This window comes from Aotus nancymaae, unplaced genomic scaffold, assembly GCF_030222135.1.
Source record: "Aotus nancymaae isolate 86718 unplaced genomic scaffold, 86718_ANA_hifiasm-v0.15.2.pri h1tg000057l, whole genome shotgun sequence".
Taxonomy (NCBI): Eukaryota; Metazoa; Chordata; class Mammalia; order Primates; family Aotidae; genus Aotus; species Aotus nancymaae.
This window is the reverse complement of record NW_026988471.1, coordinates 19,009,949-19,154,127: the sequence shown is the minus strand read 5'-3', so window position 1 is coordinate 19,154,127 and position 144,179 is coordinate 19,009,949. Positions and strand designations below refer to the sequence as shown.

The 144,179-nt window shown below is 39.1% G+C and overlaps 1 protein-coding gene and 1 pseudogene across 19 annotated transcripts; both read left to right on the top strand.

The window, feature by feature from the left end:
• Positions 1-24,939: 24,939 nt before the first annotated feature.
• PUM2 (pumilio RNA binding family member 2) lies at positions 24,940-133,573 on the top strand. 19 transcript variants are annotated; one of them, XM_012453361.3, is made up of 22 exons: positions 48,648-48,716; positions 49,630-49,754; positions 50,622-50,695; positions 56,067-56,175; positions 62,533-62,720; positions 63,298-63,467; positions 66,369-66,639; positions 66,866-66,959; positions 82,617-82,742; positions 85,350-85,492; positions 88,866-89,004; positions 95,509-95,652; positions 95,766-96,053; positions 100,256-100,492; positions 117,446-117,713; positions 120,874-121,003; positions 122,586-122,720; positions 126,470-126,607; positions 127,286-127,411; positions 127,663-127,784; positions 129,284-129,476; positions 131,640-131,874. In XM_012453361.3, exons 5-22 carry the CDS (start codon positions 62,541-62,543, stop codon positions 131,769-131,771), a joined length of 3,036 nt encoding a protein of 1,011 aa, XP_012308784.2. In that variant the 5' UTR covers positions 48,648-48,716; positions 49,630-49,754; positions 50,622-50,695; positions 56,067-56,175; positions 62,533-62,540; the 3' UTR covers positions 131,772-131,874. The 19 variants fall into 19 exon arrangements, with proteins under 19 accessions (XP_064219951.1, XP_064219948.1, XP_064219944.1 ...); XM_064363874.1 differs by lacking the exons at positions 49,630-49,754; positions 50,622-50,695 and adding an exon at positions 26,188-26,266 and having other exon boundaries at positions 122,586-122,714; positions 131,640-133,573; XM_064363875.1 differs by lacking the exons at positions 49,630-49,754; positions 50,622-50,695 and adding an exon at positions 26,327-26,361 and having other exon boundaries at positions 122,586-122,714; positions 131,640-133,573.
• A 3,395-nt stretch (positions 133,574-136,968) lies between these two features.
• LOC135269809 (U7 small nuclear RNA) lies at positions 136,969-137,011 on the top strand (annotated as a pseudogene).
• The last annotated feature ends 7,168 nt before the right edge of the window (positions 137,012-144,179 follow it).

Genomic DNA, 144,179 nt, shown 5'->3' with positions numbered 1-144,179 from the left:
ACATATATTAGTAAAGATATTAGATATTCAAAATAAAGATTGACGCTCAAGAAACTCATGGAAAAATGTTTTAATAAATAAGTAAAAGAAACAATCTCTCCTCCTCTTTCTATTCCTTTTTCCTTTCCTTTCAAATCAATTTAGTCCAAAAGCCATTTGGTACAAAGCAAAATAAGCACATATGCAGGGTCTGAGTGTGGGGCTGCTGCAGCCACAAAGTCAGTAGTGTCGGAGCTTGAGCAGAGGAAGAAGGACATCTGGGTAGAAGAGCGACCTGTCCTGGGACGTCAGAGCACAGGGAGAGTAAGAAGAGTGTCCATGCCGGAAAGCAGCCTGACGTGGGAGGTTGGAGCCTCTGTGGGAGAGGAGGCTTTCTGTGTGGTGGAACAGCTCAGCACAGGGTGTTAGCATGCCATGAGCATGAGAACCGTCTCAGCATGGGGGAGGCAATCCAACATGAAATGTGAGCGCGTGACCACAGTCTGGGGCAGTAAGAAGTAGCCAGTTGAGCGGGCGCAGTGGCTGACACCTGTAATCCCGGCACTTTGGGAGGCTAAGGCAGGCAGATCACTTGAGGCCAGGAGTTCAAGACCAGTCTGGGCAACACAGTGAAACCCCGTATTTACTAAAAACACAAAAAAAGTAGCTAGGCATGTGCCACCAGCTACTCAGGAGGCTGAGGCATGAGAACCTCTCAAACTCAGGAGGTGGAAGTTGCAGTGAGACAAGATCATGCCACTGCATTCCAGCCTGGGCGACACAGTGAGACTCTGTCTTAAAAAAAAAAAAAAAAAAAAATGAAGCAGCCGAGGTAAAAGGGAGCCGGTGCATATTCCACGGAGTTCAGAGAGACAGCACCAGTGGTGGCTGGCTCGTTGGCAGGACCAATGTGTAGGTGATGAGACAGTAAGCAAAGAGCCATGAGGCTGTAAGATGTAAACACAGGACACCTCCCCACTCCTGGACAGGGAACCAGGGTGCCCAGCACAGCGAGGAGGTTTCAGGCCAGAGGACAAGAAGGCCACTCTAAAGACACTGGGTCTGGCACCTTACTGACTCAGACCTGTGTCATTGCACGGACTCATGTGCCCAGGATAACTCAGCCAAGTTCCAAAAATGAGAGGCTTTGGTGCAAACTCCTAGTACTCAACTAACTTTCTTTTTTTTTGAGACAGAGTCTCACTCCGTCACCAGGCACCAGGCTGGAGTGCAGTGGTGCTACCTTAGCTCACTGCAACCTCTGCCTCCCGGGTTCCAGCAATTCTCCTGCCTCAGCCTCCCAAGTAGTTGGAACTACAGGCGCATGCCACCACGCCCAGCTAATTTTTTTGTATTTTTAGTAGAGACGGGGTTTCACCATATTGGCCAGGATGATCTCGATCTCTTGACCTCGTGATCCGCCCGCCTCAGCCTCCCAAAGTGCTGGGATTATAGGCGTGAGCCACCGTGCCAGGTCCACTTTCTAAGCCTGTTGCTGCAGCACTAGTTTAAGAGGACTCTGTACTTAAAATGTAAGCTCCAAGCAATTACAGGTGGAAAGCCAGAATTCTTCATAATGGGGCATATCAGCAAAGAGATCAAGAAGTGCCCGTTCCAGGTCAGACAGCATGGAATGAGGGAGGCAGGTGAGAAAGGATCAGAATTAAGATTGAAGAAGATACAGACAGGATTATGATATAGCCAGGCGCGACAGCACAGGCCTGGTCATCCCAGCTACTCCAAAGGCTTAGGCAGGAGGACCACCCCAGTTCAGGAGTTCTGGGCTATAGTGCGCCATGCAGATCTAGCATCTGCATTAGGTTCAATATGAATATGGTGACTTCCTGGAAGTGGGGAACCACCAGGTTGCCTAAGGAAAGGTGAACTACCCAGGTAGGAAATGGAACAGGTGCTGATGACTAGCGGGATCACACCTGTGAATAGCCACTGCACTCCAGCCTGGGCAACATAGTGAGACCCCATTTCTAAATAATAATAATAATTATTATGACAGAAATATCTTTATCAGGCACAGCTAGATAAAGTTTTCACCAATTCCAGAATGTGAAGAGATTGGATTTAATGCCAGAATGATACTCCAGAATAGAAGTACAATAAAACTTTCTGAAACGTTTCCTACCTGTGCTGTCTCATACAGCTGCGCTAGCTACATGTGGCTTTTCAGCACTGAAATGTGACTAGTACAATTGAGGAACCACATTTTAAATTTTACTCAGGTTCAGGCTGTCTGCACTGGCTCATGCCTGTAATCCAAGCACTTTGGGAGGCCAAGGCAGACGGATCACCTGAGCTCAGGAGTTCAAGAACAGCCTGGATAACGTGGCAAAACCCCATCTGTAATAAAAATACAAAAATTAGCCCCACATGATGGCATACACCGGTAGTCCCAGTTACTGGGCAGGCTGAGGCAGGAGAATCACTTGAACCTGGGAGGCAGAGGTTGCAGTGAGCCAAGATCACACCACTGCACTCCAGTCTGAGTAACAGAGTGAGACTCCAACTCAAAAAGTAAATAAATAAAAATAAATTTTACTTAGTTTTAGTTAATTGAAATATTTAAAGGCACATTTGGCTAGTGGCTATCATATTAGTGCAGCTGTATAGGATTGGTGGTCATTGTTTAATTGACTAATGGTATACTGTGTGAGTTGCTGTGGTAGTTTTCAATTGTCTCAGGTAATTGAAAAACTATTTTTTTGTGTAAACAAAATTATTAAAGAATTCTTCTTAATTTGTGTAAGTCAAATTTACAGGGTTCTAGCCAAGTTAAGTGAACCAACTATTAACTATGGTCCAGATGGTGGTGCTCAAAGTGGATGCAGCAAATGAGAGCTGTGCCCAGATAGGCACGACTAGAGCCCAGTCATGACCAGTGTGTCTGCTTATTTGTTCCTAGAGTGAGGAAGGGACTTTGTGAATGAGTAAGATGCCATAAGACTTTCCCAGTGGAGTAGAATCCCATCCCTTCCTAAACTTTTATTATTATTTTATTTTAGAGACAGGGTCTCGCTCTGTCACCCAGGCTTGAGTGCAGCAGTGCAATTATAGCTCACTGCAGCCTCGAACTCTTGTTCTTAAGTGATTCTCCTGCCTCAGGCTCCCGAGCAGCTGAGATTACAGGCGTGTATCACCACACCTGGCTAATTTTTTTTTTTTCTTTTTTCCAGTAGCCCTATGGTCTAGCATGTGAATTTTTTTTTTTTTTTAAAGACTGAGTCTAGCTATGTTGCCCAGACTGGTCTCAAATTCCTGATCTCAAGCAATCCTCCCACTTCGGCCTCCCAAACTGCTGGGATTACAGGCATGAACCACCACACTAAGCCTTGTACCTAAACCTTCTTCACAAAAGCCTATTAGAGGCTTGACTGGGCACCGTGGCTCATGCCTGTAATCCTAGCACTTTGGGAGGGTGAGGCAGGTGGATCACTTGGTCAGGAGTTTGAGACCAGCCTAGCCAACATGATGAAACCTCATCTCTACTAAAAATACTGGGTTTGATGGCACATGCCTGTAATCCCAGCTACTCAGGAGGCCAAGGCACAAGAATCGCTTGAACCCAGTGTAAGGCCAGTTGCCTCGCCGGGAGCTCAGACGCAAACCCGCACCCCCCTCCTTTTTTTCGAAAGCTCGGGCAAGCTCAGGCATGCTTGGGCATGTTCCCTTCTCCCATGCTCGCACAGCCTGGCCTTCCCTTAAAGAGCCCAGTATGCAAGCAAGGTCTTGTAACCCTAGCCTCTTACTAACCAATAGCAGTCAAGTCTTATTGACCAATAGCAGTTGAGTCTTACTAGCCAATACCAGCCGAGTCCTGTATGCAAACAAAGCCCTGTAACCATACCCAATGGTAGTTCTGCTTTGCCCACACCCTGCTCTCCCAAACCAGTCGAGCTATTTCACTCCCTATAAAAACCCCATGTCTGTGCGACTTCTCTGGCCCCTCCTGTCGGACCGCAGAACCTCACCCGGGAGCCTGAATAAACCCTTCACATTGGGTCTTCTTGTGCTGGCCTCAGTTTCTTCATTTTAAACTCGGCGAGAACAAACCTTACACCCAGGAAGTGGAGGTTGCATCAAGCCAAGATCACACCACTGCACTCCAGCCTGGGTGACAAGCAAGACTCTGTCTCAAAAAGCAAGCCTATTAGAGGCTAGAAGTGGCATTGGTCTCTTCAGACCAGCACCCATGGGATTTCTTAGCATATAGGGTATAGAGAGAGGGGAGCAAAGACAGAGAAAGAAAAAAGTGGATGAAAAATGAGGGATAGAATGAAGTAAACAGAAAAAGAAAATTATCTGGTGCTTGAGGTAAGAAACTATCAATTTCTAAGAACTCTCTGGTAAGGATTTATTAATGTACCCATGGTGAGACGGAAGACTCAGAAGTCTTAAATGACTCATAAATCCATGGGAAGATGGGGATATGAGTTGGGCTGACTCCAAAGGTGAACAGAGCCTGTGCCCTGACGAGCAGGTAGAGAGTAAGTTTGGAGATCTTAGAACTGTGAAGAGAACACTGAGAAAGGGGAGAAAATCAGCTGCATTGAGGCTGAGCCCAGCTTCAGGGTTTTCTTGGTCTGGGAGGACTGGGAAGGCTGCGGCTTGCTGGCTATGGCTACCCTAAGCTGGTCCTCCCCACAGGCCTTCTCCCACGCCAGACCCAAGTGGAAGAAGTTTCTTTTGCATCCATAAGTCAGATTCACTGTTCTTGTTCCCTCTTACCCACTCTGGACTTCAGGGCCCTGCAAATTTTGCTCAAGAATTCTGGGACATTCTCAGGAGGTGTCTCACAGGTACTCAAAAACCAGTTTGTCAGCAACAGTCAACGCTAACCATCTTCCTCTCCTGTTCCTCCTGCCCAGGCTCCCCTTTATCCGTGTCTCAGCTCACAATCCTACAGTGAGGGCATCTCCTGTAAGATGACTCAGGCAGTGAGCCATTGTAATACAAACACTTTGAAAGGCTGAGACAGCGGGATCAGTTGAGTCCAGGAATTTGAGACCAGCCTGAGCAATATGGTGAGACCCTGTCTCTATAAAAGAAATTTTTTAAAGAAATTAGCCAGGTGTGGTGACACATACCTGTAGTCCCAGCTACTCAGAAGACTGAGATAGGAGGATCATTGAGCCCGAAAAGTCAAGGCTGCAGTGAGCTGTGATCCTGCCACAGCACTCCAGGCTGGGTGACAGAGGAGACACTGTCACCAAAAAAAAAAATTAAAAATCTTTTTGTCTTTGAATATTTGCAGAAAAATCAACTGACAAAGGGCAGATTAACAGGCGAAAAGGCATATAATTAACATGCATCGCAGGTTAAATTTTTTAAATTTGTTCCATATTTTACCCAACTTTTTATATCTATTTAGTTTTATCATTCTTTTCTTTACTGTTTTAATTTAAAACAACCTTTAAATCACCTCTAAATTAGTCACAATTGTTTTTGAAACCAAAAACACATGTTTATGTCTCTCCATAACCTTTTTTTCCAAAATACATCTTACTTTTTAAAAATAAACTTTCTATATAAATTATTTAATATCTAGTAGTTTTAATTATATACATTAATTTTAACTCTTAGTAACTTTACCTTTTATTTTTACTAATTTTTTTTTTTTTTTTTTGAGACAGAGTTTCGCTCTTGTTACCCAGGCTGGAGTGCAATGGCGCGATCTCGGCTCACCGCAACCTCCGCCTCCTGGGTTCAGGCAATTCTCCTGCCTCAGCCTCCTGAGTAGCTGGGATTACAGGCACGCGCCACCATGCCCAGCTAATGTTTTGTATTTTTAGTAGAGACGGGGTTTCACCATATTGACCAGGATGGTCTCGATCTCTTGACCTCGTGATCCACCCGCCTCGGCCTCCCAAAATGCTGGGATTACAGGCATGAGCCACCTTGCCCAGCCCTTTACTAATTTTTTTTTAGAGACTGATTGGATTTCATTCTGTGTTCCCATCCAAACTTCCTTTCGAATTGTAATCCCCATGTATCGGGGGAGGGACCTGGTGGGAGGTGTTTGAATCATGGGGGCAGTTTACCTCATGCTGTTCTCATGAGAGTGAGTGAGTCCTCATGAGATCTAAAGATTTAAAAGTGTGTGGCAGTTCCTCCCATTGTGCTCTCTCTCTCTCCTGGATTCCCCTTCACCTTCTGCCATGATTATAAGTTTCCTGAGACCTCCCAAGCCATGTGGAACTGTGAGTCAATTAAATCTCTTTTCTTTATACATTACCCAGTCTCAGGTAGTTCTTTATAGCAAGATGAAAATGGACTAATACAGAAAATTGGTACCAGGAGAGTGGGACATTGTTATAAAAATACCTGAAATTGTGGAAGAAACTTTGAAACTGGGTAATGGGCAGAGGTTGGAACAGTTTGGAGGGCTCAGAAGAAGACAGAAAGATGTGGAAAAGTTTGGAAATTCCTAGATACTTGTTGAATGGTTTTGACCAAAATGCTGATACTGATAGGAACAATGAAGTCCAGGCTGAGGTGTTCTTAGATGGAGATGAGGAACTGATTAAGAACTGGAGTAAAGGTCATTCTTGCTGTGCTTTAGCAAAGAGAATGGTGGCATTTTGCCCCTGCCCTAGAGATCTGTGGAATTTTGAACTTGAGAGAGATTATTTAGGGTATGTATTAGTCCATTTTCATACTGCTATGAAGAAATACTTGAGACTGAGTAACTTATAAAGAAAAAGAGGTTTAATGGACTCACAGTTCCACATGTCTAGGGAGGCCCCACAATCATGGCAGAAGGTGAAGGAGGAGCAAAATCATGTATTACATGGCAGCAGGAAAGAGAGCATGTGCAGGGGAACTGCCCTTTATAAAACCTTCAGATCTCATGAGTCTTGTTCACTATCATGAGAAAAGCATGGAAAAACCCCACCCCCATCATTCAATCATCTCCCACTTGGTCCCTCTCATGGCATGTGGAGAGTATAGGAGCTACAATTCAGGATGAACTATGGGTGGGGACACAGAAATACCATATCAGGGTATCTGGTAGGAGAAACTTCTAAGCAGGAAAATGTTCAAGAACTGACCTGGCTACTCCTAACAGCATACAGTCATATGTGTTCACAAATAGATGGTCTGAAATTGGAATTTATCTTTAAGAAGGAAGCAGGACATAAAAATTTGGAAAGTTTGTAACCTGACCATGTGGTAGAGAAGAAAAATGCATTTCTGGGGAGAAATTCAAGCTGCCAACTGCAGAAACTTGTATAAGTAAGGAAGAGCAGAATGTTAATCACCAAGACAATGGGGAAACTGTCTCCAGGACATTTCAGAGATCTTCTCAGCAGACCCTCCCATCACAGGCCTGGAGGCCTAGGAGGGAAAATGGTTTTGTGGGCCAGGCATAGGGCCCTGCTGTTCTGTGCAGCCTCAGGACTTGGTGCCCTATGTCTCAGCCACTCCAGCTCCAACCACAGCTAAAACGGGCCAAGGTACAACTTAGGCCATGGATTCAGAGGGTACAAGCTCCAAGCCTTGGTAACATCCATTTGGTGTTGGCCTGAAGGTGCACAGAAGACAAGAGTTTGGGAGCTTCCTCCTAGAATTCAGAGGATGTATGGAAACACCTGGATGCCCAGGCAGAAGTCTGCCACTGGGGTGGAGCCCTCAGGGAGACTGTCTACTAGGGCAGTGCAGAGGGAAAATGTGGGGTTGGAGCCCCCACAGAGAGTCCCCATTGGTGTACTGCCTAGTGGAGCTGTGAGAAGCCACCATTATCCAGACCCCAGAATGGTAGATCCACTGACAGCTTGCACCGTGTGCCTGGAAAAGCCACAGCACTCGATGCCAGCCCATGAAAGCAGCTGCTGGGACTTTGCCCTACAGAGCCACAGGGCAGAGCTGCCAAGGCCTTGAGAGTCCACCCCTTGCATCAGTGTGTCCTGGATGTGAGACATGGAGTCAAAGGAGATTATTTTGGGGATTTAAGATTTAATGACTGCCCTACTGGATTTCAGTCTTGCACCCAGCCTGTAGCCCCTTTATTTTGGCCAATTTCTCCCTTTTGGAATGGGAGCATTTACCCAATGCCTGTACCCCATTTTATCTTGGAAGTAACTAATTTGTATTTGATTTTACAGGCTCACAAGCAGAAGGGAATTCCCTTGCCTCAGATGAGACTTTGGACTTGTACTTTTGAGTTAATGCTGGAAGGAGTTAAGACTTTGAGGGACTATTGGGAAGGCATGATTACGTTTTGAAGTGTGAGAACATGAGATGTAGGAGGGGCCAGGGTGGAATGGTATGGTTTGACTCTGTATTTCACCCAAATGTCCTCTTGAACTGTAATCCTCACATGTCAGGGAAGAGACCCAGTGGAAGGTGATTGGATCATGGGGACAGTTTCCCTCATGCACTTTGTTGCCCAGGCTGGGGTACAGTGGTGCAATTATAGCTTACTGGAGCCTCAAACTTTTTGGCTAAAGCAATCCTCCAACTAAAACAATAGGTGCATGTCACCACACCTGGCTAATTGTTTAACATTTTTATAGAATGGGGTCTTGCTATGTTACTGTTGACGAAAAAACAAAAGCCAAACTCTGTAAAATATTTAAAGATATTTATTCTGAGTCAAATATGAGTGACAATGCACTGAGGGACAGTCTCAAGAGGTCCTGAGACCAAATGCTCAAGATTGTTTAGTTACAGCTTAGTGTTATATGTTTTAGGGAGACATAAGACATCAATCGATACATATGATGTATACATTGGTTCAGCCTGGAAAGGTAGAACAACTTAAAGTCAGGGTAAGGTGAGGATTATGAGGGGGAGTGTTAGGACTTACAGGTCATAAGTGAATTCAAAGATTTTCTTTTTTGAGGCAGAGTTTTGCTCTTGTTGCCCAGGCTGGAGTGCAGTGGTGCAATGTCAGCTCACTGCAACCTCTGCCTCCTGGGTTCAAGTGATTCTCCTGCCTCAGCCTCCCAAGAAGCTGGGATTACAGGTATGTGCCACCACACCTGGCTAATTTTGTATTTTTAGAAGAGGTAGGGTGTCTCCATGTTGGTCAGGCTGGTCTTGAACTCCTGACCGCAAGTAATCCACCTGCCTTGGCCTCCCAAAATGCTGGGATTACAGGTGTGAGCCACTGTGCCCAGCCCTCAAAGATTGTCTTATTGGAGGATTGGAAATTGGTTGGAAGAGTTATTTTCTAAAGACCTGAAATTAATAGAAATGATTGTCTGGGTTAAGACAAGGAGTTGTAGAGATCGAGGTTCTTGTTATATAGTTGAAGTCTCTGAGGTGGCCATCCTTAGAGACAATAAAAGGCAAGTATTTCCTACTTAGACCTTTAAAATGTGGTAGGCTCTCAGTTAATCTCTTCAGAACTAGGAGGATCTGGATGGGGAAAGATCTAGTTATGTTAATAGAGATTATTTATAATGTAAATTCTCCCTCACAAAAGATGGCTTTGCAGGGGCATTTCATAACATGGCAAAGAAACGTATTTTGGGATAAAATGGCTTGATTTCCTTCTTTATTTGTCATGTGATATTATACCAGAATCAGGTTGGAATTTGGTATCTTATTGCTATGAAGAGTCTGTTTTGTCAGTCTTAATATTAATACCTCTGTTTTGGCCAGGTGCAGTGGCTCGCACCTGTAAATTCAGATCTTTGGGAGTCTGAGGCAGGTGGATTGTTTGAGCCGTGAAGGTTGAGACCAGCCTAGGCAACATAGTGAGACCCCATCTCAAAGAAAACCAAGTAAATAAAAATAAATAAATAAATATTTTTATTTAAAGATCTCTGTTTTAATGTTAAGGTTGGTCAGTTGTGCCAGAACTCCAAAAGGCAGAGGGTATAAAGAGGCATGTCCAAACTTTCCCGTCCTGTCATATCCTGGACTAGTTTTTCAGGTTTCTTTTAAATCCCGTGAATGAGAGGGAGTCCCTTCAGTCAGTTGCGGGGCTTAGAATTTTGTTTTGGTTTACATTGTCCAGGCTGATCTTGAACTCTTGGCCTCAAGCAACCCTCCCATCTCAGCCTCCTAAAGTGCTGGGTTTATATGTGTGATCCACCACACCCAGTCTTATAATTTTTTTTTAATATATTTACTTTTGTGACAGTGTCTAGTTATATGGCCCAGGATGGTCTTGAACCCCTGGGCTCAAGTGATTCTCTCACCTTAATTTTTAGTGAAAAAACTAGGAAGTAAGTGATTTTAATTTTTATACAACAGGTACAGAGCCCAGGACAAAGGACAAAGCTATGAAGAAAACTATCTGCAGAATACAACCACTCCCAGCCTGGCCACAAGACACAGCTGGGACAGGGAGGACATATTAAGCTTGGCTTTTCCCTATAGCTAGTGGCCCAGGTGCTATGAACACACACACGTCACCAGGCCTTACCACAGCCACTTGCCTAGACCCCAGAATTTAATGTCTGAAAACCAAAAACATAAACTCTCAGACAAGCTAAGCAAGTTTAAAAATATCACAGACATAACAGTTTTATGACCTTAAAGCATCTAGCATAGACAGTAAAAGTTTGTCTTAACAGGCCAGGTATGGTGGCTCATGCCTGCAATCCCAGGACACTGGGAGGCCAAGGTGGAAGGATCACTTAAGGCCAGGTGTTTGACCAGCTTGGCCAATATAGGGAAACCTAGTCTGTATAAAAAATTACAAAATTCGCCAAGTTTGGTGGCACATGTCTACAGTCCCAGCTACTCAAGAGGCTGAGGGAGGAGATCGCTTGAGTTGAGGAGGTTGAGGCTGCAGTGAGCCATGATCATGCCACTGCACTCCAGCCTGTGCAACAGAATGAGACCCTGTCTCAACTACAATCAAAAATTGACCAGTAGACCCAGGCAAAAATGTCTAAAATTCTGAAGATGTTTTATCTTCAATCTAAACATCAACAATTTAAAAACTGGTTTTATTTAAATTTAAAAACTGGTTTTATTTACCAAGGATTACTAAAATCATATGAACTTCAAAAAGTATTCAGGCTCATTTACTTAATTTATGAGCGCTTATTTACTTATAAGTCTATTCGGTACCATGTAGACAATACACAAACAGAGACATGTACACATATCTACATAAAATATAGATAAACAAAGATTTTATAGCTTTGATTTTAAAATTTTAGCCATGAGATAGGATGGTTGGGATAAAACAATGACTTTATAAATGGAACAAGTTTAAGTTCATTTGTACCACATGCCAAAGCACTAAGTTTTGGAGGAAGCAGGGTAGCACATTTACATCTCATTTAAAGTACAGAGAGTTTAAACTTTTTAAAAGGAGTTTGGATGTGTTAGAGGAAGATTACAAATGGATGCCAAAGTAACATAAAATTACAGAAATTTACCACCAGATTATAAAAGGAGATCAATTTTATTTAGGCAAAGCAGTCCTTGTGAGATCCAGAACCATTCCAAAGACAGTTCAAAGAAAGAAAAGTTTCTCTAGCCACAAATGGGATACAACCCACATTTCTGTTTAGCCATATTCTCTAGTATCTTAACTTCTCAGATGATCCTCTACACCAAAACGCCCAAAAACCCTGTGAGCCCCAAAGTTGGAAGAATATAGGAAATCAAAAGTTATCCATAGAAGGGAAAAGGACTAATGACAGATGGGAACTCCAGAAAGTCAAGAATCACACAATAATTTCCAATGGTATGCTTCTTCCAATAGTGACTCAATCTAATAAACCTCTTCATGTTAAGCCCAGGAAGTTATTTCTCAGGTTTAGGATAAGTTTTCACCATATAAACAAGAGGTGTTTTCTGGAGAGGTCAGAGCAAAGGAAGTTCCAACGGTCTCAAAAGAAATCCATCCCCAGGAATAGGCTATGATAGCAAGAGACTTTAATTGCCACCGATAGTTAAGGATACTGTTTGTGCATATAGCACCCCCAATATCCCACAAATTTGTGGGGGGCTGCCATCACAGACCAGTTCATCTGTGACACTGGGTAGGCCCTCCTGGAATTGGACCTTCCCAGGACTTCCAGGCAATAAGCACTGAGGTGACAAAGGCCCCTTATTATTTTTTAATTTCAATAGTTTTGGGGGAACAGGTGGTTTTTGGTTACGTGGTTAAGTTCTTCAGTGGTAATTACTGAGATTTTGGTGCACCCATTGCCCAAGCAGTGTACACCGTACCCAACCTGTAGTCTATTATTCCTCTCCCCGCACCGCCCTTCCCCCTGCATCCCCAAAGTTCATTATATCAGCTGTTCTGCCTATGGAGGAGCCATTCTTCATTTCTTTACTTTCTTAATAAACTTGCTTTCACTTAAAAACAAAACAAAGTTCATTCTTTCTTTCTTTTCTTTTTCTTTTTTTTTTTTCTGGTAGCCGGTATGTAGCTACATTATATCATTCTTACGCCCTTGCATCCTCATAGCTTATCTCCCACTTACACATGAGAACATACGATATTTAGTTTTCCATTGTTGAGTTACTACACTTAGAATAATGGTCTCCGACTGCATTCCAGGTTGCTGCGAATGGTGTTATTTCATTCCTTCTTATGGCTGAGTAGCATTCCATGGTGTATATATACCACATTTTCTTTATCCACTGTTGGTTGATGGGCATTTAGGCTGGTTCCAAAGTTTTGCAATTGTGAATTGTGCTGCTATAAACATGTGTGTACAAGTGTCTTTAACTCTGAAAGCCAGGCCTGCTTGCTTGTAGCTGCTGGTTTCATGCCTAAACACTTTTACTAATCCAGCCAGAATCTTGCTGTCACTCCTGTCAGACTGGTTTGGATGACTTCATTTCACAGAGCCCACATTCCTCAAAACAGCATCTTTACAGCGTCATCCCTCAAAACAACACCACAGGGTCATCCACTCAAAACACCTCAGCATCATCTCTCAAAACAACACCTCACAGCGTCCTCTCTCCCACAGCTCAATTCCCCCTTCCTGGGACAGCCACCAGCTGTGGTGGGAACCCAAGCCCAGGGAGATGGCACTGCATGGGGGCAGGGCCTTCCTCTACTGCGTCTCCTCAGAGGGTCTGGAGGAAGCGCCTATCAAAGCTCCCTTCCCAGAGGTGCTTAGGCAAGAGTGAGCAGACCCCTTCCTGTGACGAGTCCGCTCATTCATTCTGCACCTATTTCTTTTTGTTTTTTTTTAATTAAAAAATAGAGGTGGGGTCTGCTGTATTGCCCCAGCTGGTCTTAAACTCCTGGGCTCAAGAGATCCCCCTGCCTCAGCCTCCCAAAGTGCTGGGATTGCAGGCACAAGCCACTGTGACCAGCCTCACATTTATTTCTTAAGATCTTACCCCATATCAGGCACTGCTCTAGAAGCTGAGGTAAGCCATGAACCAAACAAAGTCCCTGCTCTCAGGGAGCTTGCACTGTAGTGCAGGAAGATAGACAATAAACAAAAGATATTTCAGGCAGTGATAAGTGCTCTGAAGAAAAACCAGTCAGAGTAAGGAGGCGCAGAACGGCTAAGAAGGACAGGACTGTGTGTCATCCAAGGAAGAGTTTTTACAGGAGGGATTCCTGATACAGTGAATTTAAGCAGAAACCTGAAGGAAGTGAGGAAGGGTTGTCTGTGTGTATCTGGGAGAAAATGGTCCAGGCAGAGGAATTAAAAAAAACAACTACCCTGAAGTAAGAGTGTCTGGTATGTTTGAGGAACTGCAAAGCATCCAGTGTGGCTCAAGTGATAAGAGGGGTAGGCAATGTGAGAGGCAGCATGGACCCAGGTCATGAAGACGTGGTAAAGTTTTGGATTTTTCCCAAGTAGCATGAGGAGCAATTAAAGGGTTCTTAGCAGAGAAGTGACATGATTCAATTTGATTTATAAAAGGAACACACTGGCTGGTTATAAACTAAACTAGGTTTGGTGAAGTGTGGGAGCAGGAAGACAGGAGGCTTTGCAGTAACCCAGCTGAGAGATGATGGTAGCATGGAGTACAGCTGAGTACAGCTACGGTGGAAGTACCTGGAAATTCACAGAACCTGGAGATGTGTCTCAAAGGCAGAGCCAGAAGGATTTTCTGACGACTTGCACATAAGGCTTTAGAGAAAGACAAAAGTCAAACATGACTCCTGAAATGACTCAGAGCTGAGCAAATAAGAAGAATGCAGCTACCGTGAGGAAATGCTTTCAACTCGGCATCCTGTATTTCTCTGAAAAGAAAACAAAAATCAGGAACCAAGAAAAGGACATGCTAAAGACCAGGGCACAGGGACCACAGTCCACTGAAGTTACTGACCCTGCAAATGTGTGTGCTAATGGGCATGTCGATACAAGAGGGGCACAGCAGTGAGGACCATGATGCTGATGGCAGGCATGTTTGTGCAAATGCAGATGACTGCATTGTACAGGTAGGGTGCCACTACAGGTGTGTGTTAGAACATGCATGTACTGTACAGTACACTCATATGAAGTCCTGTTATTCGTCTTGTTTTTTTGTCTGTGTTGTTTGTTTGTTTGTTTTTATCAAACAAGGTCTCACTCCATCACCCAGGTTGAATTGCAGTAGGTGCCATCTCAGCTCATTGCAGCCTCAACCTCTTGAGCTCAAGTAATCCTCTCACCTCAGCCTCCCGAGTAGATGGGACTACAGGCAAGTGCCAACCACACCTGGCTAATTTTTGTATCTATTGTAGAGACAGGGTTTTGCTATGTTTCCCAGGCTGTTCTCAAACTCCTAAACCCAGGCAACCTGCCTGCCTTGGCCTCCCAAAGTACTGGGATTACAGGTGTGTGCCACCGCGCCTAGTCACTCACCTGTTTTAACTAATGTATGTACTAGACTTTTGACTGAATTGTTCAGTGAGATTTATCATCTCTAATACCTCCAACGGCAAAATTTTGAGGTTTTATTTGGGACTTTGTGCATGAGAAGCCCACACCCTGGAATAAGAACTATTAGTACAAGCAGTTTACTCTAAAGTCTCATAGAAAATAAATTAAAGATTCTGTGCAGAAGAGTTTGCTCTTGAGATCCAGTTTCTCCTTACGAGTAAGTTGGTGAAAATCTGTAACTACTGCCACCAAGAGCATCGTCTTTTCCTCTCAGGTTTCCTTCATCCAAGGATGCCTGCAGATACCCCTTGGTGAGACCACACTGAGATTGTCTCACATGGTGAAATTTGCCCTGCAGTGTTTATGTTTTTTTGGGACAGGTTCTCACTGTGTCACCCAGGCTGGAGTACAGTGGCACAATCACAGCTCAATGCAGCCTTGACCTTCTGAGCTCATGTGATCCTCCCGCCTCAGCCTCCCAAGTAGCTGGGACTACAGGGGTGTGCCACCACACCCAGCTAATTTTTTTTTTTTGTAGAGATGGGGCTTTACCTGGTTACCCAGGCTAGTCTTGAAGTCCTAGGCTCAAGTGACTGGCCCACCTCGGCCTCCCAAAGTGCTGGGATTACACGCATAAGCCAATGGGCCTGGCCCATGCTCTGCAATGTTTACTTCTTTTTTTTTTTTTTTCTTGAGACGGAGTCTTGCTCTGTCTCCCAGACTGCAGTGCAGTAGCATGATCTCGGCTCACTGTAACCTCCACCTCCCAGGTTCAAGCGATTCTCCTGCCTCAGCCTCCCAAATAGCTGGGACTACAGGCACCTGCCACCATGCCCAGCTAATTTTTGTATTTTTAGTAGAGATGGGGTTTCATCATGTTGGCCAGGCTGGTTTTGAACTCCTGACCTCAGGTGATCCACCCCGGAGGCCTCTCAAAGTGCTAGGATTGCAGGTGTGAGCCACCGCCCCGGGCCTGCATTGTTTACTTCTTGCCTCAAACTCTTTTGTTCCTACTCATGGTCAATAATTCTTGATTTTTGCTTACATCCGTATTTCAAAGAGTGTTTGTTTCTGTCTAATGTCTATAAAACGCTGAACGTCAGCTCAAGTTTCAGCCAGCCACATGATGGGATAGTTCTGCTTTCCCCGCCATGCTGTATTTGTCTCTAGGGTCAGCCTTTCCTGTGAGCTTCAGCAACAGGATGGATATCGTACACCCCTCTGAGAAGTCATTCTCACACACCGCACACGGCAGACTGTGAACACTGAGACAGCGCCTGTGGCACAACCAGGAAGTTTGTGATAAGATTTTGAATATATGTTTTCTGTAACAATACATCCCTGGATTAGTGATAAAATAAGAAAGCACAAAATGCTTTCAAAATCTCCATTCTTGGCAGTCTATATTAATTTTTTTCTTTTATTATTTATTTATTTATTTTCTCCTTTTCTCATCCCATGGCACAATGTTGACATTCTTGGCAGTCTATAAAGTAGAAGATACCAGCAGATTTTCCTTGCCATCATAAACAAATGGTGAGTTACTTGCGTTTATTTTATTATTTTATTTTTATTTTTTGTAGAGATAAGGTCTTGCCATGTTGCCCAGGTTGGTCTCGAACTCTTGGGCTTAAGCCATCCTCCTGCCTCGGCCTCCTAAAGTGCTGGAATTACAGGCATGAGTCACCATGTGTGGCCTATTTTTTTATTTTAATGTTTTAGAGATGGGTTCTTGCTATGTTGCCCAGGCTGGCCTCAAACTTCTGGGCTCAAGAGATCCTCCCACCTCAGCCTCCTGAGTAGCTGACTACAGGTGTGTGCCACCACACCCAGCCACTTCTTAATTTATAAGTATAATTTGACTCCCTGACTCACCACCTCACAGGCTCAGAATCACCCCAGTAGTATGCAGGGCAGGCGTGGGCATTATGGAAGTGTGGCACGCCTGAAATAGTATAGGGTTTCTTGGTCCAGTTTTGCCCTTGCTGAAGTCAGAGACATTGGACAAAGTCATAGATCTTCCTGTCTCTAAGATCTACTTTTCTTTTCTTTTTTTTTCCAAAACAGAGTCTAGCTCTGTTGCCCAGGCTGGAATTCAATGGCATAATCTCGTCTTACTGCAACCTCTGCCTTCTGAGTTAAAGCAATTCTCCTGCCTCAGCCTCCTGAGTAGCTGGGATTACAGGTTCACGCCACCACACCTGGCTAATTTTTGTATTTTTAGTAGAGATGGGGTTTCGCCATGTTGGCCAGGTTGGTCTCGAACTCCTGACCTCAAGTCATCCACCTGCCTCAGACTCCCAAAGTGCTGGGATTACAGGCATGAGCCACTGGGCCTGGCCAGCTTTAAAAAAAGTCTTACACTTGAGACTAGATGTTCCACTTGAAGAGCAAGGTATTATTTAGTGTTATGTAATTCATCAGAGTATGAACACTAAGGAATTTCCTCATAATTTTGAAAATGAGAAGTTGATATAAATCAAGCTTCCACAATTGCTTAAGAAATTGGATTATGTCCTGGAAGAGAAGGAGGCTTATGGTAGCTCTGCATAGGCTGCTTCAGAGATCTTGCTTGATTCCAGTACTGAGCTAGGACTCTAACAGACTCAGCTGCTATGACAACATAAGCCAAGAAGCAAAGCAGTCCTCACAGCTTGCCATATTCCAGGGCACTGTTAGTCAACACAATAAACTGAAGCTCAGGGGAGTAGAGCAGACCCATGATTGGAAGACAGCATCTCACTTTGTCACCCAGGCTGGAGTACAGTGGCTCGATCTCGGCTCATTGCAGCCTCCACCTCCCGGGCTCAAGCGATCCTCCTGCCTCAGTCCCCCAAGTAGCTGGGACTACAGGGGCACACCACCACAGCCCCACTAACTTTTTGTATTTTTTGTAGAGATGGGCTTTTGCCATGTTGCCCAGGCTGGTCTCGATCTCCTGAGCTCAAGTGATCCATCTGTCTCAGCCTCCCAAAGTGCTGGGATTACAGGTGTGAGCCACGGCGCCCAGCCAAAAGGATCTTTACTGAGCAATCAGAATCTAGGTCCTCGAGCAAGAATTCAACTTAGTGCTACTAAGTTCTTTCCCTTCCCCACTATGGTTTCCTTGGGCTACAGAGAAGTGTCTCTACCCAGTACTGTACCCAGTACTCAAACTATATCTCTGAAGGGAAGACACGTTGGTCTCAAATGAATGAGAAAGCTATCAGAAAGATTTTAGTTGTGCTAAAACCAAAGAAAATGTGCTGGGTCTGTTCATGGTAACCTCGAGTAGGAAGAAAAAAAAACAGTGACCTTTCCATTAGGCAAACATACCATAGGCAGCGAGGAAGAAACACATCACATAAAAGGTAGAGAACCGTGTCTGAAAGAAACTACAACTGAGAACAAAGACCTTCCATACAAAAACTCACACACAAATGTTTATGTCGGCATTATTCATATTAGCCAAAAGGTAGAAACAACCTAAATGTGCATCAATTGACGAATGGATTAACAAAATGTGGTATATCCAGACAATGAAATATAATTTAGCCATAAAAAAGAAGTACTGACACATGATCTAACATAGATGAACCTTTAAAGCATGATGTTAAGTGTGGGCTGGATGAGGTGGCTCGTGCCTCTAATCCCAGCACTTTGGGGGGCCTAGGAAGTAGGATCACTTGAACCCAGGAGTTTGGGACCAGCCTGGGCAGCATAGGGAGACCCTGCCTCTACAAACAAAAAATTAAAAACAAAACAAACCATTATGCTAACTGAAAGAAGCCAGTTACATAAAACCATATATTATGTGATTCCATTTATATAAAATGTCCAGAATAGGCAAATCATCTATACAGACAAACAGTAGATTAGTGGTTGCTGATAACTAGGAGGTAGAAGGTTAAGGGAGCGATAGCCTAAGTGTATGTGGTTTCTTTTTGAGATGATAAAAACAGGCCAGTGTGGTAGTGCATGCCTGTAATCCCAGTACTTAGGGAGCTTGAGCCCGGGATTTTGAGTACAGCCTAGGTAACATAGTAGAAGCCCATCTCTACAAAAAGTGCAAAAATTAGCCAGGCACAGTGGTACACATGTGTAGTCCTAGCTACTCTGTAGGCTGAGGTAGGAGGATGGCTTGACCCTGGGAGGTTGAGGCTACAGTGAGCCATGATTGTGCCGCTGCACTTCAGCCTTAGCAATAGAGAAGACCCTGTCCCAAAAAAAAAGAAAAAAAAGAAATGATAAAAATATTCTATGCTGACTCTAGGTGCACAGCCTATGAGTTAGCCCTGCTTCACAAGGAGCAGCACCATTCAATACAAGATTGCAAACAAATACAGATTAATAAAAATATCTGTAATCGAATGTGGTGGTGGTTGCATATACCTATGAATGTACTAAAAACCATTGAATTGTACATGTTAAATGGATAAATTGTATGGCATGTGAATTATATCTCAATAAATCTGTTTAAAATGTGAGAACTAACAATGTTATCTAAAACAGACTCATTTAAATACAAAAACAGTAAGACACAGAAAATCTGACAATTAAGGCATGGGCAAAGATATCTTACAGAAAGACACAAAGCCGCATTTTCTGAAACTGCTGATGCTAGAAAAGAATATAATAACATGACTTCAATAAAATAAGTTCCAGAATATGATGCATCAGTTAAGGTCCGGTCAGAAAGCAGAAACCACACTGATTATTTCAACAGGGAGAATTTAACATAGGGAATTGGTTAAACAGGCATTCAAAAAATGGCAAAACAGAAAGGGTCAGTGAGGTAACACAGAGTCAGCAACTGCAGTAAGCAGTCACCTCCTCTGTAGAAATGAAGGAATAAAGGGGAAATAAAGGAGAGAGATGGATGTTATCTGAACCTTCTATGTAGAGGAGAAGCCCCAAGGAGTTGGGACATGGACAGCTGGAAGGGGTACCCTGGATGCTCCTGAGTTTGAAGAAGAGTCCCGTGGAGCTGGGTCTTAGGCTTCTAGGGAGGGGTACGGTCCAGCTGCTGCTTATTCCTCTGAAGGTGTAAAACAAGGCTAGTTCTATTCTAATAGGAGAATGCAAGGGAAGTTGGAAAGTGGAACCAGCTGTGCAGTTGGGCTGACATGCTGTTCTGGGGTCATTCTGACAAAAATTACATGTGAACAGGAAGGAGCGAAAGACTTCTCCTTTCTTCTGTCTTCTAATCTTTTCCCAGTTGCCCACTATTTGCAGAGCCTAACAGAGAGCTAGCTGATAAGAGGTGTAGTTTGCAGATTTCTTCTTATAATTTTTTTTTTTTTTTTGAACAGGGTCTTATTATGTTTCCCAGGCTGGTCTTGGTCTTGAATTGCTGGACTCAAGTGATTATCCTGCCACAACCCCCAGAGACAGTCTTGAACTCCTGGGCTCAAGTGATCCTTCTGCCTCGGCTTCCCAAAGTGCTGGGATCACAGGCGTGAGCCACTGTGCCTGGACAGTCCACATTTTTTATAAAATTAAAAGAAATACATAAAAGAAGAAAAAAGCAAAACCCAAGGGTAAGTGTTAAGTTTAAACAAAACAGGAAAGGATTTTTTAGGTTTTTTTTTTGAGACAAGGTCTGGCTCTATCACTTAGGCTGGAGCACAGTGGCATGATCTCAGCTCACTGCAACCTCTGCCTCCCAGGATAAACCATCCTCCTACCTCAACCTCCTAAGTAGCTGGGACTACAGGCGCGTACCACCACACCCAGCTAATTTTTTGGTATTTTTTGTAGAGATGGGGTTTCACCATGTTGCCTAGACTGGTCTCAAATGTGTGAACTCAAGCCTCACAAAGTCCTGGGATTATAGGCGGAAGCCACCATGCCTGACAGGAAAGCATTTTTAAACATGAGATAATTTGGAATGTGAGGATATCATGGAATGCACAAAAATTTTTTGTAGTTCCTCCCATCAAAAGATAAAGTCTTTTGAGTCTGGGCTGGCCTCGTGATTTGTTTTCACCAATAAATTGTGGTGGAAGGGATACCATTTGAGTTCTAAGCCGATGCCTCCCAAGAAGCCTTGCAGCTTCCATTCTTAGTTGGCTACCATGTGAACAAGCCTGAGCTAGCCTGCTGGAGAGACTGCAAGGTGCCTTGACCGATCACCAAACCTCAGCCATCCAGTCAAGCCACCAGCTGACTGTAGTTGCATAAGTGAGCCAGGAAAGATCCTCGGAATCTCCCAGTTGAACCCAGCCAAATTCACCAAACCACAGATTGTGATCTAATAAACAAATGATCGTTGGGGATAGTTTGTAACACAAGTGAATGCTAACTGATACATAATGAAATCCACATAATCAAAATGAACAGGTCAGAAATAAAGCAATGAACAATGAATATATTTAAATACTGAAATTAAGACAAATCAATAGGGAAATTATGATAAAATAGAATCTAAATATAATAAAACCTAACAAAGTATTTTTTGACAAAGTATTAATATAATAAAAAAATTATAAGCAAAAAATTAGGAAGGACAGGGAAGAGATGGTAGAAAGTCAGACTGTTAATCTGTCTTTAATGGAAAAGAATTCAGCACTGATCAATACTGAAACACAGTTTGAAAAATTACAATGTCCTCGCTGAGCACAGTGGTGCACGCCTGTAATTCCAGCACTTTGGGAGGCCAAGGCAGGCAGATCACACAGTCAAGAGATCGAGACAATCTCGGCCAACATGGTGAAACCCCGTCTCTTCTAAAAATAGAAAAATTAGCTGGACATAGTGGCGCATGCCTGTAGTCCCAGCTACTCAGGAGGTTGAGGCAGGAGAATCACTTGAACCCAGGGAGGTGGAGGCTGCAGTGAGCCGAGATCACAACACTGTACTTCAGCCTGGCAACAGAGCGAGACTTTGTCTCCAAAAAAAAAAAGAAAAGAAAGAAAAAAAAATTACAATGTCCTCTTAACGATTTTTATAATTTTAACCTTTGAGACTGACCACAGTGGTTTATGCCTGTAGTCTCAGCTACTGTGGAGGCCAAAGTGGAAGGATCACTTGAATCATTCCAGTTCAAGGCTGCACCTATGCTCTCCAGCCACTGCATTCCAGCCTCAGCAAGACCCCCACTTTCAAAATAAATAATTTTTAGCCTTTGAGAAATGTTTCACGAATCATTTTCTCTTGAGATGAAGTAACAGTTTTCTGATCAGTTCCTTATGTTTTTCTTTTTTGTCCAATTCAAATGAAAATAAATTCAATGCTATGTTTTTTAAAAAAATCTTTGTTTTAAAAATAATTTGTGGAGAATCTATGATTATTAATGTTACTCTACCTGTATATTTCTCCCTTCCTCCTTAAATCTGCATTTATGCCTGTAATAATGGTGTTCACCAAATGTGATTAGTTTTCTGTGATATTAAAATTAGGATGATTTGAACTGTTTTGTCTTTCTGAGAATTTTTATAAAGGGCTTGTATTTTGAATTTTTTTGTAGAGACAGGGTCTCGCTATGTATGTTTCCCAGGCTGGTTTTGAACTCCTGCCCTCAAGTGACCCTCCCATCTTGGCTTCCCAAAGTGCTGGGATTACAGGTGTGGACCTCTGTGCCCAACCAAGCTTATATTATTTTTATCAAATCGATAAAGTTACAAAAAGAGTTTACAAGGAGTTTCACAGTCTCAGTGGAACAGAGTATTTGCATAGGGAATATTAAAATGGCTTTATGCTGTAAGATGTGATCTGTCTAAATTGGTGGTTCTCAACCATGACTATACATTACAACTACTGAGGAGTTTTTTTTTGAGATGGAGTTTTGCATTTGTCACCCAGGCTGGAGTGCAATGACTCAATTTCGGCTCACTGCAACCTCTGGCTCCTGCGTTCAAGTGATTCTCCTGCCTGAGCCTCCCTAGTAGCTAGGATCACAGGTGCCCATCACCACACCCAGCTAATTTTTGTATTTTTATTTGAGACAGGGTTTCACCATGTTGGCCAGGCTGGTTTCAAACTCCTGATGTTAGGTGATCTGCCCATGTCGGCCTTCCAAAGTGCTGGGATTACAGGGATGAGCCACCATGCCCAGCTGTGAGGAGCTTTTAAAAAGTACCCATATTCACCATGTTCATCCCAGACCCATTAAATCCAAATCTCTGGTGGTAGGGCCTAGAAATTAATGTATTTTAAATGTTCCCCAGGTGATTCTGATGTGCAACTCTGGTCGGGAACCACTGGACTCAACAGGCCATAGAGACACATTCCCAAACGCAATGCTTGTTGCTGGAAATTCAAGGCACTCCATTCTGTGCCTCCTCCAGTCCACAGGGGCATCTACACCAGGACCAGTTGTTATGGTAGAAGGGGAGAATGAACACTGGACAGGCTACTGGCAATCTGACTTCCTTGTGGTCATAAGATGCCTGTCAGGGTGAACTGTGGCATGTTTTCTTGTTTACATTCAGGAGAGAGAGACTGGACTGGCTCAGAAGCTCTGAGTTAGCATCTCTTTGTGTCTCACTGGCTCAAAATGGGTAAGATATGCCCATTACAGAACCAATTTCTAGCAAGTGGGATGAAATCACTGTCATTGGCTTACTAATGTTTCTCAAACTTTATTATGTATAGGAATTGCCCAAGAATTTTGTTAAAATGCAGATTCTGATTCAGTTGGTCTGGCATGGGGCCAAGATTCTGCATTTCTAACAAGCTCCCAGGTAATTAGAATGACTGTTGAGGTGTCAATTATAATGTCCACCTCAACTACCAATCACACCAGATATTTACATTAGTTTGAGGAGTATATTCTTTCCTTGTAGGTAAATCTAAAGAGCAGCCAATTATAATCAGAAGTGCTTAATGAGCATGGCAGATTGCAAAGCATATGTGAAGGCACAGAAGCAAGAAACTGCTCACTGTGCATAGGGAATCACGAGCTGGAGAGGTAGAGACATAGGCAGAGTCAGATCACTAAAGGGTGGGGCTTTAATCTGTATCTTGCAGAGCATCAAACCTGTAAGAGATTCTCCATGAAGAAACGCCTTCTAGGGTCAAATTTAGTTGGGACATATTGCATATTATGTCCCTCACTTGGATATTTACAATGCATATTTTGATTTTTTTATTTTTTAAAGACGGGGTTTCACCATGTTGGCCAGGATGGTCTCCATCTCCTGACCTCATGATCCACCCTCCTAGGCCTCCCAAAGTGCTGGGATTACAGGCATGAGCCACCGTGCCCGGCCTCGAATATTTTGATTTTAAAGACACTAAGAAGTCTGGCAGTAAATAAACCTTTTGTCAAATAGTGGTTTTTGACAAAGGGGCCTCTCATTTTCATTTTGAACTGAGCTCTACATATAGAGTTTAAATTGCCTATGAGGTATTATCTCTATTTGACTTTCTGGATGGTGACAACAGAGCATTAAACCAATTGTAGAACATTTCTAGGCACCCACTAGACTTTGTGCAACTGCACAGGTCATGAAGCTGACCTTGCTCATGGGGATATCGGGAACATTAAATGAGACAACGTATGGAAAGTGCTGTGGTGCTTGCATACTGTAAGCACCAAACAAATAACTATAGTATACACACAGCTTCTAGTAGGACTCTTGGTTGTAACAGAAACTCACTTTATCTAGCTTAAGCAAGGAAGCAGAATTTATTGTAAGGATCCGGGAATGAGGCTCAGACTCCAAGGGTAGAGGCAGGCAGCCAGGCACAGGAACGTGTGAGAGACGTTGTCAGCACTCTCCTTTTCTCTCTCAACTCCACTCTTCTCTACATGTTTCCCATCTTACAGGATGTAACAAGTCTCCCCAAGGGATCCCAGGTCCAAGAGACTTTGGAGGTTGGGGTCTGTTAGTGCTAATTCCATATTCTAAGGGAGGGCCTCTGATGGATTTATCTAGTTTTGCTCACACCAAGCAACTGGATATAAAGACCCTTCTGCTATTGTCAACTCAATGGAGGGGTAAGGAGAAGGAAGACAAAATGTGTACACCCCAGTATCTCCCATTCTTACTCGATCGTGAGACATTTCTTAAAGGAACATCTATTAACACTGAATACAGCACACTAGGGAAATGCTGTCGTGGGTGATGCGGAGCAATGAGATGGTTGAAGCAGAGGCCTGAGCGCCAGGAATTGGATTTGCATTTTAGATAGCAGTGAGCAGAACTGATTGGAGGGAGTGAGACTGGAGACAAGAAAGCTGATTAAGAGCCAGCTACAGAAATCCAGACCTGGGAAGCAAGGCTAGTATTAGTGAGGAGGCAGAGGAAGAGACTGTCTCCAGAATTACTTGAGAAGTAAAAATCTGCGAGGCTTGGTAAGTTATTTATATTTGGAATGGGGGATAGGAGGAAGAGACAAGGATGGTTCTCAGAGGGGTAATTTGGGGAATGAATAGGTGGTGGCACTGCCAACTATAGACACAATACAAGAGTCGGGGTTAGGGGATGGGTGTGACTTCATTTTTTAACGTGCTTGGTGACAAGAGGAATATTCAAGTGAAAATATCTAGAAGCCTGAGATATGAGCCTAAGGTAGGAGCTTGGGATGCATTTCAATGTCAGACAGTTTTCGGTAATAACTAAAAGCCGAAGAGCTCATTTATTCAACAGGCACTTGGGGGCACAGTGTGGAACAAAACACAAGGTCCCTGCCCTCGCGGAGCTCACAGTCGCCCAGGGAAGACATACATTAAGCAAATTAGAAGGCCCTCAATGTTTACGAAGTGCAGCGTTATCAGGAGAGCCAGGAGCTGTGCAAACCATCAAGAACAAATCGGACACAGTGCCTGTTACAGCTGTGTGACCTGGAGCAAGTTAGGTTACAATCTGGAATCACCGCGGCTTTGCACGGGGGGCCAGGACAGCAAGGCAGATTTGGTTTCCAACTAGCCTGTAAACCCGGGAGGAGACAACTAGGTCTGCGAGAAGAAAAAACAGCCAACGAGTGAGAATCACTGGCCCAGCATGAGTTTCCTTTGTGTGCACCGGGGCTAAGCACTGGGAGCCGACAATTTACTGAGAGCTGGCTCCACCTGCCTGGGGTGCAACCACGAGAGTGACAACCCTCTTGCGGGGTACAATTTTCCACCCCCAGATGCATCTCCATCGTCTTGTTGTGGGGAGGTACAGGGTGAAAGCTAAAGACCTGAATTAACGTCCGGCTCTGGTTGGCGCCAGCACTCCGGAAGCGAAATGCCAGGAGTACCCCAAGGTGGGCGGCGCGGGCGCCGACACCCGCACACGCAGTTGGGCTAAAACAATGAGCAACTGGGGAGGAAGCCGAGGGTGAAAGGATTCAGAAGTCGAGGCCCCACGCGGGAAGACAGTCGAACACAGCGTTCGACAACAGCACGCCTGCGCTGTCCGAGTCCGGCCGCGACGGCGCCCCTGAGAGAAGCGCGAGCCCGCAAGGTGAGGGCGGGGGAGGAAACGCCGGAGAGGCGGCCGAACACGTGAGAGCGCAGAGCACGTGCGCAAGCGCAGAGCGCCCCGGACCCGCGCGGCGGGAGCGCGGGAGCAGGGAAGCTAGGCATTGAAAGGAGCCGCGCCTCGGTGAGCGCTCCCCCTCCCCTTTCTCCCGGGGTGCATTGCGCGCGCCCGGTGGGCGGGGGGAGGGGAGGGGAGGCGGCGGTGGCAGCCATGTTGTTGTGAGTCTCTGTGTCTCACCCTCGGTACTTCGGTGGTTCGGAGGAGGAGGGGGAGGAGAAGGAGGAGGTGGGGTGGGGGGGGAGGGTGGTAGGTGGAGAAAGAAGACATTGCCGCCACCGAAGGCGGAGGAGAGGGAGGACCGCCAAGAGCGACGCCGCCGTGTGCCCAACGGTCGGTGTCCCCGGCTGAGGCAGCGCGGCCGCAGCAGCCCCGTAAGTCATTCCGCGTTTGCTCTTTCTCCGGTCCTTTGGCGCCGCCGGGGCTGGCTCCCTGGGCTTTGTGCGGCGGCCTTAGCGGTAGCCGATCGCGGGTGGGAGGGCGGACGGGGCCTGCCGGGTGCTCCGACTGGTGCGGCCTGGGGCCGGCTCGCACAATGCAGGGGGAGGGGTGCCGGAAGGGGGTGTGCGCGCGCGGGGGAGGGGGCGCCGCGCCGGCCACTTTCCCGCTTCCTTCCCTCCCCAGCGCCGCCACCGCCGCCTTGGGGGCCTAGGGCGCCGACCTGGTTCTCCTTCCGATTCGGCGCGCTGGAGGTTAGAGACCGAGCTGTCGCCCTTGGGTTCGGAAAGTGGGGGAGAGGCCGGGTGGCCCCAGAGAAGCATGCGGATTGCAAGTGGGTGAAGAGGAAGGAGTGGGTTTATGAAAACAAGTGTGGGCATTTTCAAAGGCCCGAGTGTGTCCGGGAAAAGCTTGCCGTGGACAGATGTGGGTATGAAGCTGTGACTGGGGTTCGCCTTGTTTAGGTTATGTTTTGCTCTAGGAACAGATTTCGATACTCAGAAAAATATGTAAATTAAAACGAAAGACAAGACAGCGGCTTCTGCTGTTTGAGCAGTAGTTTTGTATCTGAATTGGGTCACATTTTTGGGGAGAACATTTAAAGTTTTATGCCCAAACACGTGTAAAAGTTAGTGTTATTTATCTGAGAACACAGCTAAAGAACACCTACTTAGCTTTTCATTCTAACATATGTAAATTTTTGGAGAGGGGAATGTATTGCCAACATACTAGGTACAATAAGACATCATGTCAGGACTTGGTACTTGATTTTTACTTGAGAAAACTGGGGGCAGATGTTTGGTGAAACTGTTGAAGGAAAACATGAGAAAAATGCTTGTAAACACTGAGAAGAAATGTAATACCTGTAAAGATACTGTATGTCAAGAAAACAATTTTAATAAAGGGAGTTATGGAAGGATTTTAAAAGCTTGTTTAATGATTAGGTTTCGTGTTTAGTAGGTGACTTCATGTGACGTGGAGTATTGGAAGATGACTTAAGGAATCCTGTAAACAAATACCAAATTCAGTATTTTCAATGTTTCTATTCTTAGCCTTTTAAAAAATGATTTACTTCATTTGCTCAGTTAAGAATAAATGATGGCATTTTCCGTGCTTCAAGAATTTCTTAAAAATTCTGATTTTTGGTGAAATTGAATTGTGTAAAATTTTCTTGGTGTCCATGTGGGCAGTTTTTCTATGCAGAAAAGGTTTACGATAATCTTAAAAATAAAATTATATTTCAGAAACCTGGTTCTTGAGGATTTAACTCCAGCTTTTTTATTCTGTTTACAAGTCGAGCTGTTATGAGTTACAGTTGCCATTAACAAATTTATGCATCTTCCAACAGTTTAAGCCGTGTTTAACACATGCTTTCCTTAACTTCATTTGTCTGAGTCCAAAGTTTTCTTAGGTGTTTCAGTATTTAGCAAGATTTCAACTTCTAAAAAGAACCTAAATTAAGCTGTCACTTTAGACTAAATTCTCAGGCGTTACAAATACTGTATACAAGTTAGCAAATAATAGTTGGATTTTGTTTCTCTTCAGCATTCCATACTTGTTTATAAATTTTTTTTTTTTGAGACAGGGTCTGGCATGCCCAAGCTGGAGTGCAGGTGGTGAGATGTCTGCTCACTTTAGCCTCTGTGTCCCGGGCTCCAACTGTTCTTCCATCTAAGCCTCCCGAGTAACTGTAGCTGGGACTACAGGCGCACGCCACCACGCCCAGCTAATTTTTGCGTTTTTTGTGGAGACGGAGCCTCACTGTGTTGCCTAGGCCGAACTCCTGAGCTCAAGCTATCCTCCCACCCTAACCCTAGGCCCAGATTACAGAACCAGTAACCTGGCTTGTTTGTAAACATTTCTGGTGTTGAAAGATAATTTGCTTATCTTAGGTAAAAATGTAATTATGACCAGAGATTTGGGCCAGGGTGTGAAATTCACAGCCAATTTTCTCAGTGACCAAGCTGTCTCTTTTATAGATCCTAACACGATTTGCATAATTTTAAGTGGAGGTTGGTTCCTGTCTCCTGAACTCAAGTTCCACATACGTCCTAACTTAAATACTGTGTTGGGTTTCTAAGATATGGAAATGCTGTATATTTATTCATATGCTTAAAATTTACAGATATTTAAAATATCTGAATATTTGATTTTCACATGGTTTTGTCTACATGGCTGCACTCACAGCTTGAGACCATTTTACTAACAGGTGTGATTAAGATAAAAATTGCACTTATAACCAGGTAAATTGGTTTGTGGCATATTAAGTAGATTTCTTGCTTTGCTTCTCTTTCCTTCCTTCCCTCCCTCCTATCTCTCTCTCTCTCTCTCTCTCTCTTTCTGTCTTTCTCTTTCTTTTTCTTTCTCTCGCTGGCTGGAGTGCAGTGGCAAGATCTCAGCTTACTGCAACCTCCACCTCCCTGGTTCAAGCAATTCCTCTGCCTCAGCCTCCCGAGTAGCTGGGATTACAGGCCCGTGCCAGCACACCCAGTTAATTTTATTTTTATTTTTAGTAGAGATGGGTTTCACCATGTTGGTCAGACTGGTCTTGAATTCCTGACCTCAGGCAGTCTGCCTGTCTCAGCCTCCCAAAGTAATGGCATTACAGGCGTGAGCCACAATGCCCGGGCTTTCTTGCTTTTTTTCTTAATTTTTTTTTTTTTTTTTTTTAATATAGGTGAGGTTGCTGGTCGTGGTGGCTCATGCCTGTAACCCTAGCAGTTTGGGAGGCCGAGGCGGGCAGATCACGAGATCAGGAGTTTGAGACCAGCCTAACTAACGTGGTAAAACCCTGTCTGTACCAAAATACAAAAAGTTAACTGGACGTCACGCGTGCCTGTAATCCCAGCTACTTCAGAGGCTGAGGCAGGGAAATCTCTTGAACCTGGTAGGCGGAGGTTACAGTGAGCTGAGATTGTGCCAGTGCACTTCATACTGATGACAGAGCAAGACTCCGTCTCAAAAAAATATATATATGTATGTGAGGTCTTGCTATATTGCGCAGGCTGGTCTCAAACTCCTGGGCCCAAGCAGTTCTCCCACCTTGGCCTCCCAAAATGTTGGCGTTACAAGCATGAGCCACAGTGCCAGACCCTTGCTGTTTTTAGGAAATGTATTAAAATAGTCTGACTTGTTCTCATTTCGCTTTGATGAGTTTTTAAGAGGGAACACTCATGAAATATGGCTGAGGCCCTTCCTCTCTTTCTCTCTGGGAGTCTTCTTCCTGCAGAAAGCACTGAATTTGCCCTGCTTTTTCATGGGACTACCAAAATTAGACTCCCTATTTCCAGAGGACAGTAGTTGTCCAGTGCTACTTGTGACTGGGTTAGAATAACTCCGGAGTGTGTTGTTAGGAAGCCCACTTGGCGTAGGTATTAATTATGTCTCCACTGTGGCTTTATCAGTAATAAAGGAAATCTTTGGATTAGCACCACTCTAACTACTGTGTCTTTCAGTCAGTTCTGAATTCTAGCATGGAAAAAGGTTTCCTCAAACCCTATCATTTAGGAGCTAATATTTTAATAGTGATTTTTATATTTGGCAATATAGACAGGAGACAGTTTTTTAAGAAAACTTAATTGCTTTTGTAGTTGAAAAAGTGGAAATTTTGTATCTTCAAGCTTTTCCAGTGAGTGAAACACTGTATAGAATTATTAGGTAGGTGTATGATAAATGCTTTTTCTTTGCGTTTTCATGTAGCAGTATGTTTAGAGACATGTTAGTGTTTTATTCTTAGTGACTTTTTCTTCACATAACTCGAGATTTATCTTTTTAAATGAAAAGTCAAGACATGCCTAATTAAACACAAGTATTTAATTAAAAGTTTTGTTTGACCTTTGACTGGTTGTTTTTTATATTCTTAAGTGCTTTAAATAATTTTTAAAAAGATTGTTTATTTAAGCATGTTGACAAAAGCATAGTTTCAGTAGTAAGCTCCATTCTGCAGGTTTAGCTACTGAATCTCATCCATTTTCAGGTTGCATTTTGTTGATTTTCACTTCACCTCTTACTCACTCACTATTCTCTTGTGGAGGAATAAAAGATTTTAGAGTACTGGGAAATATCCAAATGTACACACCTTATGTGCATATCACTGTTGCTGGAAAGTACAAAAAAAAAGGAAGCATGAAGTGTAAAAGGAGAAGAGAGGTAATTGAAGTATTAGATGGTTCGATTGACTGCAAAAGGGACAGGAAAAATAAAGTCATCACCTATTTGGAGCAAAATATGTTTGAACCACAGTAGCTCCCTAAAATGTTTCCTGGAAGGGGCTTGATGCAATTGGCTATGAAATTGTACTCAAAACCACCTAGTCAGTACTGCCCAGGGAAATGGAACCTGCAGCTGGCTGCCAACACACATAGGTGTGGTCATGGGGTGAGGGGTGGGGCAGTAGGGAAAGATTATTTACATTTTTTTAGTTCTGGGGAAAAATACGCTAATGGAGGGAACCTGGTTTGAGGATAGCTCTTTGATCTATTGTAGTAGGTATCTTATGACAAGAGTAACAAGTTCTGGATCTCGAAGTGGTGATCCCTGACTCTAGGCGGTTTCTGAAAAACTTAAGATCAGTGAGATAAAGATGCAGTTGGTCTTACTCACTCAGACATGAAAGAAGGCAAATGAGTGTTAGAGGCAGAGTGCCCCTAACTATAGGTCTTTATTAGGCAGTCAAATGAAGCAAATTGTAGGAAGAAAAAAATGTGGATTGTACTGTATGATTTTTATATATATGAAAAATATATACAGATGGGAACTACTTACATCTTTCTTCATTTTGATGACCAGGTCATTTTTAAGTTAGTTTATTAAGAACATCTCCATAGTATTTTATCAGTACTTTTAGCATGATTACATGCTAATATTATGTTTTGAAGTTGAGACGATAATGGCTCCAGGTTTTGCCTATAGGTGTTTTCTTGGACTACCTTTCCATAGAAGTACTATTTTTTACTCTTTATCTAAAGGAGAGTCTTAGGTGCCCTTGTTTTATCTCTAAATTATGTGCATCCTACACTAGCAAAAATAGGAATACTCTAGGCTCTTGATAAAGGTGAATTGTTTGTCAGTTCTTTCAGAATTGTGGTTGAGAAAATATTCATGGAGTATAGGCATTCAGTCCATTTGTAGTGTGACTATTAAAATTGTATCTTTTCATCAAGCTAGACTACCAGAAATCTGCACACATTTTTTTGAGGGTTGCAGATGTATCATGTGCCACATTGTCCTTAGATGTTGGTGGTATGGTAATGCATGATCCTTGTTTTTAAGGCCTTTATAGGAAAGTGAAGAAAAAGAGGATTTAACTTGTGATTACAGTAATGTACGCTAACTGCCACTGAGGTGGTATTATAAAAGTGCTGTGGTCTGGGCATAGTGGCTCATGCCTGTAATCTCAACACTTTGGGAGACTGAGGCAGGACGATCACTTCGCTTGAGTCTAGGAATTCAAGACCAGCCTGGCCAGCATAGGGAGACCTTGTCTCTACAAAAAATTTAAAAATTAGTTTGGCATAGTGACATGCACCTATAGTCCAAGCTATTTGGGAGGCTGAGATGGGAGGATCACTTGAATCCAGGAGATTGAGTCTGCAGTCAATGAGTTGTGATGATGTCAGTGCACCCCAGGCTGGGTGACAGAGGGCGGCCCTTTCTCAAAAAAAAAAAGAGTGCCATGGACACATGTAGGTGGAGACTGCAGAAACAGGAAAATATTTCCACAAGAGGTAAAGCAGAATCTTAAAAGATTTAGAGAAGTTAATTTAATCTAGAGATGAGTGAAGTGGCATTTGGCCAGAGGGATTAATAGCTGTAGTAATCCTGATGGCGGAGAATGGCAAGGCTTAAGGTGCAGTTTATAGGGAGGAGAATGGCAAAAGAGATGGGAGAGGTAGGTAGAAGCCCACCAGATTGAAGTCCTTTATCTAATATGGACAATCCAGGATTATAATTTAGGAAGATTTAGACAATCATACCTTAGATAATTACTATGTAGTTACTTTCCATGGATTATATTCGGAGTTAGGCATTTTGCCTTTTCCTTGAGGAGCTCACTATAAGAAAGACTATGAGGCTGGGCGCAGTGGCTCACACCTGTAATCCTAGCACTTCAGGAGGCTATCGCAGGTGGATTGCTTGAGCTCAGGTGTTTGAGACCAGCCTGGGCAACGTGGTGAAACCCCATCTCAACAAGAAATGCAAAAATTAGTCGGGCATGGTGGCTCTGTAGTCCCAGCTACTTGGAGGGACTGAGGGAGGAGGATCGCTTGATTCCAAGAGGCAGAGGTTGCAGTGAGCCAAGGTTGCTCCAGTGCACTCCAGCATGGGCAGCAGAGTGAGGCTCTGTCTCAAAAACAAAAAAGAGAAAGACTGAAACCTTGCATCTGTTATAGGAATGTTGAAGATATTTTCTGTTACAACTCTGTTGCCTCAATAATGCTCCACTTAAGAAATTGCTTTCGTTTTTCTTAGAGACTGGGATGAGGGTAGGTGTCTTGCTCTGTTGCCCAGGCTGGAATGCAGCCTCAACTGCCCAGTCTCAAGAAATTCTCTGACTTCAGCCTCCAGCTGGGACTACAGGCACATAACATCATATCCCACCAGATATTTTTTATTATTATTTGTAGAGACAGGATCTCACTGTGTTGTCTTGGCTAGTCTCGAATTTGTTGCCCCAGGTGGTCTCAAATTCCTGAACCCGAGCAATCCTCCTGTCTTGGCCTCCTAAAGTGCTGGGATTGAGCCACCATGCACAACAGAAATTTCTTTTAAAGCTTAGTGTTAGGAATAAGCTTGCCTCCAAGGAATTGGTGTGATTTCTTTATGTGGATAATGAGAATTGTATATACCCACTGTTTGTACAATTACTAGTATAACTAGTTAACATTAAACTTACTAGTTTATTTGCTATTTTATTTAATTATTTAGTCATTTTTATTTAGAAACTTTTTTGAGGCACGGTGTCTGTCACCCAGGTTGTAGTGCAGTGGTGCAAACATGGCCCGCTGCACCCTTGACCTCTCTGGCTCTAGTGATCCTCCCACCTCAGCCTCTTGAGTAGCTGGGACCACAGTCGTGTACCAATACACCCAGCTATTTTTTTTGTTTTTATTTTTTGTATTTCCTATAAGATAGTTTACTGTCTTCCAAAAATTTGCTTAAGTGGATAAATTAAATTTTATTTAAATTATACACAAGATTTTTTTTTTTTTTTGAGAACACAGACCCCTTTAAAAATATATGATATAGTTGGGCATAGTGTGGCACTACTGTAATCCTAGAGGCTGAGGCAGGAGGATTGCTTGAGCCCAGGTTTGGAGGCTATGATGGCACCACTGCATTCTACCCCGGGTGATAGAGTAAGACCCTGTCTGTAAATATATATATGATTAATACTTGAAAGTAACACAGATTTGGTTTCTCTTCATGCATTTCTACCTAGATGTTTGGTGGTGTATCTTTAGGAAATTGGCTTTGTTGTTTCATCTCACTTTAAAGTTAACCAATTCAAGGCTTATTCTTGATTACTTGAGGAACTTTAAAAATCATAATTCATACTAATCACCTAAGTGATTCCTTTTACTTCAAAGATTTATACAATTGATATATATTTCTTAGCCTATACATAAGTCACAATAAACTAAATATGTTTTATAGCTTTTAATCATCATAAATTAGAGTTTTCCTAGATAAAAATTAAATTTCTGTTTTACCCAGTCTTACGAGAAAATTGAATATGTTTCATACCTCACATTCCTTTGTCTTTAAGTTGTCTTGGAAATGACTAGAAACACTACATAAAATGTATTTGTGTTAACATATATAGAAAAGTTATGGTAATACTAGGTTAAGGTTAAACAGTTTTAATTGTAGGATTTCTTGTAACCAATAACAGAAGGAAGGAAAGATTGAACATGTGCGCAGAGCTTGCAAAAGAGCAAGTGGGTGCCACTGAGCAGCATACCTGAAATATATTGGACAAGGGACCATTTACTTCTGAGAACACTGAGTTGGTGAATAAGGAAACTTCATTAAAGACTGCTTCTTGAAATTGTTATTTTTCTCCAGTTGTCTCAGACCATGCATTTAGATTTCTTCCTTTAGTTCTCTGTTACAATTTAGTTAACATTCTTTTTCTTTGTTTCTTTCTTTTTTTTTTTTTTTTTTTTTTTTTGACAGAGTCTCACTCTGTTGCTCCGGCTGAAGTGTAGTGGTGCAATCTCCACTCACTGCAACCACCACCTCCTGGGTTTAAGTGATTCTCCTGCCTCAGCCTCCCTAGCAGCTGGGATGGAAGGTGCCTGCCACCACGCCTGGCTAATTTTTGTATTTTAGTAGAGGTGGAGTTTCACCATGTTGGCCAGGCTGGTCTCCAACTCCTGACCTCAAGTTATCTACCCACCTTGGCCTCCCAAAGTGCTGGGATTACAGATGTGAGCCATCATGCCTGGCCTCTAGTTAACATTTCTTAAGTTGTTTTTCCTTGATGAAGTATTAATTCTAATTGATAGTGTGTAACAATTGAAAATTACTAAGATAGCTGTGTGAGACAAGTTTTCATTTGTTGGACGTTCAGCCTAGCACTAATAGGAACAAAAAGTAACACAATAACTTTTGTACTTTGATAGTTTCCAAACTGTAATGCAATTAAGCTATATTTATATAAAACATTAAAAAATTTATTTTGCTAACTTCAGTGAGTCTTACAACATGGAGAAATACAAACATAAAGCCAGCAGTACTTCCTCCTTCACCAGAGTTGAGTGAGGTGTTTATTTTTCCATACTTTACACAAACATATGTAGTCATATATTGCCCCCCCTCCTTTTTTTGAACAAAAATGGGATTGTAGGATACACTTTAGACAACTTGGTATTTTTACTTAATAATCATGGACATTTTACATATAACTTTAATTATCTGTAATTTTTGTAATGGCTGACGTTGATTTTATCCTATTCATTTTTTAATTTTGTAGCACCATATAAGCGGTCCTGCAGTAAATAAGTATCTTTATATAGTTAATTCTTTTGTGTTGGTTCTGTTCGTTCAAGGTAAATTTCCAAAAGAGAAACTTCTGGGTCAACTTTTTTTTTTTAAGTGAAGGTAGGGGAGGTGCAGGTAAGAGCTGTGGCTCCCACTATGTTGCCCAGACTGGTCTTGAACTCCTGGACTCAAGTAAGCCCCCTGCCTTGGCCTCCCAAAGTGTTGGGATTACAGGCGTGAGGCGCTGGGCTCAGTCCAAAGAATTTCATACTGATTTTTAAACAAACAAAAAGTTCAATTTGATGTGTCATTAATATTCTAGAAAGCACTTACATTTCAATTTCACATGTTACCTCACTTAATCTTTGCAATAGCCCTATGAGGGAGGCATTATTGTTTCCATTTGCAAATGGACAAATAAGATCGAGTTTGTTTAGCTAGTTGCCATCCTGGAACTATATTTTAGGTCTTTTGATTCTGATTCTGTTACACCTTGAAGACTGATACTACAAAATTTTTTAGTTGGGAAACCTCTAGAGTGTTTGTGAATATATTCCTTAGCCATATGGTGATGTATCAATGTTTCAACCATATCTAAACAGGGGAAGCATCACCTGGAGAGCTTAAAAAATGCTAATAAAAATCTGCCTGTCTTGTTGCCCATACTAATTCATGCCAGCCTTTGGTATGTGGGACCCAAGCAACTGTAGTTTATGAAATCCTCCTACCTGGACTGTGATGTGTGTTAAATGTTTGAGAACCAGTGATCTCAAAATTGGGGTGCTCCTATCCCTGAGGGGTACATGAAGAGTTCCAAACTATATCTGTTAGTGCATTTAGTCTTCTGGGAACAGTTATCAGGTCCTCACCATATATATACTGAGAAAGATAGAACTCTGATCCATCCCCGATCTTACTGTTGTGTATTTTACCCCAGGTAGTTAAACTTTGGCACCAAAGAGTTAGCTCTCTTTTGTGACTAATCCTTACATTGCTGTTGGAGTGAAACTGGCATATTTTCACCTCTACTGGTATTTTCTGATTTCAAACCAATGATAGTATTGGGTGATAGGAGTAATGACAGATTTTTTTTTTTTTAACCAGTTCATGTCTTCCATCCCTAACCTGTTAAAGAATGCATTACAAAGCAAAGGACAATACTGAAATACTTTGCAAGCTAGCAACATATAAATCACATTTATCACAGCATACTGTCAAATATATTGATTTTAAATTAAATGTATGATTTAATTGACTCTTTTTTTTACACTGAGGAATTTATCAAAAGAGTAGGATAGAACTAACCTAGATGAAATGGCATTTGTAAATATTTATCCTGTGTTTTTCTCTTAGTTATTATTTTTGAGATGGAGTTTTGCTCTTATTGCCCAGGCTAGAGTACAATGACGCAGTCTCGGCTCACTGTAACCTCCACCTTCCAGGTTCAAGCGATTCTCCTGCTTCAGCCTCCCTAGAGGCATTACAGGTGTGTGCCCCCACACCTGGCTAATTTTTATATTTTTAGTAGAGACAGGGTTTCAGTGTGTCAGCTGGGCTGGTCTTGAACTCCTGACCTCAGGTCATCTGCCAGTCTTGGCCTCCCAAAGTGCTGGGATTACAGGCATGAGCTATCGTGCCCTGCCTGCTTTTCTTTTAAATCAGGTGGTCAGAGAATATTTAGATCTACAAACTGGGCTTTGGTTTTTTAAAACCTGGTGATGTAAAAGTAAGGCTAGAGATATTTACTGTAGTAGGTATTGAGTGCGTGTACATGTAGATTCTTTTATATTGCCTCTAAGACAATTGGAAGCTTACAAATAAGACTGAAAATATTTTTCTTTTAAGTGATGTTTAGTTTAGATTTTTTTTGTACTTTTTTTTTTTTTGAGATGGGTTAACCCTGATCATTTTCCAACTCCTGGCCTCAAGTGATTCTTCTCACCTCAGTCTCCTAAGTAGCTGGAATTACACAGACATGTACCACCTTGCCCAACTGTAATTTCTTTGCAAGTCATGATACATATCCTGCATGTAAGTATATTTTAGGAAAAATCTAGTCTTGCTCATACATTGTAGTAAACTATTTTTTTGAAATAAGCTATAGAGATCACTTATTTTTAGTGCTTAGATGTGGCATGTTATTAACTAATTTATTAAATATTTTAGTTCTACCATATATAAAGCCATTGATTTCCAAGTTAACATGACTATAAGAACTATATAAATGTGCTGTGATTTTATCATGTATATATTTTCAATGTTTTAAAAGATATTAGTGTGTGGAAAACATTCTAGGAGTTAAGAACTATAAAATGTAATGTAAAAATCATGCATATCCTTTTTCTAGGTGTGATCACTATTAGTGGTTAAGTGTGACCTGGCCTATTTATGCTTGCATCCTGATTTTACATAACTAGGGTGATAGGAGCACAGATTGGTTTTCACTTTGCCTTTTCATGTAATAATCTGGGATATTCTTATTGTTTCATTTCCCTTCCCTATTACTATATCCTTAGTATTCCTACTGTTAACATTCATGGAACACTAGCATAACCAGAACAGTTGATGAGATTGTGTGGGATTTTTTTCTTTCCTAGTTAGGATTTAGAGAAGTTTTAAAATTTAATGGGCAAGATGTATTAGTAATACTGAAACTTACCAATTAAATTCTGTGGGAATTAAGAGAAAGATTGTTTCGGGTCAGTTTTAGGGAAAGCGGCATTTGAGCCAAACTTTGAGAGATTTGTGGGATTTGCACATGAAGGGACAAATGGTAAAGAGTTGTCCAGGCGTCTGGGATAGTGAAAGCAATAGAAAGATTGAGGGAAAGAGTTCTTTTTTTTAATGTTTCTATTTTTTATTTTACTAGACGGTATGTAGAGTTCTTTTTGTCTTGGGTTTGTTTTTTTGTTTTTTTGGAGACAGTCTTGCTCTGTTGCCCAGGCTGGAGTGCAGGGGCGCAATCTCGGCTTACTGCAAACTCCACCTCCCAGATTCAAGCAATGATTCTCTTGCCTCAGCCTCCCAAGTAGCTGGGGTTACAGGCACACACCACCACACCTGGCTCATTTTTGTATTTTTAGTAGAGGTGGGGTTTCATCATGTTGGCCAGGCTGGTCTCGAACTCCTGACCTCAAGTGATTCACCTGCTTCAGCCTCCTAAAGTGCTGGGATTACAGGCATGAGCCACCACCTCTGTCCAAGGGAAAGAGTTCTTTCAGAGAGTGGTGTAATTAACATTACTTCCTTGAGTGTTGGCTTATGCTTGGCTGGTATGGGAAAGAGCATGGGACTTTTGGAGTTTTAACACTATTAATGTTCTCTACCATTTTAGTAGCTTATTTCCCTATTTGCAAAGTAAGGATACAGTATCTACTTTGCTAGATTGTAGGGAGAATTATATATAATGTGCCTGGTACGATCTATGGCATAAAATGGGTACTCAATAAAATTTGTTATTCTCTTTAAGGTAAGGTTGTCTGATTAAAAATTAGTCTCCAAAATTTGAACTTACTTGGAAATCAGTTTTTAGGAAAAATTTTCATACGCTAGTCAAAAGTATGGTTGAGGAAGTAATTAGCCAAATTAAGCTTATGTGAAGACTTGGACCCTAAGTGAATTAACCTCAAGGAGAGTAACCCCCTTTATTCTTTTCTTTTCTTTTTTTTTTTGAGATGGAGTTTCGCTGTTGTTACCCAGGCTGGAGTGCAATGGCGCGATCTCGGCTCACCGCAACCTCTGCCTCCTGGGTTCAAGCAATTCTCCTGCCTCAGCCTCCCAAGTAGCTGGGATTATAGGCATGCGCCACCATGCCCAGCTAATTTTTTGTACTTTTAGTAGAGATGGGGTTTCACCATGTTTACCAGGATGGTCTCGATCTCTTGACCTCGTGATCTACCCGCCTTGGCCTCCCAAAGTGCTGGGATTATAGGCGTGAGCCACCGCGCCTGGCTAGTAACCCCCTTTATAAAACTGCAGTTTATAAATGTTAAAAAAATCTTTGTCCAAATTGTGTAACTAACCTTCAAGGCCCAGTTTAAGTACCACTTGCTTCATCTGACAAACTGCTGTATGTATTTTATTAAACTTTATTTTTTTCTAACCACCTAGCCCTTTCATTTATTAAACTTTATTATGAAGTTTTCAGACACATAGAATAGTAAGTATTGTGAACTTTATCCGTATTCTACATTGTGTGAAATCTTATCTACACCTATATTTTACTTTTTGGAGGAGTATTTTGAAGTAAATCCCAAACAATATGCCATTTCAAGCATAAATTCTCTTACAGATGAGGACTTATAAAAAACAAACCCAATCCTCTTGCTAGTATCATAACTAACATAATTCCTTACTATTACCTAATACTCATTCTATATTTGGGTTTCCCTGGTTTTTCTCAAAGAAGTCTTTATAGTTGCTTTGTGAGAAGCAGGATTCAAACAAGGCTTACGCTTTTTTTTTTTTTTTTTGACATTTAGGCCTGCCTATACCGCAGTCTATGTAATCTGCTTCCCCCCCTCCGACTTTCAAAATTTTATGTTATAAATATGTTAGTGAAATCAAGTGATTTTTTTTTTTAATATTTTTTTCGTATTCTGGATTTGGCAGTTACTTTTTTATGTAACTGTCGAATTTGTTCTTTATTTCACATTTCTGTTCAATCAGTATTTAGATCAGTAGTTGTATTATAATATTAGATTGAAACTTAGTCTTTTTTTAAGGTAGTTCTTCATATGTGGTGGTAGTGTTTCATACTACATTACATCATGAGTCATATAATGTCTTACTCCACTATTAGGATGATGTCACATTTTAAATCACAGAAAATAATGTTAATTTAGAAATACTAGGCCAGGTGTGGTGACTCATGCCTGTAATCCCAGCACTTTGGTTAGGCCACAGTGGGAGGATTACTTGAGCCCAGGAGTTCAAGGTCAGCCTGGGCAACATAGCGAAACCCCATCTGTACCAAAAGAAAATTAAAAAGAAGAAAATTAGCCAGGCCTGGTGACACCTGGGGTCCCAGTTACTCAGAAGACTGAGATGGGAAGATTGCTTGAGCCTGGGAAGTCAAGGCTGCAGTTTGGGCAACAGAGCAAGACCCTGTCTCCAAAAAAAAAAAAAAGGAAAGAAATACTGCTCATTTCGTAATATATTGTTGACTTTAGAACCACTTTTTAGACCAGGTGCATTTGCTAATACCTGTAATTCTAGCATTTTGGGCCAAGGCAAGGCATAGATCACTTGAGTTCAGGAGTTTGAGACCAGCTTGGGCAACATGGCAAACCCCGTCTCTACAAAAAAAATACAAAAATTAGTTGGGCATACTGGTGTGCACTTGTAATCCCAGCTTCTTAGGATACTGAGGTAGAAGGATCACTTGAGCCCAGGAGGTCAGGACTGTAGTGAGCCATGATTAATGCCACTGCACTCTAGCATGAGCAATAGTGAGACTCTGTCTCAAAAAAAAAAAAAAAAAACACTTTTTATGTTCTCTAAACAGTTTTCTAAAGCTTGTCATCTTCATTTCCATCTAAATTATTTGACCTGCTTCTCTCTGGCAATACCTAACACATCAAAACCCAGCATAGATTGAGGCTGTTTCATGTGTAGATCTTCTATAAGTAGTATATTTTTCAAGATAGGGCAATTTTTCTTAAGCAGTGTTTTAATTCTCCAAATAAGTCAGTTGAGAGGATGCGTTGTAATATGAGAGACTTTTGTAAGGACTCAAATATATGGTGATTCCCCTTTTAGAGAATTTTAATGGAGCAGAAATCTTATATTTGCACATACGTAGATTTGTCTAAATGATGGAGCTGGAATAAAACATTTAATTAAAAGATTTGAACTTTGAGCTAATAAGGTCTTTGAAGGAGCTTTCTGGTTTGTGTAAGTCTGTATATTCATAACACTAACTTTTATGCCGAATTTCATTCAAAACATAAAACTTGACTTTTCCTTATTATAATTGAGTCAATAATACTATTCTTTGTTGCAGTTTTCTGCCTTGCTAGTAAAACAAGCATAGATAACTCCCCCATGAAAGTATATGGACTAAAAAACAAACTGTTCATGTAGATCTTGATTGACCCACTAGCTAAGTGACTTGTTCATTGTCACTAAAAACTGTAATTCAATTTATGCCCTCAGAAAAATAAGAAATGACTGAGAGTTGGTTTGAATAGTAGAAACTTTGTTAAATCTTTGAAGGCTGATGGTTTCCTATAAATAGCTAAACCTGGATGTAGATTTACTTTTGTCATGTGAATGAGAAAAGGCATTGGTAAACAAAAATATTTTGTTGGCAGATTTGCAATAAAGGATTAAATTTGCTGAGCAGAAGAAAGTATTCCTTAGGAATTCAGCACTTGTTTGTTTGCCATAGATACCACTAATGTTCAACGATTATGTTCATTAAAATCAATCGAGCTGTGTGCTGTGGCTCACGATTGTAATCCTAACACTTTGAGGGGCTGAGGCAGGAGGATTGCATGAGCCCAGGAGTTTGAGACCAGCCTAGGCAACATAGGGAGACCCCTGTCTATACAAATACAAAAATTAGCCGAGCGTGGTGACATGCATCTGTCATGCAACCAGATCTTAGAAAAACTATCACAAGAATAGCACTGAAGGGATGGCAATAATCCATTCATCAGAACTCCACCCCAATGATCCAGTCACCTTCCGCCAGGCCCCACTCCCAACACGGGGGTTTACATTTTGACATGAGATTTGGGTGGGGACACAGATCCAAACCGTATCTCAGGGTCTCACTATGTTGCCAGGGCTGGTCTTGAACGCCTGGGCTCAAGCCATCTTCCTATATCAGGTTCCCAAAGAGCTGAAATTACAGGCATGAACCATCATGGCCAGCCAAAACAAATATGTTTAATGATATAAATGTTCTATATCAACGTATTTTCTTGGTTCTTTATGCAAGATATTTGTCAGTTTTTTGTTTTTGTTTTTGTTTTTTCTTTTTCTTTTTTGAGACAGGGTCTTACTCTGACCATGGCTCACTGCAGCCTCAACCTCCCTGGCTCAAGCGATCCTCTCAACTCACCTGAATAGCTGAGACCACAGGCGTGCACCATAATGCCCGGATAATTTTTTAAATTTTTTGTAGAGATAAGTCTCCCTATGTTGCCAAGGATGGTCTTGAATTCCTGGCCTCTAGTGATCCTCCCACCACAGACTCACAATATGTTGGGATTATAGTCGTGAGCCACTGTGCTCAGTTGTTGACTTTTTGAATTATGCACTAGTAAATAGGAAAACTATCACGGAGCTAAATCAAGTTGTTATTTGAGTGCTTCACCTATTTTTCCTCACATCATTAGTAATAATCTGCCCATAGAAAAATTAGCTAATATTGTTAAAGTTTAGAATGAGCAAAATAAGAACATTGTCATTTCTTTTCTTCTGCTAGAAAGCAGTCATAACTTCAAAAATGACTTTTTATTTCAAATATAAGATTACACTGCGTCTTGGCCAAAGAAAAGTTTCTATCGTGTATTTTCTATGTTGGTAAGTTCTAATTATTTAGTAGAGGAAATAATACTGGAGGTTTGAGCCTTAATAATGCAGACCAAAAAAAACATTGAAGACAGAATTTATACCCCAAGCAGTACATTGTGCCATAGCTCTGAATACATTTTTTTTCAAATAAACAGTGAAATAGTATATAACCAGTTGCTAGTAGGTTCTGTTGCTTGTTAGAAAAGATCTTTTCTCCCTAAGATTTAATCATTCAGATAAAGTCACTAAATTTATGTCCAAATTCCAACTTTTCTGCCATCAGATAACACCAGCATTTGTAGCTATTTAAGAGATAGCAGATTGACATACTGTAGAAATTTATGAGTCCCACTTAGTGGCATATGAGCAACCGTCTCCTGATCCCTTCAACTTTATTATAGTCTATGTGGTGATTATTGTATAAGAGTTGGAAAAGTTATTTCTCTCCCATTGTCTTGCCCAATTTCTCCTTCATTCTCTTCCTCATAATTGAAATAAAAGTAACACCCTAAACTGAAAAGCTGAGCATAAGTCATGCTGGTCGGGGTGGGTTTTTTTTTTTAAGTCTTTTTACTATAACTACCCTGATCATTGAAAGATAATAAAATTACTTCCATTTAGATATGATCTGAAACCCAAATTAGTAAAAGTGAAAAAGTTGAAAGCAAAGCCCTGATGCTTAACTTTCGGGATACTCATATTTGGAAGTGGATTTTGTGTATTTGCGTTTTGGGGAGCAGTCAAGAGAGAAAGTGAAATAGAGCAGAGGTTATTAAACTGTGGCCTGCAGGCCAAATCTGACCCATCACCTGTTTTTGTATGGCCCCTCTGTGGGAATGGTTTTTGTATTTTTTAATTGTTGGGAAAAAATTTTTAAAGAATAATTTTCGACTCATGAAAACCACATGAAACTCACATTTTATAGTTTGTCAAGTTTTATTGGGAGATATCTGTGCTCATTCATTTTGGTATTGTCTGTAGGTGCTTTCCTGCTACAGAGGCATAGTTGAGTAGCTGCCACAGAGATCATATGGCCTGCAAAGCCTAAAATGTTGACACCTACACTAGGGGTATGATTTATCCCAATAGTGAGAATGGATCCAAAGAGCTAAGAGACCTCTCTAAATTATCCAGAGGTTCTTTAACGTATGTGACCTCATCTATATGGACTACTGATAAAAACCTGAAAGTAAGCAAAAAGGTAAAAGCTCTAGTGCTTACTTTGACTCTTGAGAAAAATTCATGTCTACTACTGATACTGGTTTTTTCTTTCTTTTTTTTTTTTCCCTGCTCTAGATACTGGTTTTTAACAGTTTCTTGGCTTTACCGTTTTCCCACATTGACTACCTTCTTGGTAACCAGGGCTGTGTTAGCAAATCCCACTTGTGACACCAAATGTAAGGCTATAGGGTTAAAAACACAGTTTCTCCTACTGTACTGTTAAAGCACAGGACACTTCTATAACCCCACATGTATTGCTTAATATGCTTATCAAGCAGTCAGTTCTACAGCAAATTCTCCAGTGGACACCAGCTGGGTGTCCTCTAACTCATTTCTGTCCTCTATCTCCCTAGAGAATCAGCTCCCACAGATTGAGGGCTTAGGTTTATAAGACTGTCCCTCCTACTTCAGACACTAGTCGCACAAGTCATAGGTTGTCACCTAGACTTCTGACTGACTGGCTGTAAATCAGGTGTTCCTCTGACCTTCTTTGGTCAATTAATTTGCTAGAATAGTTCACAGAACTCAGGGAAACACATTACTACATTTACCCATTTATTATAAAGGATATTACAAAGGATACCGTTGAAAATAGCCAGATGGAAGAGATACATTAGAGTGAGGTATGCTCTCCAGGAACCTCCAAGAGTTCAGCTATCTGTAAGCTCCCAGAACTCAGACTTTTTGGAATTTTGCAGAAGCCTCACCTCATTACATTACATAGTCGTTAAAATCCTTGATGATCAACTAACTCTTCACTTCCTCTCTGGAAGTGGAAGGGGGAACTGAAAGTTCAGACTCTCTAATCAAAAGGATGGTTCCCCTGGCAACCAGTCCCCCAACCCCCCCAGTAGTCAGTCAGCTCATTTGAACTCCCGACCTCAGGTGATCCACCCGCCTTGGCCTCCAAAGTGCTTGGATTACTGGAGTGAGCCACCACACCTGGCCCTAGTCAGCTCATTATCATACATAATACAGAAAACACCCATCACTCCAGACATTCCGGGGGTTTTAGGAGCTTTTTGCCAGGAAATGGACAAAGGCCAAAATTACATTTTACCAATATTACAGTCTTTCAGCCATTATTCTAAGATGATATTTTTAGCAGGTATAGAAGTGTGGATTGACACTCCTTTCAGCACTTTAAAATCTTGTCCTTTATGTTCTGGGCCCCATTGTTTCTGGTTCCAGTTAGCAGTCATTCATATACCATTGTTCCTCTTTATGTAGTATGTTGCTTTCTTCTGGTCATCTTGAGGACTTTTTTTATCTTTGATTTTCAGTTTTTATAATGAACGTAGGTATGGGATTTTTTTTTTCTTTTTTTTTTTTTAAAGACAGGGTTTCACCATGTTGGTCAGGCTGGTCTTGAACACCCGACCTCAGGTGATCCGCCTGTCTTGGCCTCTGAAGTGCTTGGATTACAGACGTGAGCCACCACGCCCGGCGTTTTTTTTTTTTTTGTTTTTTTTTTTTGTTTTTTTTTTTTTTTAATTTGTCTCTCTTCTGGGGTTCATGGAGCTTCTTAAATCTGTAAATTTGACTCTCACCAAATTTGAGGAGATTTCTGACCATTGTTTCTTCAATATTTTTACCACCCTGTTCATTCCTCGAACTCCAGTGACATGTAAGTTACACCTTTTGGTATTGTTCCTGTGAAAATTATACATGTTAGGTCATTCTTGTAACACCCAACTAAATCAAAATCTAGGGTCCAGAGGAAAAAGGCACTTGAGCACTTAACATCTGATCCAAAAATTAAATTTTTAGCAAGCTCAGCTGTAGAAATGGCCCTCTGTAACCCTAAGACCAGGTTTACCTAGTAGCACATGAAACAACCTGCCATGACTCTGAGACTGGCTTCATCTACCACAATCACTCACCATTCAGAGCTTGCCAGTTCTCAAAAACTTTTCTAGTACCAGTCTATCAAAACAGTCTGTAACATTTCTCTAATAACTTTCAGCCTTCTGTTTGTTCTTCAGACATACCCAAGACCATCCAGTTAGTATATATATGCTCTAAATTACATTATTTTCTTTCCTTCCCCTCTTCTTTCTCTTTCTCTCTTTCTTCCTTTCCCTTCCCTCCCTCTCACTTTCTCTTTCTTTTCTTTTCGTTTTTTTTCTCTTCTCTCTTCTCTTCTTTTCTTTTTCCTCTCTCCCTCCCTTCCTATTCTGTTACCCAGGCTGGGGTACAGTGACACGCTCATGGCTCATTGCAGCCTTGACTTCATGGGCTCAAGCGATCCTCCCACCTCATCCTTGCGAGTAGCTGTGGCTATCGGCATGCACCACCATGACAGCTAACTTTTGTATTTTTTGTAGAGACATTGTTTTACCATGTTGGTCATTCTATGACCAAATAGGACCACATGGAGAACATTAGGTCTTACTTTTTTTTTTTTTTTGAGACAGAGTCTTGCTCTGCTGCCCAGGCTGGAGTATAGTGGCACAATCATGGCTTACTACTGTAGCCTTGACTGCTTGGGCTCAAGCAGTATTCCCACCTCAACCTCCTAAGTAGCTGAGACCACACACATGCACCACCATGCCCAGCTAATTTTTAAATTTCTTCTAAAAGCAGAATCTCACCATGTTGCTCAGGCTGGTCTCTTAACTCCTGAGCTAAGGTAATCCACCCGCCTCGGCCTCCCAAAGTGCTGGGATTATAGGTATGAGCCACCACACCAAAATTAGATTCTTGCTTCCTAAATACAACATTTGCAATTTAGAAAGTCATCTCTGTTTTATTTGGCTTTGATGTTCTATAGGTCACTGAAGCTCTGTTCATTTTTTTCCACTTTTTTCTTATTTGTTCTTCAAATCAGAAATCTTGTTGATATGTTTTCAGGTTCACTGACCGTTGTTGTTTTACAATCTGCTGAGTGCATTCAGTGAAATTTTAAAACATTTTTTTCAGTTTTAGAAATGGCTATTTTTGTAGTTTCTCTTTCTTTGCTGAAATTTTGTATTTGTTCATTCCTTAGGAACATATTTTTCTTTATATCTTTGAACACAGTTGCAGTAGTTGCTTTAGGATTCCTGTCTGCAAATTCTAACCTGGGTCATTTGGAGTGGTTCTTTATTAATTGACTTTTTCCTTTAGGTTACATTTTTTTTTTCTTATCTGTCTAGTTATTACAGATTATATTCCAAACTTCATGATTGATGTATTGAAGAAGCTCTAGATTCTGTTATGTTTCTGTTTCTTTGGAGAGTGTTGGAGTGTGGAGAGTGTTCTTTTTTGTTTGTTTGTTTGTTTGTTTGAGACGGAGTCTCTCTGTGACGCCCAGCCTGGAGTGCAGTGGTGCAATTTCAGCTCACTGTAACCTCCACTTCCCAGGTTCAAGCGATTCTCCTGCTTCCTGAGTAGCTAGGACTCTGCAACCTCCGCCTTCCGGGTTCAAGCCATTCTTCTGCTTCAGCCTCCTGAGTAGCTGGTTTTACAGGCACCTGCCATCACGCTCAGCTAATTTTTGTGTATTTAGTAGATACAGGGTTTCACCATGTTGGCCAGGCTGGTGTCAAACTCCTGACCTCAAGTGATCGCCCACCTCGGCCTCCCAGAGTGCTGGGATCATAGGTGTGAGCCACTGCACTTACCTGAATGTTGGATTTTGTTGGGACTCAGCCTCCAAATTTCTGTGACTTTTGTGGTGGTCAGCAGCAGAGATTTCTGCTCAATTCTTTTAGCCTTAATTGAGCTCCTTGGTGTCTGTCCCACATATGTGCAGTTCAGAAGTCATCTAAAAATCCCAATGTAATTCATACACAGGACATGGTGTGTCCTTTCTGGGATTCCCCTTCTTACTTCCAGCAGCTCTGGTTGCTCCAGACTCTATCTGTTGGTTCTTAAGGCCATTAAGGCTTGGTTCTTAAAGGAATTTAAGGACCCTGTTCCACATTCAGGCCTTCCCTCAGGCAGAAATGCCGTTTAAAAAAAAAAAAAAAAAAAAAACCTTACTCTGTGCTAGTCCTTTCTTTAAAGTGTAGACTGTTCTCCATTTTCTGGGCTTTAGTTTTTCATTACCTTCACATAGTCATTGGCACACAGAATAATTCAAGAACCCTTGACCTCATGTTTTTCCACAGGTTTTAAGGTAGATTGCTATCATGAACTCTGTGTAGGAAAACCTGCCTTCACAGAGAAATCACTGCTTCCCTATCTCTGACCATGCTAATATTAGCCATAGTAGCAGTATAATATTAATAAAAATAGTTGAAGAAATCTGTTTAAACATTTCTTTGTACTAATTTTTGTTTTTGTTATTCAACAGGTTTGATCTGTGGATGAAATGAATCATGATTTTCAAGCTCTTGCATTAGAATCTCGGGGAATGGGAGAGGTAAATGTTTACAAATACTAAGATTTATATCTCATTTTATTTTGAGCCATTGGAACTTATTTTTTTAACCATTAACCCTCCTGGAAATAGTGGTCATATCTTTCAAACTGTATGGAGGAGTTTCAATTTCAGATTGTACAATTCTGTTGTGATTTTTGACTTAAAAAAGCTTTTAGCAGTAATTTTTAATGTGATTATTTGTGTCTAGGTGATTTGATTGACTTGGTGAGATAATTTCTTATATTTTGGTAATGAACTATAATTAGCTTTGATCAAAAAAAAAACACTTTAGCTTTGTTCTGCTGTTTTATATATGTATGCTGTGTTTGCTCTAGCCATACTTGTTTGCTATTCGCCCTTCCAAAAATCTCTTGTTCACCCAAAACTGTTTGCTTAACAAACTTCTAATCTTCTAAAGACTTTACTGAGATGTATCTATTGTCTAGCTGCTGTCTGCCTTAGAATTAAGCACTTCATCTGACTTCTAGTTCTTTATACAGACTTTTATTGTATTGCTGGTTATAGTTTGTTTTATACTTGTCTCCCTTGTAAATTATTAGCTTTGATTGCTTAGCATAGTAGATACTTTACATTTCTTAATGGATTTTATCATTCTTGTTAATCTGTGATTTTCTTTGGGATACCAAAGTAAACCTCATCATGACGTATTTTAAGGCATCAAATACTTAGGTTTTCATATAGCTAATGAATACTTAGAGAACTGATGATGGAAACTCTTGTGGTGACATCTATTTTTGTTACGTTCTGTACTACTAACATAGAGTTTGTTAATAGAAGATAACAGTGAACAGACCTAAGATGTGTAATTAACTGCTTGCTCCTGGAGATTATTTTACTTTGGTAGAATAGAGACCTTCATGAGACTCACTCCATCCAATGCTGTGCTCTTCAGATGCAGAAAAGAGTCCAAGTCTCTCCTTTGGGCCACAAGAGGGCACCTTGCAGCTAGCTAACCCTCCCCTTCTTCAGAACAGCGTTTTCCAAAGAGTTTGTCATTTTCAGAGGACTGATTTAAGGGTGAGTTAAGGTGCTTAAGCTTAAGTATTGCCAAAATAAACTTGTTAGTCCAGTGCATAAGGTAAAATTCTCGGCCCTAAGAAAAATGAAAGAACTGGAATTTTTTTTTTGTTAAACAAAATCTATAGCTTCACTGCAGTGCAATATCTGGTTAGGCATTATTTATGCTATTGGCAAATAAGAGGCAGATGAAAAGGGCGTTTGTTCTTTCCTGTTCACTAGTTTTCTTTGGTCTTTAGGAAGCAGAATAATATATCTTAAAAGCAGTGTTGAACAGTGCTTCAACCTTCTTGTCTATGACAAATTTGAACTTGCTGATAATTCTTTAAGAACAAGTAAAGTCATACCCCTACATTAATTTTAGACTCCCTGTATCACTTCTTAGATGTTTATTGTATATATGTTTTCAAATTGGTTTTTTTTTCACCCCTTCTAAATAATATTTAATAATTCTAAAGGTATCTTTGCACATCAAAAGTCATGATCAGAAACTGGTTGAAAGAGTTTAGTTATTTGGGGGGTGGAGGAAGGGTATTTGAGGGTTTTGGAAAAGAGTAGCTGGGTTGAATGGTATGTTAAGAGAAAAAAGCTTAAATCCAGCCTTTCTTATTGGACACGTCAGATATGCAGAGTAAAAGTGACCAGGGTTTAGACTGCCTGCTACCTGGTGGATAGCAGCACGTCAGTTTATCTGTGACCTTTATCTAGTAAAAATATATTTTAAAATAAGATGTTTTCACTGGTTTTATTTCTTAACAGTTTAAACACTAATACTGTCACCTCAAAGAGATAGCTAAGAAACCTACTGAGATTTCTGTCTCTGGGTTCTCTCTCCCACAAGCCTTTCTATCTTTCCTCATCTCACAGGCAGCAGGGAACCTTCTGGGATTTCCTTCTTTGCCTGTCTCTCTCTCACCAGTCTTCTCCTCCTTTCCTGACAGGTGAGGTTTTTTTGTTTTTCTTATATCCCAGAATTCATTCATTAGAATAAATTAAAAGCAGCCTTCAGTTTCTGGCTCTTAGGTTTTCTAAAAATGCTGTTTTTTTTTTAATGCAAAACTCTTTTTTAAGTAGATTGCCCTCATCTTGACTTTCTTTAAAAAATAGTTTTTGCTTACTATGTCTTAAGTGTTGTAAATCTCTAATGTACAAACTGTTGCATTTACATGTAGAACTGATTTCAAATTTACTGTGTTTCGTAGATCATGATGTCTTTACTGAGCCCTCATCAGAAGGCATCCAGAAATAAGAACAGATTTGTATTCATCTATTCATAAACTTGCCCTCTCTGTTTTTACCCTGATAGCATGTTTCTGTTGAAAGACCTACTGATTTGTATATGTCATGTGGCTTAAAAAGAGTAAAACTATCCATAGGAGATTGAACTCTGCTTCATTAGTGTAATGTTAAGTCAGGCACACTGCACAGGCTCATACCTATTAACTTCTCATGGTTCTTGGGGCACATGAAGCTGGGTTTCTGTTTATTTTTTAAATAACAAGAAATAGGGTCCTGTCTGAAATTGTTCAAAAAATTCAGAGTCTAACTTTAAATCACTGAGTTAATGTATTTTATTTTGAGAATATCTTTATAGCTTACTATGATAAACAGTGCTTTCTCCTGTCTTTCCAACACCATAATATATAAAGAAAGCATTAAAGGAAGTCTGTGTACTAAGATTGTATGTAGTGCGGTGAAGTGGAAGACTTACTAGGTAGGGAAGTAAGGGGACTTGTGTTTTCTCCTAGATCTCTCACTAGTATTATGACCTTGAGTATGACTTACTGACTTTAAAAATAGTAACAACTTTTTGTATGAATCACATCTCTCAAGTGCTCTTGCTTTAATCTAAGCTCTTAGGGATAACTGGAATGGAAACCAGACATTTCAAATACTGTTTCAATAGCTGATCATAGTTTGTCTACATAATCTCTATCTTAACAATTCTATCTAAACTTTATCCACTGTAATAGGAAGAATATCATGATAATTTTTTTTTGAGACGGAGTTTTGTTCTCGTCACCCAGGCTGGAGTGCAGTGGTGTGATCTCTGCTCACTGTAACGTCCGCCTCCTGGGTTCAAGTGATTCTCCTGCCTCAGCCTCCCAAGTAGCTAGGATTACATGCCACCACTCCCAGAAAATTTTTTATTTTTAGTAGAGACAGGGGTTTCACCATGTTGGCCAGGCTGGTCTTGAACTGCTAACCTCGAGTGATCCACCCTCCTTGGCCTCCAAAAGTTCTGGGATTACAGGTGTGAGCCACCACACGCAACCTATCACGATAATATTTTAAGCATTTTTATTTTTTCCTTATTCCCAGTGATGATCTAATACTGGATTTTTTTTTTCTAGGCCGTATCCCTAGAAAATAACTGGAAATTTTCAGAAATCATGATGAATTAAAATATGGTTGAAAAGAACTACCTTTTATGGTAGTTGGGCCTTAGAATTAAGTAATGTGGGTTCAAATCCCGTTGTTAACATTCACCAACTGCATATGTAACCTTGGTCAGTTTTTTTTTTACACAAAAGTGACTATAGTAGGCAGCCGTTCTTCCTAAATAGTGGGCTTTCATCCCTCCCCTAGGATAGTCAAACTGTCTCAACAGAAAAGAAGTCAAACAGCTATAGACAAAATCAGTATAGTGAATAATATAATCTTTGTAGTAATCAGTTGAATGTTGTGGGTCAGTAAGTTAAGTCATGTTTGATAACATTAAAGGATTCATACTGTTGGTAGTGAAGATACCTAATATTTATGTGTCTGCTGTGTACTAGATGCCATGCTAAGCAGTTTACAGATGAGGAAACTGTAGCTCAGAAAAGGTTAATTAAAACTAGTCCAAAGCCACATAATAGTACTTAAAGAGCAGTTTGAACTCAGGGCAGTCTTGACTGTTTGCAGTACTGCTTCCCGTTGGAAGTGACAACATTTAGTAATGTTTGCTGGTGATACCAAGGGATATTAGGGATGGAGATTTGGGAAAGTAGTATGAGTTGAGAAAATAAAAAGTGTTAATATCTTTCATTAACAGAAAAATTTAAAGTCTGGAAAAGCACCATTTTTGTATTCTGTGGAGTTACCTTGTTTTGTTCTCTGTGCAACTTAGGATGTTTCATTTGTTGTTGTTGTTTTGTTTCTGGAGACAGGATCTTGCTCTCTGGCCCAAGCTGGAGTGCAGTGGCGCTATCTGGACTTACTGCAACCTCTGCCTCCTGGCCTCAAGCGATCCTCCCGCATCAGCCTCCCTAGTAACTGGGACTACAGGTGCATGCCACCACGCCTGGCTAATTTTTGTGTTTTTTAGTCGAGATGGGGTTTTGCCGTGTTACCCAGGCTGGTCTCAAACTTCTGAGCTCAAGCAGTCTGCCTGCCTCAGCTAATTATAGCTCTCTGCAGCCTTGACCTCCCAGGCTCATTCTATCCTCCCATCTCACCCTCCTAAGTAGCTGGGACTACAGGTGCATGCCACCACACCTGGCTAATTTTTATATTATTTATTTTTTTTAATTATTTTATTTTTAAAAAGAGGGTCTCAGAATGTTGGCCAGGCTGGTCTCTAGCTCCTGGGCTCAAGCTATCCTCTCACCTCCCACAGTGGTGAGTCCCTGCTCCCTGCTACAACTTAGTTTTGAGGATCTGTTCTTACCTCTTTTGAACTTCCATTGTAAGTAGAGTGACTTTGCATTCTGATTTGCCCGGGACAGTTTAGAATCTATATTTTGTCATGGCATAATTATTAATAGCATCTCTTTTCACAAAAATATTTCAGTTTGAATTATAAGTTATATAAATACCTTAATTTAAAACATAATTTAGCTTTCAAATCCTTTTAAGCCTTTGGATTATGTTTATTTGGTTTCAGGATTTTATGTAGCAGTTTTTAAAATCTGAAGTATAAAAGTAAATGCCAGAGTGGGAGTTTTCTTTCTTTATTTTGATGCAGTGTGCCTGAGTGCTGATTGATTTCTTTGGAATTGGAGAGGGCAAGCCATAAATACTTTTGAAGGAAAAGACACTGTATATTCACTCAAACATACCGGAGTTAGGATGGAAGAGCAGATTGATAAGAAACACTGAGTTGCCTGACCTTCCTTTAGAGTTTGTGAAGTAAGGAACTAACATGAAGTGGTATTGGATAATGTATTTTACAGATCTTAACAGTTTCTTCATTTTGTTTTCTGTAATATATGGTTGCTATTTCTACTACAGTAAAAGACTCTCCAGGGGCAAATCTTTTATTACTGTGCTAATCAATACATTGTTTAACCTTTTTTCCCCCCTCTTTAACTGTTCTATGCTGAATTGTTGCTTTGTCCTACATTTAGTTCATTTTAACCTATTCTTAGTCACTGGCTAGTAGTTCTCCTAAAAGTATTTGAGTCAGTATCTAAAATATCAGAGCCTATAATATCAGTGAAGGCCTTTGGTAGAATGTTAAATTTCAACTATTAAATTTTTCTGTGCGTGAAAACTTCTAAATGTTTGAAAATGAAGATACTCACAGTATAGTGCTTGGTCAAAGTAGACACACTTGGTGAGTGGTTTACTGACTTCCTCTCTGCCCCGCCCAGATACGTAATTTGCGTTTTAAAGTGGTAATCTATGATGGACTCCCAGAACTTTAATCCCAAAAGACTTTGGAATAGTCTCAAAACGGTGCTATTACTTTTACTACCTCATAAGATTAGTCTGTTTTAGCCACTTCTTTGTCTGTGATAAATCTTTTATTAGTTGTTACAACTTTATTTTAGATTACTTGTTATTCTTTTGATAATGAGACCTTTTCTTCATGAAGTATGGGATAAAAGCATTGCTTTATTCTTTGAGGAATTATTTTCATCTGCTTGGAATGGTTTATTTATACAATATATTTAAGGGATTAACTTGGGTTTTAACTATGAATGTTCAATTATTTAAATATATCAAGTATGCTTTAGTATTAATATTAGATTTATATTTTGGTTGAATATTTACATGAATCTTTTATGGTAAGATTTTTAAAATAGGAAGAGAGGTTAAAGTTTACTTACTGGGATCTTTGTTAGAACAGATTATTGTTTAACATGTCTGCTCTTTATAAATACAGATCATTTTCAGCCCAGGGCCATCCTAGCATTTAAAAACTTAAAAAAAAAATAGTGTTTTGTTTTTTAATTAAAATATTTAGTTTAGCAAAAGATCTGTAATTCAGGAACATGACCAAATTGAATTTTTTCCCTTCCCTTCAAAGCTGCTTATGCTGACGTTTTCCTATTTTGGTCAATAGCACTATCATTTACATTTTTTTTTTTTTTGAGTTGGAATCTCTCCACACTGGAGTGCAATGGCATGATCTCGGCTCACTGCAACCTCTGCCTCCCGGGTTAGAGTGATTCTCCTGCCTCAGCTTCCCAAGTAGCTGGGACTACAGGCCCAGACCACCACGCCCAGCTAATTTTTGTATTTTTAGTAGAGACAGGGTTTCACCATGTTGGCTAGAATGGTCTCCATCTCTTGACCTCGTGATCTGCCCACTTCAGCCTCCCAAAGTACTGGGATTACAGTCGTGAGCCACTGGGCCAGGCCCTACCATTTACCTTTCTACCTGTTTAAGTTTTATTCTTTCTACTCACTCTCCCCACCATTTGTATTCAGATCCTTTGGACTCCAAGGTGCCTCTCAGATCCATTTTATTTTCTCAGCTCTCTCTGCCAGTACCCTCTTTTAGTTCTTGCTCTCTTGGCCCTCTTATTGTAATTTGCCTAAATTGATCTCCTTGCCCTTTCTATTTGTTTTTCTTACAACTTGCAACTTCAGTTTTTTGTAATACAGTGTCACCTTTGCTAACTTTTCTCTATTCCTTGTTGCTTCAGTAGAACATCTGCTTTCAAGTCTTCTCATAATCTGATCTGCCAGCATCCTTTAGCTTTGCCAGCATCAACTTTTGACTTTCCCACATCTGTTTCATCTCACACCCTATTCTACACACCATGCATTTTCTCAAGTTTTGCCTTTGTTAATGGTTTACTATGTCACACACACAAACACACACATCTAAATAACATTATAATAAAAATGTTTGAAACGTAAAGTCAGAAGTAGTTTTTGATTTTTTCCTTTTTTAAAGTCTAGAATTATAGAACCAGTATACAAAAGTAAGAGGGGAGTTAATTTACTATTAACAAAACAACTTAGAAAATAGGTCATTCTGAATTTTCATTAGCATTGAAAACTAATGTATACTGATCAGTGATATGTTTGAGATTTCTTATATATTAATTCTTTGTAATTAGAATAAAATTTAACTGTAATTATTCCTCCAAATAGCTTTTGCCTACCAAAAAGTTTTGGGAACCTGATGATTCAACAAAAGATGGACAAAAAAGCATATTTCTTGGGGATGATGAATGGAGAGAGACTGCATGGGGAACTTCTCGTAAGTTACTGGTATATGTGTGAGAATTATGAATATATTTAGCATTTATAAGTCATAATGCACCTTCTTTTTTTCAGACAGTCTTCAGATTTTTGTGGTTTTTTTTTTGTAGAGTTTGACTGTGTTGTCCAGGCTGGTCTTAAATAACTGGGCTCATGCAGTCCTTCTACCTTGGCCTTCCAAAGTGCTGGGATTATGGGCATGAGCCACAGCACTCAGCCCTATCTGTGCACATTTTCTCAATAGCAGCTAAGAATTGTAATTTTAGAAGTATTTGTCACAATAAGATTTTGTTGTTTTTTTTTTAATTAACTGATTATAAAATTCTGTGGCTATTACTAAAAGAATAATAACATGCTGGTGAGGTTATACGCTGCTAGTGGGAATGTAAATTAGTTCAGCCATTGTGGAAAAAGCATTGTGTCAATTCCTCAGAGAAGTCAAAACAATTACCATTCAACCCAGCAATCCCATTATTGGACATATACCCTAAGGATTATAAATTGTGCTACCATAAGACAATATACATATGTATGTTCATAGCAGCACTATTGCATAATAGCACAATCATGGAGTCAACCTAAATGCCCATCAATGGCAGGCTGGATAAAGAAAATGTGGCACATATGCACCGTGGAACACTATGCAGCCATGAAAAAAAGATTGTGATAGCAACATGGATGGAGCTAAAGACCATTACCTTTAGCAAATTAACTCAAGAACAGAAAACCAAATACTACATGTTCTCACTTATAAGTGGGAGCTGAATAATAAGAACACAGGGACGCAAAGAGGGGAACAACAGACATGGAGGCCTACTTGAAGGTGGAGGGTAGGAGGAGGGAGAGGATCAGAAAAAATACCTATCAGATACTATTTTTAGTACCTGAGTAACAAAATAATCTGTACACCAAACCCCCATGAAACAAATTAAACTATGTAACAAACCTGCACAAATACCCCACTCCTGAATCTAGAATAAAAGTTTACAAATAATAAAATTCTGATTTTTCATTGAAAATGGAGGATAGATTAATTTAACCATAGAAATGTTTAGTCTTAAGTTGTACTAGATGATCATGACTGATTTATCTAATTGCAGCTCAGCCTAGTTTTATTAGATATTCGCCGCACCCAGGAAGGAAGTAGACTTGGTAAGATATAGCTCCCAGAAAGGGAGCAGGTCTTTAAATGTTTTAGATTTCGACTTCATAAGTAGTGGGGAGAGACTTAGGTCTAAGAAACTGTTAAGGGAAAATTAACTGGTATATAATGAGTATAACATGCAAGAGTGACAGTGCTGGCAAATTAAAGATCAGAGTTAAATTCTTTTTTTTTTTAATAGCATGTTGCTCTATTGTCTAGGCTGGAGTGCAGTGGCACAATCTTAGCTCACTACAGTCTTGAACTTCTGGGCTAAAAATACCCTTCGGCCTCTTCCTCCTGAGTAGCTGGGACTACAGGCTCACACCGTCATATCTGGCTATTTCTTTTTTCCCCCGAGACAGAGTCTTGCTCTGTCACCCAGGCTGTGGTGCAGTAACCCAGTCTTGGCTCACTGCAGTCCCCACCTCCCAGGTTCAAGTGATTCTCCTGCCTCAGCGTCCGGAGTTGCTGGGATTACAGGTGCCTGCCACCACACCCTGCTAATTTTCATGTTTTTAGTAGAGATGGGGTTTCATGTTGTCCAGAATGGTCTCGAACTCTTACCTCTGGTGATCTGCCCACCTCAGCCCCCCAAAGTGCTGGGATTAGCCTGTGAGCCAGCATGCCTGGCCACATCTGGCTAATTTAAAAAAATTTTTTTGTAGAGATGGGATCTTACTGTGTTGCCCAGACTGGTCTAGAACTTCTGCCCTCACGTGATCCTCCATCCTCAGACTTGAGCCACCTCGTTCAGCCTATCTTTGTATTAAAGTAGTTAGCATATCATTTTACTGATATTAGTAAAATCTGAGAGGTGTATAGATAGATAGATCATGTATTTTACAAATATTTTCTTTTTTTATTAAGTTAATACAGTTTGCTTAAGCTCTACAGAATGACCAAAGTAATAATGAAGACAAATTTCTGAATGGTAATTACCCGGTTACTAGTTTTTCAGTGTAAATCACAAGATATTTTCTTGTTCTCTAAGTCACTAAAATATATTAGAAGACTTAAAACTTCTATATAGTGTTTCATTTCATTATTGTTAAAATAATTGCCAAAAAGCTAAAATCTAAAAGGAAATTCTGGAAAATGTTGGTGATTTCAACAAAGTAGGTTGCAAATGTTGGCAACAAGTAATTTAGAAAAAAATTATCTTAAAACATCGTAAATTTTCTTGGAGTTCAACTAATATGTGATACATAATATACCAGGTTTGGAGAATACAGAGGTAAATATGACTCTTGTTGTCCTCAGGGAATTTTTATTTCTCTGAATTATAATTAACCTATATTAGGTTAGACTCATAATTTTAAATATTTAGTAATTTCGACTGGGATACATCTTTCCTACAAATGGCATATTTCTTGCTCTGAGCATGTGTGCTTGATAACTTGGTTGATGGACATTATTTAAAGTTGAATGCACAATTACTTTTTTTTACAGAATCAGAACCAAAGATGTTTTTTAAATTTTTGTTTATCTTTTTTTTTTTTGAGACCAAGTTATAAGACTGTCTAATTTTTGTACTTTTAATAGAGATGGGGTTTCACCATGTTGCCCAGGCTGGTCTCGAACTCCTGAGCTCAAACAATTCACCTGCCTCAGCTTTCCAAAGTGCTGGGATTAAAGGCATGAACCACTGTGCCCAGCCAACCTAAGTTTTTTTAAGGTGTTGAAAAGCAAAGCATCTTGAGCACAGCATGGCAAAAAGAGATTATTTCAAGATGGATGTTAGGGAAAACGTGATCACAGTCAATTTTTTGTACCACTTCTCTCCCAACTGATAAAATTTTGAATATGAGTGTTTGTCTTTTACTAGAAAACATGAGAAAATTAGAAATGAATGGAATTTTGTTTTCCTAACAAACATTTACTGAATGCCAAACACATTCAAATATGCATAACACCGTCTTGTTTTAAAGAAATTGTTATTCTAAGAGAGTCTCTTTCCATGACTGCAGGAGACTTACCATACTCCCTCTCAGCAGAACTACATTACTTGTGAATATCAGGTTTATGTTTTCTGGCACTTCTTGGCATTTGAACATGCTGGTTTCTGTAACTGAAATGTCCCATCACCCCCACTCCCCTTCGGTTACCTTTTTTTAACCCTTCATAATCAGCTGGAATATCACTTCCATCTGTGATCACAGCACTTTAGGAGGTCAAGTCTGGCAACTGTTATAGAGACCAACTGGGCACTATAGTGAGACCCTGCCCCTTCCCACCAAAAAAAAATAAACAAGAAACACACTTCCTTTGGTGGTATTGATTCTAAGACTTGGAAGGATTGATGCTCATCTTTCTTATTTTTGCTTTTTTTTCTTTAATTTTGCTTTTTCCTTTAAGCTCTGTTGGATTTGAATGCCCATCTTTCAGATCCCATAGTATCATGGATTATATTTTTGTTGAAGCTCTTTTATTTTATTCTAATTGCCTTTTATTAAACCTGTACTCTCGAGAACAGACTGTTTTGTTCTCAGATTCTTCATATACACCTCATTGCCTAGCATACAAGAGAATGAATCAATATTTCAACTGTGTAATGAATGGGTAAATGATTGAAAGAAAGGATATAATAATTAATCTCTTAGGGATGCAGGTACTGAAAAGAGGATGTTTCGATTTAACAAACATGGCAATCGTTTCAAAGTTATTACAGTTAATAAAATGATGACTGGCTAGCAGTATGAAATTTGAGCCTCAGTAGTTTAAATACTGAGTATTGTATCTTTCACAAACAAGCCAGAGGTAGCTTATGGGTTCCTTCAAAAAAGTTTCCAGCAAAAACTATTTTAATGTTGACTCAAATGTATTACTGTATTTGTGTTCCATAGCTCTCAGATCTTAAATACTACCTTTGCTTTTCATTCCAAAAATATAGAGAAAAAACATATCAAATGAATAATTTTGTTTTAAAATAAATGGAAAACTTTTAAGCTAGAAGATATTTAGGGTTTTTTTAAAAACCAATAATAGAAAATTCTGTGGTATTACTGATTTTTCCAGACTTACTCACTTACGATTATAGCATTATCGTTGTGAGTTCTCATCTGTCCAGTGTGTAACTGTGAACTTGTGAAGTGTTTCTGCCAAATTTAAAGTTTATTTTATTATTTTTATTTATTATTATTATTTTTATTTTTTTGAGACGGAGTCTTGCTCTGTCACCCAGGCTGGAGTGCAGTGGCATGATCTTGGCTCACTGCAACCTCCGCCTTCTGGATTCAAGCAATTCTCCTGCCTCAGCCTCCTGGGTAGCTGGGATTACAGGCACGTGCCACCATGGCCAGCCAATTTTTTTGTATTTTTAGTAGAGATGTGGTTTTACCACGTTGACCAGGCTGGTCTCGAACTCCTGACCCCAGATGATCCTCTCACCTCAGCCTCCCAAAGTGCTGGGATTACAGGCATGAGCCACTGCTCCCAGCCTATTGTTTTTATTTATTTTTCTTGTAGGGATAGCAGGGCCTCTTGTCACTCAGGCTGGAGTGCAGTGGCACAATCACAGCTCACCAAAGCCTCAACCTCACAGGCTCAGGTGATCTTTTTTTTTTTTTTGAGACAGAGTTTTGCTCTTGTTACCCAGGCTGGAGTGCAGTGGCGCCATCTCGGCTCACCGCAACCTCCACCTCCTGGGTTCAGGCAATTCTCCTGCCTCAGCCTCCGGAGTAGCTGGGATTACAGGCACGCGCCACTATGCCCAGCTAATTTTTTGTGTTTTTAGTAGAGACGGGGTTTCACCATGTTGACCAGGATGGTCTTGATCTCTTGACCTCGTGATCCACCCGCCTCGGCCTCCCAAAGTGCTGGGATTACAGGCTTGAGCCACCGTGCCCGGCAGCTCAGGTGATCTTTCCACCTCAGCCTCCTTAGCAGCTGGGACTATAAGTGCCTGTCACCACATCTGGCTAATTTTTGTATTTTTGGTAGAGACAGGGTTTCACCTTGTTGCCCAGGCTGGTCTTGAACTTCTGAGCTCAAGCAGTCCACCTGCCTCAGTCTCCCAATGTCCTGGGATTATAGGAGTGAGTCACTGTACCTGGCTTATTTTTTTCTTTTTCTTTTCTTTTTTTTTTTTGAGACAGGGTCTCACTCTGTCTCCCAGAGCAGAGTGCAGTGGTGTGAACATGGCTCACTGCAACCTCAACCTCCTGGGCTCAGCTCTCAGTTCCTGAGTAGCTAGGACTACAGACCTGTGCTGCCTTGCTTGGCTAATTTTTAAACTTTTTGTAGTGATGGGAACCCACCATGTTTCCCATACTAGTCTCAAACTCCTCTGCTTAAGTGATCCTCCCTTCCAAAGTGCTGGGATAGCAGGCATGAGCCCTTGCTGTCTGGCTTCTTTTAGGTTTTATCCCTGAAGGTTTATGTTATGAATTATCAAAGGAAGGTTAATTTTTTAAAATGATGTTTATAAGAAACTGATCCTTCAGGTAGTATCTTTCGGGTACTGTTTCTATGTTCATTGACTTTTTTGGTTGTACTATTTTTTTTTTTTTTTTTTTTTTTTTTTTTTTTTTTTTTTTTTTTTTTGAGATGGAGTTTCGCTCTTGTTACCCAGGCTGGAGTGCAATGGCGCAATCTCGGCTCACCGCAACCTCCGCCTCCTGGGTTCAGGCAATTCTCCTGCCTCAGCCTCCTGAGTAGCTGGGATTACAGGCACGTGCCACCATGCCCAGCTAATTTTTTTTGTATTTTTAGTAGAGACTGGGTTTCACCCTGTTTACCAGGATGGTCTCAATCTCTTGACCTCGTGATCCACCCGCCTCAGCCTCCCAAAGTGTTGGGATTACAGGCGTGAGCCACCACGCCCGGCCCGGTTGTACTGTTTTTAACATAGGCTTTTGTTTATTGCCGAATGGCTCTGTCCATCTGTATTTTATTTATTTATTTATTTTTATTTATTTATCTTTTTAAGGCTAGTCAAGTGAAGCAGTGGGAGTGGAGAAAGAACAAAGAAATCTGTAACTAGTTATGATCAATTAGTTGTAAACACCACTGCACTTGGACCAGCCTCCATCTGATTTTCAGGATATGTGCTTCAGCCAGTTAGTCTTAAATGAAGAACTTTTTATAAATATTATAGTAGTATTCAAAATAAAACAATGTGCTGATTTTTCTTACTTCAGTATATTAATTTGTGTAACTACCTTTTAACTTAGAAGTACAAGTAGATAATTGTGTTTTTTCTTCACCAAACAGACCATTCAATGTCCCAGCCTATTATGGTACAGAGAAGATCTGGACAGGGTTTTCATGGAAACAGTGAAGTAAATGCAATACTGTCTCCGCGATCAGAAAGTGGAGGCCTTGGTGTGAGCATGGTAGAATATGTACTAAGTTCTTCTCCTGCTGATAAATTGGATTCTCGATTTAGGAAGGGAAATTTTGTAAGTATTTTGAATAAAGAAATATTTAATATTTGCTTGAGAGTTATTTGGTTACATTACTTTTATTTTTTTTAATCAATTTATTTTTCTGTGCCCTTCCTGTAGCTAAAGGAAATTTTGTAACTTATTGCTATTCTTTTCTTCTGCTTAGCCACTTAAAAAACGTGAAATGATAGAAACACTGGAAATATTTATGGATCTGAACCATGTTACAAAAGTCAAATTTTACTAATTTTAAAACATAATCTGCAAAATTAAAATTGCTTATTCCTGGTAGTGCTTGATCTGAAAGTAACTAAACAAAATTGTCTACGCATTAAAGAAAATTTTAATCTAGTTTGTGGTGTTAACTGCTTTTCCAGCACCGCTATAGTTAAGGTTGCCTTAGCCCTTCTGTTATAAATCACTAGTTTGTACTCAATTTTTTGGCCTTTGATAAATTAGTTGACTACGAAATTAAATAAGATTCAATGCTTTTATTGTTTACATGCACTATAGTGTAGTTTTAGGTCACCTTATGGTGCCTTTTTTTGTGTTCTATTAAATATTCAGAATCAAACAGATTCTTTTTCCTCAGGGCACTAGAGATGCTGAAACAGATGGACCTGAGAAAGGAGATCAAAAAGGCAAGGCTTCTCCATTTGAGGAGGACCAAAACAGAGATCTTAAACAAGGAGATGATGATGATTCTAAAATAAATGGCAGAGGTTTGCCAAATGGAATGGATGCCGATTGCAAAGATTTTAAGTAAGATTTTAACTTTCTCAAGAAGAAAAGCATATATTTTTAGGGATTATTACTATTAGTTGATGTGACTGATTCAGACATTTTTATCATTTAGGTTTATTTCCTTTGAACTTTGTGTTAATCTGGACAAATTTTGTTTTCTTCTGTAAAGAAAATTAGTGATTGTGAATCATTTAAAATAATCTTCAAACCAGCCTCTGAAACAGTGCATTCTGTTGAAGGAGTGATATTAGAAGCTGCACTTACTTTTCTGCTAATATAATAGTCTAAATTTGAACTTTCCCTCTCTGTTAAATTTTAGTGAACTGTAGGTTTACTCTGATTTTTTTTTTCCCCTCTTGGGGGTGCTTTTGAGCACCTTTCAGTGGAGTTTTCTTCCTTCTGAGTATTTATGCCCTGCCTCCCATTTAACTTCTAACCTTAGAAAAGATAAGACAAAATTAGCTTAGGAGCAGTAATCTTTCTTACAGTATATAAGTTTGTGCTAATAGTTAATGTTATTCCTGAAAATAGCAAGTGGGGAACATATTAGAGACTTAAAAGTTAGCTTTAAGCTTATAAGTTTTTACGTTGTAGCTTTTTATTGTCTTTTTATGGCAGTTAAATAAGTACTTTAGCCTTTGGTCTTAGATTAGACAGTATACATTTATCTACATATTAGGGAGTTGTTTCTTTGTATTGATTTTCTGTACTTTAATATTTCAGTATTGAGGTGCTTTGGAGCCTGTACCTGAAAATGAATGTTTCTTTGAGGTCTTATGAACCATGAAATCTTAGATAAGAGTATTAGGTATATGGTGGGTAGTATACTTTTACATTTATTGCCTTTAATTATCAAAAGCAAAATAACAGTGCTTCTTAGAAACAGTGCCATTTCTATCTGTTCTGAGTGCAAAAAAGCATCCAAAACCAGTAAACCTCTTTTGACAATAAATTTAATGCTATTCAATTTTAGAACTTTATTCTGAGTTTGTCCTTCACTATTACCTAATCTAAGTTTTAGTCAAGGAAATGCATTTAAAATTCAGTTGATGATAAACCCTTCAGAGTATACATTTATAATTGAAGTGTTAATACACCATTAACTATAGCAAGAAAATAGCACCACTGATAGCATTACGTTTTTTTCCTAATGTCCTCTATTTTTGTTATATATGAGTTATTTTGTGTGAGAGGTTATACTTCTCCCCTGAAATATTAATGTGGACTTTACATTTATTAGCATTCTAATTTTATTACATTAAGTTTTAGATATGTGTTAAATTACTAATTATTTTAGATAGAGTATTAGTTGCTACTTGACAATGTTAAAATGTATTAACACAATCAACAGCTGTGGTTATATGGTCACTATGCCAGCACATCATTAATTTCCACATTAACTGATTGATATGTCATCAATATATACATATTGGAATAGAACAGAAATGATTAAAAGAACTATAGGGCACTTTTTTTAAGAAAAATTGGCTGGTTTTAAAGAAAACTCTTTTAGTTTTATCTTTTTTTTCCATATGTTCCAAATGAAAAACGAGCCTTTGGAATGTTCATGTACAAAATTAGGTGTGGCTTAAAGGGAAAGGAGTTAGAAGTCATCTAATTTTGCAAGAACAAAGTGGTTGATGTTTAAATCAATTGTAAGTTCGCTTAAATATCTATAGAGAACAATTCTTATAATCAAGAGACTGCTTTGCAAACTACAGTGTATATGTGACCAAATTTATTCTAATACAGAGCACCTGAAGTTGGGCAGAGTTAGATGTAGCAACTGGCATTAAAAGCCAGGTAGAACAGTTACTGCCACTTACTTAATATGCTCATGTTTAAATATACTGTGAATGCATGGTTACTCTGAAAAATAAACTCTTTCTTTCAAAGGAAAGGATCCTATATGAAATATTTATATATAAAACAAGATAAACTATAAATGAGGATTATGGCTAGAAATATAAAAATGAAGTTTAGACCATGAAGGTTATTAATAAAAGGAGAAGCCAATGCTTAAAATTTAGTCCAGTGTTAATTAATTCCTTGTGAAAAATTAAGGAGGCTGTATAGTAGTAAGGTCTTTTTTTAATGTAGAAAGATCCTTTTCTTGCTGTGTATACTTAATTTTTGATAAATGTCATACATTTCCATTTCTTTCTGATGGTTTAAACTGAAGTATTTGGTATGAGAAACATGGTCTTTGGAGGGCTTTCATAGAGGGCTTTCACAGATAGTTTCTTTTGTTCTTATTAGTTGGAATCAAAAGGTCATCTCTTAAGTCTCCTCAGTAAGAAAACTGCAGCTTGAAAGATGACATGACTTGCTGAAAATGATTTTTAAAAGACAAAGTCGGGAGTCAGCCTTTTGACTTACTATGTACGGTGCCTTTTTCCTGTTGCATCTCACATTTTGGCCCCTTAAATAATGAGGACCATAATGATCTCTTATGGACAGTTTTTTTCTTAAGTATTATTAAGCAGGCTGTTATGGCAAAATTATGTGTTGAGGGGGCAGGACAGCAGTATGATAAGTGGGTTTTGGTTCTGAGCTTTTTCATATTTGCCACTTAATAATCTATTTATATACTGTTCCTTGTGGCTGTGACTTGAAACAGAGATTTCAGGTAGTATGTAAGTTGTGATGTTGGCCAGTTTTTCTAATCTGTAAAGCTGAGTTATGTTATTCAGATTGAAGGGAGTAATCATTAATAATATTTTTTAAATCCTCAAATCATGCCAGCTCTTAAGTAGAAAGTTACATTAAATAGAAAAAATGTGCTAAGGTGGCATAGTGACTCAGAATGCCTTATTCACTGTTTTATGACCATTTGTTTTTTGTGATTTTTCCACTTTCCCATTTCACCTTTTGACTTGTTGCTTTTATTCATAATACCTTTCTATTTTCTTTATGTAGTCGTACTCCTGGAAGTCGTCAAGCCTCTCCAACTGAAGTAGTTGAGCGCCTGGGCCCCAATACTAACCCCTCAGAAGGACTGGGGCCCCTTCCTAATCCTACAGCTAATAAACCACTTGTTGAAGAATTCTCAAATCCTGAAACTCAGAATCTGGATGCCATGGAACAAGTTGGTCTGGAATCCTTACAGTTTGACTATCCTGGTAATCAGGTACCAATGGACTCTTCAGGAGCTACTGTAGGCCTTTTTGACTACAATTCCCAGCAACAGGTAAAGCATGCTCTTTCTTTAAGAAGATCCTTTTAACTATATACTGGTTTAGCCTGAAGTGCTATGTGGCATTGAAATGAATGGTAGGGGTTTTAAGTACTAAATGTTTTATTAATTAAAGTCTCCTTGTATTTGAGAAAGAACTGTTTAAAATGTTTTATTCAGATTTCTAATTAGAAATTAAAGATTTTGACACTAATCTTTGTATTAAATATTTTCCAAACAGCTCTTTCAGAGGACTAATGCACTAACAGTTCAGCAGTTAACTGCAGCTCAACAGCAGCAATATGCATTAGCAGCAGCTCAGCAGCCACATATAGGTGAGTCTTCATAAGTTCTCATTTTGACCAGACTAATTAAAAAAGTCTTGTTAAAATGTTTAGGATGCTTCACTTCATTTACTGATTGGTGAGGTTTTGTTACTTTTTGGAACATCTAAGATCAACAAGTAATAGATTATATGGCAAAGGTATTCATTAACTAGGGAATTGTTTCTGATTATTTGCATCACTGGTTAAATTAAATAAAAATCTGTGATTTGATAAAAGTTCTCATCACATAAGTTTTTCTCCAATGCGAAGTTGAGAAAGTCAGACACCTGGAAATTCAAATTTAGTTATTTGTGTCCATTATCAAGTCAGTATGTTCATTTAAATTTTTTTCGTAAAATATTTATATATTTTTTTCATGAAGTTATTTGGTCTTTGACTTTTAATCAGCTAGAACTCAAGCTTCTGCTAGAATTCGAGCTTGGTACATTATGTTGTCTGTACTGGGTCCCCCTACCTCCCGCAGTAATAATATGGGAATAATTTCCCTATTCCCTCTACCTAGTTTCCCCTAATGGCTACACTTAAATAGTTACAGTACAGTATCAAAAACAGTAATATGATATTGATGCAGTATGTATGTATAGTTTAATTTCATTTTATCACATGTAGATTTATGTAACCATTTTTATGCCTATCTGATTTTGACTAAGCTTGTATGAATACTATTCAACATCAGAGTCTATGGAAGGGAGTTCTCCTTCCTTAACATCACCTTGTTCTATGTTAAGCAGTACGGCTTCCTAAGCCTTTTTTTTTTTTTTTAAATTTTGTTTGTTTGTTTGTTTGTTTGTTTTGGAGACAGAGTCTCCGTCTCACCCAGGCTGGAGTGCAGTGGCGTGATCTCGGCTCACTGCAGTCTCCGCCTCCTAAGTGCAAGGGATTCTCCTGCCTCAGCCTCCTGAGTAGCTGGGATCACAGGTGCCCACCACCACACCCAGCTAATTTTTGCATTTTTAGTACAGACAAGGTTTTACCATGTTGGCCAGGCTGATTTTGAACTCCTGACCTCAGGTGATCTGCCTGCCTTTGTCTCCCAAAGTACTGGGATTACAAGCGTGAGCCACCACATCTGGCCTATTTCTTGTTTTAATCAAAGATGTCAGGCTGGGTGCCGTGGTGCCCTCCTGTAATTCCAGCACTTTGGGAAGCCGAGGCAAGTGGATCACCTGAGGTCAGGAGTTCAAGACCAGCCTGGCCAACATGGTGAAACCGTCTCTCTACAGAAATAGAAAAATTAGCCGGACATGGTGGCGGGGGCCTCTAATCCCGGATGCTTGGAAGTCTGAGGCAGGAGAATTGCTTGGCCTCCCGAAGTGCTGAGGTTATAGGCATGAGCCACTGCACCCAGCGCAGATATTTCTCTTTTATTTTAATTCCTTAGAGTATTTTAATAATATTGGACTTAGGTAGTCTTTAAAGATGCAGCAGAACTTTCTTGTGTGTGAAACCTAATATAATAAATTTGAAAACCTAGGAAGCATAATTTATCAAAATTTTGACCCCACATTTTAACTCAGTTCCACAGTTAAGTGTATTCATTGTTGACAATCTTTTTTATCCAAGTTTGCTGAGTCACCTCTTAGCTGGCCAATAGCTCTTTTAGAAAAGGACTATTCAATAGAAATATATATATAATGTGTACCATATAATTTTCAGTTATTTAGTAATCACATTTTTAAAAATTAAAAATAGGTAAAATTAATTTGAATATTTTATTTAATTCATCCAAAATATTATAAAATGTAATCAATATGCAACTTACTAATGAGAATTTTTGCATTCTTAATATTGTTTTTGAAATATAGCTGATCTCAAGTCAGCTTTGAGTATAGCTGATCTCAAACTAGTCACATTTTTTTTTTAATTGGCAAATTGTGTTTTTTTTTTCTTTTTTTTTTTTTTGCATTTTAGGTTTTGGGGTACATGTGAAGAACATGCAGGATTGTTGCATAGGTACACACATGGCAGTGTGATTTGCTGCCTTCCTCCCCATCATCTATATCTGGCATTTCTCCCCATGCTATCTCTCCCCAACTCCCCACTCCCCCACTGTCCCTCCCCTATTTCCCCCCAACAGACCCCAGTGTGTGATGCTCCCCTCCCTGTGTCCATGTGTTCTCATTGTTCCACACCTGCCTATGAGTGAGAACATGCGGTGTTTGATTTTCTGTTCTTGTGTCAGTTTGCTGAGAATGATGGTTTCCAGGTTTATTCGTGTCCCTACAAAGATCACAAATTCATTGTTTTTGATGGCTGCATAATATTCCATGGTGTATATGTGCCACATTTACCCTGTCCAGTCTGTCATCGATGGGCATTTGCGTTGGTTCCAGGTCTTTGCTATTGTAAACTGTGCTGCAATGAACGTTCATGTGCATGTGTCCTTATAGTAGAATGATTTATAATTCTTTGGATATATACCCAGTATTGGGATTGCTGGGTCAAATGGGATTTCAATTTCTAGGTCCTTGAGGAATCACCACACTGTCTTCCACAATGGTTGAACTAATTTACACTCCCACCAACAGTGTAAAAGTGTTCCTATTTCTCCACATCCCCTCCAGCATCTGTTGTCTCCAGATTTTTTAATGATCACCGTTCTAACTGGTGTGAGATGGTATCTCAATGTAGTTTTGATTTGCATTTCTCTAATGACCAGTGATCATGAGCATTTCTTCATATGTTTGTTGGCCTCATGTATGTCTTCTTTTGTAAAGTGTCTGTTCATATCCTTCACCCACTTTTGAATGGGCTTGTTTGTTTTTTTCTTGTAAATCTGTTTTAGTTCTTTGTAAATTCTGGATATCAGCCCTTTGTCAGATGGGTAGACTGCAAAAATTTTTTCCCATTCTGTTGGTTGCCGATTCACTGTAATGACTGTTTCTTTTGCTGTGGAGTTTGATTAGGTCCCATTTGTCTATTTTGGCTTTTGTTGCCAATGCTTTTGGTGTTTTGGTCATGAAGTCCTTGCCTACGCCTATGTCCTGAATGGTTTTGCCTAGATTTTGTTCTAGGGTTTTTATGGTGTTAGGTCTTATGTCTAAGTCTTTAATCCATCTGGAGTTAATTTTGGTGTAAGATGTCAGGAAGGGGTCCAGTTTCTGCTTTCTGCACATGGCTAGCCAGTTTTCCCAACACTAATATTTATTAAACAGGGAATCCTTTCCTCATTGCTTATTTTTGTCAGGTTTGTCAAAGATCGGATGGTTGTAGATATGTTGTGTTGCCTCCGAGACCTCTGTTCTGTTCCATTGGTCTATATCTCTGTTTTGGTACCAGTACCATGCTGTTTTGATTACTGTAGTCTTGTACTATAGTTTGAAGTCAGGTAGTGTGATGCCTCCCGTTTGTTCTTTTTGCTTAGAATTGACTTGGCTATGCGGGCTCTCTTTTGGTTCCATATGAAGTTTAAGGTGGTTTTTTCCAGTTCTTTGAAGAAGGTCATTGGTAGCTTGGGGGGGATAGTGTTGATTCTGTAAATTACTTTCGGCAGTATGGCCATTTTCACAATATTGATTCTTCCTAACCATGAACATGGAATGTTTCTCCATCTGTTGTGTCCTCTCTTATTTCGTTGAGCAGTGGTTTGTAGTTCTCCTTGAAGAGATCCTTTACGTTCCTTGTTAGTTGTTTTCCTAGGTATTTTATTCTCTTTGTAGCAATTGTGAATGGCAGTTCGTTCTTGATTTGGCTCTCTTTAAGTCTGTTATTGGTGTATAGGAATGCTTGTGATTTTTGCACATTGATTTTGTATCCTGAGACTTTGCTGAAGTTGTTTATCAGTTTCAGGAGATTTTGGGCTGAGATGATGGGGTCTTTTAGATATAAAATCATGTCATCTGCAAATAGAGACAATTTGACTTCCTCCTTTCCTATTTGAATACGCTTTGTTTCTTTTTCTTGCCTGATTGCTCTGGCTAGAACTTCCAATACTATATTGAATAGGAGTGGTGAGAGAGGGCATCCTTGTCTAGTGTCAGATTTCAAATGGAATGCTTCCAGTTTTTGCCCATTCATTATGATACTGGCTGTTGGTTTGTCGTAAATAGCTTTTATTATTTTGAGATACGTTCTGTCAATACCTAGTTTATTGAGGTTTTTTAGCCTAAAGGGCTGTTGAATTTTGTCAGAGGCCTTCTCTGAATCGATTGAGATAATCATGTGGTTTTTGTCTTTGGTTCTGTTTATATGGTGAATTATGTTTATAGACTTGTGTATGTTGAACCAGCCTTGCTTCCCCGGGATGAATCCTACTTGATCGTGGTGGATAAGGTTTTTGTTGTGCTGTTGCAATTGGCTTGCCAGTATTTTATTGAAGATTTTTGCATCTATGTTCATCATGGATATTGGCCTGTAGTTTTCTTTTCTTGTTGAGTCTCTGCCGGGTTTTGGTATCAGGATGATGTTGGTCTCATAAAATGATTTGGGAAGGATTCCCTCTTTTTGGATTCTTTGGAATAGTTTCAGAAGGAATGGTACCAGTTCCTCTTTGTATGTCTGGTAGAATTCGGCTGTGAACCCATCTGGACCTGGGCTTTTTTTGGTTCGTAGGCTCTTAATTGCTGCCTCAACTTCAGACCTTGTTATTGGTCTATTCAGGGTTTCGACTTCTTCCTGGTTTAGGCTTGGGAGGATGCAAGTGTCCAGGAATTTATCCATTTCTTCCAGCTTTCCTAGTTTATGTCCATAGAGTTGTTTGTAATAATCTCTGATGATGGTTTGAATTTCTGTGGAATCTGTGGTGATATCTTATCGTTTTTTATTGCATCTATTTGATTATTCTCTCTTTTATTAATCTGAAAACCAGCTCCTGGATTTAACTGATTTTTTGAAGTGTTTTTTGTGTCTCTATCTCCTTCAGTTCTGCTCTGATCTTAGTTATTTCTTGTCTTCTGCTAGGTTGTGAGTTTTTTTGGTCTTGCTCCTCTAGCTCTTTCAATTTTGATGATAGGGTGTCAATTTTAGATCTCTCCTTGCTTCTCATGTGGGCATTTACTGCTTTATATTTTCCTCTAGAGACTGCTTTAAATGTGTCCCAGAGATTCTGGTATGTTGTGTCTTCATTCTCGTTGGTTTCGAAGAACATCTTTATTTCTGCCTTCATTTCATTGTTTATCCAGTCAACATTCAAGAGCCAGTTGTTCAGTTTTGATGAAGCTGTGCGGTTCTGAGTTAGTTTCTGAATTCTGAGTTCTAACTTGATTTCAATGTGGTCTGAGAGACTGTTCGTTATGATTTCCGTTCTTTTGCATTTGCTGAGGAGTGATTTGCTTCCAATTATGTGATCAGTTTTAGAGTAGGTGTGATGTGGTGCTGAGAAGAATGTATATTCTGTGGATTTGGGGTGGAGAGTTCTGTAAATGTCTATTAGGTTTGCTTGTTCCAGGTCTGAGTTCAAGTCCTGTATATCCTTGTTAATTTTCTGTCTTGTTGATCTGTCTAATATTGACAATGGGGTGTTAAAGTCTCCTACTATTATTGTGTGGGAGTCTCAGTCTCTTTGTGAGTCATTAAGAACTTGCCTTATGTATCTGGGTGCTCCTGATTGGGTGCATATATATTTAGGATCGTTAGCTCTTCTTGTTGCATTGATCCTTTTACCATTATGTAATGTCCTTCTTTGTCTTTTTTGATTTTTGTTGGTTTAAAGTCTATTTTATCAGAGACTAGAATTGCAACTCCTGGTTTTTTTTGCTCTCCATTTGCTTGGTAAATCTTCCTCCATCCCTTTATTTTGAGCCTTTGTGTATCCTTGCATGTGAGATGGGTTTCCTGGATACAGCACACTGATGGGTTTTGGCTTTTTATCCAATTTGTCAGTCTCTGTCTTTTGATTGGGGCATTTAGGCCATTTACATTTAGGGTTAATATTGTTATGTGTGAATTTGATACTGTCATTTCGATGCTAGCTGGCTGTTTTGCCCATTAGTTGATGCAGTTTCTTCATTGTGTCGATGCTCTTTACCATTTGGTATGTTTTTGGAGTGTCTGGTACTGGTTGTTCCTTTCTATGTTTAGTGCCTCTTTCAGGAGCTCTTGTAAAGCAGGCCTGGTGGTGATGAAATCTTTGAGTACTTGTTTGTTCGCAAAGGACTTTATTTTTCCTTCACTTATGAAGCTTAGTTTGGCTGGATATGAAATTCTGGGTTGAAAATTCTTTTCTTTAAGGATGTTGAATATTGGCCCCCACTCTCTTCTGGTTTGTAGGGTTTCTGCTTAGAGATCTGCTGTGAGTCTGATGGGCTTCCCTTTGTGGGTAACCCGATGTTTCTCTCTGGCTGCCCTTAGCATTTTCTCCTTCATTTCAACCCTGGTGAATCTGACGATTGTGTGCCTTGGGGTTGCTCTTCTTGAGGAATATCTTTGTAGTGTTCTGTGTATTTCCTGGACTTGAATATTGGCCTGCCTTGCTAGGTTGGGGAAGTTTTCATTGATAATATCCTGAAGAGTATTTTCCAGCTTGGATTCATTCTCTCCGTCACATTCAGGTACACCTATCAAACGTAGATTAGGTCTTTTCACATAGTCCCATATTTCTTGGAGACTTTGTTCATTCCTTTTTACCCTTTTTTCTCTAATCTTGCCTTCTCGTTTTATTGCATTGAGTTGATCTTCCACCTCTGATATCCTTTCTTGATGCACAACTTGACCTCTGCTTGGTCAGTTCAGCTGTTGAAACTCGTGTATGCTTTGCGAAGTTCTCGTGTTGTATTTTTCAGCTCCATCAATTCACTTATATTCCTCTCTAAGTTGTCTATTCTCGTTAGCATTTCGTCAAATCTTTTTTCAAGGTTCTTAGTTTCTTTGCATTGGGTTAGAACATGTTCTTTTAGCTCACAGAAGTTTCTTATTACCCACCTTCTGAGGCCTGATTCTGTCAATCATCACACTCATTCTCCATTCAGCCTTGTTCCCTTGCTGGTGAGGAGTTGTGATCCCTTGTAGGAGGAGAGGCATTCTGGTTTCGGGTGTTTTCATCCTTTTTGTGCTGGTTTCTTCCCATCTTTGTGGATTTATCCACCTATCGTCTTTGTAGTTGTTGACTTTCAGATTGAGTCTCTGAGTGGACGTCCAGTTTGTTGATGATGAAGTTAGTTCTTTCTGTTTCTTAGTTTTCCTTCTAACACTCTAGCCCCTCTGCTGTAGAACTGTTGAGGTCCACTCCAGGCCCTGCTTGCCTGAGTATCACCTGAAGCAGCTGCAGAACAGTAAGGGTTGCTGCCAGTTTCTTCTTCTGCTATCTTTGTCCCAGAAGGATACCCGCCAAATGTCAGTCTGAGCTCTCCTTTATGAGGTGACTCTTTGGATATATGGGGGTTGGGGAGCTGCTTGAGGAGACAGTCTGTCCTTTATAGGAGCTCAAGTGCTGAGCTGTGATCTCTGTTGTTCATTTAGAGCTGCGGGGCAGGTACATTTAAGTCTTCTGCAGCAGAACTCATAAACCCCTTTTTTTCCCAGGTGCTCTGTCCCGGGGAGTTAGGGCTTTATTTATGAGTTTCTATTGTGCTGCTGCCTTTTTTTCAGGGCTGCCCTGCCCAGCAAGAAGGCAGCCTAGTCACTGTCTGCCTGTAGAGGCTTTGCTGAGCTGCTGTAGGCTCCACCCAGCTTCCGTGTGAACTTCCCTGCGGTCCTGTTTATACGGGTATAGTTAGAACTGCCTCGGCAGTGGTGGGCCACCTCTGTAATGGCAGACTCTGTCTGTAATGGCGGGTTGCCGCGGCAACAGCGGGCTGCCTCAGCAATGGTGGACTACCTCCGTAGTGGTGGAGTGCCTCAGTAATGGCGAACTCTCCTCCCCCACAGAGCTGGACCTTCCCGGGTTCAGCTGTGCTTGCTGTGAAACTCTCAACCCAGAGTGTTTCCAATTGCTGTTTTTTTTGTAGGGGGTGGGACCAGCTGAGCTTGATCATCTGGCTCTCTGCCTCAGAGCCTTTTTTTTTAGTCCAGTGGTTGACTCTCTCCCAGGTGTTCCAGTCACCTGTTGAAATGGCACCAGGATCTGTGTGACTTCCTGTGCGGCGACCCACTGCACCAGCTGAAACAGCCGCTCTGAGATTCATGGCGCTTTTTTAACCCGGGAAACTCCTGGCCTGGCTCCTTATTTCAGTCCCCTTTTTAATCAAATGAATGGGCAACTCTGCCTTCCCAGAGCTCCAATCGCCAGCTAAAACAGACCCCATGTATTTTGTACGGAGAACTGCAGTCCCTGGGCGCCAGCAAAATAGCCGCGCCGGCGAAAACAACTGCGCCGGCCAAACCAGCTGTGCTGGCGACCCGTGGGGCTTCTCCACCTGGGAATCTCCTGGTCTGTGGGCAATAAAAATCCATCTGGAAATGTGGCGTCCACTCACCCTCTGCACTTACTGGGAGCTGCAATCCTGAGCTGCTCCTAATTGGCCATCTTGGATCCATCCCTCCACTAGTCACATTTTAAATGCACCATGACTATATGTGGAAAATTTTAGAATGTGAGTTGACAAATGTCTTCTGTAAAAGGCTATTGAATATTTAAAGCTTTACAGTCCATATGGTTTCGGTCACGACCACTCCACTGTCCTGGTATAGCATGAAAATGGTCATTAGATATACATAAATATTGCCATGTTCCAGTAAAACTTTATTTACAGGTTCTGAAATAGGAACTTCAAGTAATTTTCATGTGTTTGAATTTTACTGTTTGAATTATTGAAAAATATTAAAACTATTTTAGCTAGTTTTTACAAAAATAGGTAAGACCACAAGGCTTGCCGCCCATGGTGGCTCACGCCTGTAATCCAAGCACTTTGGAGGCCAAGGTGGGCAGATCACCTGAGGTCAGGAGTTCAAGACTAGCCTGACCAACATGTTGAAACCCCAGTTTATATATAAAATAAAAATAAATAAATAAATTTTTTTTAAAAAAAGACACGAGGCTTAACCCATGCTCTGGGCCAGACAGAAATAATAAGATAGATGAAAAGAAAAAGGCACGGTTGTGTAGTTGATTGGGAAGTTTCTGTAGTATAAGGAGTTGAGAGAGAATTCATAGAGGGGTATTAATTGGGAATGAAGCCAGGTGACCTGCAGATGGCTAGAAGAGGAATAAACAAACAAAAAGGGGCCTATACAGTATACCCATTGGGGTTTGAGTTATAGTAACCATGTAAGAGCTCCCCAGCTACTAATGAAAGACTTGGTTTGGAGATTTGACCCTATAATATGTAGTTGAGGCAATTCTGATACCACATAATGGACAAGTGAGTTCAAGAGAAACTCTCATGTAAGATAATGTTTCAAACAAAAATGATAGTACAGGCAAGAAGGATCAGCCAGAAAACATGTTGCAGAGTTCTAAGATACAGAAGGGAACTTTAAAGTTGTGCAAAGAATGTAAGAGTGTATTCAGAACCTTAAGGGATAAAGGACATAAGCCATCAGAGATCATCAAAGAAGTCTTAAAACAACAGACTGCTGTGAAAAGGAGACATTTCATGGTCTTATACATTGAAAAAATAGTTCTAAGTGGGTTGCATAATTGGCTGTCACCTACCACTAAATGAGTTAGGAAATAAAACTTAGATGGTTGCCCAGAACACTAAAATTCCCAATAGTAATCAAGACATGGGATATATAAAGAAGAAATGAAAAGCTGTAGAATGAGTTAGGGAGTAAGTAAAGATGTGCAAAGCATTTGTAAAGAAAACTATAAACTTTTCCAGGAGTCTTGAATAAATGGAGACACGTGATTTTTCTGGGGAAAACTCAGCATTGTAAAAATGTCACCTCTCCCTAAATTAATGTGTGTATTTAATATACTCTTGGTCAGAATCCCTTCAGGTTTTGTTTTGAAACTTCAAAGCTTGATTTTGATGTTTGTCTCAGAAAAGTAAACAGAAAATTATTAATGAAAACTAAAACTCAAGTGGAGAAGGAGGACTTGCTCAACCATATTGTTTCGGAGCAAAAGGGCTTGCTGCCTGATACAGTAGAAGCCAATGCTATGGCATCAAGTTTTTGAGAAAAGAAAAGCTTTTTTTGTAGGTCAACCAACGAGGAGACAGGAGTCCAGCTTTAAAAGGGCTGCGCTGGCTTTAAAAGGTCTGTGCTGGCTTTAAAAGGGAGTAATTTTTATTAGAAACGCCTTAAAGGATGGATTTTGAGATTATTAAGTGATTGGTGGAAGGAATGGGGAGCCCTGGAAAGTCCTTAGCATGCACAGTTACCTCTTCATGCCTCCTCATGGGTCGCATGTGCAAATTGTTGCGGGGGAGTTAGTATGAAATGTGGAAATTTGGGCTGTGATGTCAGCAGGCTTGTTCTGCAAAGACTCCATTTGTCCATATTGGTTTTAACTGATTTTAGCCCGTTTTGTTATCTTACAGATAGAGAGTTTCTGTATTTCTTTCTGCAAGTTCTTTCTTTTCATATCTGCCATCTTGCAAACTCAATTTTTACTAGTCATTGCTTTCTTTAACTTTTTGGAGCATGGTTTCAGTTTTTTAAAACAACTACTATTTATGATTAAAATAGTGTGGTACTGGACTCAAAACATACAAGTAGATCATTGAACAAGATCGCTTGGAAATAGATCTGTGTGTGCTTGCATGCTTGTTTAGGGTAGAGTGAAGAGATGAATTTAAAATCAATGCCAAAAGAATGATTATTTGGAAAATAGCTTGGGGGTTATTGGGTCTCATTCCTAATGGATTGAAATTTTTAATGAGAAAAAAGCATAAAAGATTGGATACATTTGTCTTGTTGATAGCGAAACAACTATGAATTAAAACAAATTTTTTTTTTTAATTTTTTAATTTATTTTACCTATTAGGTTGGCAGCTCATCAAAATGTTTGATAATATACTGTTTTGGCAGGAGTGTAAGTGGCACTCCTACTTTTGGAATCTAAACTAGTACAGTTTTCCTGGAAGATAATCTAGAAATGTGGATCAAGAATTTATATGACAAAAACAGAAAAGTCAGGTGTGGTGGCATATGCCTTTTCTATGCTACTGGAGGTTCAACATCAGTTGAGCCTGGGAGTTTGAGGCCAGCCTGAATCTCTTAACATAGTGACACACTGTCTCTTAAAGAAGAGAATTTATGTTTTTGTTCATTGAAGTAAATTTTCGTAAGGATATAGTAATGTACAGACTTGTATAGAATGATAGCATTGTTTATTTATAGCAAAAGATTATGAATTATCTAAATATATTAAGGTAGTAGACTGATTATATCATGTTTCTTCTATACGGAAGAGTACATATTATGTAGCCATTAAAAATAAAGAGTGACCGGGCACAGTGGCTCACACCTGTAATCCCAGCACTGTGGGGAGGTCAAGGCGGGTGGATCACTTGAGCCTAGGAGTTCAAGACCAGCCTGTGCCATATGGCTGAACCCTGTCTCTATTAAAAAAAAAAAAAATACTGATATGGTAGTGCACACCTGTAGTCCCAACTACTCAGGAGGCTAAGGTGGGAGGATCACTTGAGCCTGGTAGGTCAAGGCTGCTGTTTGCCATGATCATGCCACTGTGCTCCAAGCCTGGGTGACAGAGCAAGACCCTGTATCAAAAAAAAAAAAAGAATAAACTAGGTATGTATCTGTAGACAGAGATCTATGATTAACTGATAAGTGAAAAGGTGTATTAAAGTACCATTATAGGTTAGATTACAAAATGTATGAGTTTGTATGCATTTAACAATTGAGGAGGATATAAAACATACCAGGAGAGGTTACATGAGGATTTTCACTTTCTACTTTATATCTTCCAGTATTTGAATTTTTAATAACAATCTTTTTATCATAAAATTATAAAATATTAAATAATCCTGACTTTTAGACTTTTTTTTTTAGTGGTGTAAGTAGAACAGGAATCCTGATACATTATTTTCTACTTTTGGGATAAAGATACTTCATGATAGATGAAGCTGCAAACCAAAAGATATCCGAGACAGGTCTCAGTCAGTTCAGATATTATTTTGCCAAGGTTAAGGACATGCCCATGACATAGCCTCAGGAGGTCCTGACAACATGTGCCTGAGGTCGTTGGGGCATAACTTAGTTTTGTACAATTTAGGAAGACGTGAGACATTAGTCAGTATATGTAAGATGTACATTCGTTTGGTCCAGAAATGTGGGACAACTGGAAGCTGGGTGGGGACTACCAGGTCATAGGTAAATAAGAGACAAATGATTGCATTCTTTAGAGTTTCTGATTAGTTTTTCACTGAATGCACAATTTACAGGAATAGTCAGTTATGCTTTAGTCTGGCTTAGTGAAGAAATAGGTATGTTTGTGTCTCATGTGAGCAGAGGGATGACTTTGAGCTCTGCCTATCCATTGTCCACAAGGAATTTCCTTTCAGGCAAATTGTGAGGCAGGTATGTACCTTTTTTTTTTTTTTTTAAACTTTGTAGCCATCTTACTTAGGAATAGAATGGGAGGCAGGTTGCCCGGTGCAGTTTCCAGCTTAACTTTTCTTTTTTGGCTTGGTGATTTGGGGGAGATTTATTTTACTTTCACTAACCTGAATGGAATCTTGCAACCTTTTTGACCTAGGGCATAGTTAAAAATGTGACTCAACAAATGGCTTTAAAATGAAAAGACTTTATTGAACTCATAGTTTAATTCATATTTTCTTCATAAAAAGTGTAAACTAAAATAAAATTCTAAGCCCCCAGCAGCCATCTGAATGGACTTCCTTCCTGGCCAGGGTGCCCTTAAAATTTCACCTGAAAGACTGGTTCAGGCTGTGATGGAAGCAGAGGTTGGACATGCGTCATTATATTGGTTCAAGCTGTGATGGAAGTAGGGGTTGGATGTGCTTCATTAGACCTCTCCAGTGCTCACATCAGCACAGACCCTAAGTCTGAGAATAAACACTTACAGACTATTCTCTTTGAAGCCTGCTACCTGGAGGATTCATCTTAATGATAAATCATTTGTTTCCACAACCTCTTATTGCAACCCAGGCCTTTTCCTTTTTGTTGATTCCAGGTCTTTAGATAAACTCAACCAATTTGTCAACCAGAACGTTTTTAAATGTACCTATTGCCCTCATACTTGCTGCAGAATAAATCTCTTCAATATCAACTCTTTTCATAGATAAAAGCAGATTTCTCAAATGGCTGTGTTGTGCCTAGGCATGAAATCAGTGTTGTGGCTTATATTTTTAAAAATTAAGTAGGTTATAGAAAATGGTTGTATATGGGGAAAACGCTCTCTAAAACCGTGTTGTTATTTATTTAGGAGACAGAGTCTCACTTTGTTGCCCAGGCTGGAGTGCAGTGGTGTGATCTTGGCTCGCTGCAACCTCCACCTCCCGGGTTCAAGTAACTCTTATGCTTCAGCCTCCCAAATAGCTAGGATTACAGGCATGCTGATTTTTATATTTTTAGTAGAGATGAGAGGTTTCACTATGTTGGCCAGGCCAGTCTTGAACTCTTGGCCTCAAGTGATCTGCCTACTTCGGCCTCCCAAAGTCCTGGGATCACAGGTGTGAGCCACCATGCCCAGCCTAAAACCTTGTTTTTCCTCTTTTCTCACGCCATGACAACACAGACTACTGAGCGGTTTCCCCCACACACCAAGCAGGAGACACCAGCGGGGTGTCCTCTAATTCAGTTCCAACACTGTCTACCCAGATAATGTCAGATCCCAGAAGCTGAGGTCTCAGTCTCCAAGACTGCTTTCCACCCCCAACACATTCTAGTCACAAGTCTGGGCCTCCAGAACTTCTGACTGACTTTAAGTTGGAGTTCTCACAAGCCCCTCTTTGGGTTTAATTTGCTGGAGTGGCTCACAGAACACTTACTACATTTACTGGTTTAATATGAAAGGTACTGTAAAGGATACAGGTGTGCAGAGCTGTGTAGGGCGAGGTATGGAAGAAGGGGTGTGGAGCTTCCATGCCCTCCGTGAGCATGCCACCCTTAAGGAACCTTCACATATTCAGCTATCTGGGAGCTGTCTGAAGCCAGTCCTCTTGGATTTTTATGGAAGCATTCCTTCCCCCAGGTTGTAAGGTAGAACCCTCTCAAGGGAGGGTCTTAAGACCCACAAAGTGAAAGGTGGGAGAACAAACATTTGAGTAAAAGGAGGGTAGGAGGAGGTCAGAGCCTGCCCTTGAGGGCTAACAAAACATTGACAAGGGCTATGAGATTTATTAGCCAGGACCTTTTGGGGAGAACCATTTCATAACACCACCATGATGAATGGAAAATTTGAGTACAGTAGAGTGTAGAGTTGTATTGGTACTTCATAGGGACAAATTTTGGTTGTAAGACTTGTTTGTGGCCTATGTGTATATGGACACTAGGATGTTGTGAAGTGTATTTCATATTGTAGATCACAGTTAAACCTTTGAAAGCTACTATAAGACGGTTGAAAAATAGTTTATGAATTTTGATTTTAAGGCCTAGTAAGATATGTTGTCCTTTTGAATACTTTTTAAAAATATTGCTTTTATTTATTAATTTTTTTGAGATGGAGTCTCTCCTTGTTATCCAGAGGCATGATCTTGGCTCACTGCAGCCTCCACCTCCTAGACTCAAGTGATTCTTGTGCCTCAGCCTCCCAAGTAGCTGGGATTACAGGTGTCTACCACCACGCCCAGCTTATTTTTTGTATTTTTAGTAGTGACGGGATTTCACCATGTTGGCCAACCTGATCTTGAACTCCTGAGCTCAGGTGATCCACCCACCTCTACCTCCCAAAGTGCTGGGATTACAAGCATGAGCCACTGCACCTAGCCTATTATTTTTTATTTATTTTTGAGACAGGGTGTCATGAAGTAGTATTTTTCAGTAGCTATGGTCAAAAGACCTATACAGTAATTGCTCAACATCTAAGAGTTTCTTCTTTCTTTAATGAGTTCTGCAGATGTATATTTTTAAATCTTTTTAGCCTTTACTAAATTCATATGGGCATATGTTACACTCAGAGTGAGCTTAAAGTCACTAGCCTTTAAGCTCTTTCTTGTTTCCCTAGTGACTGGAGGGTAAAGTCCAAACTACTTAGCATGAGCCAGGAAGTTTTCATTGGTCTTCATGCTGGTTATAGTTTCATTTTCTCTTACACCATACCCCATTCATTTTACTCACTCCCTCCAAAGTTTATTAGATGTTCCTCCTCTCTGTGCCCAGAGCACTTAATATGCTAATATTCTAATTGCTAATTTACCTGTTTTTCTCACCAGATGGAGTGCTTTTTGAGGGCAGATTGTATATTCCTGCCTCACTGAATCCCTAGCTCATGATGTGACTGCATAAGATTGAGTGAAAAGCTACTATTTACCAGTAGCAGTTGTAGCTCTCACATTTATTTTGTGCCAGTCATGTGCTAATACTTACTGTACAGTCATTTATTTTTTATTTTTGTATTTATATTTTTATTTTCTATAACATACCCCTAGCAACAGTATAGTTGTGTCATAATTGGTATCACATTTAATTCTCACAATAGTTCTGTAAAACAGCCATTTCTTAAATGAAAACTTTAGAGTTAGTGGTACATGCCTAAGGTCACTTAGTAAAAATTTGAACCATTATGCACACTCTCCTTCCCCCTACTTCACACCAGATTCAGAGTAGAAATGTTTTTATGTAATGAAAAAAATCATACTTTACATTGTTGTTTATTATTTCTCCCCTTGTAAAATATAGCTGGTGTATTCTCAGCAGGCCTTGCTCCAGCTGCATTTGTGCCAAATCCATACATTATTAGTGCTGCTCCTCCAGGGACCGATCCGTATACTGCAGCAGGATTGGCTGCAGCAGCTACATTAGCAGGTAACATACAATTTATTCATCCTTATTATGGTTGCTTTTTCTTGTATTTAGTTTTGGGTGTAAGCTTTATTTTTATCTGTTTGGCCAATTTGAAATTCCTAAGAAAAACTGAAACATTATCCAGAATGAACTAAAGTTTCCAGGAAGTTAGTACTGTTTTTCAGCTGTAATGCTACAGGGAAAAAACTTAAGCAATAACTTTTCCTCCTTTATGTAATTGGTTTACATTTCAGCTTTATAGTTTTAGAAATCTATTGTAAACCGTGAATCTCTGTTTTAATGACCAATTCCATTACTCACAGAGACAATGCAAAGTAAAATTACTTAGAAAATAAAATAGGGGTAGGTGGCCTACATATGTAGGCCAGGGATAGAATAGAGAAAGGGAAACAGATACAGTAATTCTGAGAAAATATGTATCTAAAATTTCTTGAACAATGCTAAAATGTACAAACAAATTGGGGGACAGAAAGTTTGGATCAAGTTGGAAAGAACTCACTAAAAACCATTCAGCCTGAGACTACCACTCAGAATCTGAAATAAAAGCCAAAGCTGGCCCAGTGCAATGGCTCACACCTGTAATCCAAGCTCTTTAGGATGCCAAAGCGCCCAGCATGGATGACAAAGTGAGACTGTCTAAAAACAAAAGGAAAAAGCTGTATTTATTGTCTTTCTAAGTAAGGAAAACTTGTGTCCTGATCAGGCAGCCTTATTTGAGCAAAGCAATTTGCTGATCTTAGTTAGGGTTGTTGGGAAGAGTTGGTTTCAGGTTGAGGTTCCAACAAAGACAGAAATGAGTTAGTCTGAGGCACAATTTATGTTGGTTATACAGGCAAGAATATGTTGATGTCAGCCTTAGAATTTTGTTTATTGGAATGAGTCTACTAATGGGCTGACTTTCAAAACTTAAGGCTGTCACTGGTTTTTTTGGCTTTAAGTGGTATCTTCACTGAAATACTATCATTAATCAGTTTGAAATCCACTTCTGACAGTCTTTTCTCAGGAGACTGACTTTTAAAGTCAAGATCATGTTTTAAAAAGCAGGGGGAAGAAATTTCAAATTTATATTTGATAGCCAGCAGAATGAAACTAAGCTGTCACTCATTCGTTTTTGGTGTGGACTTGGATATGATTTTATAAGGATGTGAGCTTTTCTGGTGCCCTTTAACTGGATGGTAGTATGTAAAGTGTTGTTATACTACAGAGAACCATTAACAGGTGGGCCCAAAAGAAGTAACTTGAAGAGGTCTTTTAGTTTGTGTATAAGCATTCTATGCATTTTGGACCTAGGCTTTCTAGGACCAGCACTATCCAGTAGAAATACAATGTGAGTGAGAAAACGTAGTTTAAGATTTTGTACTACCCACATTATGAAAATAAAAAACAATAACATTAATTTCAGTAATATTGTTTGATTTGTCCCAGTGTATCCAAAATACTATAATTTCACCATGTCAATAAATTCAGGCTCCTGGCTAGGTTGGATGAGTTTCTAGGTAGATGTCATTAATAGAGTTTATAAAACTCTATTGTTTTGTTTTTATAATGTAGCCTTTTTTTGGTAAACTCTATTCAGTGTTTTAATAGCTCTCATTTTAGGTTCAGCTTACCTGTCTATCAAACATCTGTCAGAAATGTATTTTGGCTTTTAAGTTTTTAAAGCTTTTTATTTTAGTGATTCAGTCAAATATACTGGGCTTTTTTCCCCTTTGAATGCAACAGGAAACCGAGAGTTTGTCTTTTAAAAATATATTAATATAAATTAAGATGTCCTAAAATTCTACTGCTATGATTTTAGGACATGTTTGTTATGTAAGTCAGGAATCATGACATTTTATTAATTACTTTAATGGTGAAGCTTATTATACATAAAACTATTTACTCTCCAGGAATCAAATATTATCTTGAATAAAGTAGACTAGAGCAGGAACATTTCAGTTTTATTTTTCTAGTTTGCCTTCTTCTATTTTTCTTTGTACTTATATTATCTAGTTTTTTCTTGTCTTGACTCAGTTTCATTTTCCTAACTACATAAACACTGATGTCTCATTTGTTTTCATATAATTTGCAGTTGCTTTGTGATAATTTTGACTAACTCTGAAATATGAAAAATATCTTAAAATTTAAGGTTTTCAAGCATTCTTGGTACCAGAATGTTCCCAGTTTTATGTTATTGATTGGAAAGTAAAATATTTACAAATTATTTTGTGGCCGGGCGTTGTGGCTCACACCTGTAATCCAAGCACGTTGGAGGCCAAGGCAGGCGGATCACCTGAGATCGGGAGTTCAAGACCAGCCTGACCAACATGGTGAAACCCTGTCTTTAAAAAAATAAAATAAAATTATTTTGTAATTCGTCTTTGTAGTCAGAAAATTCTCTCATGAGAGAAGTGATGGATTGAGTTTTTAAAAAATCTTAGTTTTATGGAATCTGTGTTCCCTGAATATATTATTTGTGTCACCCATCAATACTTTGTCTTTTATTATAAAGACATGTTCTCCTCTAAGTCTTTTTCCTGCCCCCTTTATAATCTAATGATAGGCAACTAATCTCATGTCTCTATAAAATTTAGTAACTTTTTTTGGGGGGTCGGGTATGGGGTTTAGGTCCAGCGGTGGTTCCACCTCAGTATTATGGTGTTCCATGGGGGGTGTATCCAGCCAACTTATTTCAGCAACAAGCTGCAGCTGCGGCAAATAACACAGCCAATCAGCAAGCAGCATCACAAGCTCAGCCTGGACAGCAACAGGTAGGCCTGCCTTTTATTAAGTAATACCAAGTATTCTTTGAAATTCTTTGAGCTCCTGATGTTTAAGGTTTATGTTTTTTGACTTTTGTTTTCTCAGCATATAACATGATACCTGACGTATAGTTGATACACAAGTGTTTATGCATGAAGTTTTTTTTTCCTAATCAGTATTATATGAATTTAAAGATTTGGTTGTATTCAGTTTCTGTTATTTTGCAGTCTTGAAATGTCTAGCAGTTTCTAAATTTCTTTTCATCACTTTTTATTAGTTTGTTAATAATGTTCCTATTAAAGTAATTATTCAAGTATTTAAATTGCAATTTTAAATGTTAATGCATTTCTGATCAGTAAAAGATTACTAGATATTTTATATTTTTAACCAAGAAATGATAAAATATTTTCACTAACATTTAGCTTTAATTTCCCGAAAAAGAAAGATGTTTATTATGAGATTTATCTTTAAAATTTCAGCCCTTTTCAGGCTGGGCGCGGTGGCTCACGCCTGTAATCTCAGCACTTTGGGAGACCGAGGCAGGCAGATCACAAGGTCAGGAGATCAAGCATCCTGGCCAACATGCTGAAACGCTGTCTCTACTAAAATATAAAAAATTAGCTGGGTGTGGTGGCACATGCCTATAGTCCCAGCTACTCAGGAGGCTGAGGCAAGGGAATCACTTGAACCCAGGAGGTGGAGTTTGCAGTGAGCCGAGATCGCACCACTGCACTCCAGTCTGGCGACACAACAAGATTCTGTCTCAGGGAAAAAAAAAAATTTCATCCCTCTTCAAAAGAACTTGGTAAATGTTAAAACACTACAATAAATATCAGAATTCTGGTTGTCACATTCCTTGTATTTATACCAAAGAAGCAGCTGAATTACAAGTATGGTGTTACTTACTAGGAAATTAAACTTTATTTTGAATTTCCTTTAATACATTTTAATTCTTTACTTTTTTTTTTGAGACAGTCTTACTCTATGCCTAGGGTGGAGTGTAGTGGTGCGATCTCGCCTCACTGCAACCTCCGCCTCGTGGGTTCAAGTGAGTCTTAATGCCTCAGTCTTTCCCAAGTAGCTGGGATTACAGTTATGTATCACCACGCCCTGCTAATTTTTTCTATTTTTAGTAGAAATGGGTCTTACCGTGTTGGCCAGGCTGGTCTTGAAGTGTTGGGATTACAGGCGTGAGCCACTGCACTCGGCTAATATATTTTAATCCTAAATAGATGCTCTGTTGAAGCTGTCTTTGACTCAGTCCTGAGTCACTTCATTGTTTAATAAATTATTTTTTAATCTGTATCTTTGGACAAACATATGTCACATTGGCTTAAAATATGCACACCTGTGTTTGATGCTTACTTGTAGGGAGGGACTTAAAATGATTCCCTCTTGTCCTGAGTTGTTTAAAATTAATGATTAAGTTTATCATGCTTGTGTATGATTGCCACAACAGCTATGTATTCCAGAATAGTAAACCTTGACCAGACTCAGTTTTCACCTTGTTTTGATATAATCTTGTGTTCTTTTTTAAATACATGTTTAAAGGCAGCTTTTACCCACTTTTATTAAGGCTTCTGAATCCTGAAAACTTGGTTTGGTCTGCATCAGTCTCATAACAAATTCACAATTTATTTGCCTAATCTTTCCGTATTTCTGTTTTCAGCCTTAGAAAATAATTTTAATACAATCTAATTTTAGGCCGGGCGCAGTGGCTCCTGCCTGTAATCCCAGCACTTTGGGAGGCTGAGGCATGTGAATCACTTGAGGTCAGGCGTTCAAGACCAGTCTGGCCAACATGGTGAAACCCCGGCTCTACTAAAAATACAAAAACTTAGCCAGGCATGGTGGCAAAAAAGAGAGAAAAAAAATCTAATTTTAAAGTCTTTTATCTAAGATTTTGCCATTCTTCCCACTCCCAAACAAATCTTAAAAAGAAAATAAAAAACCTACTAACTGTCAGCAGTGGGCCTGGCGGCTGAGCTTTGAGGCTCCATGCACTGACTTGGGGCCGGGGGCGGGGAGGTGGGGGATCAGGCGACTGAGGCCAGGACTTTGGCCCCCTCCTGGGTGAGCCGTCGGGCAGCAGCACGCGAAGCAGTAGTGGCGACGCAAGCACCTGGAGTCCTTTTTTGAAAAACTTCCTCCTGGGTTTATCAAGGAAGATGAGACTAAGCCAGAAGACTGCATACCAGATGTACCAGGCAGTGAACATGCCAGGAAATTTCTGGCTTGAACACCAACTAAAGGACTTCAGATGCCACTGGGGAAATAAGTCAAAGTTATGCAGTTACTTTTCATTGGACTGCTTCATAATTTCTTGGTGATGGAACAGTCATTTCTAAAGCAACAAGGTTAAAGGATGCTTGGGTTGGCATTGCAAATGGTATAGTCACCAAATTGGCGACAAAGAATGCCCTTTCTTTATTAGAGGCAACCAAAAGTTAGAACAGTTCAGAGTAGCACATGAAGATCCCATGGATGACATCATATGAGGCAATAAAAGACATGAAAAGTATGTAAAGATACAGCAGTTAAAACAGTTACTGAAGGTTTCCATCTCAGATGAAGATGGGAGCAGCTCCAGTTCCTCTGAAGTAAAGAGAAACACAAGAAAAAGAAGAGCGAAAGAAAAGAAAAAGAAGAAAAAACGGAAGCACAAATCTTCCAAGTCAAATAAGAATTTTGACTCAGAATGACAAGGACTTCACTTGTTCAACATTCACTTCTCAAGAATTAAACATTGTGGCCAACGAACAGAGGAAGATGCAGTCAGAGAAAGTACCAGGATAGAGACGCACAACCTGCCTTCCAGTGAAGATGTGGCCCCAGGAGAGGGCGTGTCTCCTTCTAGGTGCTGGCTCTGGACAGAGGCTGATTTTAGGCAGGAAAGATTCTTTGATGTCCTCCCTGCTGGTCACACGAGTTTACGATTCCTTTAAAATATCTTCCACAAGGTGGCAGGACTGAGGTAATCTCTGAGGCGCGTCTTCCAGGCCCTGCCACAGCTTGTGCCCTCCACAGTTCCCATGGACATCAGGCTGGAGTCTTCTCTGTTTTCAAGAATAACGAAAGCTCATTATCATTATTTTTTTTTTTAAACTACCTTGTTAAAGAGCACAAATATTAGAAATAGTTTTTAACCAAAGATTTTCTATAACCTCCATGTTGCTTTATAGATTGTTCCAGTTAAGAGCTAGTGATTGTGTTTTTGATGTTAATGTATTTTGTGATTTTTCATGCTAAATCTACATTTCCTTGCAGTAAATGTTTAAAGAATATCCAAAGGCTATTTGTAATAAATACATAGTTGTCCAAGATAAATTTACTTAACTGTTATTTTATATTGATTTTAAGAAAATTGTTTTACCTTTCTAGGTTCTCCGTGCTGGAGCAGGTCAGCGTCCTCTTACTCCCAATCAGGGTCAACAAGGGCAGCAAGCAGAATCACTTGCAGCAGCTGCAGCAGCAAATCCAACTTTGGCTTTTGGTCAGGGTCTTGCTACTGGCATGCCAGGTATACAATTGGTCATTTGTGGAAATCTGAATAGATTTTAAATGTCAAGTGCAGGTACTCACACTGAAGAGTGAAAAAAATCAAACTATTTAAAATCTTACCTACCTTGTAACAAAATATTTAGAACTCAGATGCTAATAATTGAAATCAGTATTGATTGTGAGACTCAATGACAGGACTGGCAAATATGTATCAGAATTCTCAACACAGCCAATTTTCATAACATCTTTCTATCTAAACCTAACCCAGAATTTTTGATATATTGCTTCAAGAAGTAAAACCAGTTGTTGAGAGTTGATATGCAAGACAGAACCTTTTTGCCACTCCTGTCTTGTAAGAATAGTCATTTAGTTAATAGCAGAAGAGTTTGCAGCTAATGTTTCTTACTTTGAACACTGTTTAATCTTGTTTAGTCCATTTCTAATGTTTAAAACTATTATTTATAACTTAATAGCAGCAATGTCTATAATGTGTCTATGAAAGCCTAATATAAAAAATTATAGTATAAAATTTCTACTCATTGCTACTGTATAACTTTTGGGAAAGGGCAAAAAAGTACTTTTTTGTGAAATGATTAAAATCACTAATAATGATGGAGGAAGGAAGGTTTTTTCTTAAGTCAAAAAATGCAGCACTTGTTTTTAAACTTTAAAGCTATATTTTAATAACAGTAGATAAGGCATAACTTGCCATTCTCTTTACTTCTAAAGATTTAAGTATGCTTTTTTTCACTTTTGGTATATCAGTGGTTGTCCCTGTATGGGTTACTTATTAATGATATTTGAGTTCCAATTTCTATTTAATTGTAATGCAGTTTACTTTTCTGTTCAGAAGGAAATATGTTCAGTGTATTGGAAGAAAATAATGACTTGCATGATTAAGAGTTTCTTTTATATATTAAGTACTTGTAAATACTTTGGCATGTTGTTTGAAGGATTTGTATTTCAATTACATTCATTCTGTTTTCTCTGGAATTCTCTAAGATCTGAATTTATCATCTTGTCTGGTTCACTAGATAAAGAGAAGATTTTCATCCTGTTGTCCCTGAAATACAAATGATAGTAGAATGGGTGGCATTCTCATTATTTTACTTTTTATACCCCAGCCATATATTTTTGCTTTCTGGACTCTACTGTCATGGAGTCATTGTGGATTAAAGACGTTGGCAAAAGCAGACTTTTGAGAAATGGACTGTGAAGCTGAAGTTGTTTTAGGCACTTGGAGGTTGGGCTGAAAAGACGTGAGCTGGGAGTTTTTGAGGACCACTAAGACTATTTTGGGTTCTTAGGTTTTAGCAATATGTAGAATGGGGAAAGGAGTTATGGAGTACAACAGTTTTTCCCTGCTTAACTTCCTCTGTAGAACCTGGAATTAAGAGAGTACCTCTGGCCTGCATATATTTGCTGTGTCCTGTAACTGTCATTGATCCTCCTAGGCTCTTGATGCTTGCCCTGTTAACTCATTTCTTATAAAATACCTTTGCTCTTTTATAATCAGCTCATAGTTTTATTTCTTCTTCTTTTCTTTTTTGAGATGGAGTCTTGCTCTTTCACCCAGGCTGGAGCGCAGTGGTGTGATCTTGGCTTACTGCAACCTCCGCCTCCTAAGTTCAAGCAGTTCTTGGGCCATAATGTGCTCTCAGTTCACTGCAACCTCTGCCTCCTGGGTTCAAGCAATTCTTGTGCCTCAACCTCCCTAGTAGCTGGGATTACAGGGGTGTGCCATCACGATGGCTAATTTTTGTATTTTTTGTAGGGACAGGGCTTCACCATGTTGACCAGGCTGGTCTCAAACTCCTGACCTCAAGTGATCCACCTGTCTCGGCCTCCCAAAGTTCTGGGATTTGAGCCACTGCACAAATAAAATCAAAGTATTTTGCTCTTAATTTCGTCAACTTCAATCTTAAAATTTAGTTTTATATTCATATTTCTTCTTTACCTTCTCTGAGAAAGCTCTTTTTCCTTTCTCTTTTGCTGCTGTTCAATAGTGAATTCTGTTAATAATTATAGAAAAAAGCAACCTTTTCCGTATTTGTCTAAAAATAGTTGATTGTATCTTTTTAGTGATGATAAAAGTAGGTAATACATGTCTTAAAGTGTATTAATTAATCTTTTGAGCCACAACCTTTAGCTTTTTTAGACATATAAACGTAAAAACCACTCATAAGAAGGACCTTACTAGAATTTATATTTGTATTTTTCAGTGACTTTTGGGCTGTTCACATAATCCCCTCACACTAAAATTTTCTTTGATGCCTTCTTTACTTCATTCTGCCTAGGCTGTGATGATAAAATAATTGTCCTCCTTTTCCGTATCCAAATAGTTACATAGTTGTAAAGCTAATGTATATAGTAAAAAGTTCTCAGTTGAGAAAATTGATGTTCCTTCAGGTCTCATACTTTAACTCTTCTTTGTAGCTTTCTTCAGTGCTTTATCAGATCCCTAGTTATTATCCTGTACTTAACTCTTCTGCTTTATCTGTGTGTTGTTGTTTTTCTGTCTTGAATGTTCGGTCTTTCCCCTCTTCCCTTCACCCACTGTACTGGTCTGCCTGTTCATCCTAAAAAGCTTTATCTCTACTGTGCTTCTCTCATGGGCTGCTTGTCAAAATTTATACTCTACCCCATACCTCTTTTTAAATTCTGCCTCTCTTTGTAGTATCTCTGCTGTAACTTTGTGAGTTACAAAGTATAATTTCCTCTGTATCTTTTTTTTTTTTTTTTTTTTGCTCAGTCTGTTGACCATGTCCAACTCTTTGTAACCCCCTTCTGCTGAGTGGTATTTCACTCATAGCCTTTTCACCTCTCATTGCTTTTTTATTAGTCTCTGCTTCCTCTATGTATATCCTTAAAAATGAAAGACAGTCTGGCTTAATGGTTACCTTCTTTAGAGTCAGTTTGCTGTATTTCCACCATATAGCTATTGTGTAGCCATGGCCAATTTATTTTCCTCTTTCAATTTTGGTTTCAGTATTGGAAAATAAAGATACTTCACATTTTATTTCTTAGGAGAGTATATTTGCCTTAATCCTTTCAAGTATCATCGCTGTGAGTTTACATCTGCATCTTGGATTTTTTTTTCTGAACATCTAATACATGTCTGTCCTTGTACCAAACATTTCCACTTACATGTTGCAGGCACTCCTCAAATTGAAAATGTCAGAAAATGAACTCATATTTCCAAATTTTCCTGTCTACTGTTTACCTTGTTTCACTTTACTGTTCTCTAGAACTAGAAACTCTTAGCTTCAACCTCAAAGTTATCTTTAATTATTGGTTTTCTCCTGCACCTCTGCATCCAGTAACTTGCCAGTTCTCTACCATTCTGTCTCATGGTCATTTTTATTTTTATAGAGATGTGTCTATAGCCAGACTAATCTTGAACTCCTGGCTTCAAGCAATTCTCCTGCCTTGGCCTCCCAAAATGCTGGGATTATAGGCCTACGAAATCTCTCGAATTCCTTCAAAGTCCTTTGCTTTAATGCACTAGACTATATACTGTTATCCAAACATACCATGTACTTCTGTGCCTCTAGTCCTAGTTTATGTTCATTTTTTTTTGACACCCCTTTATAAATTTTAAACAAAATTGGTATATGTAATTTTTGCTTTTTAAAAATCCAGCTTTATAAACATTTTGTGGTTAACTTTCCTTCTCATCTTTTAATATGGTCCCTTTCATGAAGATTTTCTGGATCTTTCCCAGTGCTCATTCATTGATAATTACTCCCTTGTCTGCTCTCTTTGGCATATTACTCAAACCTTTCTTTACTACTTCTGTCTGCCTTGCATTTCATTGAGCTGTTTGTGGTTTATTTTCACCATTCTACAACACTTATTTTAATGTGGTTGTAGATAGGAAATGTTTTAAAGTTAGAGTTTTGTTTCTCTGAAGGAAAGTTGTTAGATCTGTCATATGTTAAAGTAAATGACATTTTAGAATTAAGAAGGGAGGTTGTTTCCTCCTCTACTAGATTGCACAGTTCTTGAGTATGAGAACCATGTTTTTTTGTGTGCATGTGTTTTTTTTTTTTTTTCAATTCCCCATGTCTTGTCTTTTCATATCATTCTTTGCTACCTCTTTTTTTTTCCTTTTCCCACTCTTCTTACATTCCCCTAACCAGTCACAGACTTTCTCAGTAACAAAAAGATAATTCAGACGAGATCAGGCCCAGACAGAGTTATATGGCCATAGACAAAAAGATAATTCTGTGGAAATTAGCAACTTTTAAACGGAATTATAGTGAAAATGCTACATAAACTTGTGGATTAGAAAAAAAACAGAACATAGAGAATATGTAGATTTTAATGATTACATTAGAAAATTAGAAAGACTGGAAATGAATGAGCTAAGCATTTATCCAGAAACTCTAAAAAAAAGAGAATAAAACCAAAGAATGTAGAAGGAAGCAAATAATAAAAATAGGAGAGCTGGTATGAGTAAAATAGAGAATAAACAGAATAATTAATTATCCCAGGAATTACTTTGAAAAAACAATGGAGTTGACAACCTCCTCAGAGACTCATCAAAAAAGAGAAGGCATAAATAACCATTAACAGGAAAATGAAGCTATCATTAGCTATTAGAACAATCTCACGTTAGTAAATTAGAAAATGTAGACTGGATAAATTATGATGTCTTATCTTTATTATAAATAGAAACTCTGTTCTTACAATTCTTATGCCAAAAAATAGGGGGAATCCTTGACTCCTTTTTTCCTCCCATCCCACATCTAATCTTAGCAAATATCGAGGGCTCTCCAAATTCAACTACCGTTCTACCGCCACTTCTCTTTTGATTTGGTCCTCATTACTTCTCCCCTGGATTAGCATTCCAGGGGAGCACCGTTTATTATATTTGAACTGAAGTTAGCCTACTGTGTTTAAAGGCAATAAAATGTTCATGCTGCATTATCACTCATTTTACTGTAACTCTCACTTCTGCATAGAATTAACAAAATAAGACTTAAAAATTGATGTTGGGATGTATTTCAATATAGTCTGTGTTTTTTAAAACTTCTTAAAGGGCCAGCCACAGTTGGGAGGCTGAGGCCAGGGAGCATCACTGGCCCAGGAGTAAAAGACTAAGCTAGGCAGCATAATAAGGCCCTATTTCTATGGAAAATAAAAAGAAATTAGCCAGGCCTCGTGGCATGTACCTGTAGTCCCAGCCATTTAGGATGCCGAGGGAGGAGGATCATGTAAGCCCAGGAGTTCAAGGCAGCAGTGAGCTATGATTATGCCACTGTGCTCCAGCCTGGACAACAGAGCAACATACCACTCTTTAAGGGAAAAAAATCATTGCCAAAACATTTTTTGCTGATAGTTGTAAGGTTATTGAGCCTCAGTTTTTGTCACTTTATAAGGCAACCTTTCTCAACCGAGTTCCAGAAAAGAGTAAAGCCTGATTCTTACTGCTCTAAAGTATCCACAGTGTATATAGTTAACTTTTCTCCTGTGATTCCAGAGTGGTTCTTGTTATATAACGTCCTTGGGAGAATTAAACATTCACTTAAATCATTTTCTGTGTTTTTGGTTCAACATTTTGAATCTCCATTGAGAAAGACTGTTACGAAGTTAACTTTATTCTCCACTAGTTGGGAAGAATGCAGATTTACCTGCCTTGTGCTTAAGGCTACAGTAAAACTAAAGCCTGTGTGATTTTTAATTAAACTCTCTTGATAATCTTCACAAATAGAATATTTGGTTTAAGTTTTTACAAATGAAAATCTTAGGGAATGCTGACAGTAAAGCACTTGGTTTTCAACTTTAATGAAGTTGCATAGTAAACATTTCTTACAGTGTTCTACCTCGCTACACCCAGTTCGTTTGTTTGTTTGTTTTAATTAATTAATTATTTATTTTGAGACAGAGTTTTACTCTTGTTGCCCAGACTGGAGTGCAATGGCGCCATCTCAGCTCACCGCAACCTCCACTTCCCGGGTTCAAGCAATTCTCCTGCCTCAGCCTCCCTAGAGCTGGGATTACAGGCATGTGCCACCATGCCCGGATAGTTTTTGTATTTTTAATAGAAGCGGGTGTTCACCATGTTGGCCAGGCTGGTCTTGAACTCCCAACCTCAGGTGATCCATTCACCTGAGCACCAAGTGCTGGGTTTATAGGCTTGAGCCACCGCATCTGGCCTAACTCCCAGTTTTTTTAATCCATCCTCTTCAAAGAACTGACTAAATGGTGATTTTTTTTTTTCCTAATATCAGCTCTTCGTTCATAGCCTATAGTTTCTATATAAAGGAAAATAACTTCATTTTGTGGCCCCTAAGTAAAATTTAGAGAAAAAATGTTTATTGACATTCTATTACTTTTTTATACATTTAGTAAGACCTCATCAAATGTGTTGCTTTGCATATATTAACTAAGGATTTTATAGTAATAGTATAAATAGCTGTTTTCTAGTTGACAAAAATACAAATGCAGGGAAAAATAAATACGCATATTTTTATAATAAGTGCTTTCATTAGTAAACATTTATTTTAATGTTATTTAGGCTATCAAGTACTAGCTCCAACTGCCTATTATGATCAGACTGGTGCCTTAGTGGTTGGCCCTGGAGCAAGGACTGGCCTTGGAACTCCAGTTCGATTAATGGCTCCAACACCTGTTTTAATTAGTTCAGCGGCAGCACAAGCTGGTAAGTATAACTGACATTTTTAGGATAAATTTTTCTGGCATTGAGATATGATTTTTAAAATACAGAATAATTTTCTGGATGGTTTAAAGAAGTATCTGAAATTTATTTTACAGCAGCAGCAGCAGCAGCTGGAGGAACTGCAAGTAGCCTTACAGGCAGTACAAACGGTCTGTTTCGGCCAATTGGCACTCAGCCACCACAGCAGCAGCAGCAACAGCAGCCAAGCACTAATCTGCAATCTAATTCATTTTATGGAAGTAGTTCTTTGACTAATAGCTCCCAGAGTAGTTCTTTATTTTCTCATGGACCTGGTCAACCTGGAAGTACATCTCTTGGCTTTGGAAGTGGTAACTCTTTGGGTGCTGCTATAGGCTCAGCTCTCAGTGGATTTGGGTCATCAGGTAAGTTTGTTTTTACGACGTGTGTACACTGCTAAGTGGAAGGAGGTATATGAGCGTGTTTAACTTTAAAATAAGCAATAATAGTGTGTAGTTTAGGAAGGACAGGAATAAAATACCAGACTACTGGTTTAATTTTGTAGAAAAAAAAAAAGATCCTGCAAATCTTCTCAACACTTACCAATTTTTAACTCACTACAGGCAGCCCATTCTTTACTCATATATGATACATTTCCTTTTTCCCCTGGCTCTAGGAACTGATTACCATAATTTTTGTTTTAGTAAGGTTTATTTGGGTCAATATATTATTTACTAATTATTAGCTTATCTTCATTCACTACATAATGTTTGTGGAGGTAAATATTTTGCCATCTTAAATTTTTGGTATTTTAAAGCAGTTATCTTTGTGTGCTTATTAGATGGTTTATTCTTATTAAATTCTGGTAGTTTATTAGCTTTTAATTTGGCATAATATAAAAAATACATATGTATGTGTATAAATAATGAAATGTTCTAAACAGAATCCCCTAAGAAACTACCAGTATGGTTATCTTTTTTTGGATTAAATAAATTAGCCTTTGTCACTAGAAATTTACTGGAAAAGGTGTCTATTCATGTATCTTAGCTTTATATAATAACACTTAAGAAATCAAAATTTTAAATAACTTCACAAAATAAATAATTGACCCACTCAAACTGGTTCCTAGATCCTGTGATAGAGGAACCAAGTGAAATCGGAAGACACCCACGTTGACTTCTTGTTGATAACACGTGGTATGTTCTGTGAGGTTTCCACAGTACTCGGGGAAACAGGGATAAAACAGCTGACCCAGTTCTAGTGGTGCAATTGGCAGCCTTTTCTTCATGAGGATAGGGCTATTTGGACCCCAAGAGATTTTGTTTCTATAACATAACTTGCTACAATCCTTAATAGCTGTTTCTCATCTCTTTTTCTACCACATCAAGTTATATTGTTTTCTGGTGTGGAAAATGGCAGAACTAACACATATCAGGCATTATTAACAATGCTTGCCAGTTTTCTAAGGGAGTGTCTTCTGAACTTTTATCATTCATATATACAGGAAGGATGGTCTAGAACAGCCATAAACTTTTAGATGCAGAATCTTTTTTCATTTATTATAATGAAATACAATAAGCAAATGTCATACTTGACTGACTTAAAATTATGTAAAGACTCTGCATAAGAACTTCTGTGGGAAAATCAGTGAACATGGGGATTGTTAAATCTTTTTTGTACTTGAGTTTTTTTCATTGCTTTTGGAGTTTTGTATCTCTCTGTCCACCTCATGCACTCCCATAGAGCTCATTCCTTGTTTCTAACACAATTGGGACATTTACTCCAAAGAATCCTAAATATTCTGAGAAAAACTGAAAGAACAAGTTAACATAAAAAAAACAAACTTGTGGAAATAGTTTCTAAACTATAAATGATAGGCCCTAACTAATCCAGAAAAAAGAGAGCATTGATTAAACCCCATGTTTCCTTTCTCACATAGTGTGTCACTGATGGTCTGATACAGATTTCTAAACTACTCAATTCTTTCAAATTTCCATTTGTTTCTTAGTTAAGGCTATTTTTCCCTTTAAAGAATTGATTGACATGAATGTTTTGTCCCCTACAGATGCCCTATTTGCCCAAATCTAACCTTCACACCTCCATTATTTACAAGTGTGGCTTATAATTCTGACTCCAATCTGTACAAGCTTCATTTTACCTTGCTTTAGAGAGCATTAGTGATGGCTACCCCTGAATGCCAGTGAAGAGTCCATCATCTCCCTCCACTTTGGCATTTTGTGGGAGTTTATTCAAGTGCTATGCATACGGACTCTTACACATTTGCTCATGGCCTTTTCACATTATGACAATTACATACTTACATGAGATCTAAAACATAATATGGTTGTGTGCCTGTATACACATATACAAGTAACATACACTGTCATTCTCTTACCTCTATGATGAAATTATTAATGTTTAACAGTGTTAAATAACCCATTTTATGATATAGTTGGCCAGGAAGCCTAACCATTGTAACATATAATTAAATCATCTGTTATATGACCTGTTATTTTTTTAAAGTGCTGTTACAATTGAAAGTTTGTAATTTAGCCCTTTTTACACAGTCAGTGAATGATTAGCAGTCTGTCTAGCCTCTTAGATATTTTAGGTACACTTTGGTTCATATCTCATAGTCATATTGTTGGAGATAATTTAGGCATATAGTAAAACTTGAAGAGCCAGCTTCTTTATGTTTAAGGTTATTTCTGAATTATTTTTAAATGTTTGGCTTGGCTTTTCCATTTTGGAGGAAAATAATATTGTATGTGTCAAAACTGGTTTCTTGGATTATTTGTCAAGGGAATAATAATGCTGCTGCTCTCATTCGAGAGCTGTTGTCTTTTTCATTGTCAAATTGTTTTCTGAAATAAATAGGAATTTAAAATGCAGACATATTTTAGAAAAATCACTTTGACAGTGTCCTTTTAAATTAGCATAGTTAATATAGCATACATTGCCAGTTTTGCCAAAACCAACTCAAAAACAGCTATTTATTACATGTGTTTATAATTTATTTTTGCTGTAAAAATACATACAGACACCTAGTATTTTCTTACTGTGATATCTTAAAATGTAAAATTTCCAACAAAACATGGTCGGTCTCAGAAACTGCATTGGCTGTTGAATAGCATTATAAAAGGTTGAATAGCATTACATAATCTTTTGCCTAATGTGGTAGCATAAACCTGGTTTTTTTACGCCTTTATAGAATTTTGAATTTGGCAAAACCAACGTAATTAAGTTTTCTGTCTGTATTATGCTCTTACCTTGGTCAACCTACGATGTACTCTCCTTAATTTTTTTCTTTATACTCTCTATGACCTACTTATGTATGACTTGTGATTAAATAAGATTTAACAGAAACTTACAAATTCCTTGAAAAGCTTTGCCATATTGGTCCGAATATAGAGCTTGTTATTTAAAAACTTACTTGGCAGGTTCAGAAATGTAGTTTGAAAAAAAAAAAAAAAAACCCTCCGAAGCCCAACCAAAAAAAAAAGAAATGTAGTTTGAAATTCTCTTAGATGTAAAAGTTGTTCCATTAAAGAGGCTAGTGCCTTAGAAATAGGGAGGAGACATACTTGACTATATGGGCTTTAAATGAGACTTGAGAACTAGAGTTTTGGACAGCCCTTTATAGATGCATGCTATGGAATTTGATTATCCAGACAGATGTTGATTAACAGCCAGATCTTGATTAGCTCTTCTGAGCATGTATAGCTCACCAAGAACTACATGGCCTTTATTTTCTGCTCTATTAAAGGAAGAAGGATTACTAAGATAATAGTTAAATTTGACACTAAATAAAAAATATGCAGTATATTAAGGGATATGAGGTAAGAGAAATTGTGTATTATCTAATGACAAAAACCTGATCAGCCTTGAGTAAGGGGCTCAGGAAGCATTATTGGCATCTTCGGAATGGAAGTCTTGTGGGATAAGTGAAAGCATGTCTTTGATTTGATAACAGTTGAGAGCTATTAATTTTCTAAAAGAAAGTTGAGTTATTTATAATGTAGTTGGAGAACAAGGGAGAACATGTAGTGTGAAAAATACTGTGGAGTTAGCTGCTCTCTGTATTTCACAACTGATTAATATTCGGGCCAATATGGACTTAAAGGGCTATGTTTTGAACACAGCTAGAAGACAAATTAAATGTGAATGGTGAAGGAAATGTACTAATATTTCATTTATTCATATAATATTTTCTTGGCATTGAGTTAAAGTCTAAGAAGCAGGTTCCAGAGATTAGGATACTACCAGAATTTAAACTTAATGAAATTAAATCTCTAGCATGTCCTAATGCAGACAACTTGCAATTCCAGGGTTTATAAATCATACCAGGGTATTAAAGCACAGTAATCATATGTGTCAGTGGTAAATATGTGTGAAATAATGAAACATATGACTGCTCTGTTAAGTATTTGGTTCTTTATTGGGGTGCATTTATACCCTTTTATGATTAATAAGTTAGTATATATAGTTATCACAGTAATTATCTTCTCCAAAATGTTTCTAAAAATAATTATTGTGATCACTTCTGTTATTGCCCAGCGAGAGTTGGGGATAGGTTTTATTCAGTTAACACTGTATGTAATTAGGGTTTTTTTTATTTCTTCTTCAGTTGGCAGTTCTGCAAGTAGTAGTGCCACAAGGAGAGAGTCTCTATCTACTAGCTCTGACTTGTACAAAAGATCTAGTAGCAGCCTAGCACCCATAGGGCAACCATTTTACAATAGTCTGGGATTTTCCTCCTCTCCAAGTCCAATAGGCATGCCTCTGCCAAGCCAAACTCCAGGACATTCACTTACGCCACCGCCATCACTTTCATCACATGGATCCTCATCCAGTTTGCATTTAGGTAAAAAAAAAAACAAAACCCTTTTTATTTGTATGTATACATGTATGTGTGTTTGTGTGTGTGTTTATAATATATGTAAAATATTTAATGTTGGATAAAACATGCCAAATTGCTTTTGCTTTTAGATATTAGCCTTTTGAAAAAGTTCTACTTTCCTGAAAATTCAAAGTAAGGGTCTAATGTACAATAAGGTAAAGACCCCCTATTGTTTCTTATGTTTCTTTTATGAAATATAATGGTGTGTTTTTTTCTTGTCTGTGCTTTTGATTTGTGTGTTTTAGAGCATCTGAAAAGTCAACTATTTAAACATGATAGTGAAAGAGAAATTTCACTATCAAAAGATTTGCACACCATAAGAAAAGCATTAGTTACATAGCTACTGAACTAGGTTAGTACACTGATTTTTGCTTTGGTCTTTTAATGCCTGGCCATTTTACCAGAGAGTTATTTCAATGGATTTGAATTTAGTATATTTATGACTTAAGGAAGCTTATGGGCTTGGGCCATATACTTCTCTTACTTTTGGATATGTTAAAGAAAAAAAATGTTTTGGGCTTGTTGTACCCCTGAAGTTGGAGCATTGAGAACTTTGTTTATATTTGTATATTAAAATTGTTCCTATTCCCAAATTATTAAATTGGTGGTTACCTTGTTTCACTCTCCAGGATGTATTTATCCATGTAGATAATACGTTTTGAAGGGTTTTCGACATCAGAGGCTGTGTATGAATCCCTGTCTTGTCAAAGAAATTATTTTTGTAAAACTTTATTTTGAATTTTTATAATTTTAGTTACTCAGCTGAGACTGAGGGATTCTATTGCCAACTTTTATATGTTAGGAAAGATTTAAATCAGTTTACGTTTTGAAAAGTAATGCTACTTTAAGCAGATGTACTGAAAGTTAGTGGTTATGTTTGACTGCCCCCTCCAATTATATGGGTATAGCTTTAAAAAAAACACTCATTAATACAATAAATGTCCATGTAACAAAGGTATCTGTTGCAATGTTCATTTTGATTTACGTTACTGCACAGTGGGCTAGATTTCTTTTTTAATGATTCTGATCCTTCACCCCAAATTCTGGGCCTTTGCTCATTTAGGGATACTGAACATATACAACCAATTAATTTATTCAAATGGAGCCCTAAGATCCACTTTGTAGCACTAAATGTGTAGACATACTAATCTTCAGCCTAATACCTTTCTCCATTTATCAATTTTTAGTCACAGGAGCTGCTCAGCTCCTGATTTCTGTTATTACTGCTCAGGCATTCCCCTCCCCCCCACTTTCATAAGACATGCCTGTGAAATGGACACAAAAATTTGGAACATAACAAACCTAGCATTAGATCTATCATAATAGTTTTCTGTTTTATTGTTAAGATTTTATTTGTCATGTCCTGTCATCTTTTCATGGGTAAGTTTCAGATCAGATTCTCGTTCAATTCTTACTGCTGTGTTGTGCTTTAGTGCCTGTATAAATGCCAGTAAATATGGTTCTACATAGCTTGCTTAGAAATTGGATAGAAATGACTTTTTAGATGTCTCTATGATTAAACAGCAGTCTAGATATGCTTCTCTGCCTTTTTTTAGATGGTAAGGAAACAAGCCTAATAATAGATGCTTAGGGAAGGAATTATGGTCAATTGTGGGAAATAATCACCACTGGGCCAGCAGTTCTGTGTTACAAACTAACATAGCTTCAGCTTGAAATCTGGTATTTTAATACACCTCTGATTGGAATTAGTAATTATCTGTGTTATTTCTTTTTGCAACCCCCAGTTTCCCATAGCTTGACTGGCAACATTGTTAACAACAAATAGACTCATACCAGGTTGAAAATAACTTATGAATGATTTAATAAATTTTCTCTTTGCATACTGTTCATGGAAACAGTTTACTCTGCACTTCCCTGTGAATGAATCATGATGCAAGGCTTTCATGCTGTCCGATCAAAAAAAAAAAAGAAAAATATTTTAATTATGTATCCATGAAGTGGATTTCTTTATGAATCAAGTCTCAGGGCTGATTACCTATGGAAATGGAATTTGCGTATTTTTAAAGTAATTTTACGGAGCTCACATATCAAGAATATGAAATCATAAGATAGAGATAAGCTCTCTCAATTCTCATTAGAACTAGTTAGAATTAATTCCAGATTATTTTCCTGGGAGATTTTATTTTAAGATGTGAATGTTAAAACCATTACAGTTACCTGTAAGGCTTGAGATCTGCATTCCCAAAGTTGTTCCTTCGTTAGTGTTAGCTATTTGAGATTCACAGAAAATGCCTAATAGCAGGATTCTGTGCTATCTTTCAAAAAAAAAGTTTTCATTTTTTAAGGTAGTAGTCATTTAACCTACTGACTAGTAAATCACTTTTTGATTTAAGTGTAAGAATTTCAATGCATAGTTTTGGGGCGTTGATTTTTTTATAAAAATCTAAAATACTTGTTCAAATTTGCAACTCTCTTGCTTATTCGAATATATTAAAGTTAGATGCATGAAAAAATAATTTTATTTTTCTGTTTTTTATTGTGTAATATCAGGTTCTATTTCTAAAACAACTACAGTATATCATATATTTTTAAATGATTTATTAACTCTAATCTCCCTAATTGACTTAAGTGTCTTTAACAACTGTTTCATTTGAATCACAGTCAAAATGAGGTTCATACATTGCATTTGTTTGATGTGTCTTTTAATGTGCAGTTTTTTGTTCTTCATCTTCTTTTCCCTTTTTCATTTAAAATTTGATGAAGAAACTTTGTTGATTTTCCCACACTTGATTTTACTGATTGCTTCCCCATAGTGGTATTTCAAATGTTCCTATATCTCTTTTCTGTAAAGTGGAATTAGATCTAGAGGCTTCGTCAGATAGTTTATGGGTTGATTGGTTGATTTTCACAACATGAGGTTCCGTTACTTTTTGTTACACCATATCAGAAGACACAAGTCTGGTTGTCTTCATTTTGAGATGACCAACCTGATCCACCTAATGGTTTTAGCAGCCTTTGATGATTAATTTTTTTTCCCAGAGGTTGCAAAAATAGTGATGCGTTAATTGTGTCTTTCTTTAATCATTTATCTGGAATTTTGAAGAAGAATAACTGTCCTTCATCATTTGTGAGGTTACCCTGAAAGATAGTTCATATAAGAATCAGAATAATGCATGATTCTTTCCTTTACTTTCTAGAGCAACATTGGTGCCCTAGCAACTTTTTAAGGTGACTCGTGGTTTAATATTAAATATTGAGTTATTTTCTCACTTTGTATTCATCTATAGGATGGGGCAGTGTACCTGCAGTTGTTCTTTTACATCATTGTCTAGGATAGAAGTCAGCATTTTTTTTTTTTTTAAATAAAAATTGTGGGAAATGATTATCACTGGGCTGGCAGTTTTGCGTTATAGACTGACAGCTTCAGCTCCTTGTGAAGAACATTAAATATTTCTAATATTACCTTATTTTTCTACCTGGAGCTAGCTGGCTAGTTCTTTCCTTGTTTCCTTTCTTCTTCTAATGACACTTTTAAAATACAGTGTTGATACATATATTTTTTACTCCAGTCTTTATGCTCATAGTAATCTGATTGATTTGGAGCTTACTAGGGATAAAGCAGTGTTTGTATTTTTGTTATTTAACTTAGACTTTGACAAACTAGGGACTTCTTGCCCTGTACTTCCTCATTTTTGAACTTTTTTTTTCTTTTCTTAAGAAAAAGGGTGCTAAAGTGTAATGTGAGCTTTGAACTCAGTAAAATTTATTGAAAGGGGACTGTCAATTCTGAAGATTCATTAATGTCATGCATTCAGGAAGTAAATGACTGTGCTTTAGTTTGTTGTGGATTATAGAATTTCATAACCAGTCTTTTCTCCCATTTACAGAAAATTTTAATAACAAGCAAGATATTATAAACTTTCAGAATCATTCTGTTTAAATTGCTGGCCTTTGGCAGACTTAGTCATGTGCTTCTCTTATAATAAAATATTTTAAAAGTAAAATTAATATGGCCAAGTTGATAGTAAGGCCACTTACCATTCTTCTGAGTTTCACATGTAGTCATTAATGAAAGCAAAAAAATATATAAATTATTTGAAATGTTTACTGAAAATACTATTATCCTTTAGCAATTACAGTTCTCTGTAACTGAATAGCATTTGATAGTTTTTTTTAAAGCACCTTCATATTCATTATTTCATTTCATCGTAATTGTTGACATAGACTGTCAGAGTGGTTTGTTCATTAAAAATGAAGAAATTAAAGATCAGTTGATTTAGAGACTTTCCCAAACCAGTAAATAACAGAATTAAGGCTAACATCCAATTCTGACTGGTAATACTATTCTTCCTTTTTCCATTATTCTATTCTTTAGGGAACTGAACAATTTTCCAACGTATATAAATAACTTATTCTAATTAGACTCTCAGAATCTAATGATTACCTCATTACGGTATAAGTTATGCTTTTTTTTGGTTAAAGTATGTATGGGATTACCAGCTCTTTAGGTTCCTTTCTCAGTTTAGTTATTCTTGAGATTTAGATAAAAATGCTTGTCCAAGCGCCTATATTATGTATTCCCTAAAATAAGAATATTTGTTAATCTTAGGCAGGCAATTTAGAGACTATGTATAGAGCTGCACACTCTCATCAGAATCTTACAGATTCTCATGGTAATATAAATTGAAAAGCAGGCCGGGCACGGCGGCTCACGCCTGTAATCCCAGCACTTTGGGAGGCCAAGGTGGGTGGATCATGAGGTCAAGAGATCGAGACCATCCTGGTCAACATGGTGAAACCCCGTCTCTACTAAAAATACAAAAAATTAGGTGGGCATGATGGCGCATGCCTGTAATCCCAGCTACTCCGGAGGCTGAGGCAGGAGAATTGCCTGAACCCAGGAGGTGGAGGTTGCGGTGAGCCGAGATCGAGCCATTGCACTCCAGCCTGGGTAACAAGAGCTAAACTCCGTCTCAAAAAAAAAAAAAAGAAAGAAAGAAAAGCAGCTACAACCCTTTGGTAGACCTAGAAGTAGTTTATTTGGTGATGAGTAGGAAATATGAAGAAATTACTAGTTTTATGGAAGAATTTGTGATGTTTTGGTTTTCTGCATAAAAATGTCTTGATCTTGATTGTACTTGTTTTGAGTCACTAATGTTTTATTTGTTATCCTTTAATAACATTATCAGTAACACTGTGGTTCTAATGTCTGAGAAGGTGTTCACCAGTTAATTTACTTAGTTAAGATAATAACAAACTTAAGACTAGAAAATACTTGATCTGATCCTGTGTTTTAGCATCAGGATCACTCGGGGCACTTGTTTAAAGGGCCTGGTAGACTTCACAAGGATTTGAACAGTTTGCAAATGTGCAGCAACAGTTTTTGCTTGTCACAATGATTGTGGGGGTTCTATTGGCATTAAATCCCTGGCAGCCAGATGTTATACATTGTATAGTCGGCGCAAAAATAGTTTTGTCGCACTGAAATTTTCAGTAGCCTCCACATGGAGACACTGAATTGAAATAATTTCTAGTTACTGCTAAAAGCTGGTAGAGATTATTTTTAAAATTCTTTTAATCTACCAAGAATTCACCTCTAATTTACATCATCCCGCCATGTGTATAATGTACCCTAAGGATCAAAATGTAGCTTTTAAAATACAGGCAGATGTGCTTCATGAGAGGTTTTCAGTGTTAGCCAAATAACATAAAAATTAAAGTAGCATATATCTCTTGGGATGGCATTGAAAAATTGTATCTTATATGTAGGGAATATTTTCACTGGAGTTGGTTTTGTTGTGATATACTTAGGAATAGATCCAATGGAAGAAGGGCAGGATCTTTTACATTTTAAACTATAAAATGCTGATAGAAATTAAAGATGACTTAAATAAATGAAAAAGACACACTGTATTTTAGGTTGAAAGACTCCCTATTATAAAGATAGCAGCTTTCTTCTAGTTGGTCTAAAGATTGAATGCTATCAATAAAATTAGTTAAGGTTTTAAAAAGAAATTGATAAGCTGATGGATAAATGAAAATGAAAAAGCAGAATCCAAAGTAGTGAAGACAGTTTTGAAAAGCAAAGTTAGAAAACTTAATACTGCCAGATATCAGATGTTAAAAAGCTACAATAACTAAAACTGTGGTATTGGCACAAGTATAGATAAATAGAACAGTGGAACAGAGTAGTGCATCCAGAAATAGACCTACTCATTTAGATCCCTAATGACCAAGTTGCCACTGTAGTGTATATGAGAAGAATGGTTGTTTCAATGACTTGGGCTGGAGTAGTTGAATATCCAAATGAGGGGGAATGAACTTTGATGACTTCTGTTTCATGCCACATGTACATATGCACACAAACATGCTTTATTCTCAAAAAAATTACGTGACTTACACTTAGGAAGTTAGTAACAGGCAGAACCAAAATTTTGAGCCCTTGTTTATCAGGCTTATTCCAGATGTTGTACTGCTTCTCAAAGGATGCTTGCTTGCTTGCTTATTTATTTATTTATTTATTTATTTTTGAGACGGAGTCTTGCTCTGTCGTCCAGGCTGTAGTGCAGTAGCACAATTTTGGCTCACTGCAACCTCCACCTCCTAGGTTCAAGCTATTCTCCTGCCTTAGCCTTCTGACTAGCAGGGATTACAGGTGCCTGCCACAACAACTAGTAAATTCTTGTATTTTTAGTAGAGATAAGGTTTCACCAGGCTATGAAACCTGGTCAGGCTGGTCTCGAACCTCTGACCTCAGGTGATCCAACTGCCATGGTCTCTCAAAGTGTTGGGATTACAGGCGTGAGCCACCACACCTGGCCAGGATGTTTTATTTCCAATACCTATCTGAATAAATTAAAAGGACCATGTTTCCTATGTTTTAAATCTTTGTAAACTTTTTACAAAATTGTAAGTAAAATATAATTTAACCATTGTGAATTTGTGGAAAAAGTGAGTTTGAATGTCAGTGTATTGGCTTCTTTGTGGTTTTTTACTTGCTAACAATTGACCTTTAATCCAAATTAAATGCTGTTTACTTTAAGGGTCTTTTAAATATTTCATTACTAATTTTAAGTTAAAGCTGATCAGGTAAGAATCTTAGGCACAGTGGCTCACACCTGTAATCCCAGCACTTTGGGAGGCTTAGGCAGGAGGATTGCTTGAGCTCAGGAGTTAGAGACCAGCCTGCACAATGTGGTGAAACCCTGTCTGTATTAAAAATACAAAAATTAGCCAGGTGGGGTGGCATGTGCCTGGAGTCCCAGCTACTTGAGAAGCTGAAGCAGGAGGATCACTTGAGCCCAGGAGATGGAGGTTGCAGTAAGCCGACATCATGTCACTGCATTCTAGCCTGGGTGACAGAGCAAGACCCTGTCTCAAAAAAAAAAATCTTATTTGTAATATTTAAAATATTGTTAATAGGATATAAATAGCATGTTTTATTTTGATTTCTAATTACTGAAAGTAATTGCTATTTTTCTATACTTTTATCAGCCTCCTTTTTAGAATTTTTGTGTGATTAAAAATTTTACTTACTAATTCAGTATTAAATACCTATTTCAATACAATACTGAAGCCAGCCTCTGCTTGACTAGGAGAAAAAAACACCATCCTTATTCATTGTCATTGAGTTTGTAGTTACATGGTAAATACAGACAAAAACAGCAGTTACAATATAATGATTATAATGTTCTTGTCTTATTTTACTTTATTGAATAATCCTATTCTATAGAAACAGTGATTCCATTGGAATTACTTTCCTTTACGGGTTTTTTGAAGCAAAGTTGGCACAGATTGGATTATAATAGAATTGTGTCTAAGTTTAGTTTCTCCACTAGATTAGAAACAAGAAAGCCCAGGCCTTTTTCTACAACTAAAAATACTCAGATTTAATTGAATGTTTGGGTAATTGAATTTGAGTGGTTTTGTTTCTTTATCAATGAATTGAGTAAGGACACTTCCTTTTTAAAAAATACTTTGTATTCTACATAGATTAGTACTTTAAAGCATTATTTGGCTGTTCTCTATCAGTGTTTTCTTTGTTCAGTGTGTCAGGATCATACCTTTAGAATATTGCTCTATGAAAACAAAGTTTTGACAGTCAGTTGTGGAGTTGTTGTTTTGTGTGTGTGTGTGTGTGTTTTTTTTCTGTTTTTTACTTTCCCAGTTCTTCAGCCCTTTTCCCACCACCACAATGACCTCATCAAGAGAGAGAACATATCTGCCCATAATGTTTGCATAGGATCAGAATTTATCCCAGTATTCATAACTTATGAAGCAAGCTTTAAGACTGCATAAATTCTTAGTAATTATGCCTTAAGGAAAAAAAACCCCAGTTCCTATAGTTTTTCTTCACTCTAATCAGAAAGGCAACTGGCCATGAAATCTCAGCTGGAGTATTTAAAAGGAAATTCAGATACGGCTTGCTTGTTTATTAACTTATTACCAAATGTGTTAACCAAAGGAAAGAATTTAGGTCAAATCTGACAGGGTTGTTTGACATATGCAGAGAAAAGTGAACAGGTTCCTATTAGGCCACTCAGACTCACCCTATTACTATGTAGTCTTTTGCAGGGTTAGGGGTAAGTTTTTTAAAAATGCTTTCATGTTCATCCGTCACAAGAGGAGGTGGTTTTCACTAAAGATAAAAAATTAAGGCAATTTTTGAAACTCTACGTTACCTCCTTTTGATAGTGTAATGGAAATTGACAGTGCATTATTGATGGAAATGATGTTATAACTAGTCTGAAGACTATGTGCTTTGTATGTTAACACTTAAGTCTGTTTAAATGCTCCTTGATGAATGAGGGAAGTTTATTAAATACCTTCTGTGGTGATAGTCTGCCTTTACCTTTATTTTTTTGAGTTTAACCAATAGAGACTATAATAAAAGGTAAGAGTTTAAAAAATTGCTTATAGAAAAGAATCACTTACAATAGAAATGGAAACAACAGATTTTTATTTTGTATTTTAGAACACTTCGCTTGTCATTTGCATTTAATATTTGTTTGCTTATTGTTATAAAATTAACAATTTTAAGGTAGTACATTTGACATGTTTATGTTTTTATATTAACCTATTAAAATGATGTGGAAAGATACTTTTAAATATGCCCACATTATTTTTTTAAACTCATGGTAACCTTAGTCTTTCCTCCAATAAAGTTTTTGTGTCTTTATATGGCAAGTGTATAGTTAATAATTATTATTAAAGTTTTATTCAGTTTATACCTCACATAGGTTCAGTCAGTTTGCAGACTTAAGAATGGCATGTGGGATTAAACTTTCTCTAGGAAGCACAGGAGAGTATGACTGGCAAATTTACATGAATTTTTTAGATATAATGGTTAAAAACAAAAATTCAACCTAATTATTAACTGTGCTTTCTTGGATAAGTTATTTAGCTTCTCTAAGCTGTTGTCTCAAAAGTAAAATGGAGAAATATCTGCCTCATAGACTACTAAGAGGATGGCATTCTTATACAGCAGTGTTACAGATAATGTGTCATAAAATAATAGTGTAAACACCTGCCACATTTCAGAAGCATAAAAAAAGATTCATAATTTAAATGCAGTAGACATACAAAAAAAATAAGTTCTGAGGGAAAAAAATGAAAATGCCCCACACATTTGAGCCATTTATATATTAATCTGGAAAGAAATACTGTCTTCTTGCAACTTCTGTTAAATATTTTTATTTCAGCATTCACTCTGTGTGGATGAACTATATTAAATGTATATGACATTAAAGTATTCCAGCTAATATATTATTGATTTTCTTGAATTAAAAAAACAGGGTGACGTTTGTATTCATTTTCTAGGACTGCTGTAACAAATTACTACAACTAGGTGGCTTCAAACAATAAAAATTTTTTCCACTCAGTTCTAAAGGCTGTACATCTGAAATCAAGATGTCAACAGGACCATGCTTCAAAGGATCTAGAGGGCAACCCTTTCTGGCTCTTCCTAGGTTTTGGTGGTTGCTGGCCATCTTTGATGTTCCTTGGCTTGTAGATACATCACTCTAATATCAGTGTCCTTCATCACATGGCATTCTTCTCATGCATCTCTAAATTTTCCATTTCTTATAAGAATGCCAGTCATTGGATGAGAACCCATCCTGATCCAATTTTAACATGCTTATATTTACAAATACCTTTTCCCAAAGAAGATCACATTCACAGGTACGTTAAAACTTGAACATATCATTAGTGGGAGATCGTCATCCCATTTGCTCTCTGATTTCCCAGCTCTGAATCCAAAGTCTTAGCTAGTTGAGTAATGGAGTAGAGGCTGGAAGAACTTTGAGCCACCTAATAGAACAAGTTTTTTCCTCAATTGGATGGCTTACAGCATTTATAAAAACTGATTTTGGAGACCACAATATAGTACAGCATTTCATGCAAAATTTGCATATTACAGTATCCAACACAAAATCTTCAACAAATGGTAGCTACCTTTTAAAAAGTTGTGTGCATGACCATATTAATGTGCAGATAATAAGGTGAGCTAGGCTCACAGATAGTTGCCTTTTTCTTTTTCAACAAAATAACAAATTACTATTATGCCATGGACCCTCGAGGACTAACATACAGTATCGACTATGAGAATTTAGAAACGTAATCAAGATCCCAAGGTGATTCATGTGCTTATTGAGAAGCACTGCTCTGTCTTTTCCCCCACTTCTCAACTTTAGGTTTTCTCACTAAAGCCAAGCAACATGCAGATACTTGAGAAAAGTAATCAGAAAATACTGAACTAAAAGTATTAAGTTGACCTCCTTATGGAGTAGAAGTAGTTAAATGCTGTAAAACACTCTGTCCTCGTTTTAGACGTTCCTAGCGACTCCTTCTGTATCTTGGATTATTTGCCTACTGCAGCTATCATCTTTCCATTTATTGTGATTTCCAGAGCCTTGGCTTCTGAAACAGACTCTGACCTAGTAGCCTGTGTGTAGTTGTATACTTTTCAGGACCCCAAACCTACTTATTTTCTTTTTCTTTTTCTTTTTCTTTTTCTTTTTGAGACATGGTCTTGCTCTTTCGCCGAAGCTGGAGTACAGTGGCGCAATCTCTGCTCACTATAACCTCTGCCTCCTGGGTTCAAGCAGTTCTGCCTCAGCCTCCCGAGTAGCTGAGACTACAGGAGCACGCCACCAGGCCCAACTAATTTATTTTTAAATATTTTTAGTGAAGACAGGGTTTCACCATATTTGTGAGGCTTGTCTTGAACTTCTAACCTCAAGTGATCTGCCCGCCTCAGCCTCCCAAAGGGCTGGGATGACAGGCCTGAGCTGTGCGGGGCATATTTATTTTCATAATTTATTTTGCAGTTAGTAGTTGAAATTTTGTTGTAAAATGAAGTATTACCTTATTTTGATTCTAATTAGTCCCCATACTCTTCTATCAGAATATCCTTCAGGTAGATTTTTTTTTTTTTTTTTAATATTTCCAGAAGGAATAATTCAGTATGTTTTAAGTAAAGGTCAGGAATCTGTATTCTTAAAAGAATATACAGGTCTGATAGATTGAGTAGTTATCATTCCAATCCCAGAAGGTAGAAAGTAATGAAAAGTAAAAGTCAAATTTATTTATTTTGTGGTTGTTTCACTTACATTGCCTCTCTCCCCCTGCCCCACCCCCCGCAAAAGGCCTTGCCTTATCGCCACAGATTCTGCCTTCTTTGATAGGAGGCTTAGGATGCAGAACCTGTAGATATGGAAGTCCTGCCTTTCATATCTGTTGGTTACATGGGGCCACACCGCTGGAGTTCAGCTTCCACAGATTTTTGGTATCTTGTGTGGGTCATGGAGCCAATCCTTCATGTGTACTGAAAGACGATTATATTTTTTAATAATCTTTTTGACTTCTGATACTTAATAGGGAAAGATTCTAAAACAGACTTCTCAGAGAAATTATGAAAACCTGTAAAATCATGTTATGTCTACTAATAAAATAGTGTTTGCCTTTAAAGTTCTCATGAATGAACATGAAAGATGTAAATAGCACAGAAGATTGGCACACTATTGTATGAAATAAGCTCTGGCCTAAGGGTCCTGGCTGACTAGCTGCATGTCCCATACCTTTTGGATCATAGTGATCTCTTCTGTGCAATTACAGTACTGATCTCCATGTCCTGTATGCACTCTTAGGCAAATAGTGATTAAGCAGTCATGAATGGTAGTGGGGACTGAATGATGATATAAAAAGACCTTATATACCTTCGTTGTAGAACATAGCTGCTTTTAGACTGCCAGCAGCAGAAGTATGAATATGGATGATCTCTGTGTGTTTGTTTTTAACTAATTCTGGGATAATTTGAAACTAATGGGAAAATTGCAAAACTATACCCTTCACCCACATTTTTCCAGATGTTAATACTTTCATCACACTGGCTGTATGATTGTCTTTCTCTCTCTCTCCCTCACTCACAACACAATTAGGGTTTACTTTTGAAAGGAAGTTGCAAGTGGGCCAGTATGGTGGCTCACCTCTGTAATCTCAGCACTTTGAGAGGCCAAGGCAGGCACATCACTTGTGGTCAGGAGTTTGAGACCAGCCTGGCCAACATGGTAAAGCCCTGTCTCTACTAAAAATATAAAAATTAGCTGGGCATGGTGGCGCGTGCCTGTAATCCCAGCTACTCGGGAGACTGAGACCGGAGAATTGCCTGAACCTAGGAGGCGGAGGTTGCGGTGAGCCGAGATCGCGCCATTGCACTCCAGCCTGGGTAACAAGAGCGAAACTCCGTCTCAAAAAAAAAAAAAAAAAAATAGAAAAATTAGCTGGGTGTGGTAGTGCGCGCCTGTAATCCCAGCTACTTGGGAGGCTGAGGCAGGAGAATTGCTTGAACCCTGAAAGGGAAGGTTGTAGTGAGCCAAGATTACTGCACTCCATCCTGGGTGATAGAGTGAGACCCTGTCTCAACAAAAAAAAAGAAAGTTGCAGGCATGACGTCATTATGCGCCGGGCGCGGTGGCTCACGCCTGTAATCCCAGCACTTTGGGAGGCCGAGGCGGGCGGATCACAAGGTCAAGAGATCGAGACCATCCTGGTCAACATGGTGAAACCCCGTCTCTACGAAAAACACAAAAAATTAGCTGGGCATGGTGGCGCATGCCTGTAATCCTAGCTACTCCGGAGGCTGAGGCAGGAGAATTGCCTGAACCCGGGAGGCGGAAGTTGCAGTGAGCCGAGATCGCGCCATTGCACTCCAGCCTGGGTAATAAGAGTGAAACTCAGTCTCAAGAAAAAAAAAAAAAAAATACGTCATTATATGTTCCTTGACAAGGATATGTTTTCATATAACCACAATTATTAAAGTCAGGAAATTAACCCTGATAAACCACTAATCGAAGCCAGCTTTATTCAAACTTTGCTACTTATCTCACTGATTACCTTTATAAGAAAGAAAAAAGGAAATTGATTTGGGGGCCCATTGTCAAATTGAGGATCGTAGATTACTCTCATCACTTCTTTAATCTTGAACTCTTCCTGTTTTTTATCACCTTGACATTTTTGAAGAATGTAGGCCTGTTTTGTAGAATGTCCCTCAATCTCCAGACATTTTAAATGACGTGCTTCCAATATTTAGACAACCAAATTTAAAATGTCTAGTATATGTTATAAATTGTGTTTTACACATTTATTTAATTAATTTGTAAGAGAACAGAAAGTATCCTGCCCTGGGTGAGATTAATTTGTGATACTTCATCCTTTCAGTGAATTCAAGTTTGGAGAATAATATTTTTTTCTTTTTCTCTCCATTTTTTTTTTTTGGTTCAAACAGCCTGTTGTCCAGGCTGGAGTGTAGCGGTGCAGTCTCATCTCACTGCAACCTCTGCCTCCCAGCTTCAACCAGTCCTCCCACCTCAGCCTTCCCAAGTAGCCAGGACTACAGGCATACACCACCATACTGGCTAATTTTTGTATCTTTTTGTAGAGATGGGGTTTTGCCATGTTGGCCAAGCTGGTATCAGACTCCTGACCTCAAGCGATACACCCACCTCAGCCTCCCAGAAATGCTGGGATTATAGGCATGAACCACCGCGCTTGGCCAGATTTGCGAATTTCATATATGAGAAGACCACTTAGTCTTCTAGAACTGAATGTCTAAGATTTGTAAAAATCAAGGGCAGTGTAGTATTATTAGACAGATATTGTATGCCATGTGCGCAGCACTTCTGCTGTTAGGAACTGGTATATCAAATAATACCTAGATATGGGAGAAATTCCTGTTGCTTATTGGCAGGATATTTGAAAAGTACCAAATAAAACCGGCTTCTTCATTTCCTGGGATGAGTACGTATTTAGAATTTGGTGTCGAAAATCTTTAATGCATTAAGGAGAAGTTTGAGGTAATGATGAGAAATAGTAATGAATAAGTGCAGTGGAGAGTATGAACAGTTATGGTACTACTGAGAAATTTGTGCGAAAATAGGTGTGGAGTAATGACTTGATAACTAGGTTAAAGATTTTGGAGCATATACTCTTATCAGGATGCTGTAGGTCTTTACCACAAAGTGACATCATCAGATTAGACTTTGAAAGAAAAAATACAGTTGATGTGTATAAATACAGATTGATGAATCTTAAAGTCAGCTAATGAAGAAAAAAAAATTAACCAGATTGGAATGATAAGCAAAGCACCCTTGCCCTTCAAAAAGGGCAAGGATACAACTTCTGAGACACAGTAAAAGAAAAGGAAAAAAAAGGGCAAGGATGCTAGAGAAAACCCAATGGCTGTGCAGGATGTGATAAGGACCCAATTATAAAGAAGCACATGGGCTGCTGGGCGCAGTGGCTCACGCCTGTAGTCCCAGCACTTTGGGAGGCCAAGGCGGGTGGATCACGAGGTCAAGAGATCGAGACCATCCTGGTCAATATGGTGAAACCCCATCTCTACTAAAAATACAAAAAATTAGCTGGGCATAGTGGCGTGTGCCTGTAATCCCAGCTACTCCGGAGGCTGAGGCAGGAGAATTGCCTGAACCCAGGAGGCGGAGGTTGAGGTGAGCCGAGATAGCGCCATTGCACTCCAGCCTGGGTAACGAGAGCTAAACTCCGTCTCAAAAAAAAAAAAAAAAATGGGCTAATCAGTTACTGTTATGAACAGTTGGAACTATATAAACAAAGAATGGAAGTGGAAAGGCTCGCAGTAGGGAGATGGTATTAAAACACTGAACTCTTGAACATTTTGAATATCATACATGGGTGCTGAGATAGTTATGTATAACTGGACCAAACAAAAATGTGATCTTAGTGATTTTGGTGTCTAAGATAGCTTGTTAAATTACATACTTTTAATGAGATATTCGAGAACTGAACCTTAGGCAGTTGATGCTACAAAAAAATGTGCCCTCTAGATGCTATTCAGGAAATATTTGTTGTACAACTGCCTACTGTCTGCCAGACATTGTTGTAGGCTCCAGGTAGCTAGCGTGTAGGTTAATGTAATTTTATGGCTCTTGCATTGGAGAAGGGGCTGGGGATTCAAATAAATAAATGCATAATATGCTGTGTAATGGGAAGTTCAGTGAAGAAAAGTAAAGCTAGGATAGTAGGGACAGAAAGTAAAAGAGGAATTTACCCTCCAGGATTTAATTTTTTTTACTGCTCCCTGTCCTTGTAGGTCTTTTTGGCCTTTAATACGTCCGTATAGCTTTGCACTGACAGTGTGTCCTTGGGAATCATCTCTGCCCTGTGGCCTGGATTGTATATGTAGTACTATTCTGCATAGAGTTTGCATATAATAACAGCATGATGCTGGTAGTGGATTTTGTTTTTCTGAAGTACTAAATCTATATTTTACAACTGTCTATACATTTTTCTTTTTTAAAAGGACACTGTCAAGTACTTTTAAACGGTTAATTGTAATATAAAAATAAATCCTGCATCTATTTATTTTTATTTCTATTGATTGCTTTTTGATTTTCTTTCTTGTAATGGAACATAAGATAAAGATGCTTTTTATTCATCTGTTGTAAATGATAAGGCTCTAGGAATATTAACTGCTGTTTATTAATACTATTGTTTGTGAAATAGTGGATTTATGTCAGATATTTTTATTTTTATTTTTATTTTGTCTGAGACAGAGTGTTCCTCTGTCACCCACCCAGGCTGGAGTGCAGTGGTGCAATCTTGGCTCACTGCTACCTCTGCCTCCCAGGTTCAAGCAGTTCTCCTGCCTCAGCCTCCTGAGTAGCTGGGATTACAGGCGCGTGCCACCATACCCAGCTAATTTTTGTATTTTTAGTAGAGACAGGGTTTCATCATGTTGGCCAAGCTGGTCTTGGACTCCTGACCTCATGATCCGCCCGCCTTGGCCTCCCAAAGTGCTGGGATTACAGGCATGAGCCACCACGCGCAGCCTTATGTCAAGTATTTTTAATAAAAATTTTAAAATCTTAAAATAGTGTAAAATTTAGATTTATAATCTAGTATTGTGTCTTTTTAAAGTTCATACCATAAGTGGTTTAACTAAGAATTGGTTTATCTTTGCATAGAAGTTTATATGACTGAATGCAAAAGTACAGATTTAACACTCAGTGTTATTCTGTTAATAATGTGAATGAACATCAGTCTCTTTCAGTGGCTTAAAATGTAAGTTTGCTAGCAATTTAAACTTGCTTGTTAATGTAACTTAAAATTTTGTTAGTGGTTTAGGTGTTCTGGCATTGATAAAAGTGCATATGACACTAGATGGTATAATTAAGTTTTAAACTGCTGAAGAACAAATACACATTTATTTTTCTCATGTTTTCTAGTCTTTATAGCCACATACATGAAGTATATGGGTGAGATTTTCCCCTCCAATTTTAATTTTCTGTCATAACAAATAGGAATTAGTTGGGGTGGGGGAGGATATTTCTTTATTGACTGAATTCATAGGTGAAATAACTTTTATTTGGAGAATAACTTTGTTAGAAATACTTGCTGACCATAGGTGCTTTGTTGTAGGAGGACTGACAAATGGTAGTGGTCGATATATCTCTGCAGCACCTGGAGCAGAAGCAAAATATCGAAGTGCATCAAGCACTTCCAGTCTATTTAGCTCCAGCAGCCAGCTCTTTCCTCCTTCTCGGCTTCGGTATAATAGGTCTGATATTATGCCTTCTGGCCGCAGTAGACTATTGGAAGATTTCAGAAACAACCGCTTCCCAAACCTTCAACTTAGAGACTTGATTGGACATATAGTTGAATTTTCTCAAGACCAGCATGGTTCTAGGTAGGTGATTGTGATATTTCCCACTTCATTTTTGCTTTGGAAATTGCTACTTTATAAAAGCTTAAATTTTTCCTAGTCTGCATTAAAGTTGGAACCTTTTAAGAGCTAAAATTCAGTATAAATTATATGTTTTTTTCTTTCATGTTAAGATAAATTATAGAAACACCGGTTTTTATTTTTTATAGTTTTCCAGTTTTTTACAGTGAAAATATTGTTATGATGAGAATATAGCAGGGCCCCCTTCCTTGGGTTATGTTTATTATATCAGCTCTGATTACATTTGTGGGCTTAAGTGTCCCTCATGGTATGTTTAAGAAACATAGCAAACATGTTAAATGCCTTTGTGTGTTGCTTTATAGGTTGGTATTCAGTGTGACTTGGCTTAGATCGAAATATTTCACATTTGTTATAGGAAAATTTGGTGCCTTTTTACATTAAAACAGATGTAATGCATGAGAGATACATCTGAATTAACATTCTCAAGATAACTTAGAAAGGAAAGTAGAATTGTAATACATTTAGTAAATTTAAGATGTTTTCTGTTTTTATAGCTTTAAGATAAACCTGAAGTTTTTAAAAGTCATTTTAGGTTAGATGGCATACAAATGTTAACTCCCTATACAGTCATTCATCACTTAATGATGGGGATACAGTCTAGAAAACATGTTGTTTTGTGAACATCATAGAGTCTACCTATACAAACCTAGATGGCATAGCCTGCTACACATCTACGCCTGGGCTACAAATCTGTACAACATATTACTGGACTGAATAATGTAGGCATTTGTAGCACAATAATATTTGTATACCTAAGCATAATAAACAATAGAAAAGATACAACAAGACTATAGTATAAAAGATTAAAAAATCATTTGCCTGTGTAGGGCACTTACCATGAATGGAGCTTGCAGGACTGGAAGTTGCTCCAGGTAAGTCAGTGAGTGAGTTGTGAGTATATGTAAAGGCATAGGACATTACTGTACACTACTCTAGACTATAAACACTATACACTTCAGCCACACAGAATTAATTTAAAATTTTTTTTGTTTGGTTTTTTTTTTTTTTTTTTTTTGAGTCGGAGTTTCGCTCTTGTTACCCAGGCTGGAGTGCAATGGTGTGATCTCAGCTCACCACAACCTCCGCCTCCTGGGTTCAAGCAATTCTCCTGCCTCAGCCTCCCGAGTAGCTGGGACTACAGGTGGATGCCACCATGCCCAGCTAATTTTTTTTGTATTTTTAGTAGAGACAGGGTTTCACCATGTTGACCAGGATGATCTCGATCTCGACCTCATGATCCACCCGCCCCGGCCTCCCAAAGTGCTGGGATTATAGGTGTGAACCACCGAGCCCGGCCTTAATTTAAAACTTTTTTCCTTCAGTAATAAATAACCTTAATGTAACTTTTCCCCTCTTTGAAACAGGGTCTTACTCTGTTACCTAGGCTGGAATACAGTGGCATGATCGTCACTCACTACAATCTCAATCTCCTGGGCTCAAGCAGTCCTCCCAGCTAAGCCTCCCAACTTGCTGGGACTACAGGCACTTACCGTTACACCTGGCTAATTATTTAAAAATTTTTTGTAGAGACAAGATCTCACTATGCTGCCCAGACTGAGTTTACTGTAACTTCTGAAATTTTTAATTTTTTTTAACTTACATCTTGTAATAACATTTAGTTTAGAACAGAAACATATTGTACATACAGCTGTACAAAAATATTTCCTTTACCTTATTCTGTAAGATTTTTTTGTTTATGACAGATTTTTTTTTTTTATTTTTTTTTTATTTTTAAAGATGGGGTTTCACCATGATGGCCAGGCTGGTCTTGAACTCCTGACCTCAGGTGATCCACCCACCTCGGCCTCCCAAAGTGCTAGGATTACAGGCGTGAGCCACCGTGCCCTGCTGTTTACAGATTTTTAACTTTTTGTTAAGAACTAAGAGACAAATGCACACATTAGCCTATAAAGAGTAAATATCATCAATATCACTCTCATCTAACTCCATGTCTTATTCCACTAGGAGATCTTTAGCAGTGATACCCATGGAGTTGTCATCTCCTATGATAACAGTGCCTTTTTCTGGAATACCTTCTGAACGATCTGCCTGAGGATGTTTTACTTTTTTTTTTTTTTTTTTTAAAATAAGTAGAGGAGAGTACACTGTAAAATAACAATAAAAAGTACACTAAATATACAAACCCGTAAATTAGTTGTTTATTATCAAATTTGCACTGTATGCATTATATGTACTATGCTTTTTTTTTCTGAGATGGAGTCTCTCTCGCTCTGTTGCCCAGACTGGAGTGCAGAGTGACACAATCTCGGTTCACTGCAACTTCCACTTTGTGGGTTCAAGTGATTCTCCTTCCTCCACCTCCTGAGTAGCTGGGCTTACAGGCATCTGCCACCATGCCCGACTAATTTTTATATTTTTAGTAGAGACAGGGTTTCACCATGTTGGCCAGGCTGGTCTCAAACTCCTGACCTCAGGTGAGCAACTGCACCCAGCCGTACTGTACTTTTATAAACTGACAGTATAGTAGGCTTATGTCACATCATGAATACCTGATAAATACATTGCACTATGATGTTATGACAGTTTCTACCCAGTAACAATTTATCTCCATTGTAATCTTATGGGATCACCATTGTTTATGTGGCTCGTTGTCAATTAAAATGTTAAGCAAGGCATGACTGTAGTTGGCAGTTGCTTTGGAGTAACAAATGAGCCTTGTATCAGCCAGAATGGCTAGCTTGGTTAGGAATTCATTCATGTTGGGTGAATTTTATTTCTAAGGGTTTCCTTAATTATGTTCTAAAAGTTAGATATTTAGTAATACATTGTATATTATAAAAAATAAATGAATAACCAGCAAGATTTATATAATGTTTTAATTGATTATAATGTAATCAAACCAACCTAAGAAAGATTAAACATCTTTTTATCCAGGTTTTTTGTCACTCTGTCTAGTAGATAAGGTGTTATAAAGAAGTGCTATATAACTTTTGTCCTTTTTGCTGTAAGTTAGCTGTCTACCATATAAAATATGTCAATATTTCTGGAAATAACTTTCAGCACATATATGTGGAAGGGTTGGGTGTAATAAGTAAAAGTATTAAAAGACGTATTGTCATATTAAAATATTTTTCTCTTGTAGATTCATACAGCAAAAACTAGAGAGAGCTACTCCAGCTGAGCGACAGATGGTATTTAATGAAATTCTGCAGGCAGCCTATCAATTAATGACTGATGTTTTTGGCAACTATGTTATACAGAAGTTTTTTGAGGTAAGGATGCATGTATATTTGTATATCCACCCATTTAGCTGCATACTTGATGCTGAGAAAAGCTCTGAAAGTTGGGTAAAGTAGTTTTCATATTAAAAAAGATAATCCAGGGATAAAATAGTTACAAATCATATATCTGGTAAAGATTTTATCCAGAATATATAATGAACACCTAAGAGTCAACAACAAAAAGACAACCCAAATGACAAATGGACAAAGGACTTGCATAGACATTTCTCTATATAAAATAATATGAAAGGCCAAATAGGCGATGAAAAGATGCTCAACATCCTTACTAATCAGGGAAATGTAGATCAGTCTCACAGTGAGATAGCACTTTATACTTGCTAAGACGGCTGTAATCAAAAAACATAAAATGGGAAAATAACAAATGTAAATGAGGAGAAATTAGAGCCCTCATAAATTGCTGGTGGAAATAATAAAATGGTGTAGCTGCTGTGGAAAACAGTGTGGCAGTTTCTCAAAATTAAATATTGAATTACCATACAACCCAGAATTGTGCTCCTAGGGGTATATCCAAATGAATTGAAAACAGGAACTTGAACACTAGTATTCATTGCATCATTATTCACAATAGCCAAAAGGTGGAAACAGCCCAAGTGTCCATCAGCAGATGAATAGATAAATGCAGGTGGTATATATGTACATTATAGAATATTATTCAGCCATAAAAAGTAATGAAGTTCTGATACATAGTACAACACACATGGACCTTGAAAATACTAACTTAAGTGACATAAGCCACACACAAAAGGACAAACATAGTAATCTACCAGTATGAAATGTCTAGAATACCAAATTAATAGTGGCATAAAGTAGATTAGGGCTTACTGGGCCTAGGGAAAGAAGGTTTAGACAGTTACCATTTAATGGATACAGCATTTGTGTTTGAGGCTGTGGAAAAGATTTGGAAACAAATAGTGATGGTGGTTGCTCAATAGTGTGAACATAATTAATGCTGCTGAATTACCTACCTAAAAATGGTTAAAATGACATACTTTGTCACAAAAAAAGGTTAATATATGAACCACTTTAAATGAAATTTGCTATTAATCCTGATTCATATTTGACAATATAAAGCATTGGTAGTAAATCTTTGGTGAAGTAGTTAATGAATAACACTATAGTCTTTATTTGGATTTATAGATGTGTGTTACTTTACAATTTAGCCAATTTTTAAATCTATAAACATCTGTGTTGTAGCTGGACTCACAGGTTTTTATCTCAATCACATCAGAATATAGTATGCTGATTATCTGGGTGAGAGTTTTGGTGGTCAGCATGTGGCTAGGAAAGAATTACATGTTTAAAATGAAGAGTTTTGTAAAGATGTTCACTCTAAAAGAGTGTTACTTTAGAAAGTGGTTAACATATTAGTAACAAGGAAATTTAATAAGACTTAACCAAAAAAAGTAATAAAATTACTGTTGCAAACATCTCCTGGTCTATCTTAATTAGCTTCTACTTTAAAGCCCCTGCCCTATACAATTACTAATAGATTGAATAGACTGCAAACACTGACTTAACTCAAGTTTAACAAAGCAATATTCTTTTCTGTCAGTTTGGGAGTCTGGATCAAAAATTAGCCCTGGCTACTCGTATTCGTGGTCACGTTCTACCGTTAGCCTTGCAGATGTATGGCTGCCGAGTTATTCAGAAAGCATTAGAATCTATTTCATCTGACCAGCAGGTAATTGTAAGTTAAGACAAAATTTTTGTATTATTTATTCCATTTTTAAATTATTACATGTTTAATCTTACAATAATCTTGAAGTGAAATGACTTAAATATTTTCACAACTGATTAAAATATTGTTACTGTGTCCTAAATAGCACACTACTAATTAGAATTCACAAAGTAGATAATTTCTAAATGAAGGTATTTTGGCACTTATGTGTCAAGCAGAATTCTAAATAATAAGTGTTTTTATTACCACTTGCTTGCTTGATTTTATGCAATGTGAGAATGACTGTTACTATTTTCCAGTGTTTATTTTGATGCTGTCTAATATTTGTATTAGAAGAAAACTTTTAGAACCAATAGCATTTATTATATGTCAGTTTTGTTTATATATATATGAAAATATTTTTTTAAAAATATAACCCAGCAGAAAAGTAACTTAAGAATTATCTTGGCCGGGCGCGGTGGCTCACGCCTGTAATCCCAGCACTTTGGGAGGCCGAGGCGGGTGGATCACGAGGTCAAGAGATCGAGACCATCCTGGTCAACATGGTGAAACCCCATCTCTACTAAAAATACAAAAATTAGCTGGGCGTGGTGGCGCGTGCCTGTAATCCCAGCTACTCGGGAGGCTGAGGCAGGAGAATTGCCTGAACCCAGGAGGCGGAGGTTGCGGTGAGCCGAGATCACGCCATTGCACTCCGGCCCGGGTAACAAGAGCGAAACTCTGTCTCAAAAAAAAAAAAAAAAAAAAAGAATTATCTTAACAAATTTATAATTTTTTGAGGAAAAAGCACGTAACTTAAATGAGAAATATTCTGTGTGATTGAATTGAAAATCTAAATATTCTTCATTAATAAAGGAATAATGCAATTCTAATCATGTACTCCTGGGACTTTTTTTTCCCTAATTGATCAAAATAATGCTTAAAATCATTTGAAATAGACAAGAATATTGCGAGTAGGGGATAAAGATAAATTCACCAGATTTTTAAAATACATTTTGAAGCAACACTAATTAATTAGTGGGGTTATTGTATAAGATTAAACAGACTTTTAATAAGAAATTTTTTAGCCCCAAATAAATACTGTTTTCTGACTACCTGATTTATGTATTACAATGAAAGCGTAAGGACTGAAGGAAATAATTCTTTCTCAAAACGTAATGGTAGTTTAAGTTTGGAAAGAGATTGTCTTTGACTCATGCAATGAAGGTAAATTCCAGTAAATAGTAATATATGTATGAATGGCTATATATGTGTATATATTCATCACTGCATTAAAAATCTGTGAGAAAATACTATTATTCCTCCAGAGGAAATGCGAGTTTTAGAGTAATTTGAAGATACATCACAATGGAGAAATATAAACACATTTGATTATTTAAAAGGTTAGAATTTCTCTGCCACAAGTTTCTAACTGGTATAGATATTTTTTAAATGTCTTCGATATTTAAAAATAAAAGCATTAGGAGTAAGACTTTGTTGTGTTGATACTGTTAATGGATAATAGTATTTTTTGTTTTGTTTTGTTTTTGACAGAGTCTTGCTCTGTTGCCCAGGCTAGAATATGGGGCAATTTCGGCTTACTGCAACCTCTGCCTCCCAGATTCAAGCAATTCTCCTAAGTCAGCCTCACAAGTAGCTGGGATTACAGACATGCGCTACCATGCCCAGCTAATTTTTGTGTTTTTAGTAGAGATGGAGTTTCACCTGTTGGCCAGGCTGGTCTTGACCTCCTGACCTTGTGATCTGCCCACCTTGGCCTCCCAAAGTGCTGGCATTACAGGCATGAGCCACCACACCTGGCCTTTGGATTCTTAAGCATGTTTTATTTTGTAATTTAGTCCATTTTAGTTATTTGTTGAGACAGAGTCCAATTCTGTCTCCCAGACTGGAGTACAGTGGCACTATCTCAGCTCACTGCAGCCTCTGCCTCCTGGATTCAGTTGATTCTCATGCCTCAGCCTCCTGAGTAGCTGGGACCATGAGCATGAACCACCACAACTAGCTAATTTTTTTGGTGGGGAGGTGGGTAGAGATGAGGTTTCACCAGGAAGACCAGATTGGTAAACTCCTGGCCTCAGGTGATCCGTCCACCCCGGCCTCCCAAAGGGCTGGGATTACAGGCGTAAGCCACGGCACCCAGTGATTTTAGTTCATAAACATCTGTATTGGCCAGGCGTGGTGGCTCATACCTGTAATCCCAGCACTTAGGAGGCCAAAGCGGATGGATCACCTGAAGTCAGGAGTTCAAGACCAGCCTGGCCAACATGGTGAAACCTCGTCTCTATTAAATAATAATAATAAATAAATAAAATTAAACATCTGTATTATAGCCTGACTTAACAAGATTCACCATGGTTACTTCAAAATATAGTTGAAAGTCCTTTGGGTGAAAGATATTTTAAATATGAATGCCTTTAGATTGAATATGTGTGCTCCTTTTCTCCACAGTACTATTTTTTATTGCTTTAATAAGGCACACAGATTATTTATCAATATTAAAAGCTATATAAAGTTTTACGGTTTTTTTGTTTTGTTTTGGGACAGAGTCTCACTGTGTCACCCAGGTTGGAATGCAGTGACACAGTCTTAACTCACTGCAACCTCCGCCTCCCAGGCTCAAGCGATCCCCACTTCAGCCTCCCAAGTAGCTGGGACCACAGGCATGCGCCACCACGCCTGGCTAGTTTTTTGTATTTTTGGTAGTAACTGGGTATCACCATATTGCCCTGGCTGGTCTCAAACTCCTGAGCTCAGGTGATCCACCAACCTCAGGCTCCCAAAGTGCTGGGATTACCAGTGTGAGCCACCGCACCTGGCTACAAGTTCTTTATTATAAGACCATTTTAAAAAAGAACGAAGATGTCTGACATTAATTCTTCCCTTAGGGAATTATTGAGATAATATGTAAAAGTCACAAAGCCCATAAGTAGTCATCAACTCCTTATCGTTTTCTATGTACTTGATAAACTCACTCAGCCATTAAAAATAATTCCTTTGGTGCTGGAGGTGGTACTAAGTAAGGCAAAAGTATAGAATTCTGAATTAGTCATATTAGTTACCACCTGCTAAATATTATTGGATGATTTACACAGTGAAGACAGTTTAAATATAGCAAATTCAGTGTTACTAGGTTGTTTCAACATATATCATTTATACTGTAATCCTGCAGTATGTTTTAGTAATTTTCACTTTTTTTTGTTTGTTTTTGTTTTTGTTTTTGTTTTTTTGAGGCGGAGTTTCGCTGTTGTTACCCAGGAGTAACAGCTGTTGTTACTGGAGTGCAGTGGCGCAATCTCAGCTCACCGCAACCTCCGCCTCCTGGGTTCAGGCAATTCTCCTGCCTCAGCCTCCTGAGTAGCTGGAATTACAGGCACGCGCCACTGTGCCCAGCTAATTTTTTTTTTTTTGTATTTTTAGTAGAGACGGGGTTTCACCATGTTGACCAGGATGGTCTCGATCTCTTGACCTCGTGATCCACCCGCCTTGGCCTCCCAAAGTGCTGGGATTACAGGTGTGAGCCACCACGCCCGGCTGCTAGTAATTTTCACTTTTCAGTGGTTTCTGCTAATTATACTACAAGAGAAAAAAATTTAAACTCTTGACAAACAGGAAATAATATTTTTGAATATATTTTTGTTCTCAATATTTTTAATCCTGAGATAAATATACTGAGATTTTTAATTTTTAGTACTGAGTTAAAATGTACTAGTATTTTCTCATTTGAGGTAATTATTTAAATAAAATCCTATCTTTTGCAGAGTGAAATGGTAAAGGAGCTGGATGGTCATGTGCTGAAATGTGTGAAAGATCAAAATGGAAACCATGTTGTACAAAAATGTATTGAATGTGTTCAGCCACAGTCACTGCAATTCATCATTGATGCTTTCAAGGGACAAGTATGTTTGAGTTTTGGCTTATAATTTGTTAGCAGGCATTATTTTAGAATTTTGAATATCAACACGTTTTTCATAAGTCACTAGATAATACCCAGCACTTGCATGCAAAAATAGGATACAAAACAATAAATGTACATTAATTTCTTCCTCTTCCATAGGCAGTAGTTAGCTTCATTTTTCTGAAGCTGCAAAACAGAATAAGAGTTTAATGACATTACTGTAAGAAGTAAAGGTAATCACTGTTAGAATTATTTTTTATTTATACCCAACAATATTTTTCAGGTTTTCTCAGAGAAGGGAAGGAAGTTTGGAGAAAGACATAAGACTGTATAATAAGACAGAAAATACGTAGCAATTTGGAACTAATACATAGTAATTAATAGTTCTTAATGCTAAACTACCCTTTCTCTTTTTGCTCATTCATTCTCATCGTTACATAGCCTCAGTGTTCTGGTTAGATTCCTTTTGATCAAAGTATCTTCAGCTCCTAAATGGAGTGCTCTCTGCCCTCACTCTTCAGTCTTTGCCAACATGGTGGTAGTCATATTAAATGTGAGCTCATCACCCTTCTATTTTAAACTACTTTAAGGTGTTTGTTGTTCAGAAAACCGGTCTGCTTCAACAAACTGTTTAAAAATGTCAGAGAATACAAATTTTAATTCTTCTAATTGTCCTCAGGTATTTGTGCTTTCAACTCATCCTTATGGCTGCAGAGTAATTCAGCGCATCCTAGAGCATTGCACTGCAGAACAGACCTTACCTATCTTAGAAGAACTCCACCAACATACAGAGCAGTTGGTACAGGTATAAATTCCCTAACAATTTGAAATATTTATATATTTTTATTTTTTATATATTTTTGGAAATTGTTTTAATTTTTAAAAGAAATGTAATTTGTTATTAAACACACTATAGAAAGAATGAGACAAAAGCCTGTTGTATTCTCCTAACTATATACTACTGGATTTTTAGACAAAATTATTAACATGTCTTTAAAGAATAATCATTCTTAAGGAATGACTTAGGGAAAGTAATTTTTAAATATCTGTCCTTAGGATCAGTACGGAAATTATGTTATTCAGCATGTACTGGAACACGGTCGACCTGAAGACAAGAGCAAAATTGTTTCCGAAATCAGAGGAAAGGTTTTAGCCCTGAGTCAGCACAAATTTGCCAGGTATTCCCATACTTTCTAATTCCAGGAGTCAGTTCTTTCATCTCAATGACTTTTATTAGTTATCACAGAAATACATGTAGAATGTAGCATTAAACTGTAGTCTTTTTTTGGTGTCATTAAAACACATCTGTAGAACATCGCTTTTATTTTTATTATTTGAGATGGAGTTTTGCATTTTGCCGAGGCTGGAGTGCATTGGCACAGTCTTGGCTCACTGCAACCTCCATCTCCCAGGTTCAGGCTATTCTCCTGCCTCAGCCTCCTGTGTAGCTGGGATTACAGGCACACACCACCACACCCAGCTAATTTTTTTTTTTCTTTTTTTTTGAAACAGTGTCTCACTTTGTCGCCCAGGCTGCAGTGCAGTGGTGTGATCTCAGCTCACTGGCTCACTGCAACCTCTGCCTCCTGGGTTCCAGTGGCATGATCACGGCTCACTGTGACCTCTGCCTCCCAGGTTTCAGCAATTCTCCTGCCTCAGCCTCCTGAGTAGCTGGGACTACAGGCACTCACCACCATACCTGGCTGATTTTTATGTATTTTTTAGTAGAGGTGGTGGGGTTTCACCATATTGGCCAAACTGGTCTCAAACTTCTGACCTCATGATCCACCTGTCTCGGCCTCCCAGAGTGCTGGGATTACAGGTATGAACCACCGCTCCCGGCCCTAATTTTGTATTTTTAGTAGAGACAGGGCTTCACCATGTTGACCACGCTGGTCTTGAACTCCTGACCTCAGGTTATTCGCCTGCCTCGGCCTCCCAAAGTGCTGAGATTACAGGCATGAACCACCGCGCCTGACTCCATTGCTTTTATTTTTTAAAAAATATACATAACAAATCTGTTTTGTCCACATACGTTTATTTATAAAATGTGTATTTGTAAAATAGTTTTTCCCAACACCGGACATGCAAATGTATTTAGTGTGTGTTCTTGAAAGCGTCACAACTCTAATGACCTGATTTCCTTTTTCTGAAGTACAATTTTAAGAGGCCCATAATTAAACCTGTGGATGTCAAAATGATGTAGGTTGTTCGATGATACCAGTTTCTGTTATAAAAGTAATTGACTGGGTGCAGTGTCTCACAGGTGTTATCCTAGCAGTTTGGGAGGTCAAGGCAGGAGGATCACTTGAGCCGAGGAATTTGAGATCAGCCTGGGCAACATAGGGGGAGATCCTTTCTCTACAAAAAATTACCCAGGCATGGTGGCGCATGCTTATAGTCTCAGCTCTGAGGGAGGCTGAGGTGGGAGAATCACTTGAGCAAAGGAGGTCAAGGCTGCAATGAGCCATGATAGATAGCATCACTGCACTCTAGCCTGGGTGACAGAACGAGACTCTGTCTCAAATAAAAAAAGAAGAAAATAAAAGTAATCATTAGAGAATCCCATACTGACTTCTGTTTTATCATACATTGGAGAAAATTCTTTCAAAAGTCAAGAGAATTTTGCTGTAAAGAAAAAAATAACAAAGCTTTGTTTATCTGCTTTAATTTTTAGCAATGTAGTAGAAAAGTGTGTTACTCATGCCTCCCGTGCTGAGAGAGCTTTACTGATTGATGAGGTTTGCTGCCAGAATGATGGTCCTCACAGTGCCTTATACACCATGATGAAGGACCAGTATGCCAATTATGTGGTTCAAAAGATGATTGATATGGCTGAACCTGCTCAGAGAAAGATAATCATGCACAAGGTAATACATCATATAACACTCAGATAACTTTGTTCGTCTTTGTGTTTAGGCTACACATTTAACTTCCTTGGGCTTTCATTTCCTCCTGTATCGTTATAACTGGAGGAAAAAGTTAAAATTGATGGATATCCTTTGGCAGATATTGGTATGATTTCCATTTTTATTCTTAAGGTTATCACTGCTGGGCATGGTACCTTTTTCCCATAATTCCAACAGATTGGGAGGCTGAGGTGACAAGATCACTTGAGCCCCAGGAGTTTGAGACTAGCCTGAGCAATGTGGCAAGATCCTGCCTCTACCAAAAAAAACCAATTAGACTAGCATCGTGGTGCATGCCTTAAATCCCAGCTACTTGGGAGGCTGTGGCGGGAGACCGCTTGAGCTCAGGAGTTCAAGGCCAGTCTGGGCAACATAGTGAGACCCCCTTCTCTACAGAAATTTAAAATTAGCTGAGCATAATGACACATGCCTGTGGTCCCAACTACTCAGGTGGCTGAGATGGGAGGATCACCTGAATCCTGGAAGTTGAGGCTACAGTGGGCTGTGTCATGCCAGTGCACTCCAGTCTAGGCAACAGAGCAAAACCCTGTCTCAAAAAAATCATTGAAAAGAAATTCTTAGGGAATCATATTCATTTCTCATCTGTTATCTGTGTTTTACATTGTTCTTTTTGCCTTCGTCTTATTTAACTGTACAGTTGCCCTCAGTATTTGTGGGGGATTGGTTGCAGGACCCACCCACTCCTGTGCCAAAATTTACAGATGCTCAGGTCCCTTATATAAAATGGCATATAGTATTTGCATATATCCTAATCACATCCTCCCATATACTCATCTCAAGATTACTTATGATACCTAATGCAGTGTAAGTGCTATGTAAATAGTCATACTGTAATAACAAGTAAAAAATCTGTTTAATACAAACTTTGTCATTTAAAAAAAGTGCTTTTGACCAATGGTTGGTTGAATCCACATATACAGATGGCAGACTATGTTTAATTTACTGTAATACATGGATTGAACTTTGATTTTTAACCTAATTCAATTTTCTAAGTAGAATTTTGTGTTTATGTTGTGGGAGGTAGTACTAATTCATAATTGTTTCCCTTTAAGCTGTTTTCTCTCTGTATCTTCCTCCTAGAATCTAATAATTCTTTAAGAAATTAGTAATTGTAGTAGGGAAACTTACTGTTATAAAGAACACTGAAAGAAACATTTATTTTGAATACCCTTGATCTTTTTCTAAATGTATTCATTTACAAAACATGGAGCAAAGTACATAACCCCCTTTGGTCCTCTCCTCATATAGACAGAAAACTGGTATCTTAAGATTCCTTCCATCTATAAAAGTGTTTTGGCCTTCTGATTTTTAAAATGCATTCTTCAACTTGATGTTAAGTTTTCCTTTTTCTTTTCTTCTTTTCTTTCAAGACAAGGTCTCTGTTGCACAGGCTGGAGTCCAGTGGTGAGATCTCAGCTAACTGTAGCCTCAGCCTCCTGGCTGAAGCCATCCTACCACTTTAGGCTCCCTAGTAGCTGAGACTACAGGCACGCAAGCTCACTAGTTTTGTTTATATTTGATAGAGATAGGGTCTCGCTATGTTGCCCAGTCTGGTTTCAAACTCCTGGGCTCAGGTGATCCTCCCATCTCATTCTCCCAAATTAGTGGCATCTAAAGTTTCTACCTTTTAATTTAGTATTTTTCTGTAAACCAATGAATATTACAAAAATGCAATCTTATTTTTAATAGTTACATTATTTAACTTATATCATATTTGTTATATTTGGATTGTCCCTAATTGTTTAATTGTTATAAGTAGTGCTTTGTAAAAAAAAAGTATGTTCATAATTTTTTTAGTAGAATAAATTCCTGGATTACTAAATTAATAAATTACTGGGTAACTTTCTTGCTATATTTGGGGCCTCTGCCTATTTGCATGTGACATAGTTAGATGTAGTGCTTTTTTATTCATTGAACAATTTTGAGAACATGTTTATAAGGATTGAGTGGATCACAACTGCTTTTGCAAAAAGTAGCTTTCTTTGGATTTACATTTTTTTAGTTGGAATTATTCCTCTAAATTACCCAGATTTAGGGGTGCTTTTTTAAGAAATTGGAAACTAAAATGACTTAGATTTTCTAAGCAGATTATTTGTTTTTCAGATTCGACCTCACATTACTACTTTGCGCAAATACACATATGGGAAGCATATACTGGCCAAGCTGGAAAAGTATTATTTGAAGAATAGCCCGGATCTAGGACCTATTGGAGGACCACCAAATGGAATGCTGTAAATTACAGAAGCAAGAGAAAGAAGATAATTTAACCATGTGAAAAGATTTTTTGTGTGTGTGAATTATCAAAACACAACTCAACTATGAATCTTCAATTTTTTTTTTAAAACAAAACTATTTATTGACTTTATTCATCCATTTGTAAATTTTTTAAGGTTCTTGTGTATATTTGGGGGGTGGGGGATGAATTCTAAATGATATTCAGCCCTGAGTGGAGACCTGTCAGATTGGATTGCTGGCAAAGCACAGAATGCCTGTATATGATGTAACTGTATCAAAAATAAAAAGCTGTCTCATATTTTGTAAATTTTTACCTTGTAAAGTCACAAAAATAGTTTTTAAAGGAAAAAGTACAGTATTCTTTTAATAAACTGGCTCACAGTCTGGTAGGTCTACAACCCCATAGCACAACAGGTTTATAGAGATGTATATAGAATTATAGTCCTTATTTTTTTCCTTTGTGTGAGACCTTTTATAACAGATTAACAATCAACTGCATAAATATTATTAATATTTTAAAAAGAGTTAAGTTGTATTTTGGTAATTCACAAACTATCATGCAAATAATGAGCAAGTAAGACGAATAAAATGGTTTCAGATGAAAAGAACTTAACGTTATTTATGGTAGATGTGGTTTTAATACAAATACTGCCCTAAAATGTCTCTGGCAATGTACAAAAATATTGTATATACTTTACATATGTAATTGTTGTAAGAGTTAAGAAATACAAAGTCATGGTGACACTTCCAATTAAGTGCACTAAATGAAAAGTTAAGTCATATATTAACTTTTCAGTTTGGTTTGCAATGAGAAAGAGTGGAAATTTGTGTTTTGTTTTGCTTATAGAATTACAAAGACATGTTGAGGAAGTGTTGAGCTTTATTTTGCTTTTTCATAGAGGCAGAAAGTAGGAACCAGATAGAGGTGAAAAGGGGCCACTGAAAAGTGAATTTGATAGCTCAGCATTTAAGCATGATTACATATTCAGATAGCTCTTTTTGCTTTCTATAAATATATGCATTGTGTGTGTAGTAATAGATGTAAGTTTACACTTTGAAAGGAAATCTTGTTTCAATGTTTATTATAAAAGCCTTGCTTAATTTAGTAGTGATGCTTTCCTTGGTTGTACAGGTGTACATTTGTAAACCTTCATGCTGTAAATGGAATTTGTTTTATCTCTTTGGGATACATTTGCATTTTAGTGTACATTTATGTCCCTGCCCTCTTTGACCTGGCAATATAGTGTTGTATAATGTAAATTTATTTCTCCAAATTGAGAGTGATTTTTTAAAAATTTTTTATCTTTATATGGTTTCAGAAGTATGAACCAGCTTTCTTTTTATTATTGTGAGATCATTTTGTTTTATAACATAGTTGTTGACTGTTAATATGGACATGCTAGAATTTGGATCACTTTCAATTGAAGTCAGGGTATTGTGCATAACAGAAAGTATTGGACTGAGATATTTGGTTACCATGGAGGCCAATGCTTTTTTCATCTTATTAAATGTGATGTGACTTTTTTCTTTGTACAGAAGAGTACTGTATTTTTGAATAGCCTACTCCCAAGTAAGAGCAAATCTGTATGATAACATTTTTTTCTCTGGACATAAGACATAACAGTAACACGATGTACATTTACAAGCGGCCTTATGTACATTTCCCAACAATCTTTTTAAGGCAAAATTGTGACCATATGTGTATAATTAAAATCGTTTTTAATCCTTTGCCTATGAAAATATTTTGGAAAAAAACTTGCTGTGTATATTCAGTTTCTGAAAGATAAAGAAAGTGCTTTGTATTTTGTTGAAGTCAGTATTTTGTATAAACATTTATGTTGACCCACTTATGTTTAGTGCTGAAAACTAAAATGAACATGCTATCTCTGTCAGCTGAATATGGAAGAGATTTTTTTTTTTACTAGAGATCTGCAGAAGAAAAGCTATCTTCTGAGCACAATGTGGAATGTAAAGGTTTTATCACTTAGTTGTTCATATTATGAACCTAAAAATAATGGCATAAAGTTTGGGGATGCCAGGCATACCTTTTCATGTTTGGTGTTTAGTTATTTTAGTTTTCTAACCCAACATTCCTTGGAGAGGCCATTAAATCCAAACACTTGTCACTGTTCCTTCTCATAATCACACAGGGTCGTCAACATGTACCAGTCACTGTAGCAGCACCTTTTTTTTTAACCCACACAAAGCCGCTCTCTTACTTTTTCCTACTTTGCCAACCTCAGAGTATTTCGGCCCATGTTAGACTTTTGTTCTCAGTATCAGCCCATGGTTTTAGGATCAAAGCTGTCATGTTGGAGATTGGTAATGACTTTCCTGTCTTTGTACAGTTGAATTCCTAGTCTTCCTTCATCCTTGCTCTCTGTTGGCACAGGCATTATCTCTGCAATTTTAGAAAATGACAAGTACTAGAGAATATTACATTGAGAAACTAAACCCTCTTCTTGGGGTTCTGATATTCCCACGTGTCCCAGTGCTGACAACCCAATCTTCCCAATACTTTCAGGCCTGCTCTACAAAAATAACTTCTTGTAGAAATTTTACAGTCTGCCATTTTGGGTGCCCACCTCAATTTTTACCTTTTAGTAAGTTGGCATGAAATTTTGGTAAAATCTGAAAATGACATTTCAGAATAAAGAAACAATTGGGCTAAACTACCTAGGCTTTACTCGAGTGTCTCCTTTTGATATGGATTGTTTCTGGACCAGTTTGTCTTAAGTCCTGGCTCTTAATTGGTTCATATGAAATAATGTTTAACTTCACTTCTTTGTATATTATGTATAAATTAGAAAATGAAAAATGTGTGAATAACATTGTATGAAATAAACCTGGTCTCGTGTTTTTCTCTAGATAAAATACCCCTCTCTACCTCAGTTATAATTTAAAATTGCCCATTCAGGTTTACTCTGACTTCAGGAAAACAAATACATTTTTTACATGGGTGCTATTCTGGAGCCGCTGATTCCTCTGATGGTATTAATTCTCTCCTTCGATTAGTATTAAAAATATGTAATTGCATACTTCGTAGGACAAAACCTTAGCCTGTTTCCACATGAACTTGAGGAGGCAAAAGGTAAATATAATTTAAGTTTAGGCGTAGATTTGAAGTTTACTATTTACAAACCTTGTGAACTTATCTAAGCCTTGAGGCCCTAATCTGTATCAAGGGATACTACTGCTTAACTCATTAGTTTTAATTGAGAATATACAAAAAGATACCTAGAACCTAATTATTGTTGTTATTATTTTAAGAGATGGAGTCTTGCTATGTTGATCAGGTTGGTCTTGAACTTCTGGCCTCAAGTGATCCTCCCACTTTGGCCTCCCAAAGTACTGGGATTACAGGCATGTGAGCCACTATGCCTGGCCAAGAACCTAGTTCTTAATGAATTGCTTGTTAATACCATTTCTGTTTTTCTCACTCTATTAACTATAAGAAGAAAAAAAGCCGGAACAATTTGATAGACTCCAAAATGGAAACCTACATAAAGCTAAGTCTGAAAAAGAAATATCATCACACACATTGTTTATCCTGAAATTTAACTTTGTCTTGATTTGGCTCTCAGAGAAACCCTCTTGAATTATTGACATACTACCTCACATTGTATTGAAATGAAAAGGTCTTAAGCAAATACCACATCTTTGCATCCTGGCTTACCAACCTAAGGAAAGCAGTTTTCTAAATTCAGCGGGGTCATAGTTATTCACTATATGCCATCATGACAGCACTTTCTCCGGAAGATTTTTAAAGCAGCAAGGGACAAAGAAACCCCGATTAAGGAACCATATTCACTGTTCACCTTCCCTACCTCACTTAAAAGTATCTAGCTTGGCCGGGTGAGGTGGCTCACACCTATAATCCCAGCACTTTGGGAGGCCGAGGCGGGTGAATCGGGTCAAGAGATCGAGACCATCCTGGTCAACATGATGAAACCCCGTCTCTACTAAAAATACAAAAAAATGAGCTGGGCATGGTGGCGCATGCCTGTAGTCCCAGCTACTTGAGAGGCTGAGGCAGGAGAATTGCTTGAACCCAGGAGGCAGAGGTTGCAGTGAGCTGAGATTGCGCCATTGCACTCCAGCCTGGGTAACGAGCGAAACTCTGTCTCAAAAAAAAAAAAAAAATAGCTTAACTTTTGCCTGGTAGAATATATTTACCAATAATATATTTACCAAGAACTACCTCTAGGTCTTTCAGAAAATGTATCTATGAACAGGGAGATGAGAAGGAATGGAGTGCTGAGGCATCAGCCCTTACTCCTAGGAGGCTGTTCTACTCGAGCACTGCACTGCAGAGGGAAGGAGCCAGGGCCAGGACGGGGCTGGGCCTTCGTTGTTTGTAGAGGTTCTATCCTGACTTTCCCACAGAACCTTGTGGCTGAGGAATATATTTGGTTTTTTTGAGACAAGATCTGGCTCTCACCCAGGCTGGAGTGCAGTGGTGCCATCACTGCTCACTGCAGCCTCGACCTCCCAGGCTCAAACAAGTTTCCCATCTCAGCCTCTGAAGTAGTTGGGACCACAGGCACATGCCACCATGCCCAGCTACTTTTTTATTTTTTATTTTTAGAGATGGAGTCTCCCTGTGTTGCCCAGACTGATCTCAAACTGCTGCTCAAGCAATCTGCCAGCCTCAGACTCCCAAAGTGCTGGGATTACAGCTGTGAGCCACCTTACCCAGCCAACTCTTAATACAGGATGAAACAGGACAGGATAGGTCCTGTAGCTACTTTCTCTAGTTTATTTGATTTTCCATTCATAGAACGTTTAATTTTTAAGAGCACAGAATTAACTCTACAGCTTGTTGATTTTCACAAATAAATACTCATGAATCCAGGATTTAGATCAAGAACCAGAACATCACCAGCACCGAGAAACCTTCCCATGCCCTCTTCCACTGAGTGGCCCTTTCAACCCTTACGAAGCCAAAACGCACAAGTCCTGTGCCCTGTGGCCTTAATGAGTGACACCCTGGACCAGTCAGACCCAATGACTTGGGAAAACTCTCCTCTTACTGATAAACGTGAAACAACTCATGACTGCGTCTCTGGCACCACCCCGGCAGAAGCAGAAGTGCCACAGAAATTTAAATATGTATTTACCAATAACTAAAAACAGGTGAAATTGTCTTCTATTTGGTAGTTTAAAGGGAATAAATTGGCTGGATTAAAATTGATTCAAATGTCACAGCTCTTTTGGAATTTGTCTAGCAGGTTTTCTTTTTCTTTTCTTTTTTTTTTTTTGAGACGGAGTTTCGCTCTTGTTACCCAGGCTGGAGTGCAATGGCGTGATCTCGGCTCACCTCAACCTCCGCCTCCTGGGTTCAGACAATTCTCCCGCCTCAGTCTCCTGAGTAGCTGGGATTACAGGCACGCGCCACCATGCCCAGCTAATTTTTTGTATTTTTAGTAGAGACGGAGTTTCACCATGTTGACCAGGATGGTCTCGACCTCTTGACCTCGTGATCCACCCGCCTTGGCCTCCCAAAGTGCTGGGATTACAGGCGTGAGCCACCGCACCCGGCGTCTAGCAGGTTTTCTAGTTTTTACCAGAAAACCCAATGACAGAAAAATTGATTCAAAGTTTCTTGGGCGTCAGAAGGTAATGATTCAGAGTTTGGGCTCTAGAATTAGACCACCCAGATTCCAAACACTGTGGCTTCATATCTAGTAGGTAAGTGGTTTCATCTTTTAAGCCTTAGTTTCCTCGTGTAGGTAAAGGGAAGGGTGACCTGCTGAGATTGTAAAGATTAAAGAGAATATATGTGAAGTGCCATGGCAAGTGGGTACTTGGTACATAGCTACTACAGCAACTCTTACACATCACTCATAGTTAAAATAAGTTTTTCGTTTTTTTTTAATTTGATTACATGCAGCCTCAAAACATGGTTTGGAAATAATGTTTCTACAAATGAGCAAAGCTCTTTTTTTTTTTTTTTGAGACAGAGTTTCACTCTTGTTGCCCAGGGTGGAGTGCAATGGTACGATCTCGGCTCACTGCAACCTCTGCCTCCTGGGTTCAAGCGATTCTCCTGCCTCAGCTTCCCGAGTAGCTGGGATTACAGGCATGCGCCACCACGCCCAGCCAATTTTTGTATTTTTAGTAGAGACGGGGTTTCTCCATTTTGGTCATGCTGGTCTCGAACTCCCAACCTCAGGTGATCCACCCGCCTCGGCCTCCCAAAGTGCTGGAATTACAGGTGTGAGCCACCATGCCCAGCCAGAGCAAAACTCTTGATTGAAGTTGCAGGTAAATCATTAAGTCATATGTAGATTTGCGCTGATGTATACAAGCTGCCAGGATGGAGAGAAGAGCAAAGAAATCAAAGTCATTGTGATGGGAAATCTCAGTATCTCTCTTACAAACATACACAAAAATGTATCAGAGACCCATAAATTGCTGAGGTTTTGTGGAGGTCAAGAGTGTGGCTCAGGACCATTAGCTGATCTCCGCCATTTCTCACCCCATCTCTTGCATCATTTTCACCAGTTTGGAAGCCCTTGATGTTAGGGTTATGCTTTAGTGAAAGCACAGGCCTGCAAACAAATCAATTCTTTGCTGAGCGTTTGATTTAAAGAACTACCTCCAAGCCCAGCACGGTGGCTCACACCTGTAATCCCAGCACTTTGGGAGGCTGAGGTGGGCAGATCACCTAAGGTTAGGAGTTCTGGGATTAGCCTGGCCAACATGGTGAAACCCCGTCTTTATTAAAAATACAAAAATTAGCTGGGTGTGGTGGCAGGCACCTGTAATCCCAGCTACTCAAGAGACTGAGGCAGGAGAATCACTTGAACCTGGGAGGCAGAGATTGCAGTGAGCCAGGATCACACCACTGCACTCCAGCCTTGACAACAGAATGCGAATCTATCTCAAAAAAAAGAGCTACGTCCAATTATTTATAAATGCTCCTTTGGGCCGGGCACAGCGGCTCACACCTGTAATCCCAGCACTTTGGGAGGCCGAGGAGGGCGGATCATGATGTCAAGAGATCAAGACCATCCTGGCCAACATGGTGAAACCCCATCTCTACTAAAAATACAAAAATTAGCTGGGCGCGATGGTGTGCACCTGTAGTCCCAGCTACTCGGGAGGCTGAGGCAGGAGAATTGCTTGAACCCAGGAGGCGGAGGTTACAGTGCGCCGAGATCACGCCACTGCACTCCAGCCTGGCACCTGGTGACAGAGCGAGACTCTGTCTCAAAAAAAAAAAAAAAAAAAAAAGTCTGCTTCGTTTGAGAGTTGAGCCACAGTTGTAGCCAAGTGAGGAACAGCCCTCCATAAGGATCCATCCAATTGATGCATCAAGTTTGAAGTAAGCCACAGTAACACTCCCTAGCTAAGTAAAGCTCTGCCAACTGGGCTTACAGCAAGGAAGGCACTGAACTGAGAAAGATCTGCCTGCTAGCCCTCTAAACCATTCCCTCTCAGCCTCTGCCTGGACAACCAAGTTAGGGGCATCCTCAAAGCGTTAGGTATTTAGAAATCAGAAACAAGGGTCTCACCCAACTCTACACAAAGCACGCATTTTCACCTTCATAGAAGATATGCGATGTTGGCTAATAAGCCCTTACGAACACGGCCATCTATGATCCTGAGGGAGGTCAAAAGCTGCTTGAGAAGATCATGTGTGATTTCCCCCAGCACACATTTTGGTGCCCGTGCGGTTGAGCAGAAGGCTTCCACCCAGTTCAGGATTGTATCTTTTCTGTGTAAACCGCATGTAGCTCATGGCCAGACACAGGTTATGGAAGGAATGCCGAACAGTGGAGGAAAATCCACTGCACATCATTCCATGGCCAAATAGGACCATATGCAGAACATTCGGTCTTTTCTTTTTTCCTATTTATTTATTTATTATTATTATTTTTTAAGACGGGGTTTTACCATGTTGGTCAGGCTGGTCTTGAACTCCCAACCTCAGGTGATCCGCCTGCCTTGGCCTCCAAAGTGCTTGGATTACAGGCGTGAGCCACTACGCCCGGCCCCACCGTCTTACCTTTTGTTTTTTTTGACACACGGTCTCACTCTGTTACCCAGGCTGGAGTGCAGTGGTGTGATCACAGATCACTGTAGCGTCAACCTCCCAGGCTCTAGAAATCCTCCCACCTCAGCCTCCCAAGTAGCTGGGACAATAGGCATGCACCACCATGCTCAGTTAATTTTTAAGTTTCTTGGTAAACACAGAGTCTTGTCACGTTGCCTGAACCGGTCTTAAAACTCCTGGGCTCAAGTGATCCTCCTGCCTCAGCATCCCAGAGTGCTGGGATTATAGGCATGAGCCACTGTGTCTGGTAGGTCTTACCTATTTTCGAGAATGCACTAGGCCCTGAGGGTGGGGAGGGGGAAAGTAATTCCTTTCTCAAAGCCTTTAAATCTAGACAAAAATCAAGATTTCAAAACTAATCAGTGCCTTGGGCTTGGAAGGGAAAGGTAAGATAAAGAGAATGAGGGGATGGCGTTTGCGGTGTTGAGAGCAAGGCAAGTGCAGCAGACAGCACATTTTCAGTCTTTTTTTTTTTTAATTTTTTTTTTTTTTATAAAGATGGGGTTTCACCATGTTGGTCAGGCTGATCTTGAACTCCTGACCTCAGGTGATCCTCCTGCCTCGGCCTCCAAAGTGCTTGGATTACAGGTGTCAGCCACCACGCCCGGCCCAGTCTTATTTATTGAGCAACTACTTTGTGTCTGGTTTTGTTTTGAGACAGAGTCTTGTTCTGTTGCCCAGGCTGGAGTACAGAGTGCAGTGGCACGATCTCGGCTGACAGCAACTCCACCTCACAGGTTCAAGCAATTCTCCCAAGTAGCAGGGATTACAGGTGTGCACCACCATGCCCGCCTGATTTTTCTATTTTTAGTAGAGATGGGGTTTCACCATGTTGGCCAGGCTGGTCTTGAACTCCTGACCTCAAGTGATCCACCCTCCTTGGCCTCCAAAGAGCTAAGATTACAGGTGTGAGCCACTGTGCCTGGTCAATGGCAGGTATTCTCGATGCTGAGGCTACAGCCCGCAAGAAGCACACACTCCAGTGGAGGGAGAAGCAGAATGAGATTCTTGATACAAGCAATGCTTCCGTTAACAGTAGGGGTCACCACAGGTTCCTGAGCAGGGAAGCGGTAAGTGCAGTGGTGTGGAGGACCCAGCACAGGTTGGCAGAGCAGCAGTAGAGAGGGACTGGAGGTAGTGCCAGTTACAGAGCTGAGGGGCTCCCCTAACAAGTGCAGAGTCCCATCTCTTTCTTGCCTTATTCCTACCTCTGGCCTTTTATGGAAAGAAGCCTTGGAAAGCCGGGTCACACCTGGTGGGTCCCTCCTACCGCAGGGATGAGGACAAAAGCATGGGATCGCCCCGGAGAACAGGAGGGGTGTCTGAGAGTCCTCCTCTGCCCTGCTCCCTCAAAAGTCAGTTCTGGTCTGGGCACTGGAGTCCGGGCTTGGAGGGCACCTGTGAGCAGAGGAGGGAGGGAATCACCCCGGAGTTTGAGAGGATGACAGCTTCATCTATATGCCTATACCCACCCTCTTCTAGCGTAGGATGGCAAACTAGAGAAGGGACCTGGAAGAGAAAGCTGTAGCAGGAAGAGGCAGCCGTAGATACAGGGGCAGCCTCCAGGTGACCTAGAGTCCTCCCTGCCCGCCCAAGCCTGGCTCACTCAGGGTGGCAAAGGCCTCGCAGCGTCCTTAGAAAGCTGCAAACTCGGCTGGCCGCAGTGGTGCACGCCCGTGATCGCAGCACTTGGGAAGGCAGAGGCAGGGGCAGGGGCATCGCTTGGGTCCAGGAATTCGAGGCCAGCCTGGGAAACATGGCAAGATCCCCTTCTCTATAAAAAAATTAAAATAATTTAAAAAAAAGAAAGCAACTGTGACACCAGGCGCCCCCCGCCCCGCCCGCCGAGAACGCCCCCTGGAGGCCCGGCCCTGCCCTGCACCACAGGTCCCCGGGACCTTCCCAGCCCAGGCACTGCGTACCCAGGGGATCCGTCCAGCTCCGGAAGTTTCTTCGTCCAATTACCTAAAGTTGATCTTTTTAAACGGGATTGCTCAGACACGCCCTGCCTTCTCGAACAAGGAAAGAACCCTACCCATCTCACTCAACTGCCACGTACGACCGCCCGCTGCCTCATCACAGGGCACATCCATCATCACCTCCTATCACTGCTAGCCCAGGCCTAGCCCCTCAGGCCCCAACCCTGACATCCTGCAGCCTGGAATCCCACAGCTCCAGTCACGTGGCCACTGGCCCCCTTTCCCCAAACGTGTCCGAAACCGAACCATCTCCTTGCACCAAACCTTATTTTGGTCTTCCTCTTCCCTTCCTTACTTAGAGCCACGGGTGGGGCGACTAAATTTTTTAGTATAAATATATCCCAAACATTGCATAGGACATAATTATACATTTTATACCAAAAAAAAGTTCATCTGAAATTCAAATGTAACTGGACATTCTGTTTTGATTTGCTAAATCTGACAACCCTACTGCCCCTGTCTCTGGCCAGCCAGTTCCTCCCCCTCTCCTGGAGCCCGCCCTGGAGCTTCCCTAGACAGATCAGGGGACAGCTCCTTCAGGGACAAGGTCGATCGCGTGATGGCTCATTATTACAATTGCTTGTTTTCTTCCGTTTCTCCAACCACACTGTGAGCTGCTGGAAGGTCAGACTGTGTGTTTCTCTTTACCCCAAAGACTGATGTTAGGTGCTTAGGAAATACGACTGCAGAGCCAGTAGGCAGTAAGTGCGTTTTTAACGGCAGTGTCTCTCGGTCATACGACGATGCTCTGGGACGCTGTATCCAGGGGCCTACGCTCCCAAGTTCTCTGGGCTACTTTTGAAAACCATTATACTTGAGCAGATTCTTATGGTGAAAAAGTTTCCCTCAGGCGCGGTGGCTCACGCCTGTAATCCCAACACTTTGGGAGGCCGAAGCGGGCGGATCATGAGGTCAGGAGTTCGAAACCAGCCTGACCAACATGGTGAAACCCCGTTTCTACTGAAAAATACAAAAATTAACATCACCACGGAAATGCAAATCAAAACCACAATGAGGTATCATTTCACACAAATTAAGATTAGCAAATAAAAGAAAAAAAGGAACTGGAAAGTAAGGCTCACACCTGTAGTCCCAGCTGCTCTGGAGGCTGAGGCAGGAGAATCACTTGAACCTGGGAGGCAGAGGTTGCAGTGAGCCGAGATCTTGCCACTGCACTCCAGCCTGGGCGACAGAGTGAGATTCCATCTCAAAAAAAAAAACAATCCTAACAATCAAAAGCAAAAGAAAAGAAAATCTTCCCCTCATTATCTCTGCCCTTCAATTTCATTTTCCTCCCAAGAGTTAATCGTTGTTAAAGCCAAGTACGCAAATTTCAAATATTTTTCTTTGTATTTATTAGGCCGTAATGAAAAGTCTAATAAACCCAAAAAGCTGAAATCATACAGGACACATTCATTGAATAGAATGCAATTGAATTAGAAAGGGAGGGCAAAAACTGTCAGGCCTCCAGGTGCAAGCCTGGACCCAGAAAGTCTGAAGTCCCGCCTGCCTCCTCTGATCGCCCCTCACCCCGGCCTGCGTTCGCCATATCCCTGATCGCCCAGCGGGGCCTCCCCGGACATTAAGCTTCTCACCCCACCCTGCCATCTTAACTGTTCTTGCTCTGTGAGTATCCCTCTGCCCCATCCTACCATCTTAACTACTCTTACGCCTTACCCCACCTGCCATTGTAACTGAACTTAGGCTAATGTATACTCCTTGCCCCTACCCCCACCACTGTAACTGATCTTACTCTGTTAACACCCCTGCCCCCCCAAAAAATTGCCCCAACCTATAAAACCAATTCCCACTCCTACTCCCTTGCCAGTCCTTTCTCGGATTCAGCCCGCTTGCACCCAAGAGCTAAATAAGACGGCCTTGTCGCCCACACAAAGCCTGTTTGGAAAATCTCTTTATTAAATGCGTTTAATAGTCTGTACTTTTGGACGCCAATAACAAAAACTATCTTAGAAATAGAAATATTGTGAGGTTTGTTCTTGCCAGGTTTAAAAAGGAAGAAACTGAGGCCAACACAAGATCCAATATGAAATAATTTATTCAGGCTCCCAGGTGAGGTTCTGCGGTCCGACAGGAGGGGCAGGAGAAGTCACACAGACTCCTCTCAGACGTGGGGTTTTATAGGGAGTGGAAGAGCTCAATTGGTTGTGGGAGAGCAGGACTACTATTGGGTAAGGTTACAAGCCTTTGTTTGCATACAGGACTTGGCTGCTATTGGTTAGAATTACTCAGCTGCTATTGGCTAGAACGACTCGGCTGCTATTGGCTAGAAAGACTTGGCTGCTTATTGGCTAGAATCACAAGACTCTGCTTCCATACTGGGTTCTTTAAGGGAAAGCCAGGCTGTGT

Coding starts and splice junctions, on each gene's coding strand:
- PUM2 (XM_012453356.3), top strand. CDS start 48,666: ATGAATCATGATTTTCAAGCTCTTGCATTAGAATCTCGGGGAATGGGA. Junction 62,721..63,297: donor GATTTAGGAAGGGAAATTTT/GTAAGTATTTTG, acceptor CTTTTTCCTCAG/GGCACTAGAGATGCTGAAAC. Junction 121,004..122,585: donor TTATACAGAAGTTTTTTGAG/GTAAGGATGCAT, acceptor CTTTTCTGTCAG/TTTGGGAGTCTGGATCAAAA.